The sequence below is a fragment of the Triturus cristatus genome, chromosome 12 (genome assembly GCF_964204655.1).
Source record: "Triturus cristatus chromosome 12, aTriCri1.1, whole genome shotgun sequence".
Classification (NCBI taxonomy): Eukaryota; Metazoa; Chordata; class Amphibia; order Caudata; family Salamandridae; genus Triturus; species Triturus cristatus.
In genome coordinates, this window is record NC_140595.1 from 695,767,787 (window position 1) to 695,911,965 (window position 144,179).

The following is a 144,179-nucleotide window of genomic DNA, read 5'->3' on the forward strand; positions in this document are numbered from 1 at the left end:
AATTTGAGGCCGAGAACTATGGACAAATAAAAATTATTTTTCTTTGATATTTTTTGAGTAGTGCAGCTCTCTCTTCCATCTGAGAAACTTTCTTATTTTTGCTTTTTCAAACCGCCATCCGGGTTCAGCTGTAGGGTCGCGGTGCCAAGACTTTGGGGTACAAGCCGGAGACGTTAGGTCAACGGTCTGGTTGGTCTAGGGCGTTCCCTGGACTGACAGGTGTACTCCTTAGCAAAAGACACTCATCCGCCGCGAACAGCACGATTAGAGGATGGAGTTTTTCGAGATGAAGAGACCCGCTGAGGAAATAAATTTCAAGAGCAGAATATATAAAGTAATGAATAGCAAACGTTTTGTAATATTATATCTGTTTGTACTATTTAGCATGATGATGTTTTCTGTAGGTTATGTATTATTGTCTTTTCAGGTGCCGTTTGCACCCACTATACAGCCCATACCTCCTCCTACTGTTCCCTCACACTCTTTCCACCCTCTGCCTGAACACGAACAAGCCAGACGTTCTGAGTTCGTAAACAATTAGTTTATTCAACTCCTGCACCAGCACCAACTAGTTATGAACACAACAAATTGCTGGGTGTGTGATTTGATGCCGCATACCATCGATCAGGGTATCCCGTATCTAGTGCTGCCGTTTAGCTATAATGGGTCATCATGGGCATTCCAGACTATGTTTCTTTTTGCACTTGAAACCTATTCCCCACGACCACCGCGTTCCAATAGACCTACCACGAACAATAAAGCCTTGATGAGAGGAGTTGCTGATATGAGTAGAGATATCGATGCATATTCATCTATTCCCAGGGATGAGTTGCGAGCTTATGTGGGTTGGAACGCGACGGGGTATAGCATTAGTCTAGGCGAGAAACAGCGTAAAAGTTCATCTCCGATTTGGGTCGTACCCCACATAGGTCGGTTCTGTTTACAAGGTAATGGTCAGAATCCGAGAGCTCAATTAGGGAAGAGTGACTGTGCTGAAACGTACATTTTTCCATCACAGTTTTCCCCTGCGTTTTTGGCTGCCAAGGGAACATACTTTGTTTGTAATGACCGAGCATATACGTGGTTGCCCCCTGATTTCTCGGGCACGTGTTATGTTGCAAATTTGCTACCGCCGACATTTACTGCCGCCTCTGATTATCACAAGACCAGAGTTGTGAGAGGCGTTGTTAGTAAGGAGGATACTGCCGGTCAGGAAGCGGGAGACTTTTTCCTGGGTTTCCTGCCGTTTTGGGGACCAATGGTCAATAGTAGGAACCTGAGACAACTGACTCGTGTAGTTGAATCCACTGTTAATGTAACGGCTGGTGCCCTTGGTAACTTGACAGCTGAGCTCCAAGCGGATCGCCTCATGACGTTGCAGAACCGTATGGTTCTAGATGTCATACTTGCAGACCGTGGTGGAGTATGTAAGGTAATCCAATCAAGCTGCTGTATTTTCATACCAGATAACGCTCCGACAGTCTATCAGGCCATTTACAAACTGCATAAGATTTCCGAATCCATTCATGTGGATAAAGGAGACTGGTCGATGATGGGGTGGTTCTGGGGACTGATATCAGCTTGGCGATGGAAGATTCTAATAGTCATTGGGACGATTTTAGCCATTCTTTTCCTGTTCTGTCTATGTATACAGTGTGCTCCTGTAATGTGTAGCCTCTGTGTTACATCATGTGTAAGGAAACCTGTATCAAGGGACGAGCTAAGCAATAGGATGATGCTACAGCAACATCTTCATGACTTTATGAATATAGACCTGGACTCAGATTAGTATAGTTATTGCCTATGTAAGGGCAAAAGGAGGGTCTGTGGTACTGTAAATTTCGGAACCATGTTGGTAGCATGGTCCTACCATGCCGATTTTGGTATCAACGAACCGCAAATGACTAATGCGGTATGTATGAGTGTTTTCTGTCATGTTTCCCCGATGAATTCACCGCGTATATGTATACTACATATAAAACCCTCGGGTTCCATTTTAGAATGGTAACCATTTTGTGGTTGGCCTCACATAGGCTGCGCATTAAGGCCATGCTAGGCCTAATGGACACGCAATCCTCCTGTGACTTCTTTGTGACCTGTGAAAACTGACTCCGCTGCCCGAGGTCAGTCCTGTCCGGCCGGTTCCTTTTACTGCGGCCAAATGGGATTGGCATCAGGGCCCGACACATCATAAAGTCGTGCATCCCACACGAACCCTGACTAATCTCTTTCACGCCTGACTCTGTTTCCTACTTTATGGCTTGTTTCACAAGAAGGAGGTGCCTGTTTTATTGGGGTCTGCTGATATCTGATGAGGGTTCTGAGCCTCGCTGGGTAAATAATCATGGGCTGACCGAGCTGAAATGTGGGATTATCATCATGACTTTGCTCTTTCTTTGAAGCGAAAATATGTGAATGACCACTTGTAAAATAGGGGCGGTGTTGCCCAGAGCGTAATATTCTGTATATAAGAAAAGACTGGTTTTGGTTCGGGAGCAGTCTCCTGAGAACATACACCGTGCTGTACTTCTCGGATGCCTGTGATTGGTCTGCAGCCAATAAATACGATCTTTGACTTCATCTAGAAGACTCTGTGTTTCTGTGGTCTGAAACAGGAAGAACTCGAAGTCTTCGGGTGTGTCCCCTGGCACCGCTGGGTTGGTTCTGAAAAACCCAGTACTTCAGTGTTCAAATGCTTGTTTGTATGAAACGAAACGCGTTGGCTGATGTTCGTTCTATGGAGATTTCATATATGAATATCAAATAATGGAAGAATCTTTTTTTAAACACAATTGAGGAATTGTGGACTATGATATTTCTGGGTGCAGCAATCCACTCTTTTATATAAAAAAAAATTCTGCTTGGCAGCAGTATCAAACAATGTCTGGGTTTCGGGCACCTTGGGACACACAGTCCCACACTCACTCCTTCTCCACTGAGACCAGACGTGAGCCCCTACATCCCTCCCACTACACTGGGACCTTGCTGGGCTACAATGAACCTCTTCCACCACACAGGACCGGAAGATACCCAAGCCACTACTTTTGGAATCACTTTCCATTGCCTCTTCAGACTCTCTAGCACACAGCCAGTGGTCTGCCTCCAGTGCAAGCTCCCTGGGATCAGAGAACTCACAGTCCAACAGAGGTTGGCGCAACACCAGAAAACAATTACTGAACACGTGCTCTCGGACAACCAGATTGAACAGCTCTTCAAAATCATTTGCCGTGCTAACCATCACCCAATCGCCCAGTGCATCACAACATTCATCGACAAACTCCCCCAAAGACTGGTGAGACAGTGCCTTACTGCCCCTGAATCTCAACCTGTACCCCTCTAACTGGGAACCAGGTACCATACTCTGGGAATGGGATTTCCTGCACTGGACTCCATATTGCTGCCACCACTGGATCCCACCCTTACCGGTGAATCCAGACAACTCAAACTACACTCAGGGGATAACCTACCCTCCAGAGCTGGCTTTTTCTCCTCCACCCTCCCTTTCTTCCCTCCTATCCACCCACTCCCCTGGAGATAGGGAAAGGGAAAGGCACTGGTCCCAGCAAGGGACTCCCTATCTATGGGATCCTCCCCACATACTGGCATCCCCGCCCTTTGATTTTCTCTCTTCTGCCACCAAAATAAAAGCGCAGAAAACACCATTCATAAATGACACTCTTGAGGAGAAAACAAAATCAGTAAAAAATAATCCTCAAACACGTGATTATCTAAATGCAGAGTTTGTAGTGCAATCAGTTGTTGCTGTGGTACCGCGCAAACGCAAGTCCTATCCTCACCGCTGACAACCAATGTTAGCAATGGGATTTCTGGTTGGCTAGGGCTTGCACATAAGCCAGGCAGAAACCACCACTCTAGTCAGAGCAAGGGAGTTACACATTGAGGATAACCCCTGCTCACCTCCTTGGTAGCTTGGCACGAGCAGTCAGGCTTATCTCAGAGGCAATGTGTAAAGTGTTTGCGCAACACACACACACACACACAGCAGCAACACTCTAGGCACACTACAAAAGGAACTCCACACAAGGTTTTATAACAAGCATTGGCATAGCCAATAGGTCTCGCCTTTGGGACCTCATAAGTGTTTAGCCATGCAACACTTGATGTTGCACCAAGGATATTGTACTGGATAACTAAACACTTATGAGGTCCCAAAGGGGAGAACTATTGGCTATGACAATGCTTGTTTTTTTTTTAAAGGACAAGCAGTGCTATCAGGCTCCGCTGCCACTTAGTCCACCACATCCCATGTAGAAGCTGCAGCCATCTTTGAGAGAGGTAGAGAGAGAGTGGAAGAGAGAGGTAGAGCGAGAGAGGTAGAGCGAGAGTGTAACGCCCTGAACGTCTCAGGATCGTTTAACAGACACGATAATGAGAACGCAACTACTTGTGAAGGTTTAGTTATTTTAATGAAGGCAAAAATAATACAAGGAATAAACAAAGGTTATAGCCACTGGAATCCTCCAGGCTAAGTACGTTACCAGCCCACAGCACGGATGGTCCTAACCGTCCTCTGCATATACGCCGATCCCGGCGTATGCCAACAGAGGGCAGAAATGAAATGGCCGACAATGCCAATCGGTAGGCTGTGAGGGGCACGAAGAGTGTTGGGGAGAATCGAGGAGTCAGGGAAACACCCAGCCGGGGTCTCTACCTGAAGGGAGCAGCCGCTCAACCTCTTCCTCAGACTGCACCGGGACGCGGAGTCACCTCCTGGTGATGCGTCACCGATACCCCAATCACAAGCAAAGAAGACTGAACCGAGAGCAGCCGCTCGATCGATCCTGTGGACTTCCGAGTCTGTAACGCGGCAAACACCTCCTGGTGTGCGTTACAGCTGGCAGTCCCTGTATCTCTGGTCGGGCTGGGAGTTACGACTCCAACCAGCAAAAGCGCCACTGCGCTTTGACTCAGCCGAGTCAAAAGGCGAAGCTCAATGGTTATCCGGTAGAGCTTCCGGGTCCTTCACAGGTGACGATGGGGCAAGACACGGCCCAGGGAGTAACGACTCGACCTACCTCCGTTCTTGCCTTACTGGAGCACCACTCCGGAACACTGCTCTTCACTAAGCAGGTACGTCGGTGTAGACACAATATCCGACAGCGTTGTACCTCCCGGTTCCTCCCTTTATAGGGCGTGTTTTCTTTGAGTTATGTAACAGCTCTCCTGTTTACATAAGGGCGTGTTTTCCTTGAGTTATGTAACAGCTCTCCTGTTTACATAAGGGCGTGTTTTCCTTGAGTTATGTAACAGCTCTCCTGTTTACGTAAGGGCGTGTTTTCCTTGAGTTATGTAACAGCTCTCCTGTTTACATAACCTCTCAACCGCTAAGCATCCTGGGAGATGTAGTCCGTTTTCGCTGGTTACCGTTTTCCTCCCCTCGCATGACAGGAATTCTTGACAGTACATCCTCCCTCTCAGCGGCTCCCCACGGGTCCAGCGCTGGCAGGAAAATGCCGATGGAACAAGGAGACCAAGCGCGGAGCATGAACCCCTTCAGCCGGTTCCCATGACTGCTCCTCCGGGCCATAGCCTTTCCACGCAACCAGGTACCACAGCTTCCCCCTGCGCCATTTGGACGCCCGTATGCCCGACACTTCATACTCCACCTCCGACTCCACGCATACCGGCCTAGGTGTCCCAGACGGCTTGGAGGGTGCTGGTATGAGCAATGATACATGAAAGACAGGGTGTATCCGCAATGACTGGGGCAAGCACACCTTCACGTTCACGGGACCCATACACTTGGTAATTCGATAGGGGCCCATGTACTTGGGATGGAACACACTGTTCTTTCGAAACCTCATGTTTCTTGTGGATATCCAGACGTAGTCTCCAGTGCGGTACAGTGGCCCGGGCCTTCTCTTCCTGTCTGCCGCAGCCTTGTATCTTCTCTTGGCCTCTATTAGGACAGCCCTTGAGCGTATCAACGTGTCTTTTATGTGTGCCACCCTGTCCGCTGTGGCGGGAATCCTGTCATCTCTGAACGGATGTAGAAATGGCAAGAACCTGGGATGTTGGCCATAGTTGCTATAGAACGGAGATGACTGTGTGGAGCTGTGAGTGGCGTTGTTATAGGCTATCTCTGCAACCCATAGCAAGTCGACCCATTCTTCCCTGCCCTGGTCCACAAAACATCGCAGATACTGTTTGAGCGTTTGGTTCAGGCGCTCGGTTTGGTCGTCCGTTTGAGGGTGGTAGCTGGTGGACAGGGCGGTCTTAACATGCAGCGCAGTGCACCAAGTCTTCCAGAATTGCGCAGTAAACTGCGACCCCCGGTCCGACACGATCACCCCAGGTAATCCATGCAGTCGTACCACATTCTTTAGGAGTAGTGACGCCGATTCCCCGGCCGTAGGGACTCTCTTGCAGGGGATGAAGTGCCCCATTTTCGTCAAGTAATCCACCACCACCAGTATTGCCGTCATCCCCTGGTCTACCGGTAGGCCCACCACGAAGTCCAGTGATATGCTATCCCATGGTCTATCCGGGGTCGGAAGTGGATGTAAGAGCCCTTGGGTTCGGCCATGGTCGGCCTTCATGGTAGCACACGTAGGACACTCCTGTCCCCACCTCCTGACATCCACTCTCATGGTTGGCCACCAGAAATGCCGTCCCATGCTAGCCACCAATTTTTCAAAGCCCAAATGACCTGCGCATGGAGAGTCATGGCACCAGATGAATGCTTGTTTCCTTAGCCTAGGCGTGGGTATCAATAGGCACCTGCCCTTCAGGGGTATCCCGTCCTTCAGCTGCCATTCTCTGTGACTGAGGAGCCACCTCCGCCATGCGAATGACCTGATCCCTCTCTTTATTCCCCTCAGGAAAGTATCCGGTTGGATAACCCCCAATACGGATGGAATGCTCGGTCGCAGGCAATGGTTCCTTAACTGCAGATTGACGGGACAGGGCGTCCGCCTTCCGGTTTTCCGTCCCCGGCCGATATGTGATGCGGAAGTTGAACCCCGCAAAGAAGATCATCCACCGCAGCTGTCTGGGAGAAAGGTGTCTTGTGGCCGTCATGAACTGTAGGTTCCGATGGTCCGTGTACACCGATACCACATGTCTTGCCCCCATCAACCAATGCCTCCATTCGGTGAAGGCGTCCTTGATTGCGAGAAGCTCCTTCTCCGCAATATGGTAGTTGCGTTCGGCGTCGTTGAGTTTGCGGGACATGTACGCAACGGGATGAAGCACCCCTGTGTCGTGGTTGCGTTGGGACAAGATAGCCCCCAGCGCCACATCCGATGCGTCCGCTTCCACCACGTAGGGGAGATCCGGATCGGGGTGAGCCAACACCGGCGCCTTACCAAAGGCGCTTTTCAGGGCCTCAAAGGCTTTGTTCGCTTCAGGGGACCAGACAAACTCCTTGGACTTCCTCAGTAGCTGTGTGATTGGGGCCACCAATCCTGAAAATCCATCTATAAACCGCCTGTAAAAGTTGGCGAAGCCAATGAAACTTTGGACGTCTTTCACGCTTTGGGGCACCGGCCATTCTTTCACCGCCTTGATCTTTTGTTCTGCCATCTCCTGTCCCTCTGGACTCAGCATCACTCCGAGGAATTCCACGGATGTGACGTGGAAGTCACACTTGCTGAGTTTACAAAACAGCATGTTCTCCCTCAGCTTTTGGAGCACAGCTTTGACGTGGTGTACGTGCTCCTCCACACTGGACGAATAGATGAGGATGTCGTCGATATATACGACCACGTAGATATCCAACTCCTCTCTGAATACCTCATTCAAAAAGTACTGAAAGGCTGCCGGGGCGTTGCACAGACCGAACGGCATGACGAGGTACTCAAAAAGGCCGAACCTGGTCTTAAAGGCGGTCTTCCACTCGTCTCCGTCCCTCATGCACACCAGATGGTATGCCCCTTTCAAATCCAACTTGGTGTAGATACGAGCTTTCTTGACCTGTTCCAGAAGTACACTGATGAGAGGCAAGGGGTACCGATTCTTTACGGTTATCGCATTCAATGCCCTAAAGTCCACACAGGCTCTCAGCTCCCCATTAGCCTTCGGGATGAAGAAGAGTGGCGAGGCGGCCGGAGACTTGGACGGGCGGATGAATCCTAGCTTGAGGAGTTTATCCAGGTACCCCCGGAGATGCACGTTTTCAGGCTCCGTCAGGGCATACAGCCTGCCGCTGGGAACGCTGGCCCCTGGCACCAGGTCGATCTGGCAGTCAAACTGTCTATGTGGTGGTAGCACTTCCGCCTTCACCTCATCAAATACATCCTCAAAACTGTGATAAGCCTGGGGGAGAGCCACATCTTTTTCTGCCGCTGTAGCCACCGTCTGACTCCCGCTCTCATCTGCGTCAAGGGATTCCGTTCTTATTCCACAATGCAGGATGCCATACGGTGACGTCAGTTCGATGCGATGTGTTGGCCAATCCACAGAGGGGTTGTGTTTCTGTAGCCACGGCAATCCCAATATGACGCCATATTGGGGCGCTCGGATGATGTTTAAATCGATTTGTTCCAAATGGTTCCTCCCACACCTCATCGGAAGGACCCCCGTGTGCTGCCCAATGGGCCCCGTCACCAATCGCCTTCCGTCTACAGCATAGACGTCTTCGGGTACAGCTTTGGGAAGAAGCACTAGCCCTAGCCTGCATGCCTCGTTGTGGTCCATAAACATGCCAGTGGCCCCTGAATCCACCATGGCCACAACGGGTATCCACTGGTCATGCACTCCCACGTGCACCGTGAGAAACAGGTGTCGTTGTCCCTTAGTGACCGAGTTGGAAAGTGAAGGGATGGATGAGTGACTCCGAGATGCCCCTTCTTTGGTCTGGGAGTCCTCTAGTTTTCCGCCGGTACGTCCACCACGGCTGTTACCGACCGGTTGGCCCGATAACGTGACGTCTTCGGTTTGGCAGGGCATTCACGTACGTAGTGGCCTTTTTTGCCACAATATAGGCACAATCCTTGTTTACGGCGTGACTCTTTCTCCGTGGCTGTGAGGCTCGCTCGTATTGCGCCGATGTCCATGGGTTCTCCCTTGGATGCGGTGGAAGTTTCAGGACTTCCCACTGTCACATAGGATGGAAGGGATTTTCCTTTTCTCCCATGATCCCCCTTTCTTTCACTTAGCCTATGTTCCAGCCGTAATACCAGGTTGATAAGGCCCTCACATGTCTTGGGTTGTGGGTCAATATGAGCCACGGCGTCCTTGAGCTCATCGCACAGCCCGTGATGGAAGAGCGCCGTCTGTTTAGCCACAGGCCACTTGGTTTCCGCAACCAGCCTTCGGAACGCGTTGAGATACTGCACCAGGTCGTTGGATCCCTGTCTCAACTCAAGCATTTCATGGTCCGCCGTGTACGAGTCAGCCCTTCTGTCGAAGACCTTCAGGAATTCCTCGCGAAAAGCACCCCAATCACATAAGATGGGGTCGTCCCTGCTCACCAGAGGTACGGCCCATTGTGCCGCGTTTCCAGCCAAATAGGATATAAGGAAAGCCACACGAGCCTGACTCGTGGGGAACGCCCTTGGTTTGCACGATAAATGTAGCGCCACTTGTGTGAGGAATACCTGCACTGTGTTAGGATCCCCACTGTACCTCTCTGGTGTTGCCAAGGGGACGGCTACCGGCATTTCCACTACTACCGCAGGGGTCTGGTTCGTGAGGGAGGTGCAGGGCGTGAGCGGGTCCAATTGGATAGCATCCAGTCTGGCTTTTACATCGGCTGTTTCTTGCCTGGAGGCAGCCAATTCAATTTGCACGGTCGCTAAAGCAGCCAGCACATCATCAAGTGTTGCCATGTCTGTTATCGACCGTGAGACAGTTAGTGTTATTAAGGTCGGATATTTTGTAACGCCCTGAACGTCTCAGGATCGTTTAACAGACACGATAATGAGAACGCAACCACTTGTGAAGGTTTAGTTATTTTAATGAAGGCAAAAATAATACAAGGAATAAACAAAGGTTATAGCCACTGGAATCCTCCAGGCTAAGTACGTTACCAGCCCACAGCACGGATGGTCCTAACCGTCCTCTGCATATACGCCGATCCCGGCGTATGCCAACAGAGGGCAGAAATGAAATGGCCGACAATGCCAATCGGTAGGCTGTGAGGGGCACGAAGAGTGTTGGGGAGAATCGAGGAGTCAGGGAAACACCCAGCCGGGGTCTCTACCTGAAGGGAGCAGCCGCTCAACCTCTTCCTCAGACTGCACCGGGACGCGGAGTCACCTCCTGGTGATGCGTCACCGATACCCCAATCACAAGCAAAGAAGACTGAACCGAGAGCAGCCGCTCGATCGATCCTGTGGACTTCCGAGTCTGTAACGCGGCAAACACCTCCTGGTGTGCGTTACAGCTGGCAGTCCCTGTATCTCTGGTCGGGCTGGGAGTTACGACTCCAACCAGCAAAAGCGCCACTGCGCTTTGACTCAGCCGAGTCAAAAGGCGAAGCTCAATGGTTATCCGGTAGAGCTTCCGGGTCCTTCACAGGTGACGATGGGGCAAGACACGGCCCAGGGAGTAACGACTCGACCTACCTCCGTTCTTGCCTTACTGGAGCACCACTCCGGAACACTGCTCTTCACTAAGCAGGTACGTCGGTGTAGACACAATATCCGACAGCGTTGTACCTCCCGGTTCCTCCCTTTATAGGGCGTGTTTTCTTTGAGTTATGTAACAGCTCTCCTGTTTACATAAGGGCGTGTTTTCCTTGAGTTATGTAACAGCTCTCCTGTTTACATAAGGGCGTGTTTTCCTTGAGTTATGTAACAGCTCTCCTGTTTACATAAGGGCGTGTTTTCCTTGAGTTATGTAACAGCTCTCCTGTTTACATAACCTCTCAACCGCTAAGCATCCTGGGAGATGTAGTCCGTTTTCGCTGGTTACCGTTTTCCTCCCCTCGCATGACAGGAATTCTTGACAGAGAGGTAGAGAGAGAGGTAGAGAGGTAGAGGTAGAGTGGTAGAGAGAGAGGTAGAGAGGTTGAGGTAGAGAGAGGTAGAGAGGTGTGGAGAGGTGGTTGAGGTAGAGGTAGAGAGGTGTGGAGAGGTAGAGAGAGGGAGGTAGAGAGAGAGGTAGAGAGGTAAAAAGAGAAAGAGAGAGAGGTAGAGAGAGAGGTAGAGAGAGAGGTGTAGAGAGAGAGGTAGAGAGAGGTAGAGAGGTAGAGAGAGAGGTAGAGAGGTAGAGAGAGAGAAGTAGAGAGAGGTAGAGAGAGAGAGGTAGAGGGAGAGAGGTAGAGAGAGAGGCACTGTGAAGTTCGATTACAATTTTATTTTTAAAAAAGAATGCCGGCATCGCAAGTGCGCATAGGGAACGAAACACTCTACGATGGTAGAAAGCGACGTTCCCTTCAAAAATAATTATGATAATTCCAGAATGTCGATTGACCCTTACGGGAAGACCGCGTTATGGGCATTCAGATAAGAAAAAGCGATTGAGGGTGGACAAACCTATCTTCTGAAATGCTTGATTTGGGGTGATAGAATTCAAGAGGAATCAACAATCTTAGTGTAATGTAACATTATCGGTGAAGTGCTCAATTTTGTATTTAAGTGGATACAATCCAGTTATGAATTAAACATACATTAATTACAGATTACACCAAAAGCAAACAAGCACACGCGCGCCTCGCGCTGAAAGATAAAAAAAAAAGCATCAAAGAAAGGAATGGGCAGGGGGGTTGTGAGAGAGAGGGGAGTAACAGCAGCTGTTTTCAAGCACACTCGTGCTTGTGGTGCCATCCACCTTGCGGGAACGAGCAACAGCCAATTAGCATGTGCGCCGCTGATCGCTCCCGCAAGGTTGATGCCGCCACAAGCACGAGTATGTTCTTCAAAAAAGAGCAGAGCGACGACTAAAGGCCCTCCTAAGCAGCGCATGCGCGCTGTGTAGGCAAGACCTAAAAATGGCATATTTGAAGTAAAGATATATTGATTTTGTTAGTCCACACAATTATATGAACTATTTGTTACATTTTGAACATAAATGTTAAGGTGGTCAACTGTGTGCCTGCATTATGAGCAGAAGGGAAAAGCCTGCTAAGTGAAGCTGCTGTAATAATCACTGCTGCCACTTCGATCTTACAGCAATATGTAATATTTTGTTTCTTTTTAGGTGCTGCCAAATATAGAAAGGTACATCAGGAAATCCGGCCCAAAATTGTAATCGGTGAAGAAGCAGCAGAAATCCTGTAATCTCACATTGCGACGACACTTAGCTGTGATTGTGAGCACCTGATCTTAATTGGAGACCATCAGCAGGTAAACAAGTGTGCGCGTGCGCGTACTAGTGACGTTGTGCATTGTAGAGGATATCGTAGAACGCGTACAGCATGCTACAGTCACCAGCGAGGCTCCTTTGACTCCGAGACGACAAACTAATGGGTTCATTAAAGGTATTACGGTGGAACTCCGGTTCAGCAGAGGCTCTGGTCTCTGATCCCAACAAGCATTGGCCACGAAAGTCATCGCGATCACGAACGCTGTGAAAGCAAAAGTGATCGCGATGACGCGCTAAAACACACAAGGGGTGCGCGCGCGTGCTTGTTTCGCGTTCTAGCAAGCTGGCTAAAAAGTTAGGGGGAAAAATGCTACCGCCAGCCACAGCTTACGCGCGCCCGTGCACATGCACTGCAAACTGTAGCTGGCGGTAGCATTTTTTGAAGCCCTCACTTACTAAAGTCTCTCCAAGCAGCACATGCGCGCTGACTCAGAGAGACCTAAAAAATAGCCTTTGTATTGTCATAAACACATTAGAAACATAATCACACATTTACACTGTGCCAACTGGCACTGGCAATATTCACAAGGGATTATATACAGGACCAGGCCAATCGGGCCATGGACAGAACCATCAGAACAGGTAAGTAATTATAAAACACCACCAGTATCTACTGGTACAATAATGACCTCAGCATTATTACATCAGGCATAAAACACATCAGGCCGAAACCTCCTAAGCATAAAACACATTACGCACTAGGCCCCACCAGCATAAACACAGTAGGCAATTGCCTCCTCGGCATAAACACATTATGTCATGGGCATCACATTCATAAGTCACATTAGGCATGACTCACGGTGCATAAATCACATTATACATACACCATCAGCATAAATGACATGGGGCAATAAATCACATTCGGGCCTTGCACCCCACCGAACAGAAACTGGCCCCCTGGCCAACCGGCCTTCACTAGGGCTCAAATGCCCTCTGTCCAGAATATCAGGGCGTTAAGCTGCCACTTGCAGCTAAAGCGAAAAGTGTGCAATGCGCTGGCACCATTGTGCCTCCTAGGTCCCCTTCTGGGACTCCTCAATACACTCTAGCCTAAACGTTGCAGCTGCCGCTAATTGCAGTGCAGCTGAGAAAATCAAATTGGGCCTGGACACTTACTGTACATTGCAGCTGCCCTCTGCCAGGCGGGCCAGCTGTCAAAAGCACCACAAAGAAATTAGGCACGGGCACCACTGGCCTTGGGACCCCCATAAGGGCCCTGAAATGACTGTGCCCCTCGTTGGAGCCACACAGGCTCTCGAAACAAAACATGCCCCACGTTGGGGCCACACAGGCTTTCGAACAAAACATGCCCCATGTTGGAGCCACATGGGCTCTCGAAAGAAAACATGCCCCACGTTGGAGCGGCCCGCTCTCTGGTGGGTCCGCTCAGCATCGAACGCCGTCACGGTGCCACGACCGGCACCCACCATGGAGAAGCCCCACTCACCGAGGTCGCGGGGGAACTCCTCCTCTGTTGCTCCTCTGCTCCGTGCAGCACGCTTGGGAGAGCCACCACTCCTCGGGGACTCTCTCTCTCCTTTTCTTCCGTTTGCCAGGGCGGGGTGGGCTCCCGCCTGGCTTCTGCTTCAGCACTTCTCCTCCTTCGCCCGGGCCCCCTCCTGGGACCCGGGACTTCAATGTGGAGCCTGCGAGGTTCCGGGCGTGACTTCCTCTTTGGCCGCATCTTCCTGGTTATGCCCCGCCCACAGTCAGGCCAGGCAGCCTGGCTTCCTGGTCGCCGCACGATCGTGGCGGGCGCTTCTCCCTCTCTTCGGTGGCACCATGCGGGGTAGGCACCCGCTTTAGTTCAAATAAACATCGAGGCGAGGTGGGCACCCGCCAGTAACTCAGAGCGTTGGGTGGGCTCCCACAGTAAAATAAAAGCAAAAGCGGGGTGGGCACCCGCAATCAGCATCACAGGGGAATCCCTCACAACGGGATTCCCTCCAACAGGACGAGCAGCTCAGCGCTGCAAAAACCCACGCATTCCTCTTCTGGGGGAATCAAGATATAGCGCTCACACGGGGCTAGAAGCAGCACAAAGTCCTCTAAGGTCCTAGAGGATAAACAGCAACCAAAGGTCCAAGCAAAAAGTTCCTTTAGGGGGCAATGCTGGGCCCAGGGAGGCCAGCACGCATGGCCCTAAGCAGGGAGGCAAGCCCCCATGGCGGTTCATCCTGGGCCCCAGCAGCAGCAAGCCCCCAAAGGTCCAGGAACAGCTCATTTTCATGGGGTCACAGCCCCTCCATATATACCACCATTCTCTTTGTTCTGCAGAGAACAGGGCTTGGGGGAACCAGTTCCAAATGGTTCTGTGGGGTGTTGAAGCACTTTGAGTACAGTGCTCACACCCTCCTTTGTCAGTTGGGGACTCGTCATCAGACACACCACAGCGGGCGGAGCCAGCATTCACTAAGGCAGGCACCATCCTATTCAGAGACCAGGGACATCTCCTCCCACCACTCCATATGCAGATGTCCCATTCAGCCTAGCGCTGACTCACCCAGCCCCTCCTGGAGCCACACACATCAGGCAGGCAGACACATAGCACACGGAAGTGCCAACTTCTAAAAGTGGCATTTCTAAAATAGTCATAATAAATCTGCACACACCATTGCGTAGCATTTATTATCACTATTCCTAACATACCAAACTTGACCACGCTGCGCCTCTCATATCAGGGATTTCCACTGAAACACTTATCAGGGAATCCCCAATGCATTCCTATGGGAGGGCAGCCCCACAATAGTGAGAAACAAAAATGGCTGTTTGTCACTAATAGTACATGTCACACACTTTAGGTACATGGCCTATCTTTTACTTACAATGCATCCTGCCCATAGGGCTAACTAGGGCCTACCTTAGGGGTGACTGACATACAGTAAAAGGGGGGTCACGGACATGGCACATACTTTAGGTGCCACGTCACAGCGGCAGTCACACTGCGCGCACAGGCCCAGCAATGTCAGAGGCCTGAGATAGGTTTGAAAGGCTACTTTGGTGGGTGGCGCAATCAGCGCTGCAAGCCCACCAGTAGCATTTAATTTACCAGCCCTGGGTATATGGGATACCACTTTACAAGGGACTGACAGGTAAACTAAATAGGCCAAACAGGTTTGGACCAATCGTACCATATTTAACACAAAGAGCACACACACTTTCCACTGGACAGCAGTGCTAACGTGCCCAGGGGCCTAAAACCACCAACACCATGTCAGAAAAAATGTTAGGGGAAAGGCAAAAAGTTTAGGGATGGCCCTGAAAAAAGGGCCAAGTCCAACAGGGAGTAATTGATTATTTTGATCGATACAGAGGAGATGATGTGACTCATCTTTTTTACAAGAGTCGCCGGGAGAGGGTCTGAGATGTGAGAGGTCGGCTTCAACATCTCAAGTATTTTCTGGACTTCTTCTTCACAGACAGGGTTGAAATCAGACCAAGTTGCATTGTTTTTCAGTTGCAGGGAATTGGGGTTGGAGAGCTGTATTGAAGGGGGGGCTATGTTGATGGGGGGTGCTAGACTTGGGTGGAGAGTCTATTTCACAGGGGGCATCACTGATGCAAGGTAGAGAGGTGAGAGGCTCTAGAAAGAGTTAGATACTACAAACTTTTTCAGAGAAGAATGATGCAAATTCTTCACATATTTTTGTTGAATTGCTATGTGCGTGTTGAGGAAAAGATGTTTGCTGCTTGATGATGTGGAATAGTTCTTTGGGCCTGTTCTTTGACTGGTCCAGTTGTTGTTGGAAAATGGAGGATTTTTTTCATTTTTATATTTAAGGCATTCAGCCTAAAGGATCGAGAGATTGCATTCGGATGGATGTTGTCTCCAGGTTCATTCCACTAAACGTAGTTGACGCCTTTCATTGTTGAGGTCATTGTTAAACCAGGATCTGGAGGGATACTTTTTGGCTTCCTGAGTTTCAGGGGTGCAACTGCTTCAATGAGTTCTGTCATTTTCCTGTTGTACTGAACGGTGAGGTTGTTGGTGGAGGAGAGGTCAGGTGGGGCAGGATTTGGGAGTTGAAAAGTATTTCAAACTCTTCATGAGGAATTTGGTGAATGTTTCTCACCCAGCGCTTAGGACGTCTAGGTTTGAGGCAAGCCTCTAAATGGAAGGTATTGAGTTGAAAAAGTATTAGATGATGGTCAGTCCAGTCGGATGAAAGGATGGCACGTAGGGATAGAGTGTTGTGCTTCGAGATGATTGTAACAAGGGTAGAGCCCGTGTTGTGGGTGTGATCACTGCAGTGCTGTGTAAGATTGTTTGCTTCCAAGAGTGTGGTAAGGGTTTGTACTCGGATGCCTCAACACGCATGTCAGAAAATTAGGAAGCTGCCTTGAGGACTTATCTGATTGTGCGGCAGCTGTGAGTACCACTTGACCCGTGGATTAGTTGTGTTTGGGTCAGTTTACGCAGAGTTTGGTGTTGCTAGCACACCAGTTCTGCTGCGGTGTCTTGCATAACGTCTCAGTGTGTCTCCCTCACATTGTGTACTGAACTCTGTGGTGACTGGCATTTTCCACCTCCATGCCAGGGAAAGTTTTGCTGCGCTGATCACACCTTGTGGATTCTGGACAGAATCTGTCAGGTTATGTGACAGAAGTTTGATCAGCAGTACAGCGCTGTTCCATTTAGCTTTTCTGGCCGAATTACAGTGTCGGTGTATGTGGAATTATGCTTGGAGCTGGTTGGCAGTTTGAGTTTGTCAGCAGTGCGGTGCCTGGATTGTAACGGAGGATTGACAATGCAAGAGAGGGGCGTTTCAACTCAATTGTTTCCAACTAGGCCTATAATGCTGACAGGCACAGCTGGGGAGTTCCTTTGCAGAAGATACTGTGCAGTTACACAGAGAAACTTTTGCTAAAGGAGGAAGCGGAGAAGTGTACCTCATGCCGGTCATGCTGGCTGGTACAGCAACTGCAATTTTTGTCCGCTGGCAGCACCTCATCGGTGGGCTTTGAAAGGTCTAATCACCTTTGGCACTGAGTGTCCTCACCACTCCCGCTCATTTTTTGACTGCCTTCACTGTGTCTGCTGGACATCTGCTGGGGGAACTCTGACGGAAAACCCTCCCATGTTGCTTAGAGAAGTTCCATTTGAGGAAGAGAGACAGAGATTTCGATCTGACGAGGAAGAGGGAAAACTCTACATTGCTAACTTTGAAGAGAAGTAGAACAGTGCCACCGGGTGGAAGTCCTCCTTTATTTTGATAACGTTGGTCACGGGTAGTTCTCCCAAATGAGAAGCCTAAGACAAGTTTCTTTTGGTGCGTTCTTCTTTGTTTTTTTCCTTTTTCTTTTACAGGTCTCTATAAAAATTAAGGTTTAAAACTAGAGCTATCTAAGCCTTATACTTATTAAGTGTACTAGTTGCAGATTTAAAGTGAAATTTTGTGATGGTGGTTACAATTATTTGCCAAATATCTCTGCCATGCAGAATGTGACACCCCCACCGTTTTTCCTGTCTACTCCAGGAGAGCCACTTTTGAAGTGGAACAAATGGAAGAAAGTATTCCATAAATATGCATTTGTTTGTGGTCCGAATTTAGGATTAGAAAGAAAAGCAGCGCTGCTACAACACTATCTGGGGGCTGAAGGTCAGGAGATTTTGGAGTATTTGCCTGATTTAGGTGCTAATGATGCAAGAGGACTAAATAAGAATGAAATAGGTTTTAAGAAGCTGGACAACCATTTCTTGCACAGTTTGTGTTGGATTTGAGAAAACTGGCTGCAAGCTGCAAATTTGGGGGAGCATGTGAGGAGAGTATAAGAGACCAGTTTCTACTAACTTGTCAAATTGAAAGAATATGAGAAGAGTTGTGGCTGAATGACGATCCGCCATTGGGGAAAGTATTAATTGTAGCGAAGCAGATGGAGCACATGATGCAGTGTGTGCGCGAGATAAAACAAGACTGTGAGGGGAAGACAAAAGTGAATTAAATTGTGGATGATCTTAGCAATGTTCTGTTTGTTAAAGGTGCCAAGAAAGAGCTAAATGACAGTAGGAATAGTTGGAATTTCAGAGGAAAGTGTCATAGGTGTGGAAAAGTGGGACACTTGGCAAACAGCAAAGAGTGCCCGGCATTGAAAGTGACTTGCAACAAGTGTGGGAGGAAAGGTCATTTTAAGGAATACTAGATGAGAAACTACACAATTGTGTGATGAGATTGTTTTGCAAATAGAGGGAGGAGAGGTGGGCAACCCCAAAAACTTCATAAGTATTGAATAACAAAAGGTTGAGGCTATGTTTGACTCATGCTCCAAGTTAACAATAATCTCAACAGAGGCATTACACAAAATGTTCATGGGTAATAAGAAACTGTAAAGAATGGATGTCAACCCGGGAGGATATGGGGGACAACCCATACAGATGAGAGGTTTCTTTTGGGGAACTGTGGTATACAAAAACAGATACGCTGTTACCAAGATATATGCATCCCACAGGGGGGACAATATTCTAAGGTGGCAAGCACAAAAGGATCTTGGGATCTATCTTAACCCCAACAAAGACCCTCAAATTCTAGTTCAGAGTATGAGCAAAGTCCAAGCAAGGATAGAAGTTGAATTCCCGGTAGTTTTTTCAGGACATTTGGGGTCTCTAAAACACTATGTTCATAGAATAAAATTTAAAGAAAACTCAAAGCCAGTCTCAGCCAAGATGAGGAACTTGCCCATATCCATACAAGAGGCTGTAAGAGAGGTGTTGGAGAAACTGTCGAGTTTGAAAGTGATCGAGCCTGTGGAGGCCACAGAATGGTTGGTACCGATAGTAGTGGCCAAAAAAGGTGACGGGGCAGTACAATTGTGCATCGACCTCAGAGCACTTGACAGGGAGGTTATAGTGGATATATATCCCCTGCCAAACATCACGCAAATGATGAGTAGGGTGGCTGGAGCCAAGGTATTCTCAACTCTTGACTTGACTTCTGCATACTACCAAGTCAAACTACACCCTGAGTCACAAGAAATGACGGCATTTATCACGCCCATGGGGGCTTACAAGTTTAAATGCATGCTGTTTGGACTTGTATCTGCAACTGCAGTGTTTCAAAAAATTATGACCCACCTACTCCAAGGGATCCCTGGGGTACTATGCTGCCAGGATGATGTACTGATATTTGGGAAGAATGGAGTACAACGTGACCAAAGGCTCAAACAAGTTCTGATGAGGTTCCAGGAGCAGGGTCCTACAATAAAATGGGAAAAGTGCAGAATACGTTGCTCGGAAATAGAGTTTCTGGGACATAGAGTGACGGCAGAGGGCATACTACCTAAAACAGAGCTGCAAGACACCATACTAAACCTTATACCACTCAAAACCAAAGAGGAAGTCAAATCTTGTATGGGAATGGTGGAGTTGTATAGTAAATTTGTTTAGAATTATGCCAGGCGAACATTTCAGACTCATAGTCTGTTGAAGAAAGGGTTAGTGTTCGATTGGAGTGAGGAGTGCCAGAAAGAACTTGAGGACACCAAAGCAGCTTTATCGGAGGCTCCCAACCTGAAGGGTTTCTTACCTGGCAGGAGAACAGTCCTGATGCTAGCTCCAAAGGCTTAGGAGCTGTTATGACTCATGACAGTAAGAAGGAGGAGGACACAATAGCATTTGCTTCTCAATCCCTGCATCAGGAAGAGATTAACTACTCAGTGTTTGAGAAGAAGACTTTAGCTGCACATTGGGTCATTAATAAATTAAGAAATTGTGTATGGGTAAACACGTTCGACTTGAGGACCGACCATAAGCCTCTCGTTGAAGTTTTTACAAAAAAAGGAATAGACTATCTCGAGTATGATCAGGAAGTGGGTGGTGAACCTACAAGAGTATACGTTCGGGGTGGAGTACGTACCTGGGGTAAGGAACTATGCTGTGGATTGTCTCTCATGCCTTGTAGGCTAACCATGGGAGGAAGAAAAGGATGCTAGCAAACAGGAGGATGAGATGTTGGGCTTACAAAATGAGAAAGTGTTCATCATAACTCAAGGGACAGTAGAAGAAGTACAGTGGAAGGAAGGATTGAAGGCTGACCCACTCCTGCAGAGGGTATGCGAAAGGACATGGTGTGGATGGTCAGTCCAGGACAAACGAGGAGAGCCACTCAGACCATTCTAGATGGTTAGAGACGAATTGTCAATAGTGGAGGAGTGTCTCTTCCATGGCACGAAGCTAGTTCCTCCCAGAGCTCTAATGGAAATAATGATCAACTTGACCCACGACGGACATCTTGGTATTACCAAGACTAAACAGAGGCTAAGCTTGGACTTTTGGTGGCCAAGCATGGATTTGGACATAGAGAGGAGGATCCGGGAGTGTGTACCATGCACCTCTAGTGATAAGATACTCAAGTTCCATATGCCGCCCATGCAATGTAGACCACCATCAGAGGGCCTGTGGTTTGATGTAGCCCTAGACATAATTGGCCCACTAACAGGAGAGAACTGTACACCGTATGTATTAGTGCCCGTAAAATTGTACTCCAGGTGGTCTGAGTTGAAGTTTGTCTCAGAAATCACCACAAAATCAGCCATTGAGTTCCTGCTGGAAGTGTTCCTCAGAGAGGGGCTGCCCGCACCATACAGACGGATAATGGGGATCAATTCTGCTCTCAAAAAATGAAGGAGTTCATAAAGTCTAATGGAATAAAACACAAATTATGTGCTCTGTATCACCCAAAGGCTAATGGGATGGTGGAAAGGCTGACCAAAACCATCAAGGAGGGCATCCATTTAGCAAGTCAGTGGGTTGTTTCTGGCGGGGAGAGGTATTTAAGCTTTGGATGCATATAGGTTAACCCCACATCAAACTACCAACCTGACACCTTTTGAATTATTGAAAGCCAGGAAGCCCAACTCTAGATTGGTACCAGGATGGATGAAGTGACACAAAGGGTGGTCAGATCACTCTAAGAATGCTACTGTGAGTGACAGGGAACAGTGAGTCATGGCTGATAGAAAAGCAAGGTATGACAGAACAGTCAAGGCCATAAGTTACAAGGTGGGTGATTTCGTCAAAATCAAAGCTCGCACGGGTAGAGCGATGTGGTCCAAATTTACAGGACCTATTAGAATTGTAAAGCTATTCAAGAATGCAGTCAAGAATCGGGATGGGAGTATTTGGAACCTAGGAAGGGTAATGAAGTACACTGTCCCTTTCACTGACTTTGCACACCAGGAGGGGATGAGTGTGACCTCTAGTCTAGCAAGTGCATCTTTTACAGCTGAGGGTCAGAAAACAAAAATCCATCCCAGGTCAAGTGGAAGAAAGATATGTCGCCGAAGTTTCCTCAAGGATTATGTTGCCGAATAAATTGTTGTATCTTTCGCTTACTTGAGATTCACATGTTTTCATTCGCTACTTGGCCTCTTCTATCCAACTTTTGTTCTTTCTCTACCTTCTGTCTTTGTGCTCACCCCACAGCCCCAGGGCCTTTTGCTTTCGTGTGAACTTATTGTTTGTATAGAAGGGGGATGTGTGGTATCCTGTGAATTAGGGGAGGAGAATCACACTTGTTTATATTCTTTCTCTTCTCCCCAAGAAAGAACGGGTTGTCCCCACACCTTTGCTAATGATGTTAGAATGTTATCGTGGTGAAGGTTCTATGGGAGACTCTTGCTTGAGTCTGTGAAGAACATTGCCGTTGACAGCTGTGGCTGAGGCGTCTCGTTATTACATTCACATAATAAAGCCTGTTCCTCAATCTGCTCCGTCTCCGCTAATGTCAGAACTGTGCTTTAGGGAGGGTAGCAAAATTAGGTCAGCTAGGTCTTCGAGGAATCTGGGGTTATCGCCTGGTGGTTGATAAAGGAGATGAAATGTATCTACCAGCATGCTTGAATAAACTGTGAGAACGACTAAAACTAAATATAACATACTGGGGGAGTATACCCAAATGTATTCTATAGTAAAATGTTTCTTCTTGCTTGTCCCTCATTAGTGTACTCTGAGAACCGTGCATTTGTATAGAAATGTATGAAAGGCATTGCCTATATTTGGATAGAAATGTATGAAAGTCATTGTCTAAAGTCCAATAAAATGACATGTTAACTGGGCCCCTGGTCTCTACTTTTAGATGGCAAATGTATGCTAGATGCAAAAACAACAGTTGATGGACAGAATGCAAAACAATGTCATACATTCACACCAGTACAGATATCTGGGCCTAAATCCATCGTTTTTTTGCTCACCATGCCATTCCAGTTTGGACCCAGCCATATGCAAATCAGTCTTGACCCTGTGCCTCATGGGAACAGTCCAGCCCGAACTGCCAAGCCAGGTCCTCCCTGGACTAGAAACAAGCATCCTAGGACCGGTTTCGGGGTTTCACCACTCTTCAGCCAGGATAGCTTGATTCCAGTGGCATGGAGAGCACGGGACTCTTGTCTGAGCATACCTGTCCCACTCGGGGGGACAAATGCAAAAACAACAGTTGATGGACAGAATGCAGAACAATGTCATACATTCACCCCATTACAGAGATCTGGGCCTAAATCCATCATTTTTTTACTTACAATGCCATTCCAGTTTGGACCCAGCCATATGCAAATCAGTCTTGACCCTGTGCCTCATGGGAACAGGCCAGCCCGAACTGCCAAGCCAGGTCCTCCCTGGACTGGAAACAAGCATCCTAGGACCGGTTTCGGGGTTTCACCCCTCTTCAGCCAGGATAGCTTGATTCCAGTGGCATGGAGAGCACGGGACTCACGTCTGAGCATACCTGTCCCACTCGGGTGACAAATGCAAAAACAACAGTTGATGGACAGAATGCAGAACAATGTCATACATTCACCCCAGTACAGAGATCTGGGCCTAAATCCATTGTTTTTTTGCTCACCATGCCATTCCAGTTTGGACCCAGCAATATGCAAATCAGTCTTGACCCTGTGCATCATGTGAACAGTCCAGCCCAAACTGCCAAGCCAGGTCCTCCCTGGACTGGAAACAAGCATCCTAGGACCAGTTTCGGGGTTTCACCCCTCTTCATCCAGGATAGCTTGATTCCAGTGGCATGAAGAGCATGGGACTCACGTCTGAGCATACCAGTCCCACTCGGGGTGACAAATGCAAAAACAACAGTTGATGGACAGAATGCAGATCAGTTGACTGGGGGTGAGTGTTTGATTTGCTCAAGTGCTCCGTCCATCATCCCCTTTGGTATCACTTTGTTCGCCCTGAGTTGGCAGGGTATGCCCAGACGTGGGTGCCTTGCGTACTTTGCCAATGGATTCAAGATACCCTGGCTGATGAGGGTTATGAACCCGAAACCGGTCCCAGGATGCTTGTTTCCAGTCCAGCGAAGACATGGCTTGGCAGTTCGGGCTGGACTGTTCCCATGAGGTACAGGGTCAGACTGATTTGCATATGGCCATGTCTGAACTGGGGTGGTGGAGTGAGCTAAAGAATGATGATGGATTAAACCCAGATCAGTTGACTGGGGGTGAGTGTTTAATTTGCTCAAGTGCTCTGTCCATCATCCCCTTTGGTATTGCTTTGTTTGCCCTAAGTTGGCAGGGTATGCCCAGACGTGGGTCCCTTGCTCACTTTGCCACTGGATTCAAGATACCCTGGCTGATGAGGGTTATGAACCCGAAACCGGTCCCAGGATGTTTGCTTCCGGTCCAGGGAAGACATGGCTCAGCAGTTCGGGCTGGACTGTTCCCATGAGGCACAGGGTCAGACTGATTTGCATATGGCCATGTCTGAACTGGGGTGGTGGAGTGAGCTAAAGAATGATGATGGATTAAACCCATATCAGTTGACTGGAGGTGAGTGTTTGATTTGTTCAAGCGCTCCGTCCATCATCCCCTTTGGTATTGCTAAATTTATGCTAGAGTCATATACAACTTTACTAAGCTCTTTGTACTAATGATTTGTATGCCTTGCTACTAAACCTTTGATGGCATATTTCCTGTATTTTGCTAATTAATTTCTTATATAAATTTACAAATCTTTTCTGTATCATTCTTATTGAGAATGTAAGTCTTGAATATTGAACTAGATGAAGGTGTCAGAGACGGGTCCAATCAGGGAGAATCAAATCCCAGTCCTACCGTTGGCGTGCTATTGACATAAAAGAGGGTTACGCGCTGACAAAACGAATATAGATGATTCTATGCCAGGACAGGAGGCTCAGATTATGCTCCTCAATTTCTTTACTACTCAAACAGCAGCCAAAAGAAAACACAGTAAATATGTAAAACACTACATATCCCATGAGGCTTTGAACCACGCCTCCATAATCAACCAATCAAACGTGTCCTGAATACACAAAATAGCGAGGCACTATCTTGACTTCCTCTTTCTTTGCTGCTCCGCAGTCAAGATAAGTGCCTCGTTATTATGCTCATTACTTGCCTATATCTGTTGGCTTTGGCATTTATATCGATGGTATTTATGTATATATTTATGCTAATTGATGTATATGCTTTGTGCTTTTGTAAGCGCAGCCGGTAGAAGTGCGCTTGCATTTCAGACCTTCCAGCAGCACGTGTTGCGCTGTCCGATTTATGCCCGTTTTTTCTTTTAATTGTTCCCCCGTTTTCTCTTTGCCTCTGCTCGCAGTCGGGAGTACATTGCCCGCATCTTGTGTCGGGGGGGACCTCTGGGAGTGAGGCACTCACCGGGAGCCCGCGTGGGCTGCTTGCATGCGTCTGTGTACGTGTTGCAGTCCTCCCTCCTCCACACTGGATGACACCTCTCCACGGGCTAGGACAACTGTGGGATTAAGCAGCACGCAGTGTTTGGAGCAGGTACTGTGCTTCAGATAAGACTTTGGCATAGCGTTTTTCAGTGTTGGGGACTGTTTTAACTCCTAAGTGACTCTGCTTTAGCAGAGCATACATTTTTGGAACCCCTGAAATAAATAGGCAGGCAGGGCTTAATACCCTCCATTATTCCTATTTACAGGGGCTTGTTGGTATCTTCTGTGGCCTCACTGCTCCTGCTTTGTGCTCCCGACCGACGCCCTTTCTCTATTGCAAGTCAGGGTTTTAAAATGTGGACTTCCCTCTGGGGATTTTGAGCAAAATATATATTTCTATATTATTCAGCATGATGTCAGTCTGTGAGGTCTATGAGGAGGGTCTGGCTGCTTATGGTCCTGCAGAGGACGAAGGTTATTATTATGATGAGAGTGTGGAGTCCCTTGTCGAAAGGACTCTAGATAACAAGCTGGATAAGGCTCTTTCCTCTGCCTTACTGCCTATTTCTCTCTGTCTAGACCAGCTAGCAGGTACCACCCCTACCCCTCCTGCAGGTACTCCTAATCCCTCTCCTCTTCCCCCCTCCGAACCTCCAGGCCTTCCTTGGCCCCATGTGAAATTTACTCCAAATTAAGGACCAGCAAGGAACATGATTATGACCCACACCCTGTGGCTCCTTCCCCGTTCCTGAACCCCTCCACCCCCATCTCTGTGACTGACACTGATACCGATTCCTCACATGAATCACACCCTCGTAAGCGCACCAAGGAGTGCAAGCACACCCTTTCTCCCATCCAACCTTCCCCTTTCACTTTTGATCCTTCCAGCATCATCCACCTCCGTTCTTCTGATTGGGCCCCCGCCCCTGCGGTGGAGGAATACATGCAAACTAATTTGGCCAAGAGCTTTGATAAGGAAGTTCGGGCCCACTTGAGATCTGAATCCCCGCGACCTGATCTTGCAAATAACACTGCCCTTACTCCCGAGATAGATTTCCATGCAGACCTTCATAATGAAACATAAAAAAGACCCCAAAAAGGGAATAGATCTGGCCTTTCGGGTTTGTCAAGATAAGCTTTTAGATGTCTCAAGGCCTTTGGCAAAAATCTTGGAGCTGGCACTGCAAGCGCAGGAGACTGGGGTGGCTATCCATCCTGAGGTCCTTGCAGGCTGGACCCAGAGGGCAATCTGTCTTCTTGGAAATGCAAATTGTGCCCTTTACTCAGAGAGACGCAAGTCAGTCCTCCTTTGAATTGACCCCCAACTCGTAGAATTAGCCTCTGCTGAACCTGGTCCTCTGGCTGAGGGAAAACTTTTTGGAGAAAGATTTGTTAAGGACATTGCGAAATTTGTTAATACGTTTACTTCACTGGACAAGTCGCAATCCTCTCTCAAAGGGTGTTCCACCCCCTCTCTGGCAGGGCCGGTCGTGGCAGTGGACGCTCGACCGGCCAATACAATAACCAAAGTCCCCAACGTGGCTTCGCCCCTAGGCATAGAGGGTACACCCAGGAACCAGACCAGACCAATTTTTACCCCGAGGCCGGTACAATAGGGACATCAACAGAGGATACAGGAACAACGATGCCCAGTCCTCAGGTAATTCCACATCTTCTTCCAATGATTCCTCTGGGTGGCATTTTCTGTACAATTGGACACAGATCACATCAGATGCATGGATCATTCACACTGTTCAGGGGTATCAAATAGAGTTAACCGATGTTCCTTTTCAGGCAATTCCCCATATTCTTCTCCATTTTACCCTACAAGAACAAGCTTTTATAAACTCAGAACTTCAAGAGCTTTTGGAAAAGCAGGCTATTGCTGTGGGACCCTTCATTCCCGAAGGATTTTGCAGCAATGTCTTCTTGGCACAAAAGAAGGGAGGAGAACAGAGGAGAGTGCTGAACCTCAGGGAGTTCAATCCTTTTGTTGTCTACAAACACTTCAAGATGGAAGGAATCCATATTTTACGAGATTTAGTACTGGAAACGGATTGGATGGTCCATTTGGACCTAAAGGACGCTTACCCGACAGTTCCCATTTGCCCCTCCCATCAGAAATGGCTCCAATTTCAGTGGAAAGAGCAATGGTTCCGTTATCTGTCCCTTCCCTTTGGCTTTTCCTCAGCACAGTGGGTTTTTACCAAACTGCTGAAACCAGTGTCCCCTCGCCTTCGAGAGATGGGCGTCTGCATAATAATTTATCTCGATGACATGCTTCTCCTGGCACAAGACCCCACACTGTTGTGCACTCACTTACAATTGACGATCTCTCTGTTACAAGAGTTGGGTTTTGTGATCAACACCAAGAAATCCATGACTACCCTGTCCCAAAAAGTAGAATTTCTAGGTTTTCAAATTGACTCAGTGAATGCCCAGCTGCTTCTCCCGGCACCCAAGATCAAATCTATGAAAAGGGAAATTCAAACTACTCTGTCAAAGCAGATGGTCCCTTTAAGGTCCCTGGCGAGGACTGTGGGTCTTCTGTCGTCCTTGATTCAGGCTATCTTCGCAGGACCTCTCCATTACAGGGCTCTACAGCGCCTCAAGATCCATTACCTGCAGAAAAGGTTCTCCTACGATCATCTGATCGCTCTATCTCTAGACGCGCAAGAGGAGCTGCAATGGTGGCTCACTCACATAGAAGCCTGGAACGGCAAGGCCATTTTCAGAGCCGCTCCAGGCGTAATTTTCGAGTCAGATGCCAGTCGATGGGGCTGGGGCACAAGATGCTGGGATTATGCCACTGGAGGTCGGTGGTCGATGGGGCTGGGCCACAAGATGCTCGGATTATGCCACTGGAGGTCGGTGGTCCACAGAAGAGTTAAAATTACACATTAGCCGAATTGTTTGCCATCAGATCAATCTCCCTACTAAAGAGCAATTGTTGCATCCTCCTGCGGATGGACAATGTCTCGGTGGTACGCTACATAAATCGCCTAGGAGGAAAAAAATCTCATCCTTTGGCCAATATCGCAAGGGAGTTTTGGCACTTCTGCCTGGCACAAAAGATCAGGATTGTGGCAGAATACATTTCCGGCAAGAGCAATCAGGTGGCAGATTGGAACTCAAGGTTTCTGAGGGACTTCAGCGACTGGAGACTAGACCCTTCTGTGTTTCTAGAGATCATGGGTATTCGAGGCCCATGCCTGATAGACCTTTTTGCATCTCGCTTCAATACTCAGCTTACCCGCTTCTACATCTGGATACCGGATCTGATGGCGCTGGGAACGGACGCATTTCTCCATCACTGGGGTTCCCAGAGGAATTATGCCTTCTACCCCTTCACGTTGATTCCAAGAGTAGCAGCTCAGGTCCAGCGACAGGCAACGTCATTAGTATTAGTCACATCGTTATGGAAGACACAATTGTGGTTTCCGACTCTATTGAAATTGTCAGTGGACCTGCCATTCCAACTGCCAGTATTCCTGATGCTGCTCCAGGACCCAGAGGGCTCCCCACATCCTCTGGTCCTCCAGAATCAGTTAACCCTCATGGTTTGGACGCTCTCAGGAGACATGAACGAATTGAGGGTCTTTCATCGGCAGCTGCCGAGTTTATACAACAGGCTTGGGCTCCAAACACCCGCAAGCGATATTCTGCAACCTGGAAGCGATGGATGGGTTGGTGCCTTCAACAACAGGTGGATCCCATTGGATCTGAACTGAAGGAAATACAAATTTTTTTGCCTGAATGTGCTGAATCAGGTCTGTCTTATAGGTCTGTAAATAATTTCAGGTCTGCTTTATCGGCAGGACATAATCACATTGATGGAAAACCAGTGGGAATGCACCCACTGGTGTGTAAGTTGTTGAAAGGCATCAGAGTCGCCTGTCCACCACGACCCAGATACACCACGTTAAGGGATGTTTCAAGAGTTCTTTCTTTGTTAGAATCATGGCCGGACAATAAAGACTTCTCTTTAAAGCAATTATCTGCTAAACTCACTATGTTGTTGTGTCTTATTTCGTGTCAAAGAGTATCTGATGTTCATGCTTTTGACTTGGCAGGAAAGGTTTGTTCTCCCCAAGGTGTTTCTTTCAACATCTTAAGGAGAACTAAGACGAAGTCTCGTTCGGTTGAGTATCCCGCTTTCCACATCATGAGAAATTATGTGTTTTGAAATGCTTAAAAATGTATGAATAACCTAGTTTAGCTCACAGATCGGACCCTCTGGGTCAGTTACTCTTGGCAATCCAGAAACCTTTCCGCCCAGTCTCAGCGGCCACTCTGGTACGCTGGGTTATGTGGGTGATGGCTGAAGCTGGTATTGATATTTCTGTGTATGGTGCATACTCCACTAGAGATGCTATGGCCTCGAAGGCTTTTGTTATGAGTTCTTGTTTAGAAGATATTTTAAAAGCTGCAGATTGGTCTTCAGACTCAATGTTTAAAATATTTTACTAAAAGCCTATTACTCACGTGTCTTCTGTTGTTGTTGGTCAGCTTTGAACCAGCCTAATCTGAGCCTCAAGCCATAGAATACAAAACTTCCAGCTATGGCGACAAGAATTTTAGATTCTATTAAGGACACGGAGGCGAGGATTATCCCATCCGTTGGGACAAGTAAGATTTACAACTGTCATATTGTTTATAATACATAAAATGTTTGATGTTTTTTGCCCTACCCTGATACCATATTGGTGGTTCCATGTTTTCAAACTTGTTTCTATTTTCAGGAACGGATATCAAACAGAGTTGAATCTGCTTTTCCTCGTGACAAGGATGCAGGCATCCCTGGTGGATAGCTGTCTCGTCTGAGACTCGTTTGAAGTTGCACTCCGTTGCGAGTCAGAACCGTTGATTATTTTTTTTACTGGACTTTTGAGACTGCTTATTGAAAGGAAAGATGCAGTCAAGATGGTGCCTCGCTATTTTGTGTATTCAGGACATGTTTGATTGGTTGATTATGGAGGCATAGTTCAAAGCCTAATGGGATATTTAGTATTTTACATATTTACTGTGTTTTTATTGGCTGCTGTTTTGAGTAGTAAAGCAATTGAGAAGTATAATCCTCACCTCTGTGTCTTTAATAGAATCTAAAATTCTTGTCACGATAGCTGGAAAATTTTGCAGTGTCTATAAAGTTATGTTGAAGTATTATATCGAGCCCTTTGAAGAAACTTTAAGTGAACAAATGGCCAGTATTTTTCTCTGGGAAAGGTGACAATTAAAAATTTGCAAACATTCGTGACAAGAATTTTCAATTCTATTAAGGACACGGAGGCGAGGATTATGCTTCTCATTTTCTTTACTGAAAATCTCAGCAGCCAATCAGAAAAGTAAAAAACAAATACAAACTACAATACCCATAAACCCAGAGGGTATCATGTGACAACCATAGAGAAGACCCCTATATATGGAGCACAAGAGAATACCACATCCTCTTTCTTTGCGTGAGAAAACAGGTAAGACAAAATATAGTCACAGTCTGTAGTCCAAGTAAAACTGGAAGAATCCACTCGATCGAAGGAATCCAAAGGCCAACGGCAGCAACGTGGAAACTTGAAACGAGCTTCAAAGAAACAGCAAGTCTTGGAGGGTGACGAAAGAACCTTCCGTAAAGTTGAAAAGGCAGAAAACTTCACTTGAGATCAGAACCTGGAATAGAAATGTAAAGCCGTAATACCACACTCCCAGGAAGAGGTAAAGCGGACAAAAAAGGGGGAGGGGAAAAAACAGAAGTATTAAAGATATACATTGCATAATAGAGCATTTCAAATCAGACAGCACAGTACTGATAATGGGTGGGATAATCCTCGCCTCCGTGTCCTTAATAGAATTGAAAATTCTTGTCACGAATGTTTGCAAATTTTTAATTCTATGTCAGGACCGGAGGCTCCGATTATGCTTGTTCAAAGCTGCGCCACCACAACAGTTGCAACATTTACAATAGGTTTGTAATAAAAAGTTTTAAATGTAGAATCAGAGGACCAATCAGCTGCATTCATAATGTCCAATAAACTGACTCAGTTTGAAAAAGCCTTGGATGCCATGGCACCACGAGCAAAATGAGCTCCAAATTTGGAGACATCGATACCTGCTTCACTCATGAGCCAACGCACCCATCGTGCCAGTGTAGCTGGAGTCACCGGACGAAAGGGCTTTTGCAGTGCAATCAACAATTGACCCGCTAGATCATGACGAAAACCTGCAGTGCTTACCTCATAGTCTCGAATGCATTGAACTACACACAATTTAGGGTTTTGAGGAAAAGCCGGATAAGTGATAGAAGTGGTGTTACATTTAGTGCGTCTAGAGATCAAAAAGGTAACACCCTCTGGAGAGAATCTGCGACATCAAGGGCGCGAATATCAGAAACCCTCTTGCATGATACCAGACACAGCAACATAGTTAGCTTGGCAGAAAGCTGTTTACGAGACAAAGCCTGATTTACAGGCCAGGAATCCAAAAAACGTAAGACAATGGAGACATCCCAAAGTTCAGAATATTTAGGACATGGCGGTTTCACCAATCGAATACCCCTGAGTAATTTACATATTAATTGATGATCCCCAAGAGGTTTGCCATCAATGGCCCCGTGACCCGCCGAGATGGATGATCTAAAATTGTTAACGGTACGATAAGCGAGGCCTGAAGCGGCTAAAGACGCAAGAAAATTCACTACCAAGGAGACATCTGCTGTAGCGGGATCCACCTCCCGTTGAGAGCACCAATCACACCATCGTTTCCATGCAGAAGCGTAACGTTTGTGTGTGTTGGGTGACCAAGCCTCATTGATAAATCTGGTAGCGTCTGTTGAAAGACCTGGGACTTGCCAACGACCCCCGAAATTCGCCAGGCCACCAGCCGGAGTTGACCTGATGTTATCAATGGATGTGGAATTTGAACAGGATCCAACAGGAGGTTCCACCGTTGTGGAAGAAGGACCGGGCCGCACATAGCATGTCCAGAAGAACCGGGAACCACGCTTGAGCCCTCCAAAGAGGAGTGATCAGAATCAATTCCGAGCGAAAGCGTTTGGTTCGTGCGAGGACTCTCGGAATCATCACAAATGGAGGGAACGCGTAACAGAGTCGGAGGCCATACTTGCAGAAAAGCATCCGTGGCCAGGGCTTCCGGGTCCGGACGCCAACTGAAGAACTTCGGAATCTGTTTGTTGAGTCTGGAAGCGAACAGGTCTACTTGACAAGGACCCCAAAATGTGTTCAACATTCGGAACACACGAGGGTGAAGTCTCCAATCGCTGAAATCCCGAAGATGTCGGGAATTCCAATCGGCTATTTGATTGCTGCAGTCTTTGGCAATCTCCGCTAGGAGACGAGACCGAGTCCCGCCCAACTTGTTGACATAACGAACTGCTGACACATTGTCCATGCGGAGAAGGATGCAGCAATTCGTCTGAGTGGGCGATAAGCAGCGAATCGCAAAAGAACCCGCCAGAATTTCCAAGCAATTGATGTGGAGACTCAACTCCTCCGGAGACCAACGGCCGCCCGTGGACACTGGACCGCACCGGGCTCCCCAACCCCATCGACTGGCATCGGACTCGATCACCACCTCCGGAGTGGTGCCGAATAGGGCTCGACCGTTCCATGATTCCATATGTTCCAGCCACCACAACATCTCCCACCTCGCCTCTTTGGAGAGAGGAATCTGATCGGAATACTTGAGGCCGTTCTGGAGATGACGTATCTTGAGCCTTTGAAGAGCTCAGTAATGAAGAGGACCCGGGAAAATCGCTTGAATAGAAGCAGCCAACAAACCTACGACCCGGGCTACAGACCTCAAGGACACAGTCTGCTTGCTCAAAATCAACCTCAACTCTCTCTTGATGGATCTGATCTTCTGATGCGGTAAGAGGAGTTGACAAGTGAGGGAGTGGACTAGGAAGCCTAGAAACTCGGGAGACTGAGATGGAATCAACGCAGACTTCTGAGGGTTGATCATGAAACCCAGATTCTGTAACAGATCTAAGGTCCAAGCAAGATGCTGAGAGACAAGGTGAGGAGACTGACCCAGAATGAGGATGTCGTCCAGATAAATTATGAGCCGAACGCCCCGGGCTCGCAGAACTTCGACTACGGGCCTCAGAAGTTTTGTGAAGCACCAAGGTGCTGACGAGAGGCCGAAAGGAAGGACTTGGTATTCGTACCAGACTCCCTGCCATTGGAACTGCAGAAAACGGCGATGCGGTTTGTAAATGGGCACTGACAGATAGGCATCCGTCAGATCGAGGCGGACCATCCAGTCCCCTTCCTGCAGAAGATCGCGCAGAAGATGGATCCCCTCCATCTTGAAGTGTCGATATACAACCCATCCATTGAAGTCCTTGAGATTTAAAACAAGCCGTGATCCACCCCCCTTCTTCTGAACTAGGAAGACGTTGCTGACAAACCCGCGAGGGTGACGAGAAGTCTGCACTATGGCACCTTTTTGAAGAAGAGACTCGATCTCGCTGGAAATGAACAGTCGGTCTTGAAGGGAGAAAAGCATGGGATGAGGGAACAGAGTTTGAGAGGGGGTCTGAAAGAATTCGATCTTGTAACCTAGTACTGTATCCAGGATCCAAGCATCCTGCGAGATTCCTTGCCAATTAGCGAGAAAAAACTGAATGCGGCCCCCCAACCGAACCCCTGATAAGGGAATCAGGCTCACCTGAAGGCGTGGCATCACGGTGTCCTCCTTGGTTGCCTCCAAAGCGTCCTTTTCTGTTGTTGTTGCGGGACCCACGGGTGGGGTAAAAGGAAGCTGAGGAACTGGAGTCCTGAAATTTTCCCCGATGGGAAGAGTATCCTCGTTGGGAGCCTTGCTGATATCCACGGCCGAACGACCGTCCCCGGTGTCGTCCGGCCCGGCCAAAAACCGGGCGAAAAGCCCGTCTCAAGGAACCCTGGGCCTTGTCAAGGCCACTGAAAGTAGCGACAAATTTTGTAAGTTCCTTCAAAAAAGGTTGTCCAAAAAGAAGGCCCTGCGCCAAGGGGCCGGACTCCGAATTAGACAATTCCGCCAATTTGGGATCAAGTTTTAAAAGGATGGAACGACGACGCTCAGAGGACATGGCGCAATTGGCGTTGCCCAATAGACATACGGCGCGTTGAGCCCATCCAATGAGATCATCAGGATTAATAATTTGGCCAGAGGCCTTAGATTTGTAACCCAAATCCAAAATGTTTGTTAAAGGACCGGACAAATCCAGGAGTTTGTCCTGACAGGATCGCCACGCACGATCAAGACCCTTTTTTGGGTCCTTTGTATATTTTTTCAGATATGTCAACATAGATGGGTCCACTTCAGGAGTGTCCGCGACTTTGTCTGCTAAATCCGGCCTGGGACATTCTGAGCGCAATCGTGCTCTAACGTCTTTATCAAAGGCTTGATGCAGATGCGACTGCACATATTCTGCCACCTCGGAAGAGGGAAGCCAAGAAGAGGAATTAGGGTGGATAATGGCAGTGGGTTCAAAGGTAAGTAAGGAAGGATGGGAAGGGGCATCGACAAAGCGTTCCTTGCGGAGCTTCTTAGCTGGTGGAGGAGAATCCTCCGGCTCAAATGCCGTATCAGGGGAGGAATTGCCATCATCCCGGAAAGGCGAGCTGGAAGGAGTATCCCTTGAAGAGGTGCCATAAGAATGGTCTGCATGAAAGGTCTTGGCCAGTTTAGCAAAATCCGAAGAATGAGGGTTTTTTGAACTTTTACCTCTAGAGGAGGAACGAGAAGAAGAACCTGAAAACCAGCCTTGCTGTCTGGCAAAATTACATAAGTGCCGTTTTAAGGGTTCAACAGCCCTGACCATAGCCTTATTGACGGAGTGCTGGACTCCCACATCAAGAGCGTCCACAAGCTCATGCTCAAACGACCCAGAAGGGTCCTCCTCAAAGTAATCCTCCTCTTCATAATAATCAGAAATTTTGGCACAGTAAAGTGACCAGAGAAAACCCACCAGAGGAACAAAGGAGGAGCAAATATGCACTGTACTGGCAAACAAAAAACACACAAGAGGAAAAAACTGTGTGAGAAGACAGTGATATTATAAAGGGGGAGTGGCAAAAACCCCTGGCAAGCCACAGCCACACAACCTCACTTGTGTGGAAAAAAGGTAAATTCAAATGTGGAGGGAGGGCTTGCCTAAATAAACCACTCTAGGCAAAGCCTATGCCAAGTTTACAGCCCAAAGTAATAATATATAGTCTCTGAGCGTCAGGAGAGGGTGGCAGTCACAGGTGGGAATTTTGAGCAAATAGCGCTGCTCCCGCGCTCTCTCAACCCGAGAAAACGGCAAAATCGGGAAAATAACATTCAAAATGGCCGCCGCGCATGCGCGGAACGGCCAGAAAGAGAAAGCCAAAAGAGGACTACGCGTCGGAACGACGCGCGTCCTCACCCTCGTCTCCCTCTCCACAAAGGAAAACACACGGGCGCAGAGCGCCCGGTGAAGGAGGCAGAAGCGCTCCCGTAAAAGCGAAGACACCGTAATAAAACCAGAACACTTGCAGACAGCGCATATAACGGGCTGCAAGAAAAACGTCCCCAACACGAGGAAAAGCAGGAGCTGGCAGTAAGCAGATGGGCGAACAGCGCGAGCGCGAAACAGAAGGTTAACAGCAAGGCGCGTTAAGCGCTAAACCATAACGATAAGCAAGTGCAAGTACCATGACATTTACAGTAATAATAGAAAAAGTGATGTACTTAACTGGCTGCGGAGCAGCAAAGAAAGAGGATGTGGTATTCTCTTGTGCTCCATATAGAGGGGTTTTCTCTATGGTTGTCACATGATACCCTCTGGGTTTATGGGTATTGTAGTTTGTATTTATGTTTTTTACTTTTCTGATTGGCTGCTGAGATTTTCAGTAAAGAAAATGAGGTCAGATAAAAGAGGTGGAGGAATTGCCATTGTGTACAAGGCCAACATCAAGCTTCATCTTGTTAACTCACTTCTTGCAGATTGGGGTGAAATCTGTACTTTCACAGTAACATTGGGGAATAAAGAATCTTGGCAAGGAGCCCTCCTATATAGACCTCCTGGTACTAAAACTAACTTTGTAAATAAACTTACCGAAACCATTGCTTCGCATGCCCTATCCTCGACAAATTTCTTTCTATTAGGCGATTTCAACTATCACATTGAACTGTCACAAGACCCACACACCACTGAACTTATTACCAGCATGAATGCGTTAGGTCTTGACCAGTTAGTGACCGGCCCCACCCATTCTGCCGGTCATACACTAGATCTTTTATTTACTAATTCCAACAAAATAACCATTGACTGCTCTGTACCCGTTCTCTGGTCCGACCACTTCAAGATCAATTTTCACATTCAACTCAACTCACCTCCACCACAATCTAGGAAAGATTCTAACATGAGCAGACCTTGGAATAAAATCAGTCCTGAAGCTTTCTCCACTCACTTTTCCCCCTCACCCATCGAATTGCTCAATGAACCTAACCTGGCAGCGATCAACTTAGATCTAGCTATCACCACTACCCTCGATATTATCGCTCCCAGTAAACTAAATAGATGTCCCAACAAACTGTCCCCATGGTATACCGCAGAACTCAAGACTATGAAATTGGTCGTAAGAGCTTATGAACGCAAATGGCGTCACACTAAAGACCCCAACGATAGGTCTCACTACAAAAAAATTCACCATCAATACATGAACGACATAGCTCTAGCCAAAAAAGTCTACCTGGGGAATAGGATAGATCAGGCTGCTAACTCGCACAGAGAACTCTACAAAATAGTTAAAGAGTTCTCTAACCCTCCGGCTTGCCAGCCCGATACAAATGTCTCCCATCAATGGGTTGACACTCTTTCCTCTACAACAAAATCAATGACATTTATAAGACATTCACCAACCCCACTGTCGCCGCTCCCTCTCTTGAGCAGTCCATCATTACAGCCCACCCCGTTCCCATCGCCATCTTAAATCAATTTCACCCATTCACGGAAGATGAAGTAACCCTCACTATGAATAGAATCAAGTCAGGCTCCCCGACTGACCCAGCTTCTTCTTTAATTCTGTCCAAAATTGCGCCCATCTTGATCCCTCACCTGACCAGAATTTTTATAATCTCTCACTTTCTCACTCAACGGTTCCCTCACACTGGAAAGAAGCCATCGTCAGACCTATCCTGAAAAAGCCTTTTGCTGACCCTTCACAGCCTCTGAATTATAGGCCCATCTCCCTTCTCCCAATGTTTGGCAAGGTATTGGAATCCCTAATTAACATCCAACTCACTAAACATCTTGAGTCTAATAAATTATTAGACCCATCCCAGTCTGGATTTAGGGCTTTCCATAGCACCGAAACAGCCCAACTCAAAATGATCGACAACATCAGGTTAGCTTTGGATGCTAAACAGTCAGCCATTTTAATACTACTCGACCTATCCGCCGCCTTCGACACCATCTCACACAGCATTCGGATAGAACGGCTGACAGAGGTTGGTGTCGAAGGCCCAGCTCTAGCATGGGTCAAAAGCTACCTGACTGGACGGAGCTCAAAGGTCCAGATTGGCAAATTCTCGTCAGAAAATCAGTAAGTGGATAAAGGTGTACCGCAGGGCTCTATTTTGAGCCCCACGCTCTTTAATCTTTACGTCTCTCCCCTTGCAAGATTAATCAAAGCTCACGGATTTGAAACTGTGTCCTATGCTGACGACACTCAAATCCTTATCACCCTGGGACCCAACCCCACTAACACTAAACTGAAGTTCCAAAAATGTATGCTTGCAGTAAAGGACTGGATGTCAACCAATTATCTTTAACTCAATGCGGCCAAAACAGAGATCTTGCTTTTCGGAAACGCTCATAGGCATTGGTCAGACGAGTGGTGGCCAGCATCGCTGGGAGCTTGCCCTCTTCCCAAGGCAGCAGCCCGCAACTTAGGGATCATGCTTGATAATAAACTCACCTTGGCTGACCATATCAACAACATCTCTCATACCAGCTTTGGGCTCATGCGTAACTTAAACAAAATCTTCAAGTGGATTCCTCTTTCCTCTCGGTTGCCTCTAATCCAGGGACTTATTATTAGTCGCCTGGACTACGGCAATGCCCTTTTCGCCTCTATAAACGAGAATCTCTTGAACAAACTCCAGGTCCTTCAAAATACTGTAGCCAGGATGGCTCTTGATCTCCCCCCTCGTACCCCTTCCGCCCCTTGTCTGAAGTCGCTTCACTGGCTCCCCATCAAAAAGTTCAATTAAGTTCAAGATGTGCTGCTTAGTCCATAAATCTCTGAACGGCAAAGGCCCAGTCTATCTAGCAAATAAACTGACAGACTACCGCCCGACCAGAACACTCAGATCCTCCAGCATGCACCTTCTTGCGGTCCCTAAAGTACGAACTGTCAGAAATGGAGACAGATCCTTCTCCAAAATTGCCCCCGTAAGTTGGAATGCCCTCCCATTACACATTAGACTTGAACCCAGCCACCAGAAATTTCGCAAACTCTTGAAAACATGGCTATTCTAATTCTGTATGACCTATGCCTATCATCCGAGTATCTGCTGGCGCTATGAGACCTTCGGGTGATATATGCGCCTTACAAATGCCAATACATAGACAATACATAGACACATAGAAGCATAATCGGAGCCTCCGGTCCTGACATAGAACTATACATGCGTGGTTGGCTCTCTACAACACATTCACTTGCTCTCTGGCCATCACCAACGACCTAAAAATACTAGAGGAACTGCTTTATTTCAGCGCTCTCCTGTTTAAAAGGTCAAAGCAAGTTATTAATTTGTCCCAATTTTTATCTAAATGTCCCTCTACTCGCTAGAATCACAAAAAGATGAAAATTCGGCATTCTAGAAAATAGCGTAAGGAAAAAAAACTGAACGTCATCAAACAACGACTTCCTTTACCCACAATTCAATTCCATTACTTCCTATTGGGAGCGACACGGCAGGCAGATTCGGTTGAGTTATAGACAGTCATCTTAGGGTCAGGCTACCCGCAACTTGTTTACAGACATCGCGACCTACACTCCCTCTTTAGAAAGACCTAATTGAATGGCCTGCCTGATCTTAATGTGGATGTCGCTAGATCACGGAGCTCGTAAGCTAAGCGCTGCTGAACCCCTGTGACGCACTTCGCTGACACTGCGCATGCTAGCCATCAGAGCGGCTCCGGTCCTCTGCGGGGAGAGGTGGCCATCTTGGAATGGAGACGTCTAGCGGGACAGTTAAGCAGGAGGAGCCGGGGCAAGGCCGGGTGGGCGTGAGGCCTCAGAGGACCCTTAGCGACTGGGAGAGGGTGGTTAGTGAAAGGGAGAGGGTGGTCACGGCAAATGAGAGGTTTGTTATGCATCGAGAAAAGGGGGTGAGCAAAACGGATATGAGAGTTACACTGAGGGAAGGATGGGTCTCCGAGATGGAGAGACTAGTCGGGGAGAGGGAGCGATGGGTCAACGCCCGAGGGCATGTTGGAGTCTGGGCACCACTGGGACCAGTCTGTGGTGGTCCAGTTGGGGGACCCTTCGGGAGCTGGGGAGGCCCAGGTGGCCACTGGAGGGGAAACAATGAAAGGGACAGGAGACACGCAAGAGACAGTTGGGAGGTTAGTGAGAGAGAGAGGTGGCTCAGAGTGGGGCAGAAAGACCGCCCTAAAGAAGATAAAGGTGTCCCTGAGAAAGGCTGGGGTGTCACTGAGAGGGAGAGGTGGCTCAGTGACATAGGAGTTGGAGTCTCCGGCGATGTGAGATGGGATCAGAGGAACTGGGAAAAATGGGTGGGTGAAAGTGGGGGGTCAGACGGGACTCACCGGCGGGAAGATGGCCCCTCTGGCCAAGAGAGCGCAGTACCTGATGCAGAGAGTCTCTTTATGGAAAGAGAAAGAGTGATCAGCGACCGCGAGAGAGTAATTTGTGACAGGGAGCGAGTGGTCGCCGATAGGGAAAGGCTGGCGAGAGACAGGGAAAAGACTGTCACTGACAGAGAGAAGCTAGTTCCTGCGAGAGAAAGGGTGCTTCCAGAGAAACGACGAGCTGTCAGTGGCAGGGAGAGGTCAGATGCCGAAAGGCAGCGGGGACTTGATGAAAGAAAAAAAGTGGCTGCCAAGAGAGAGGCTGTCATTGTTAACAGAAAGACAGCAGTCAGCAAGAGGGAAATGGTGGTCACTCAGAGGAGTAGGGTGGTCACTCTGAGAGAAAAGTTGGTCACTGACAGGGAAAGGCTAATTGACAAAGGAAGGATGGTATCTGGGACAGATGGAGTCGGTGTAGAGAGAGAACAGTGGCTGGGCGTACGAGAGAACGCAGTCAGTGAGAGGGAATGGGCTGTCAAGGAGAGAGAGAGGGAGGTCAGCGAGAAAGAACATTGGGTCAACGAGAGGGAGTGGTTTGTTTCTGGTGGAGAGTGCAGAGTCACTGACATAGAAATTAGAATAACCGGCAGTAATGGGGGTCACTGACAGGGGTCAAAAGGGGGGAGGGAGGGTAAATGCCTTATGAATTGAACTTTTTGTTTGTAGCTGCAGCTATAGACAAAGCATTCTGTTCATACTGCAACTGTACAGTCTGGTTTTGCCTTATATGAGTAGCTATCAGCTGAGTCTTCCGCTCGTAAGCTCAGCTAAGAGATATATTGTTTATATCTTGTGATCATAGCTATAACTGCGCCTTTAGCTTGTACGTGCAGTTATGAGCTGGGCCACCAGCTTGTAAATAGGCAGCTCTGAAAAAAGACTCACTTGTTAGAGCAGCTCTGAGCAGAGCCTTCAGCTTGTCCGTTCATACCTTAAGCTTTATAGTGTTGCTCAAAGCTGTGCTTTCTGAGTTGAGATGTAGCTACACCAAGTTTTCAGCTCGAAGATAATGCAGAGCTTCCCCCATTGAAGGTGCAGGTGAAAGCAAATCACTGGCCTAGGACTTGCAGGTAAAAACCGCTCCTTCGTTTTGAAGGTACAGCTCAGAGCTGAGCGTTCGGAATTTATATGCTGCAGCATTGCCAGCTACCGAACCTCACTGCTGCACTCACTCATAGTACAATTTGTCAGACGTTGAATTTGTGCTCCGTAATTTCTGTTTTCTATTTGTACTATATTTTACACAATCGCTTGTCCTGCCACTCGATGTTCTTATTTGGCACACAAATTGCTCCTCATCCTGTATTATCACTGACCTAGCACTGCCTCTGTTGCATACCCTTTGCTTTTTGCATGTTCACATTTTCCTCCCACCACTTCCATTGCACAATACATGTTGCTTTTTCACAATGTTTCTCTTGCTGTCCCTTCTACAGACTCCTTTCCCTTCCATTTATTCCTGTAATCCCACAAAGTCATGAGCCCCTGCTACATTCAGGCCCTTGTTAGACTCCGCGTTCGAATTGTTTTCCTAAAATTATCCTGCTGCTGGTGTGCTGATCGATGCTTCATGTAGCCATGCTCCTTTCCAAGATGGCCGCCGCCATCAGTAAGAAGTTTCTTTACTGTTTCGCTGACTCGTTTCCTTCGCTGGTGAGCGTGCGCGGTGCACCTTTGGTTCCTGATGCGGAGGTTCTCACCGATTCACGCCTGCGCAGTTCATCTCGATCTCCAAGCGTTCCTGGATCCGGAAACACGAGCGGCCGCGGAACCATGGTAAGGGCTACTGTATGTACTGCGCGTTGACGTCATCCTAAAACTCTGGGGGAGAGCTTGCCTTTCGACATTTTTACCTGTGTTTTTTTTCTTGATTCCACCAGTTGTCTTTACATTTTCTTCCCCAGGTGTGTTCACTTGTTTTCTTTCAGAGCTGCATACCCGTTCGACCTCCAGGTGCGAAGCCGCTCCCAGTGTTGCCTTCCAGCTCCCGAGGCTGGGACACTTGTCCTGCCTGTTCATAGTTCGATACTTGTGACATGGAGGTGTCCTGGGATAAAGATGATGTCCGTTTGCATCTGTCATAGGAATATATCTGCCTGTAAATGATTCGGAGTATTACTTTTTAGATTAAGTTATGGGGACAGTAGTTGGTACCTTTAGATGGGATCTTATTGTGAGGTATGCAAAACGTGTTTACTGGTTAATGTATCATACCTGCTTTTTATTCATGTCACCTGTTTTTACCCCAGGTTTGTTAACACGGTCCCGTCGCATTTCCCTTAATGTGATTAACTGCATCTCTGACAGATACGGTTACTCACATTTTCCCATTGGCGCCTTCCAAATGTACTATCCTGTGCCCTTATGAAGTACTGACCTGTGCTGACCCCAACACTCAGGTGTGACCCATATTATCTAGAACACTGGTGTGGCGATTTGCGGACAGCTCCCCTTCTTTTCCGATTAGCTACTCCCCTGTGGTTTGGTGCGTGGTATTCCCACAGTGGCTGCATTTCCCATCTCTTTACTTTCGCCTCTTCCGAATGGTAACCTTTTGGCTCCTAGTTCCCTCCCTAGTTTTCTGATATTTGGCTATCAACCTTTGGTAGCTGCCTGCACTTGTTATACCTTTTGTCATGTGCTCGATTGTATACGTGTACTGGGAGCAGAGGTACGGGCAAAGGTACAGACAATGACAGGCGCACACTAGGCATTGGCAATCCCACTGTTTAGTGCAGAAAGGAGCATTTTGGCCACAGGGCTTGTCTGGCGTGCAGGTGTAATGAATTAGTGAGTGAAACTGTACCATAGATAACCCATTTCAGTTGAACATCAATATTTGTTTAGGTTTTATATCCTAGTTTTGAGTGTTTTAAAGTTCTAATTTCACAGTGATTAAATCATGCCCATGAATTATTTATTTTCTAGAATTCAGACCTTACACTGTCTGGGAAATACATATTTAAACCAGTGCAAAGGCTAGAAAGTAGTGTGTAGTACTACTCCTTTATCTTCGAATAGTCCCATTTGAACTAGTAAAAAAAAAAATTCTCATATAAAATACACAAGTAACTTTATAGGGTTTTGGTGACACAATCCAGTCTTGTTTAGAGTTGATCATCATGTGACCAAAACCTTACATTGACATTTTTGTACATAGTTGCTCTTTATTCATCTGGTCTATAACAAAACACAGGTTCTTGTGTTGAATTCAAGTAAAATGACACTTTTTTCTTAAGGAATTGTATATCCATTTTTGCTTATAACTTTTGAAATCATTAGCTAACGTTCACCACATTTCAGAAACTGTCCCTCAACATGTTTTCAAAAGTTTTGTATCACATTGCTCAGTTGTTTTGCACCATTCTTACATTAGCCCCCCTTAAAGCGCACATTTCTCAACCCCTCCCTTTCATCTAATTGGTACCAGTTTATTAACCAAATAAAGCAATAAGCAACTGAAAGAGGACCAGTCAACCTTTGCATAGAGCCTTCCTCTGAGAGGGAATACTTCGCCATGTTTTTAGTAACTATTGATGTGTTTGAGCTAAAAATATATCTTTTTGTTAAAATCTTCAGATTATACAGTTTATAATGGAGTGTGTGGCAAATCCATAATTGTGTGGAAAACGCAGCTCCAGCAGAATCACATAATTCCAATGGCTCTGGTTTTGTCAAGTTTTTGGCCAGACCGTGGGCAAACACTGAAGGTGTCATTCCCCTGCAGTTTACCTGTGCCCATATTGTATGAGCATTTTAAGGGCGACTTTGAGAACACTTTTTTTTAATTTTATGTGCATACATTTATATCGGTGCAGCAGGGAACAGGTTGGTTTTCTCTTAAAAAGCACTTTTCTGAGTAATAACCAATGTTCCATGGTAAGACTCCTTTTTTTTGTTTTGTTAATTCAGGGATGGTTCTTCTGTGGCTTGTTTCTATTTAAACTGCTTAAGCAATGTGTTCCAGTACTTTTGAGACTTGTCTACTTTTATGCCTCTGCACAAGACCACTTTAGCTATCTGTAGAAGGAGTTGTCTCTGTGCAAACCTACCTTTTTGGTCGCCCCCACGCCCCTCTTTGCTCATGATTGGATGGCTTTGTCACCTGACTCAGTTGTTCAATGCCATTCCTCACAAAGTTTGATTCCTTTTATTGTGCTGAGGCACACTTTATCTTTCACTTTTTACATTTTAATTTACCATTCTAACATGGCTGCCTGTGCATCATGACTGCATTGGCGGCCAACTTGAAATGGGTTTTTGATGGAATTTGCCCTTTTGGCAAAGTCACCCTGGATATTGTTGCCTTTTTGCTGATCCTTATTTTTGTTGGACATAGAACCCTGCATGATTTACTAATGCTAACCAGTAGTAAAGTGCTTGCGGGGGGTGTTGAGCATGTTAAAATTGGTACACAACTGATTGGGATATTTAACTTGCCTAGAAGTCCATAGCATATGATATGGAATGTACCCAGGGCCTGTATTTTGAATGTCGATTGTGGGCTGCAGCAAACATTGTGCCGCCCACTGCAGTGACCCAGCAAACCCTGTCTCCAGGCCTGCCCTCCTAGCCTGGCTGTACAGTTTTAAACTGCCAATCTGGCGTGTCAAAATAAATCCACTTTGAAAGGTATAAATCTTCCTTTTAAATATTAATAAGTTAGCCGAAAGTAGGCCTTATTGCCCATAAGGCAGGGTGCATGGTAATTAAAAGCAGAACAGGCTATTTTCACTGTAGCAAGGCTGGCTGCTCCACGGAAAAACACTGGGTTACGTTATTATATCTAATAATGCTTATTTCAGCTTAGAAACAGCTAGAATAATAATTCAAGGACTTTTTTTTAATTATTCAAAATCCAATTTATGGTAAAAAAAATCACATTTTGTATAATTATTAACGAAAGGGTATTTTTAGGAACTTACCTTTGCCCTACCTGAAGTCACTGGAAGCTAAGCTGCATTTTTCTTTCCCACTTTTGCCAGCTAGTAATTGGCATTTGAATAGGTGTGAACTCGCTCCCCGTTGAAGGACAACAGGACTTTGATGTGGGAAGGGAGATCAATCAATCAATCAATATATTTTTCGATTACTTTTAGAGCTGATTATAAAAGGTGCAAAATGCATCTAAAAATCCATAAGAAAAAAAAAACATATACAAAATCGATAGACGGAATTACAATAAAGGCTAAAAATAAGCATTAAAACATCAGTTAATTATACAAGGAAAGTGCATTTTTCAGCAAAAAACCTACTGCTATACAAACATCAGGAGATCTAGTTGCAACAAATATAACAGTGCCACTCTATACTTGTTAAAATTGTGCTTCCTTAAAATAGGTAGCAGATTACACTTAGAGCAGTGATACTCAAAGTAAGGCTGGGGGCCGCATGTGGCCCTCCTGACCTTTGCATGCGGCTGTCTGGGCAGCAGCAGCACTGGGCTGCTGGTTACTTGACTCGGCACTAACCTAAAACAAGCATTTACAATGCAATGGTCTCGGCAATATTCTAGGTAGAGCTATTGGTATTGTTCATTATTTTTTTTATCATTTTTGTATCCCTAAATAAATGGTATTGTCATTTCTATTGGCATTAGCTTTTTTTTGCATATGTGATACCTATTGCATTAGCAGAGAGAGAGTCAGGTAGTGAGATAGAGAGAGTGAGGTATTGAAATAGAGAGTGAGGTAGTGAGAGAGAGTGAGGTAGTGAGATAGAGAGAGAGAGAGAGAGGTATTGAAATAGAGAGTGAGGTAGTGAGAGAGAGTGAGGTAGATAGAGAGTGAGATAGAGAGTGAGGTAGTGAGATAGAGAGAGAGAGTGAGGTATTGAAATAGAGAGTGAGGTATTGAAATAGAGAGTGAGGTATTGAAATAGAGAGTGAGGTAGTGAGAGAGAGTGAGGTAGTGAGAGAGAGTGAGGTAGTGAGAGAGAGTGAGGTAGTGAGAGAGAGTGAGGTAGTGAGAGAGAGTGAGGTAGTGAGAGAGAGTGAGGTAGTGAGAGAGAGTGAGGTAGTGAGAGAGAGTGAGGTAGTGAGATAGAGAGTGAGGTAGTGAGATAGAGAGTGAGGTAGTGAGATAGAGAGTGAGGTAGTGAGATAGAGGGTGAGGTAGTGAGATAGAGGGTGAGGTAGTGAGATAGAGGGTGAGGTAGTGAGATAGAGAGTGAGGTAGTGAGATAGAGAGAGTGAGGTAGTGAAAGAGTGGAAAAATAAACTGCCTTAACTGCCGCTGCTCGGCTTCCAGGGGCAGTGGAGCTCTTTGGAACCTTAAAGTGGCAGTGTCAAATTCTTGCTTATGACAGTATTCGCCACCTACTTACAGCATTTTCTGAAGATCTTTTAATCTTCAAAAAGCGACAAAAATGCGATTTTGCCGCATAAAAGGCATTTGGGGGAGGGGGGAGGGGGAGGTGTGTGTGTGTGTGTGTGTGTGTGTGTTTTCTCCTTAAACTGAGTTTTAAAGGGACATTTGAAGTGTAAATGTGCTCTGCTGTCCCAGCACATAGGCAGAAATACCATAATGTTTAGGAATGACAAAGAAGATCCTGTGACCGAGAGAATAGTATCAGAATCGACTTTTAACTGCAAAAAATACATTTAAAGTGATGGTTTCTATGAGACTGAGCTTGGGGTGGGGGCTAGCGACATAAAATGCCTTCCATGATTGACCAGCTGACCCATGATGTGCTTAAGAGATCCTGTTCAGGAGTGACTCAGACCTGTCCAGACGTGACTCCAGTCATCTGGGAGTCAGGCCTGTCCATCAGATGTGCACTGGACTGTAAGCCATCCTCGATTACTGTGACTGCGCAGCCCGAGGAACAACAGAAGCGTCCGATAACGGAGGGCTCGCGGCACTGGCCTGTGACAGAAACTCCTAATCTCGAAGGACTTTCTCAAGCAAAACAGTTCAACAAAGCAGGGCTGTAAAACGGTCAAATAAAAAAAAGCTTTACATCTGTTTTCTAGGTCACACTTTGTGACCCTCCGTAGATAAAGAACACCAAATGACAACATTCGACAAGAGGGTTAGAGCGCCCCCCCTTCTCCACCGCGGCTCTAACATTAAAGATTTCTGCCCAGGGAGTGAAGGGGCAGGGGGTGGGGGGCGGCCTTTCATCGCCATCTCTCCGCCTCATTGGCTCCAGCCTCGCTGGCCCCTGCTCCTCGGTACGGTTACTCTACTCCAGATGTGCGGCGGCTCCAGCGTGGCTGCCGCGTACAGTAAATTGCCATCCGAGAGGGCTCGTCAATCTGTGGGGTAGAGCGCTGTGGTGTCGGGAAGCCGCACCCTGGCATCCACTCTAATTTGTACCGGGGAGCTCAGGGGAGGGGAGACTGTGAGAAAGGTGAAGGGGGGTGCCGGAGGTGTTACATTACTCCTCCGACCGCCCCCTAAGCACACTGTTGAAAAGGAAAAAGAAACAGGGTTTATGACTAACTGGGGAAATGTTCTTATGGCATCTGTAGTCTTTGTAGTAAAATATTATGCGCCTTGAAGGAGTGGGAATTTCAGAGCGCGCTGGGGTTGTTGGCTAAGCAAAAATCCCCCTGGAAAATAGCTGGCGCAGTGCGGCTGGTGAGAGGCTGGTCAAAGTCCTTCCCACCGACGAGCCTGAAGCCCCAGGGTCCGGGGCCCTCGATAACGATACGGATCATGCCGGACATGCTGCCGGTGTGCGCGTCCGGGAGGTAGGGCGCTAGGGGCTGGTCCTACACAATCTCCCCGCAGCTGCAGAAGGGAATGCCAGGGTGAGCTTAAACAATCACGGAGTCCTGCGCACTCCTCCCCTGCCGCTAGGAGGGAGGGAGGAAGGAACACCCACAGCCCGTTGCCAGCAGCCACACGGCTAAACCGGGAGAGACTGGGGCAAAATAGGGAGGACTATTCAATGCTGCACCTTGTACGAGATGCATGGGGGGGGGGAGGGGGTCTCTGGTGCCCAAAAGAAACTACACTCACCGCAAACAAAAGGCACGGCGTGAAAACCCGGTGTGCAGGGCAGCGAGGAGGACGCAGCGCTGGGGCGACACACGAGTAGTAGATGGAAATGTGAAACGTGGTTACTAATTAAGATACAGGGCCTAACTAGGCGGGCAGCGCGAGAGAGCAACAGCAAGAAGATCCTCACGGCCAGACGATCGATTAAAAAATGGCGGATGGGAGCTTCCAAACTTTTTCGGATTCGGGGGCGTGTTCCTGCTGTTCTAAAGGGGCGTGGCTAAAAAGTGGAAAGAACAGCAAGGAACACGCCCCCGAATCTGAAAAAGACTGAGCCTATTTGGAGGGACGGCTCTCTCCTCCAACGGCTGGCCTCCGTTTAGGAAGCCAGCCAATGGAGGAGAAGCTAAAAGAGAGGCGGGCTAAATAGCCACTCTAGAAAACATTAAATCTCCGACTTCCGGTTCTGCCTTCGGCAGACCGGTAGTCCTCGACCTAAAAAAAGTTAAATATACAGGAAGCACTTATTTAAAGGTTAATTGCAGTTAGGGAAAGGAAGTAACTAGGCCCTTAACTTAAGGAACACCTTCATTTTAAAGAGAGCCACTAGATATACATGCTTTGCTTCCCCTACATCCACTTTACACCCCCCGCTGACATCAGTGTGGCCCTCCGTCACACCATAGACCAAACTTTGTGGCCCCCGGAAAAATGTTTGTGAGTACCCATGACTTGGAGGAAGATAAAATCTACAGAAATTACTTTTTAGAGGAAGCTAGAATCTACAAAACGACAACATGTAACGGGGTTTGTGGTGACATCTCATCACATGAGCATGTGCAAATATCAAAAGCAGCAAATCGTCCTGGTGAATAACAAAGTAGCCACCTAATTGAGCCTAGCCTACAACTGGACAACAGTGAACGTTCCCAAGTTTCCGACACCAGACGTAAGTAGGGTGCCACCCCCTGCGTGGTTTGTATGAGACAATAATCCATGACTGAGGGCTTCAATAATTCTCTACCCTCTCTCTGGGCCCTTCTAACTGAAAGAAAACACTCCTTCACCCACCTACTGTTCTTTTATAAATGTCTGAAAGTTTCTCATTCATTAATGTGCAGCCTAAGGCCCGAGTTGTCTCCTGAATGTATTTAAGCCTGGGTATCATTTTCCCATAGTCACATGAGAGGCAATCTAGGAAAACTTCACCATTCAGGCAAGTCCGCCTTGTACCAAATGGAGTACCGCAACAACAGGGGAGCAAGATTTATCTGGTCCTCTGTATACTCCAGATCTAGTTCCGATGAATAGCGAATTGCAATATTGCTAAAGAGATTTCCAGAAGATGACGGCACACCCTATATATTGGGCACCACTTACATCTCTATAACACCAAACATCAGTAAGTCAATATAGGCAGACATTTCCTCTTATATTTTCAAGCAAGGTAAGGATGAGCTTCTAGCCAATTCAAGAGGCAAGAACTAAAATTGAACCTATCACATGCGTTTTTTTTGTATCGTTGATACACTGGGTCCAGGTACACGCGCTGTCATACATTATACCAAGATATGGAAACTGGATCACACTCTCAATAAACCTTTGCCCAATGATAATGCGGCAAGTTTTTATAGCAACAAACCATAGTAAAAGTTTTAGTTAAATTGTTTTCCAGCTCTAAATTCTTCATAAACAGCACAAAGGAAGAAATCAAAACCTTAAGACTATTACATGTCCTGGCTAGCAGCACAGCATCATCTGCGTATAGGAGCGCACAAACTGTTTTTTTTTTCATTAACCATCGGAACCCCAGCCCCTGAATTTGTTAAAGCTGCTTCCAATCTATTTATATAAAGAAAACACAGGATAGGTGCCATCACACAACCTTGACGTACCCCACGTTTGACTGCAAAAGAGTCAGAACACTCCCCTCCGTCTCTATTCCCCACAGAGGTAGCCAGGTTAATGTGGAGGCACTGCAAGAATGTCACGAACCCTCCTCCAAGCCCAGAGTACTTAAAATGTCCCAAAGCTTGTATCAACGCAATCAAATGCACTTGAAAGATCCATGAATGCTAAGTGAATAGGGCTAGATTTAGCAAAGGTATACTTGGAAACTAAAAGATGTAGGTTTAAACCTTGTTCAATAGTTCCAAGGCCTTTTCTGAAACTGTATTGGACCTGATAGAGGATATTCTTTTCCATGGACCAGAGGGGCACCCTGTCCAAAACTCTTTCTGATAATTTTAACTGTAAAATCCAATAACTAGATTGGATGTTAGCACTTTGGGTCTTGCACATAACCCTTTTAGAAAGCTGGCACAATAATAAATGCATGCCAGGAAAATGGAAACCCTGCCTTACAAGAGGAATTGATGACATTGGTTAGGAAAGTAGCACACGTTGCCACATTTTCCTTGTGTTTATCTATAGGCATCCCATCGGGGCCTGGAGCTTTTTGATATGGACTATTAGCCTCTGTAAGCCTCTTTCTGGAGTAGGATCAATTAAGTGGTAAATCCTGCCAAAGTGACATACCCAGCCCTCCAGGCTTATATGGAAGGTGACTTTATTGGAAGTGGAACCTGGGGAGAGGCGGGAAGCACAGCATTCCAGAAAGCCTGCAGATCTTTTGCTTGGCAGGCGTGTTGGCTTCCAGTTTCTTGACTTTTAGGTCCGCTTTTCTCTTCCTAGGAGCCTGTGTATAGGACTATCTGCAAACGCTTATCGCTTCAGGTTCACTAGGGGTGCGTTTCAATTCCCTTCTCAGTCTATTATTGTCTTCTCTACATGCCTTATCGAACCACGATTTGCTATAATTAATTTTATTTCCAATGGGTTTCATTCACAACTTGATGAGTTTAATTCAGCAGAGCTAATTAACCTTGCGCAGTAACCTGCTTCCTCATCAGGAAGCTTGTTTCCGGTCCAGGGAAGACGTGGCTTGGTAGTTGGAGCTGGACTGTTCCCATGAGGCACAGGGTCAGACTGATTTGCATATGGCCATGTCTGAACTGGGGTGGCAGAGTGGGCTAAAGAACGGTGATGGATTAAACCCAGATCAGTTGACTGGGGGTGAGTGCTTGCAATGTTCAACACTCCGTCCATCATTTCCTTTGGTTTTTGCTTTGTTAGCCATAAGTTGGCAGGGTATGCTCAGACGTGAGTCCCTTGCTCACTTTGCCACTGGATTCAAGCAAGCCTGGCTGAAGACGGCTGAAATGCCAGAAACCGGTCCTAGGAAGCTTGTTTCCGGTCCAGGAAAGACATGGCTTGGCAGTTCGGGCTGGACTGTTCCCATGAGGCACAGGGTCAGACTGATTTGCATATGGCCATGTCTGAACTGGGGTGGCAGAGTGGGCCAAAGAACGGTGATGGATTAAACCCAGATCAGTTGACTGGGGGTGAGTGCTTGCAATGTTCAACACTCCGTCCATCATTTCCTTTGGTTTTTTTAATCTAAACCGAGGTTAATCGCCCCCCCCCCTACACTCTTCAACAGTTTTACTTGTGATCATCCTCATATTTGCAGAGTGCCATACTAATCTACACCCTGCATCTTTTGTTAAAATGGGTTACTACCGTTAACTTCTTCCCTTCTCTCTGTCCCAGGAATATTTATTGAGAGCATTATTGGGTTAGGACATGCATTGAAAATCAGAAATTTTTTATTAGACCTGCAGGTCGAGTAACTTCATTAATCTACTCAACCTAACCAATCTACATGACCTTTAACTGATCTCAAATTGTGTGATCATTAGCAAATATTTTATTTTATAGAGTCTTTTTTTCATCATCTCACATATTAGTGCCCCTTCACATGTGAGTTCAGCATTTGTGCTGTACAAAACTCCTTTGTTTGATTAAATAGACTAAACATTTGCTTCATGTGTAATAAGAATCTAGCCCACATATAGGGTACACATGATCCCCGTCTTGCCTCTCAATTTACTAATAGCATTGCCATCAAGGCATTGGTGTTTCTCAGTTCATGGCTAATCACTCACTTTTAATAAATATATTACAAAAGCATGATGTGGTAGCTCACTGGCATTTACAGAGTTAATTTCCTAGAAATGGCCAAAAACCTTCCCACTACCATGCAGCTTTACTGATAAAACTATATAGTGTTTTAACAATGGTCTATGGAAATTGGGTTTCAGAAAACATATTTATAATTTGCACATCACCACGTATTCTGATTTTGTTTTTTATTTTATTAAAATATTTTTTTCATCACACAAGTACAAACAAGCATTTGCCATTGGTCTTGACTGTGGGACATTATAAGGATATAGTAATGAAGCATATTGTGCGGCCCCGGAGCTTTCATGTTGCAGAGTCACTGATGAGCAAGATTCTCTCATGCGCAAAGCTGCTACTGCTCCATGTCTAAAGCACATTTCCAAATCTCACACACCTCCTGTATAACCAGTCTTTCCACAAGCAACACCATTTTCAATCACTCACTCCAGAGGGTGTCTTCCAAACACGGAAAACCAGACCAGCTAAGAAACTGTCAAGGGCAAAAGTGTTAAATATAAGTTGCAGTATATTTTAAAACTTCACAAAAGAACAGGATTGCTATAGTAACAAGGCATATAGCTGTCCTTGTACCAGACACCTAGACACAGCGAGGTAAGAGGGGTGCAAATTTAGAACTCTGACTGCACAAAATAATATACAATTTTCTTCATGATCACATTTCAGAGCACCTTCAAATGTGCGAGTTCAGCATGTCTGCTGTACAAAAAATATCTAGTTTGATGTATTAGAATAAACTTTCTTTCCATATAGAATACAAATTTAGCCACGTATAGAATACTCATGACCCCTGACTTGTCTTAGTTCATTAACAGCATTTTCATCAGGGCGGGGCAGGAATGTTTCTCAAATTATGTTTGAAAACTATCACTTTTAATAAATATAACTAAAGCATGAAGTGGTAACAACTGTCTTTTGTAATTAGCAGATTGTACATTGAAATGGCCACAAATGTTCCCACTGACATGCAGCTTTACTGATGAAACTGTATAGTGTACAAACAATAATGCTTGGCAAACGAGTTTCTGCAACTATGTGTAATTTGAACATCACCAAGTAAAGTGTTCTGGTTTGTTTTGCTCCCATGTAACACTTTTTTTTTAAATTTATTTTTTATTGAGAGTTCAAATATGACAATACAATAAAGAAAACAAATGAAATCCAATTAATACAGTACGAGAAAGTGCTAAGAACATTCATGCAAATTGTCATTGTAATGTTTAAGATTATAAAGTGCAAGGTTGTGTAAAAGCAAACGATCAATCAACTGTCATTGAAATTCAAAAGATTTTGATTGAATGAAAACAGTACGTAGCATTTAGATACAATGAGCGTCTTCTCAATTAATATACCAGAATTGAGTTATAAAGTGCGAAGTCGAGACAATCGTAATAGACTAGTAGACAAAATAGATGTTCTCAGAAAAGTATAAATCTGATTAAGTAATAGCCGGACAAATTTATAGATCAAACACACTCCAATATTTATCATATTTTTATTTTTGAGAGCCCCTGATCTGAGAGCATATTTTCTTTCCCTACCCTGGATTCGGAGTAGTTTTGTCTTCCATGCCTGAAAGGATGGAACAAGATCTGTTTTCCAGGACTGTAAAATGAGGGATTTAGCTATTAAAGAAGCTATAACAAGCATTTATAATGCAATGGTCTCGGCATTGTTAAAGTTAGAGCTATTGGCATTGCTCATGACATTATTCTTGTTTGTTTTTGTTTTTAAAACATTTAAAGAAACGGCATTGTTATTTACAATGTCAATAGCTTAATCACTCTCCAATGCGAGACCTATTGCATTTGCACCCACACAGAGCCACACACACAAAGCCACCCACACATACAGAGCCACTCAGTCCTACATTCCTGCTCACTCACTTGTAATCATTCTTACTCTCATTCACTCATTGTAACTTATTCTCACTCACTTGGACGCATTTATTCTCACTCAGTTACATTCATCACTGCCACTCACTCTTAATCATTTTTACATTCATTCTCATTCACACTAATTCTCTCTAACACGCATCACACTCATTCTCACTCACACTCACTGTCACACACAAACATGCTTGCACATAAAAATACACTCACTCTCACACTTACGCTGTCACACACACACTTGCACACATGGACACAACATAGATTTAAAAGCATTTTCTTTAACTTACCTCAGCGGTTAGCATATGTCCTGTTACAGCTCCTAGGACTCCATTTTATTACACTAATATTGAATAATAGACTATTATTCATTATTGGCATAAAAAAAACGGCCACATAACAGGAAGGCAGGAGACCTAACACTCACAAATGCAGCTGCCTCGGTGTTCTTGCCACATCAGATGCCATGAGAGAGCAAAAGCACTGCGAGGGATTTGAAAGAACAATACAGGAGTCACAACTGCGACCCATTGCAACCCCTAATCGATATCCATTGCCCTATCTATCAGCAAATCTTTCTATCATGTTTGTCTCATTGGTCCTCTCTCTTACACATGAATCCCTATTTTTCTGTACCTCTCGGAGTTCTCTCACAACATTGCTTCTTGCACTCCTACACTTTCGCTCTGTAGGTCTGAACCTTCATTCTCTGTTGTCTCTCTCCCTTCACTCAGATGTCTCTTTTTTTACTAGGGCCAATTGAATTATTATTAATGAAATTCCACAAACCTCGCTCATTTTTTTTCGCAGCAGTGACCTGGAAATGTAAAACGTTGCCTTTAAAGTTACACCTGGCTGCATTAACAACACAGTGTGCATAAATGTAAACTCATTCTGAAAAATGCCTAAATAGATAAATTGACGGTCAAACTCTCACTCTGCGTGCAATGGCACGGTCCACATGGCAAAGCCAGGAAATTAGAAGTTTTTGTCTTCCTCCGAAGTATGTAGACTTGAGGACACAGCATTGATTTGGTTAACGTGTTGGTGAAACTCAAGCAGAACCTATTTCATAGTCTGAAAAAATAAAGGAAACCTACTGTCAACTGCATCTTTAACAGGCAAATATAACTTTCAGGCATGCCTGACTTTTTGATACCAGCACTAAACAGGCTGGGAGCTGTGGGGCTATGACAAGAAGCGCGGAACTACCACTACCAGCATGCTAGCCGTAAGCCGTTCCTATTAAAAACGCCAATCATAAAGTCACTCTCATGACATGAGACCATCGTACAGCTATGATTAAATGAGAGTCGCTTTAGAGGGCTTACGTATATCGCTTCCCAACAAGGCTATTTCCGGGAACACCAGCATTCGTTGTGTTGTATCCCGTGCCTTTTGATCTGACTCTCCCACAAGTACGTAAACGTTAGTGCCCCAGATAGGGCGCGGAGGGAGGTGGGCTAGTGCAGCCCCTGAAACCCGGGTAAAGCAAGGGGAGCGCAGGTACATTGCCAGCGGGGGGCAGTGGGCCTTAAACGCACCGATCCCTGCAACGCGATACCAGCTGTCAGCAGCCTGCGCTGAGAAACACGAGCAGGCATGCTGTAAACAAGGAGCCCGGAAGACGCACCGAATAGTGCCGCTTTCCTACGCTCCAGCTCCTGGCCCGGGCACCGTCACGCAAGACCTCCCCCATCCACGTACCCTCAGTTTAACAAGGTCACGCACCTTTCCTTGGCGTAGCGCTGCTCACGGCTCCGCTGCAGGAAGGCCATCGGGATGCGAGTTCAGGCAGCCCCGCCGTGTCCGCCAGGAGTCACGCGGAGCGCCGCCTCCTTTGAACAAGCCGGCCGGGCAACGTGTTCTGGAGACACTGCAGCAGCCCAGCTCAGGCTGCAGATACCTCGGCTGGTGTAAGTGGCCCTGCGCGAGTGTATTGTTGCTGGCTGCTCACATTACAGACCACAGGAGAAGGGTTGTTTGCTGTTGTAGTTATGGTGGGCTCAGCACAGGGAAAGAAATTGTGACTCGCGTGTTTCCTTGTCATAAAGTTTGCAGCCGCCTACGGCTCCCTTGACCTCTTCTGTCCTCCCCGGAAGGGGGAGGATGTTTAATTTCTTTGCATGTTGTGTTGGGCAAAACTGCCGATCTAAAAATCCGCCATTGCTTTCTATTGCTGGATTAATCATAACCAATAATACTTCTTGCATATATAATTGGTATGCGTGGGCAAAGAACAATTCGTATTCCACCCGCCGATTGGCCATTTTAACAAACTGACACAGAGTGGTAAATATTAAGACCCATGATTGTTGCAAAAATCTATCAGTCACGCAGAAGGCTAGAGACGCCAGAAGCTACGATAAAAAGATAACGAATGCTGCCTTACCAGAGCAGCAGCCAAACACGGGAGCCAACAGCAGGGGGAGAGGACGCCAGGAACACCACCGCCTTTCTCCGAGGCGAAGCAGAAATGCCTCGGAGAAACGCAGCGGCGTTTTCGGATTCGGGGGGCGTGTTTTTCTGTTCTCTCCTCCAGCCATTGGCTGGAGGAGATAATTAGACTTCTTGCAAAAAACACGCCCGATCCGAAAAGGACGGGGCCTAATCGGAATGGCGGACCTCTTCTCCAATGGCTGGCCAGCATTCAAGAGGCCAGCCAATGGAGAACAGGGGAGAAGAGGGGTGGGTTCAAGCCCCTCTTCTCCAAGTCATTAAATCTCGCAAGCGAGACTGCGCAAGCGCAGCCTTCGCTAGCCGAGACCTAAAAAGGGACTCATCATGTTGGGTGTGGATAGGAGAGCAACCTAGGAGGGGAATTAGATCATCAAATACAATATTAGTTTTGAGAACGATTGAAAGATATTTTTCTATTTCCTTCCATAAAGCCTGGATTTTTGGACACTCACGGACAATGTGTTTCCAAGTGCCTTTTCCATCACAGCGGAAGCATTTGTCGGCTACTTGCGGGAAGATATTGTGTAGAAAGGACGGAGTTCTATATAATAACCATTTGTTGTAAAATTGCATACGTTTAAAATTTGCTCCACGAAAGACGGTTTTATTGAATTTATTTATTTTGTCCCATACCTGTTGATTAAATGTAATATCTTCCCTCTTCTCCCATCTTTCAGTAATCTTGCTATAGAGGTCATGGTCCTTGTTTTCTTTTAATATTTTAATCCAGATACTCCATTTTCTTTTGTATTTTATTATTAAGGATAGTGGAAATATTTTCTTTATTGAATACATTTCCTATATTGAGTTCTCTGAGTCTTGGATTTATCCTTATAAAGGACCAGTTCAGTATTAAGTGCGAGTGGATTAACTGGCTGTGAATTTCGTCCCAAGATTTCCACCTATTTCCCAGCAGAAAGTCTTCAATTTTCTCAAAACCATTCTCCTTCCAAAGAGTTAATATATTTTTGTCCATACAGCAAGCATCTCTCAAACTAAAATTTATTAAATTCGTCTTATTACTTGAAATCGGTAAGTCATAAAATTTAAAAAACAGAGTTTTCACCTTGAAAATCCACTGGAGGGATTTATATCGTACTTTTTTTGGATCTTTCGTGGTTCTGACCGGATCATAGATTTTCAATTCCAGCAACATCCTTTTCATAAAGAAATTATCTGTCTCATGAGAGTTTAAGAAATAAAACCTGTGGCTATAATGTGCAAAAGACGCAAAATAATACTCTTTGATATTTGGGAGCGACAGCCCTCCTTGAGTAGATGATAAATATAAAGTGCTCAGTGCTAGTCTGGGAGATTTTTTTGCCCATAAGAAAGAGGAGATCAGGGTTTCTATTTTTTTTAAAGTAAGAGGCCTGGATTGCGCAGGGAATTGCGCTAAAAAGGAAATTGAAAAGGGGTAAGACCGACATTCGAATTAGCGATGCCCGCCCCATAAGAGACGGGGGTAGTAAATTCCACCGATCTAAAAGTGAGCCCACCTTTGTTAATAAAGGTTAAAAATTAAGTGAAAAGAGATCATCTGGGCTATCCGATATAAGTATTCCAAGATACCTCTTGGGATCCGTATTGTATATCCGCCTAAATTCTGGAACTAAAGTGTCTATAGTGCAGTTAAGTAGAATAATTTCCGTTTTGTTTACATTAATTTTATAACCCCCAAGCTTTTGAAAGTCAGAGAAGATTTTTAAAATCTTCAATTGACTTGAGGGTTTAGAGTCTATGAAAAGGGCAATATCGTCCGCATATTATTTTATGTTTGTCATTCCTAATATTGGGGCAGTGTCAGCTTTGATATTCCTGATAGCGATCGCTAGAGGTTCGATAAATAATGCAAATAAAATTGGCGACTAGGGGCATCCTTGTCGCGTGCCTCTAGTAACCTCACAGGACCCAATGTTAGTGTTATTGACGATAATTTGTGCCCTAGAATTCATATACAATTGACGTAAAAGAGAAATAAAAACATTCAGGAAATTAAAACTACGTAAAATTGCAAACCTGCAATCCCAAGACACTAGATCGAAGGCTTTCTCCGCATCTAAAAACCAAATTTGAGCCTTCACCTTATTAGTTTTAAAATAATCTAGTGCCTCCAGTAAAAATGTAGTGTTGGAATAGAGATGCTTGCCTGCAATAAAACCGCACTGATCATGTGCTACCAGAGATCCTACTATTTTATTTAATCGATTTGCTAAAAGTTTTGTAAAGATTTTGTAGTCGGTATTCAAAAGGCTAATCGGTCTATATGAGTTTATATTTTCCTTGTCCTTTCCTTTTTTTAAAATACTGACCACCACCGCTGTATGAAAGGAGTCCGGTGGGGGACTTCCTGAAATTAAGTTATTCATTATTTTCAGAAGTTCGTTACGTAATGTTCCCCCAAATTTTTTTAAAAATTCAATGGGAAGGCCATCCTCACCGTTGGCCTTGCCATTGGGGAAGGCCTCTATCACTTCATCTAATTCTAATAGTGTAAAATCCTGTGTAAGGTAGCTCTTACCCTCCGCATCTATTTTAGGTATTTCAAGTGGCTGTAGAAATTCCGTGATAGTCAGGTGTAGCACCCTCAATCGCTTGATATATCCCCTCATAATGATTTAAAAACAACTCACCGATGGAAGTGGTGGTCTTAACTCGTATTTTAGTGATGGGATCTATTAGCTGATCTATTCTATTACGCACCTGCTTTTCTTTAGATTGCCAGGCCAGCAGCTTTCCTGTGTATTCACTCTCCTCATAAATCTTTTGTGCTTGTGAATTACTATTTATCTCACCTAAATCATAATAAAAATCCTTCATCCTGCGCTTCGCCTCGTGGAGTTTGTGTCCAGAGATCGTAGATCTGACCCTGTAGTGCTCTAGGGTTGCCTGCGAGAGTTCAGTTTGGAGTTTGGTTTTCTCCTCCCTTCTTGCCTTAAGCTTGGGAATTTCTTTAGATGTAATTATTCCACGCAAAGTGGCTTTAAATGCATCCCAGATTATGTTTAATGGGACTGTACCTCTATTCTGTATAAAAAATTGCTCTATCTTTTCATTAATATCCATGCACCATTGTTGGTCAAAAAGGTTAATTTTATTTAAAAACCATCTACTTGTAAATCTTGCTTCATAATTCCCCAAATTGACCTCCATGCAGAGAGCTGCATGGTCTGAAAAAGCGTTAGGTAGATAGGCGTAATTATAAAATTCTAGGTCATGGGATGACAGAAAGAAATCCAACCGTGACGCAGAATTATATTTTGCTGAATGGCATGTATACTCGCGCTTGGTAGGATTTAAGATACGCCAATGGTCAGTAACATCAAGGTCAGTTTTGCAACTTTGGACAGCTAAGGCAACTTGAGGTTTATTCTGTCGACGGTCTTTCTTGGAAGAATCTAATCGGGGGTTTTGTAATAGATTAAAATCGCCCCCCCAAATTATCGGTCCAGAAAGACAGGTTAATGCCTGCTTAACCTGTAAAATAGCTTGAGGGTCGTCCAAAATTGGTGCATAGATTGTGGCAAGAATAACATTAACATTGTTTAATTTACCGTATGCAACTGCCCATCTACCTCTGGGGTCTATGGACGACCCTTCGAGGTTAAAACCTACATGTCTCCCTATTAATATGGAAACTCCTCTCTGGGCCATCCCGGCAGGAGCAGATATGTTATAGCCCGCCCAGCTTTTGAAGAGTTTAGCTGACTCTGCCTGATCTTTATGATGGGTTTCTTGGAAATAGATAACGTCTGGTACAAGGTTTTTCAACCAGCACTCAATAGCGTTCCTTTTACGAACGTTATTCAGGGCATTAACATTTAAAGAAATACATTTTACCATGTTATTTGATGTTCAAGATAATAGACGTAACCCTCAGCTAACATGCAGATGTGCAAATGGGCAAATGTACAGACAACAGCTAACATGCGGATGTGCAAATGGGCAAATGTGCAAATGTACAGACAACAGCAACAGCATATATAGCTAATAAATAATATATAAATATATAATTATATAACAGTAAAGAGCAAAACATGCAGAGTCTAAATTTCAATGTGCAAATATGCAAGTGAGCAGCAAGAATGTAAAGTGGTGTTATCTAAAGAAACGTACCATTCAATATGCAAGACATAAACAACGCATTGTAGAATCTGACCGTATGAATATATAATATCGTCATGGGCAACGCAAAAAAGGGGATACCGTTGTCTGTGCAAATATGCAGATGAGCAGCAAAAATAGTACAAATAGCAGCACGGGCTTGAAGGTTTTAAGCCCCCCCCCCCCTAGTACAAAATAAGCAAATATACTTATAGGGTCTTGTCATCTTAACATGATCCATGTGGACAAAAGTGACGAGTGCGAGATATTATTTGTGCAAGATGAGAAGGAAAAAAAGGAAGAAGAATAACCTTATTCATACCATAATCAATAAAGTGTGCAAAAACATATTGCCTTTGAACTCTCTTGTTTTCCCACCTTGCGACACCCCCCTTCCCTCCCCCCTTGAGTGGACGGAAACCCCAGTGACCCACTTCCGCCCTTCTCTGTTGTCTTCTTTTTGGATGCCATCTCATTGCATCCTTGTGTGCTTCCTGTTTCCATCAAGTGTCCGCCCTAGGGTAATAAAAGCTGGTAAAAACTGGTATGCCTACAAGTCGTAGATTAGATCTCCTATTATAATTCTCGAGGTCCTGTAGTTTTTCTTCTAAGTGTGATTTCTCTCTATTAGCCTCCACGAGATTCTTCTGAATTGTGGTTAAGGAGTCCTCTAGAGAAGATATCCGAACTTCGGCTTCAGAGACCCTCAAAGGAATGTTGCCAAGGCACTCCTCCATCTTCGTAAGCCTGCTGTGTAGAAGTGAAATTTCCTGAGCCTGAGAGGATTTAAAGTCTCTTAATTCCTGGAGGATGGTAACCAGGATATCTTCCATCGTGTTTGCTTTTGTAGCACTCGGAAGAGCAAGCAAGCCGTCATCTTGAGAGATCGGGGGAGGCTTCTAGGCTTAGGGCTTGACTTGGAACTATCATGGTTTGCTTGCTGCTTGAGCCTGGGCTCCCATGTAACTCTTTGTTTGCATCACGCTTCTTATTTACAAAAAAATGTGCTTTTGTAATTCCTTATATATTTCAAAATATTTGTAATTTTCATTTTCTGCCTATTTATTTATATGTTGTGTTAGAGAAAAAGAACTGACCTCTTCAGACAGCTCACTTGACAAAAACCTCCAACTCTAGTAAGAGAGAGAAATAAACCTCCTTTTCTAAGCAGCAATTAGCTTCAAGACAAACTGACGTTTGACCACTTTCCTTCAACAGCAAATGTCAAGATAAAAACAAGATTTAATGGCATCTGTATTGCTCATTCACTTTCTGAATGAACAGAACACCTGTTCCTTTCCACCCTAAGTTTACTCGCCAGATCGGACTAGTAGGTGCTAAAAATAGCTCAACCTGATAACATTTTACTTGCAATTGCGAGTGGGCAAGTAGATTTTTTGAGGTCTGCTTTACTCCGGGAGATTAGTGCTAATCAGGGCATGTAAGCATCTGAGCAGCCGCTAACAATTATGAAATGCAGTTATTTCAACTCCATTCACTGTGTGACTTCATCACAAGTCAATACACGGAGCAGCGACAGCCGTAATGGTACACCGCTGGAGCAAGTCTGCAGGCAGGGAAATAATGAGAACAGTTTCATAGATGGAATTAGCAGCATAAAAGTGGAACCATCCATGAACCATTACAAAGCAAGCAAAATAAAGAGGCATTCACTGAATATGTTGTAGTGGTGCAAATCTAGAGAATTCAGTTGACTGTGAGCACTGCATATGCGCCAATGAGGGTAAATTCCACCAAATGATATGCGGTTGCTGACCTCGGAACCAGGTTTCATTCCCCTGACTTAAGAGCAACACCTTTGAGGCCACACTAAACTAAAAAGAACAGCAATGTGACTCGAGCAACATTTAAGCTTGTAAATGACTCCACCTGGCAACATTTAAAAAAACAGCAAATGTGCTCCGAAGGGCATTCGGTCAGAGCTGTTGACTCAGGAGTTCGAGTCTCTGCATCGGCTCCACATCCTCTGGTTTTGGGCAAATCACTTAAAATACAAGCAGCAATCTTGTAGGGATGGTGGGTGAAGGGGTAGGGGGAGACTGCACAGTGCGAGCAGGAAACAAGACGCAATGGTGAAAATGAAAGCGGTGAGGGGGTGGGGGGAGAAGGAATGCAATTTTAACAGGAACAGCTCTTGACCTTATAAATGACTTCATCAGGCAACATTTAAAAACGTCAATGAAACCGCATCAAACATGCGGTGAAGGGCGTGCTTTCAGAGTTGCAGACTCAGTTCAAGCAGTGTTGTCTGTTGAACATTCTGTGATTTTCGGCGAATCACTTTAAAATACAAGCAATGATCTCAGTGGGGTGGTTGTGGGGTAAGGAGAGATGCCACAGTGCAATCAGACTGCCACAAGCAGGAAACAAGACATGATGGTGAAAATGACAGCAGTGTCCTGTGATATCGGAACAATAACTTAAAATTCAAGCAGCGATCTCGGAGGGGTGGTGGGTGTGGGGTGAAGGGTTAGAAAGACTGCACAGGTGAAACGGAAAAAATTGTAATGGTGAAAGAAAGAGCTGTAAGGGGGTGGGCAGAGATTGCATACAATGCTACTTGAACAGCATTTGAGTTTATAAATTACTTCATCTGGCAACATTTGAAAAACCGCATTGAAACCGCATCAAGCATGCTGTGAAGGGAGTGCGGTCAGAGCTACTGACTCTGGAGTTTGGGTCTCGTCGTCTGCTCAACATCCTGTGATTTTGGGCAAATCACTTAAAATACAAGCAGCGATCTTGGAGAGGTATTGGGGGCAGGGTGAAGGAAGAGACGGCACAGGGCGAGCAGGCTGCCACAAGCAGGAAACCAGACGCAATGGTGAAAATTAAAGTGGGCAAGTCAGTAAAAGGTGCACGGTCTCCAAAGTAAAACAATAATTAAACCTGCAATGCAAATGCCGACTGAACCATGAAGCACCCATCGGTGAAGCAAGGGCTGTGCTGATACACAAGCTGAGGCAAATAAGAAAACATGATAGTGCGCACAACGGAACCTATATAAAAAAAAAAGAGTAAGACCACGTGAAACGGGTCAGCCTCCTGGGTAGGTTAGAAACACTAAAGGACAGGACTAATTCTAATTAAGTATTCTGACTTACCAGAAGCATGCATTTATGAAGGGCACGAACGGAAAAGATGGGAGGTGCTTCAAACCACAGTCTCGATTACAGCATGCCTCGTAGTGCATGCGCTGCCCAGGCTCGACCTAAAAATGGGCTTTCACAGCTACTGAAATATATTTTGAAATGCTTGTTCAGTTCACTTATCAGCTATTTAAATGTGTTTTAGGAAAAACCTGATACCATACAGCCTTTCATTTCACACTTCATACAGCAAGTCAACAGTTCACTTTACAGAATCCTGGAACTCTGCTGCCAGAGAAGGAAAAGTAATTGTAAACTGACTTCTGACCTCTGTCTCCGAACACAGAGCAAGCGTGGCAAGATAAAAACAAGATTTAAAGTCATCATTATTGCACCTTCACGTTCTTACTCAACAGTACGCATGTTCTTTGTTAACCTGCCAGACCGGGTGAGTAGGTCCTAAATGTAGCTCGACCCGATTGTTAGACTTGGCATCTTTTGGCGTGTTTCCCCTGAGTTTTTGCCTTCTGACCTCCCGGTTTTTACTCTGTTTTGCTGGTGTAGTGTTTCTGCGCACTTTTCTTACTCTTGATCAGTAGTAAAGTGCAAGTGCTACTCTGGTAAATTGTGTTATGGATTGGCGTTATCATGATTGGATATTTGATTTACTTGTTAGTCCCTAGTAAACTGCACTGAGCGTGCGACGGCCTGTGAATCAAATGCTACTAGTGGGCCTGCAGCACTGATTGTGCCACCCACGTGAGTAGCCCCGAAAATGTAACTCAGACCCGCCATTGCGGAGTCTGCGCGCAGTTTGTAACTGGCATGTCGACTTGGCCAGTGCACACACTTGCCAGTCCCCCACCTTCCCTGTTCTTACATGTCAACCATCCCTCAGGTAGGCCTAAGGTAACCTGTGGGCCGGGTGCACTGAATTCGAAAGGTAGGACATTCCCTGGTGTGTGTGGCATGTCCGGATAGCGAATTACGGCCAATTTCGTTTTTCGCTATTGCAAGGCTACCTGTTCCCCTGTAGGACAGAATGGGGACTTTGTTTATAACATCTTATAAACATAACTGGCCCGGGGAATTTGGTAGGAAAATAAAGTTTAGTATGCCTGAACTCAGAATCTAAAGATGCATCTTTTAGTGAAGGTGATTTTTACATTCTGTGTTTTAAAATACCACTTTTAGAAAGTAGGTATTTTCTTGGTCAGTTATCCCATGTGCCTCTGCTGGAAGACGCCAGACAGCTGCACTGCCCACAAAGACGCCATCCGCAACCACCACCTCCTCATCAGGACCGCCAAAAGAACCTCCTTCACAAACCGCCTTGACAACAACGCACACAACAGCAAGGAGCTCTTCACCATCGTGAAGGAACTCTCCAACGCCAACGACATCCCTCCTTCGCAAGCCCTGTGCGACTCCCTCGCCACCTTCTTTCACCGGAAAATCACCGACATCCATGACCGCTTCAGACCCCTGCCGGCCACACCGAACCCACCGCACCCCACCGCCCACGACACCCTGACAACCTGGGCCAATGTGAGCATCGAGGACACAATCAAGACCATGGGAACAATCCACTCCGGTTCCCCTTCAGACCCTCTCCCGCACCACATCTTCAACAAAGCCAGCAATTCCATCGCACCCCACCTGCACAAAATCATCAACCTCTCCTTCGAGACTGCCACCTTCCCTGAGAACTGGAAGCACGCAGAGATCAACGCCCTACTGAAGAAACCCAAGGCAGATCCGAGCGACCTCAAGAACTTCCGTCCCATCTCCCTGCTTCCGTTCCCAGCAAAGGTCATCGAGAAGATAGTAAACACCCAGCTCACCTGTCACCTCAAAGACAACAACATCTTGGACCCGTCCCAATCAGGTTTCCGCAGCACCGAGACCGCCCTCATGGCCGCCACAGACGACATCAGGATCCTGCTAGACGACGGCGGCCCTCATCCTCCTGGACCTCTCCGCCGCCTTCGACACCGTCTGCCATCACACACTACGCACATGACTCCACGACGCAGGGATCCGAGACAAGGCCCTGGACTGGACCACCTCCTTCCTCTCTGGCAGAACTCGGAGAGTCCGCCTCCCCCCGTGCCGATCCGAGTCCTCCGAGATCATCTGCGGCGTCCCTCCAGGATCTTCCCTCAGCCCGACGCTGTTCAACGTCTACATGGCTCCACTAGCACGCATGTTCCGACAGCACGACCTCAACATAATCTCCTACCCCGATGACTCCGCTGATCCTCTCCCTCACCAAGGACCCCCGCACCGCCAAATCCAACCTCCACCAGGGAATGAAGGCCGTCGCAGACTGGATGGAGGACATCCGCCTCAAACTGAACACAGACAAGACGGAAATCCTCATCCTCGGGTCCAACCCCTCCGCATGGGACGACTCTTGGTGGCCCACGTCACTGGGGTCCCCTCCAGCCCCCACGACCACGCACGCAACCTGGGAGTCATCCTCGACTCGAAACTCTCCATGACCAAACAAGTCAACGCAGTCTCCTCCACCTGTTTCAACACCCTCCGCATGCTCCGCAAGATCTACAGATGGATCCCGACAAACACGAGGAAAACAGTCACCCAGGCCCTAGTCAGCAGCAGGCTCGACTACGGAAACGCCCTCTACGCCGGAGCCTCGTCCAAGCTCATCAGCAGACTACAGAGAATCCAGAATGCCTCTGCACGCCTGATCCTCGATGTCCCGCGCCGCGACCACATCACCCCCCACCTGAGGAACCTGCACTGGCTCTCCGTCGACAAAAGAATCTCCTTCAAACTCCTGATCCACGCACACAAGGCACTCCACAAAACCGGCCCAGACTATCTCAACAGCCGACTCTCCTTCTACGTACCAAACAGGAAACTCCGCTCCGCCGACCACGTCCTGGCCACGGTCCCACGCATCCAGAGAACTACTTCCGGAGGCAGATCCTTCTCCCATCGCTCCGCCATAACCTGGAATACCCTCCCCCTCTACCTGCGACAAACCGAAGACCTGCTGACCTTCAGGAGACCACTCAAGACCTGGTTCTTCGACCAATAGCAGCAGAACACCCCTCCCCCCTCGCTTCACGACGATGGCTTGGCCTCCCCGATGCCGCAGCTCTACGCTGAAATCGATGCCGCTGCTTGCACCGTGGTTTGAGGGCACCACTCGTAAATGTACACGACGCACCGCCCTCCTTCTGCACCGCAGCCTTGGCCTACCGGCTCCATCGGTTGTGGACAACCACGCTCCAGCAACGACGACGACACTGCTTGATGCCGCCACCGAGCTGCTGCACTTCGCCCCGCAGCACCCGATGCCAGCGCTCCTGACTTCAACTGAGAGGAGTTCGATCTGCAAGGTGTGTGACTTCGAAGACCCAGACGACTCCTGTACCGACCTCCGGAACCGAAACCTGCGGACGCTGTGCTTTCGGAAACTCAACAATAGGTCGCCGACGCTCTGCATTTGTAAAAGGTACTGTTTGCGGGTCTTCCCGACACCGTAGTTGGCCCGCGACGCCGCGGTCAGCCAGAACTGGATTTGTTTGTTCACAATGCCGTGATAGCCCCGGACGGAGCTATCAACTTCAAGGAACTGTTTTTCAAGGTCATTTTGATAACTGAAGATTTCTAAGTACTGTATTGTGGATTTTTTTTTTAATCGTTGTTGGTTTTGTCTTAAGTATATAAAAATACTGGATATTTTTCTAAACTGGTGTGGTGTCCTTTTGTAGTGCTTACACTGTATTACTGTTTATGTGCAAATGCTTTACATACTGCCTCTAAGATAAGCCTGACTGCTTGTGCCAAGCTACAAAGGGGGTGAGCAGGGGTTAGTTTAGGAGTGTAACTCCCTTATCCTGACTAGACTGGTGGTTTCTGTCTTGCTTTGGTACATGCCCTAGCCTACCAAAAATCACATTTCTGACACTAAAAGTCTGACTTTTTCGAGGCCTGTATGATCACTATATATAATGGGCAGGACCTCGGCTGTGGGGAGGTGGTGTTGTGAGTAAACACAGGGAGATGGACTGAGCGCTGAAACGTTTCAGACACTCAACCCCAGTTACAGATCTGGGTTTAATCCATCATCGTTCTCTAGATCACTCTGCCTCCCCAGTTCAGAACCAGCCATATGCAAATCAGTCTTGACCCTGTTCCTCATGGGAACAGTCTAGCCTGAACTCTCCGGAAACAAGCATCCTAGAACTGTTTTCTGGGTTTCACCCATCATCAGCCAGGCTAGCTTGAATCCAGCTGCAAAGTGAGCAAGGGACCCATTTCTGGGTGATGGTGTGCCCTTAACAGGATGGCCTGTGTCCAGGAACTTGATTAACTTCAAAGAGGCCTACCCTGTCAAAAACAGATATAGCTAACACGGGGGCCTGCACCCTTGTTTTGCCACTTCCCAAGCCCCCTCCTCCAGACAGGCCCCAATGGCAGAAAGCCTCTTGTTTACATCAGTGTGGAGTGCCAAAGCCTGCTTCAGAGGTCTTCTAGGGTTCTATGTGACACTTATGGTGCTTTTAAAAGGAGGGAAGCAGATTGCCAAACTAATTCCTGTATACCCACTGTCTGGTTGCTGTACACTCTGCTTTCTTTTGTTCTCCTAAGCTTTAGTCTCTAAAGTTGTGGGTACAGAGCCAGCCTTAAACTGTAATTTAGTGTTGGGTGTGGGAAGACACTAGGATGATCATAGAACACCCACCACGCACACACAGCCCCCAGAGCCCGTTTAGTGTAGACAAAGTCTTTCATGATCTTCAAAATACCGAAAGTGAGTAGAGTTAGCCCCAGGAACCTTTACCACATTGATTAGAGTGCCCTAGGGGGTTACTCCCACCCAGGATGTTAACTGGTAAATGTTATGTTCCTTGTCACAGGTTTGATCTGTTAATTATACTGGTTTTAAGATAGGAACGTTGGCTCTGTACACGTTGATTGCTTTGAGTACTGCATTTGATTGGGTAGACGTATGCGTTTGCTGAAAAGAATGCTTGTAGTGCACTTTCTGCTTTGTGGTGAAGATTATGGTCCATACAGCTGAACTGGTGTGTTAATGATGCAAATTCAGTGATCAAGGCTATTGCTTGAATCCATTTATTATTTAAAAGGCAGCAGTCTTGGCTTAGTTGTTGTGAAAAACGTTTGTTCAAGTAGATGAGCCTTCAATGGTGAATAGTTATTTTAGTGTTCAAGGCTGTAGACTATTATTTTGTTACATGGATTCTCACATCTTACCCTAGTAGACAAGGGTTTTGGTGTTAGCAGCCCCACTGAAAATCCCTGGGGATAAAAGTTTTTTTAACGCTATAATGCTTACTAACACCTCTTAGGAGGGGTAGTATTTTGTTTTGTTATCTATAACTTTATTTTTTTAATTTTATGACTGTGTACCTTATAATTGACTTCTGGGAAAGCTTATACTCAAGAGTGTTTCCGAGTTGTTTATGGTTACCAAACACTGATAAATACTGTAGGGTTTTTTTGTTCACTTGAAAATGTTATAACCAATACCATAGATCTCATACCTTAGTTATGAAATGTTATAAGCAATTCTGTGCACCTGATTAATTTTAATGTGAAAAGTATTTGTTTAAGCAAATAGATTTTTAAGGGTGGAGGGTGGCTTGTTATTGCACTGTTAACGGCTCTAGATCGGTATTTTGGTATATGGACTCTAAAAGATTACCATAGTAGGCGAGTGTTTCGGTGTTGGTTACCATGTCTGACAAACCACGGTTGTAAAAGATGTACACTGTGATTCTTGTTCTGCCCTCTTAGGACTTCTGTATTTTTTTTTATTTTTTATTCTAATTTTGCACATATTAATTTTACGACTCTATGCGTGATGGTTGCCTTGTGGCAAATCTTATGGGCCTTCAAACTGGGGAGGCCTTAACTGACCCGGGTATGGGCTCTAGTCATTTTCATCTGGCTTGGGAGTATGTGTCAAAAGGGAAGGGACTCCAAACATCCTTCAGACCTCCCAACCCCCCACTGTGTATACTTTCACACGTTAGTAAGGCCTAGTTAACCAGAATAGAATGTTTGGCTATCTTGTATTTGATTGCATTTTTAAATGTTTAACATAACTGTAATATTTAGACATATTTAAACATTGCAAATCTAATGGAATAATTGTCAAAAATGCTTGGGGGGGCCCGATTATTTATTTTTTGATAATGGGGGAGGGGGGGCGCAACATTAAAAAGTTTTAAGACAACTGTCTTGTGTACAGTGCCGAAGGGCTCATGTAGTTATGGTTGCCTTGCCATTTATAAAAGCTAAAGGTCTCTGGTTCACTTAGAAGTTATATCCGTGCCATATGTCAAATCTGCTTATTGTGTACAGATATGACAAACACAATAGGCCTGATTCATTTATTGTGGAAAAAGTATGTTAAAGTCATTAGGACTTTAGGGATGATTGTTATTCCATTGTGTAATAGACAAGTATTTTGTATCTATGGAATCTCACAGACTGCATAGTAGGTAATGGATTTAGCTTCGGCAGTCCCCACTTGTAAAGGCTGGAGTGGACTAAACGTTTTTCACAGTGATAATCTTTGTTAATCCCTTTGACAATGGATTGTATTTAGCTTTGCCAACTGTAATTTTGTATATATATTTTAAATTTTATGATTGTATCCCGAATGGTTGGCTTTTTCAAAAGCTTATTCTCCATGCAGTAGACCTAGATTGCTTCTGGTGATGAACAAATGATAAAGCGGAATGTTTATTCGTTTGCTAGCTATACTTCTGTACATATTTATAATTTGACTATGTCTGATTACAAGCGTAAAAACGTTTCATTATGTACTGCTCCAAGATTTCTGTGTTCACAAGCCATCGTGCTTTTTTATTTCTTTTTTTTCCCTGCTCATGCTGCACAACTTGGCAAAAAGCTTCCAAACAAAGGCATGGCTTGGGGATTTTACCAGTGGTTGTTTTTTAACAAAGAGCTAGATATCGAACATAATCTTGGAGCTTTTTCTTAGAGGTTAGAAGCTTCCATGCAGGTTCAGCTATAGTTGCCTGTGATAATGGCTGGGGTGTTATCTGCTATAATTGGACTTGTGCGATGTCCATCTTGCAAGCTCTGGTTTCATTGGCTTCTCCCGCCATTTATGGCATTCTCAAAATTTCCTGGATTCTGGTTGGTTTTCATTTGTTGCAGAAGAGGGGTAATCGCTCATTAAGGAAAAGATCAGCCTGGATCCCACAATTCTGTGCTCAATTCTGTACTCACCTAGACATTTTGGCTTATTACACCCTAAAGGGTGTAATAAGCCAAATGTCTAGATGAGACATGGTTTATGATCATTTAAATGGCTCACAGCTAATTTCAATCCGCTGCGCAGCAAGACTCAATCGTATTGGCTAACCTGAATAATTGCGTGTCACTTGACCGCAAAGCACGCTTCTGCCTTGAAATCTGTCCATGGCCTTTGATCCGGTTGACAGTAATTCTGTGATCAAACCATTTCTTGTTGGCGAGTTAGCAGATGGTTTAAATCCTTCCTGGGTAACTGTACCCAGATGGTCTGACAGCTCCTTTTCTGCTTGTATGTGGAGTTGGTTTTCTGTGCAGTCCCTCATGTTTCGTTAATCTCTCCTATTCTCTTAACTTGTATGTTTGAACGTTAGGCCGACTTGTTTTTTCATTTTATTGTAAGGTACTAACCATAACCGGGTGGATTGTAGCTGCTGCTGAGACTCCTACATCTTCCTCCAGCTCGAGATGTTATTTGGAGAATGCCTCAGTCATTAGTCACAAGGTTTCTAAATATGAATGAATGGACAGAATACGAAGGTCCTGATTATCAGAGAATATGCACCTTACTAAGTGGTCATAATATCTGGCGCTACCACGGGACCTCCCATTTAGGAACAGTGCGTCTACCTCTTCTGCAGATAAAAAAATAACTTGGCTGTTATTAACACAGATCTCTCGTTTAAGTTAGAGATCAAAAAGATTTGGTCAGTTTACTTCCTAAAATTCTGTCTCCAGTAAAATATTGCCCTTTTACCAATTTCTGTGGAAGATAGAAGTGAATGTGCATCCTTTTGCTTGCACTATGGAAATGCTGCCGTGCTCGGCCTTCAGAGGCTCAAGTGGGTACAGATTTGGAAGTTGAGCCTGCTGCATCTGTAAATTTAACCGCATTACTGAGACGAGATATTCCCTCCATTAGTTCTCACCAAGCCTACTGAAAAGCATGCCTTCTAGTGTCACAAACTCCTTACATTTGGTAGCGTCTTGGACATAGAACTAAGAAGGGCTTGTAGTTTTACATTTTAAGCACAGTGCTCACCCTCATTAATTGATTACATGCCTTTACATTGCAGTTTCAATGAACACTTTCCCTAATACCGTCCTTCATGTCCCCATGATTACACTGGCAAAGTTCGTTACCATCCTAGGAGAATCAAGAAGCAACTGCAGTCCCTATATTCTCGTGTGCCTGTTTAGCCTCTAGCGATTATCAATAAATAGACCACTGTGTTTCCAATACTCCAACTGCTATAACAGCCCTTATCAAATGATTCTTCCCAAGGATTTTGTAAGGCAAACGGATTGAAAAATGTGTTGTTCTTAGGTACCATTAGTATTACATTTGGGAGTCAGTAGGACAACGGAAACCAACATGTTAAGAAAACCGAAGTACAAAAGTGTTTATGACAAATTCTGTATAAAAACTATCCGTTAATATCTTAAAACAGAATACATAATGCAAAAACAATGTCCGCAAAGCAAGGTTAATAATTATAAGCTCGAAGAGTCGCTAGAACACGTCTGTCATATGATCCTGTGTAACATTAAAATGGGTTATCCAAATCCTGTCCGACATAATGAAGGTTTACTGAAGGCATTTAAAATGCATTGAAAGTCACTTTTTCCAGCCTAGGTATGCTACAAGTTGGCACACTACTGACCTCTTGCTGCCCTCTTCAGGAACTACAAAGTATCGTAACATAATTTCCAAAAACCCTTTAGTGAGCCTTAGAGTGAAACATATGTTCAAACTTGCTAGCCTCACACTTTTCATTTCCTCTATGGATTAGGTAGGGATTCAAGATGGAATTCTTGAAATTAAAGACTTTGGCCAAAGAAAAATGTTATTATATGTCCTCAACTTGCAGCTATGCATTTATTTCCACAGGGGTCTCCTGATGGAACTCGAATGGCTCCCCTGGTCGGCTGGCACTGTGTTCGAAACCAGCTACAAAATTTACAAAGTCATCACGACCAGCACCCCTGCTTATCTTGTAGACAAGCTCGTCACCTGTGGTAGTTCTCAGCCAGATCATCATTAACTGCAGACTAAAATGTGTGAATAAAAGAAGGAAAAAAACAAGACCCGCCTTTTTCATGTCTTCACGAAGATCTGGAACAACATCCCCATATCCAGCAAACGCCCCACACTTGCTTGAATTTAGGAAAGAGTTGACGGCTCACCTGTTTAAAGAGCACTACATCACATGTATTAACCTTCCACAATCCAGCTACATTTCCTGTTACCCATAGACGTTATGCTTGTGTTTAACCATCTACAATGCTCTGCTGCCTTTTGACCAGGTTTGTGTTATAGAAATACCATATACATACATATATTGCCTTAAATGAGTCGTTCTAGAACATTTTCAGTTGGCTTACTTCCATACCTCTACCAGGTTGGATTGGACCTAATATAGACCTCCATCCTTCCGGATGTTTGTCTGTGGTTTCGATCTACAGTATAGGTTACTGGCTAAATACCCTCTCCCTTGTTGCCCTCTTGGTGGATACAAGACGGTAGAGGTCAGCAGACTCCATTATTCCCCACTTAAATTTCTTAAATCCAGTGTATTTTGCTGGATCTTTGACATCTAGGGATCTCAATTCAGTTGACCACTTTTCTCAGTGACAACATCTACATGCATTAGTGTCTGACTCCTTATGGCTTCCCTTCCTCTATACTAGATCTGGGAGGCTCTGTGTTTTCACCCCCTTCCCAGTCAGGTTGAGTGAGCAAAAAAGTTTTCATTGTCTTTTGCCTGCATCCTTCCATATAGTGACGGGAAAGGTGTTGCTGTTTTGCTCCAAACCGGCCCGTTAAATGAATGGCTGTTTCATTTTCATTTTAGACTGGCTGTAAAGTAGAGCGATTTGGAGTGTTTTCTTTTTAAAGTAAAACTCTGAAGAGGACCCTCAATAAGAGACGAGTACTGTTAATCGCCCTTTCTTGTACCCTGACCTTGTTAGAGAACGTTCAATATCGGCATGAGGTGTCTTCATTCTTAAGGTAACCTAGGTGTTCTCACCATGGGCTTCAGCTACACCTCGCACAATGGGATGAACAATAACGTTGATTGGTTATAGGGTGCACAAATGTATTCTTGAGAGGTCTGGAAAGTGCTTATGGTTGGACCCAGGTCACACATGTCTTCCCATCTTAGATCCCTGCATTGACTTCCCGTGAAAAAAAGGGTCCATTTTAAAGCCCTGGTGCTGACTTTTAAGGCCCTAAATAACATCGGGCCCCGTACCTCGGGAAAGAAATCCAGCCCCATAAACCGTCCAGAACCCTGCAGTCATCAACCCAGCAAGTGACAATTGTGCCAAAGTTTTGTTGTTCTTGCAAAGGAGGACGCTCCTTTCAGGTAGCAGCCGCGGGATTATGGAACAGTCTCCCACTCTCCCTTAGACAAGAACGTGATCTCCTCAGTTTTAGGCGAAGCTTAAAAACCTGACTCTTCCAACAGTAGACTAGCCGTTTTTTGGCTGCTAGGTCTTTCATATGCTCTGTCCAGGGGTCAAGATAGCGTCGGGACACTCCCTGGAGTAGCCGCGCGCTTCAACCAATACCCCATAACATAACCTGATAAAACCCCAACATTGCCGGTCACACTGACCCATTCTGCTTAACACAGGCATCTTGAACTGCTGGTATTTAGTCATAAAGCTATCAAGTGTGTGATATTAGAACTGTCTGCAGTACAAATAGGCTTGTCATGTGCAAGGAGCTGCTAAAACTATAATGGTGCTGTCTTTTCTAAGATGTCTGATCGTTTATGTGCTCACATTAGCCATCAGGGCTGATTTTTATTGTGTATGTTTCAGAAAGAGCTGGTCCTGGCTACGAGGTTGCATTGACACACATCTACTAGAGAAAAGCAGGTGCGTTCTGAGGATTTGGGAATAGGAGTCATTTCACTAGAGTACCTTGAAGAGACAGGCTTCCGATACAAAAGCCAGGTCCTTCTCTGATCTGACGTTCCGGGTACCTTACTTGTACGTTTATTAAGTTGAAATTGTGCAGAAGTCGTCTGTGTATAAGTGACCTGAATAAACCTTTCATTGAAATGTGTTTTTTTGCAAAATGAAACAGTCAATAAATGCACCTATTTGCCTTCGTTCCGACATCTTTATGCTGCTGCTGGAACATAGTCGAGTGCATTGGTAACCAATGCACCCTGTGAATCTCGAGAGGAACTGTTTGGTCTGAAAGACCATGTCTTTTATTTATTTATTTATTTATTTATTTATTTATTTTTCACATTTATAAAGCGCACTGTTACCCAAAGGTGTCCTGGCGCTGATTGACAGTGAGTGTATGAAACAAGTGATTAGTGTGAGAAGAGCCACGTCTTTAAGGCCCTCCTGAAGGACAAGAGGTCCGGCAGTTGTCTAAGGTGCAGTGGCAGGGAATTCCATGCCTTAGCTGCACCTAGGGAGAAACTCCTCCCACCCCAGCGAGCTTTCCTGACTCTGGGGATGACTACCAGACCCTGCTCTGCTGACCTCAGCAGTCTTTTAGGTCTGTGCCATTGAAAAAGTTGAGAAATGCAGTGGGGTCCCAGGCCATGCAGGGCCTTGAATGCTATGCAAAGAGATTTGAAGATAATTCTCTTGCGAACTGGTAGCCAGTGTAGTTTTACCAGATCCTGTGACACTGAAGCAAATTTAGGTGTGCCTGTGATCAGTTGGGCTGCCGCATTCTGCAAAGTTTGGAGTTTGTTGAGAAGCCCCTGTTGGGCATTCAACAATAAGCTGTTGCAGTAGTCTAGTCGTGACATCACTAGACCTATGACCACCGTCTTCTTGTATTCGTCAGCAAGAAAAGGCAAAACTTTCCGAATAGTTTTTAGGACGAAGTGAGTAGCTGAGGAGAGTGCATTGATTTGAGGTCTGAAGGACAGCAAATCGTCCATCAGAACGCCCAGATTTTTAACCTTCCAGACCGGGGCTGGGGGGGTGCCCATTTCCTCCGGCCACCAGCACGGGGACCAGAAGTTATCTCTGGACCCAAAAAGCAACACTTCGGTTTTAGCTGAATTAAGTTTAAGGCAGTTTTGCGTCATCCAATTACTGACTTCCCGCATACAGCCTCTGAACCTTTCCGCGGTGCTGTCTGTTTCCCCCGGTAGTACTGAAACTACTATCTGAGTGTCATCCGCGTATGATGTTAACTTGAAGCCAAAAGATCTGATGACCGGTGCCAGGGTGGAGACGTATACATTAAAAAGGGTAGGGCTCAAGGAGGACCCCTGAGGGACTCCGCAGGGAAGCACGAAAGGGGTAGATTCATAGTCCCCCAGCGCCACCTTTTGAGTCCTGCTGGACAAAAAGGCATTCAAGATTTTGAGCGCATATCCTTGAATGCCACTAGCCCTGAGCCGGTCCACAAGTATCTTGTGGTGGACCGTATCAAAGGCTGCGGACAGGTCCAGTAGGATCAGGGCGGCTCTGCCTCCTGCATCCATCACTGTTCTTACGTCCTCTGCTGATTTGATCAATGCAGATTCGGTGCTATGGCCCGCCCGAAATCCATGTTGAGATGGATCCAGGCTCTGACCTGTCTTCAAGAAGGCGCTCAGCTGCGAGTTTAGGATACCCTCTAGGATTTTTGCTGGAAGTGGCAACCTGGCAATAGGCCGGTAGTTGTTCAAATCGGTCAGCTCCAGATTCGGTTTCTTCAACAAGGGAAGGATGGAAGCTTGTTTCCAACGTGAAGGGAACTCCCCCGTGTCCAGCATAGCATTGAACAGTGGAGTGAGGGCTGCTGCCACAGTCGATGAGGCAAGTTTGGCCACACTGGCTGGGCAGGGGTCATTAGGGGAGCCAGATTTTATCCGTTGAAGACGGTTTTTCACCTCCTCCTCCCTAATGGGGAAGAAGTTCAATAGCCTAGGTGAATTGCTATCTGCCTCTAAGTTGGTTTCTGGAGCGGCCATCTTGGCACGAGTGTCTAATGGAAGGAAGATGTTTTCTACCTTATTCTGAAAGAATTTCGCCAAGTCTTCACATAGTTTGCGACTGGGAGGTATCTCCACTGGTTTGGGGGCCGCCAGGGACGATACTGTGCGGAACAGTTCCCTGGAGGAATTACCGGCCTCCCTAATGCGTTTTGAAAAAAACTCATGTTTAGCTTCTTGTATCGCGAGTTTATACCTTTTCAACTCTGCGTTGAGAAGCTTCCTATCCTCCTCTTTATAATTCTTCCGCCAGAGTCTTTCCTGTTTTTTGCAAAGCATTTTATGGTCCCTGATATGTTCAGAGTACCACGGTGCCGAGGGGTTAGAGCGTGTGGAGTGATACGTTTTAGGAGGGGCTAGGTTAAGGCAGGCAGCCTCCAACCAGCTCATTGCTCTCATCTCTTCCCTTCTCCAATCTGTTAATTTCCTCTGCATTTGAGCAGTACACCACTTTCCTTAAGTATTTCCTGCAGTGATTGTTTAGCTTAGCTCAAAATAAGTTTAGGGTTTGCAAAGCAATGTAAAGATGTCCTTCAGAGAGTAGAACGCCCACTTTGCTCCTGACTTACTGGAGGTAGTTGGGCAATTCTCTGACGTCAAGTAACGGTTCCTGCAGGCATTTCTGCATGTGACCAACTGGATAGGTTCTTGCATTCCCTAAAACTGCTCTGTCACCGGGATCGCCAACATTTTTTCAGGCCAGTTTTGCGGGTCCAGTTGGGCATTCTTCGTAACAAGGATTGTCACTGTCCCAGGAAATACACAACCCAGATAATGCTGCAAACTCGCTGAAATCAGAAGGGCCTCCTATTGAAGCTTTAACTTTCAGATAGCAGGTGGGTTGAACCATCAAGGCTTGCGTTTGGATGTTGGTGTGGGCACAAAGTCTAGTTCAGACAGCACAAGTGTCACCCGCGATAATTGTCCCTGCAGTGCTTTTCTTTATAGAAAAAAGGAATTACTTTATATTAACTAAACGTGCGTAGTAACCAAGATATTTTATGACGTTTAAATACTTGGGGATTGACAGTACATGCAATTCTGCCACGTTCTAAGCTAACTGGGAAGGGTCTAGCATGGTTTAAGGGTTACAGTGATAAAAATGTAAAAATGGTTTTACCACATCCACAACCTGTATTGACAATTCAGGGACCCGTGGAGCATTCAGGGTCTCTGCAGTGTTCGGAGGGACTCTTTTGGTAGAGGTGGGAAAAGTGCATTGGGGGCACGCAGTCTTGCATTGATGTGGAAGTCGATGCAGCATGAGGTTGCTGCAGTGGTGTGAACGTACGCACACTTGTGCGGATCGGGTGGACCCAAACAGTTGGGTCTGCATGACTTTGCATATGAAGTCATGCAGAGGGTGAAGGCATCCATTTTTGCAGCTTGTGGTCGTCGCTCTTGGTGATACTGGCTCTGTGATACGACTTTGGTTTGGGTCGTGAAGGGGTCTCTCCCACAGGGTCAAACAGCAGCCTCACACCTGCTTGGTTTCTGTTCGCAACTATGGCAGACCACCTCATGAGGTGCTTCTCGGCATGTCACACGTTGGCATGATGATGTGGATTTAAACATCTCAGTGGTGAAGGACTATCACAAAGGCTTCCTCTTGCAGGGTCACATGCCTTCCTCATGGCAGCTGTACTTTTAAGGGTGGGCTTCCCGGTGTTCACCTCTCATTGGCCTGGGCCATCACACATCGACTCCAGCCTGACGAATATAGCTGCATCAAGCTATTCACAGTAGCATGGGCTACGAAAATCTTAAGCTGTAGCGGTGTAAAGCAGCTTTTAAGCAAACAAGACAGTCTCCTTCATTAGCGAAGTGCAGCAGAATAGTTGTACACAGTTCTACTGATTTGGGCCTAACACCTTTATGAAAACAGCTGTAGGTTCAGTCTCTGGTCCGGTCCTCTCTCTACGCAGGTATTCAGAGCATCAAGGAAGTCAAAAGTTTACTGGTGGATAAGCGAGAGGGGCTCGCGTTTATCCAGTTTTGGAGACTGTTAGCTACTCCAAATATCCAATCAAAATCAAGGTTACCCAAAACGTTTATGGGGAACTGTCGTACAGTTTCTGCTCAGCACAACGCCCTGGATGTGAGGTATGTTATTAGGCCTGTCTTGTCGGTTAGGTGTTTGCCAAAGTTATGCCATAACTCACTCTCCGGTCACACCTTGTCCTGCTGGAATTGTTCGAAGTTTCTACCAGAGCACTAAAGGGCCATCCCCAAAGTGCTTGGAAACAAGACCATGCACTTTGTTCTACAGTGTGTTTTAAAAGCTGAGGGAGTGTTAATCTTAGGCAGAGGTTTTCAGACTGGGGAGGAGGGGCAAGACTTTGTCAGGGGACGCTGTTCTCTAGGGAACACAGACAAAATAGCAGGCTGAAACAATGCAGTCAGTCACTGTAGCCCAATAACGCCTTTGGTGAGTTACGTCTGAGATTGGAGTAGGGATCTAAGGTGTGCTTCAAAATGACTCGCAAAGTTTCTCTGCCTCTCTTTGATGAGCGATCACTGGTGATAACGTATGTAAATGAGCTGTTAGTAACGTTAAATGAACATATATACATTGTTAAATATGTCCAGAGGTGCCAAGTGGTGCCATGTCTTAAGCATCACCTGCAGTTAGCCCTTTTATTTAGCCAACAACGCAGTGCATTTTGGGATCTGTAGTTTTACTATCAAAATTATAAGGCTTCACTCGAAACGCCAGCATGCAAAGTACTTTTGGCTAAAAATCTAAGACGTCTGGAAAAGCGGCACACGACATAGTGCCGGCTGTCTCTGGGTATGAATTAACAAATAAAATTACAGGAATGAACTTCAATTATTGTAAACAGTTAGCTGACCCCGACTCCCCAGCTGAAGTCCCTTCTAAATGTAGTTTTGTTTCCTTTATTTACAATGTTTCTCTTTCCCAAATGTGAATTTCTTTAAGAAAAAGTAGGCTTATATATATTTTTTTAATGAATGCCTTTATATCCCTCTTTCTGAGTTGAAATATTTGGCTTGCTTGCCGTGTTTTACCCTGCATACATCTAGTGTGAGAAAATTAAAAGCACTGGTGCATATATCAATCAATCGAGGTTTGTAGAGCACACTACTCACCCGTTAGGGTCTCAAGGCGCTAGGGGAGCGGGAGTGTATGCAACTCCGTTAATGTCATTCGAAGAGCTAGGTCTTCCCTGAATTGCTGCAGTGTTGGGCTTCACTGGAGGTGAAGGGGGAGGTTGTTCCAGGTCTTGGCTGTGAGGTAGGAGAAGGACATTCCACCCGCTCTGTTCCTGTAGAAGCATGGGACAGTGGCTAGAGCGAGGTTGGCTGAGCTGAGGTTTTTCTTGGGGATATGGAAGGAGAGGCGGTTTTTGAGGTATTGTGGTCTGATGTTGTGGAGGGCCTTGTAGGAGTGTGTGAGCAGCTTGAAAGTTATTCTTCTTTCGACGTGGAGCCAGTGGAGGTGTTTGGTGATGTGGTTGCGTCGTGGGATATCGATAATTAGTCTGGCTGCGGTGTTCTGGACTGTCTGAAGTTTGCAGAGGAGGTTTTTTTTTGTTGATTCCGGCATACAGGCCGTTGCCATAGTCAAGTCTGCTGCTGATGAGGGCGTGAGTGACCGTTTTCCTGGAGTCGGGGCTATCCATACGAATGTTTTGCGTAGAATGCGGAGGATGTTGAAGCATATAAGCATGTAAGTTTAGTAATCGAGGGTGAGCCCTCCAAACTAAAAATGTTTTTTTAAAACATTTGGGTCTCAAGGCGCTAGGGGAGCGTGAGTGTATGCAACTCCGTTAATGTCATTCGAAGAGCTAGGTCTTGAGGTCTGTTTGGTGATGTGGTTGCGTCGTGGGATATCGAGAATTAGTCTGGCTGCGGTGTTCTGGACTGTCTGAAGGAGTTTTTTGTTGGTTCCGGCATACAGGCCGTTGCCATAGTCAAGTCTGCTGCTGATGAGGGCGTGAGTGACCGTTTTCCTGGAGTCGGGGCTATCCATATGAATGTTTTGCATAGAATGTGGAGGATGTTGAAGCATATAAGCATGTAAGTTTAGTAATCGAGGGTGCGCCCTCCAAACTAAAAAAAAATGTTTTAAACGTGCTTGCAATATTTAGCATTTTATAGGGTAATTGTGGGGGATAGCAATGCTAGTATTTTACATGGGTGAGGCATGCGAAGTATGAAGACAGCGATGTGAGGGAGCACCACAGGGGAAGATGCTGGAGAAGGGAGCTGGCAAGATCTGCCTACTGCTAACCCGAAGTAGCATCCTACAACCTTGGGGTTCCATGCATCACACCGACGGTATCCTGGCTTCCTCGTATCCACCTACTCGGATGCTGAGGCAGCATTTACTGAGGGGGTTGAGGGGACTGCAGATAAACCCACTAACCATATTTACTAAGGAAGCCAGCAGTGAAGTTCAAGCCAGCACCTCCTTACAATACCGAGCCTTGGTTTGGGAGCAGTATTCGCCCACTTGTAGTGGTCCCTAACAACGTCTAACACCCTGCACCGAGCAGCATTTCGTAATGACATAAGTGTGGGGTCATGTTATGTGCCAAGGGCCTCTTCACTAGAAACCTACAGGGTCTGCCAGAGTGGTTACACTGGCGGTCATGAGGAGACACAGGTCCCTGCCAGCGAGACCCCGAGGCCTCAACCTGTAACGTGCATGGCAGCTTCCACAATACTCACGCCAGGACTGGTGGCAGGTTGGGGGTTTTCACAGAAAGCTTTGCCTGAACTGCTCCCACCCCCCACGCTTCCCATTAGTTTCCTTCTTTTGTACACTTTAACATCACTTGGTTATGAATAGGGTTGTGCGTTAGTTGTAGCAAGCACGGTGGCTAATTTTACTTTTCTCTCCCCATTCCATATCTCATGCCCTTTATTTCTCTACTTACGGAGTCAAAGTGGGAAGGGCTTTAAGAGGTGAAGACGTAAGGTATACATACAGAGCGCCTAAAGGGGCAATGGCGGTTGTTTTCCTTCTATTTACCTCATCACGTTGCTGTTGTACATTTTTGTGGTGTTGGCCACCAGGTGGTGCTAGTCTCTCACATAACGAATGCGTCGTGATAAAAAGTGAAGAATGCGGCAAGTTACTGTAGTAGAAGCGTAACTTTTCTCTAGCCCACGTTTTTTCCTCCCACGTATTCTAATATCGGCTATTCTCCCTTCCGCGGCCCTGTGATTTCATGCAGTCTGTGCCCACGACTAAGAGTGCTGGTTTGTCGGTGACCCGGAACTGTTATCCTGTCCCCATTGCGCCCAACTGTTTGCCCTCTGCAGTGACCCCGGTCTCAGTCTTTGTTCCCCTCGTCCCCTCTAGATGCGCTTCATGCTGCTATTCAGCCGCCAAGGCAAGCTGCGGCTGCAGAAGTGGTACGCGGCCATCTCGGACCGGGAGAAGAAGAAGCTGGTGCGGGAGCTCATGCAGGTGGTGCTGGCGCGCAAACCCAAGATGTGCAGCTTCCTGGAGTGGCGGGACCTGAAGATCGTGTACAAGAGGTGAGCGGGGTTTGGGTGCTCCTAGTGCACGTCTGTGTACCCCGTCCCTGGCAGTGGACTTGTTCATACAGAGATGCACGCCTGCGTGGCCCTGGGCCATTCCTGTCAAGTACACAGTGCTGCCTTCTCCGCACTGGAGGCGGAGCTGTCCTTGCTCATTATGAGTTACTGTGTATTTACTCGCATTGACTGACTAGAAAGCACAGAGAGGACGAGACTTCCCTTTGTTCATAAAACGCGCTCTGGACTTGAACATTCCTAGGGAAGTACACGGACAATGTGCCTTTCTTAAACGAGCATTTGCAATGCAATAGGTCTCGCATTTACGCGTGTTTAAGTTATTGGCATTGTAAATGACAAGGTGTTTAATTTGTTTCATAAACCAACATTTAAATAAAAGGCATTTTCGTTTACAATGCCAGTAGCTCAAACTCGCATAAATGCGAGACCTGTTGCATTGCAAATGCTTTTTTGTCCTGTGTGTAATCCACACGCTGATACCTTGTCAGTTTTGTGTTAATTCCATGTGACTCTTAATAATCCAGCCCCGAAAACCACAACAAGAGAGAGGGAAGTAGAAGCCGAAGGAGAGAAGTGATATGTGGCTAGAGGAAGGTGGTATGTAAGAGAACAGTGGTGGAGGGACGAAAGGGAGGAGTGGTGTGTGAGAGAGACATCGAGAGAAAGAGGAAGTGACTGGGTGACAGTAATGGGAGAGAGGTGTAAAAAGAAAGCAGTGGAGAGAGAGCGTGACATGGATACATAGAGTGGAAGAGTTAGAAGGGAGAGAAAAAGAGGAACGCAGAGAGGGAGATAGGAGAAGAGACACGTAGAAAGAGGCGTCTCAGTGTTGCATGCAACAGTACAGTAGATTAAGCCCTCTGGCTATTCTCTCACTGTGTAACCTCCGCTGCACTCAGTGACCCACGCCATGATGTACCCTAGCATTGACATCTGTGCTGTCTGTGACCCCGGGCCGTGTATCTCCCCTTCAATCCCAAATCCGTGTCCAAGGGGCCTTCCACAATCTAGGAGCTGGGTGGGTGCACGTTTTTAAAATAAGTCATGGAGACAATGTCCTTTGCGAATATGACACTCACCTTCACTTTTTTTTATCAGCAAGTGGCCTTTGCAGGTATTACCCAATGAATATTTCATTGCTCAAGGAAGAGTGGTGCTGGTCCACTTGTGAGCACACCACTCCCAAGAAGACATCACCCTGTCTGCAGAGTGTAGAAAAGGGTGACGCCACTATGCCCATTACCATGCATCAATACCAGGAAGGGAAAGAAAAAGTCACGTGACGGCGTTTTCCTATGAAGTATTCGGATTCAATTCAATCACCCATTAAAACCTCTCTGGTTCATACAACACAACCACCTATCTCTCCCGGCAAAGGGGACCCAGCTTACCAAGATCACCTGTCTTTTGCCGGCAGGGGGTTTGAAGCCCCAGCAGCTGCGATAAGTCCACGATCATGCACTCATCCCATTCGGAGGTGACTGCATCCACGGTGGAGCGGCCGAACAAGATGGGAAGAGGGTGGGGGGGCACTGAGTAGGGGGCGGCTGCAGGAATCAGTAATTGGAACATGGTACAACAACAGAGTGCTCTGCGTGGAGCTAGAGTCAGTGCCACTCAGCTCCAGCTAGCAAGTTTACACAAGGTATATTCAAATAGTATACTTTGTTAGCATATAAATGTCTTTATTTCATTACAAATACTGATGAAACTGTTTAAATTTTTGCCCAGAGGGGCAACCGAGCGGTGGGCGGAAAAAGAAAGGAAAGAAGAAAAACAAGATATACCGTACACGGAATTAACTGCTGTCCACACTAAATACCATCATACTACTAACCTGATGTACGTTCCAACAACCTTGTATGGCTAGCCATCGGGATCTTCATTGGGTTTCGCTGGGTTTATGATTAGCGTCTTTTTACTAGCGCACCATTGACCCCAGGAGCCTCCAACTTCTGACTCATCCTGTGCCTCATACCCTCTTGTTGTGGATTCGACATGGAGGGGGGCTGTGAGGCAGCGTCGGCTGACCTGGATAGAGCGGTATCCTAGTGTGCACGTATTAAAAGCTGAAAAAAAGCAAGGTGCTCGGACGCTATTCTTAAACCGTCCAGCGCTGCAAAAATAAATATCTTTTTTGTTAACTTAACCCGCATTAAAAATAAAAAAACACACCGGCGCCATTGCTAGCCATACATTTTAAAAAGATGATGCACAGGCACCATTACACAAAGCAAAACTGGAGTCGAGCAGCCTGGGCAAGAGAAAAATTGCAATAGGCATAGTTGAGCAGCAAAAGGGTGAAAGTGAAGATCGCATTACTTTCACTGGAGCACAGCAACGAGCGACAGGGTATCAGTAGAACCTGCTGAGCTGCAAAAAACACAAACAGTTCAAAGATCAAACAAGTACATAAAGCACAGCGCTCCTGAACTGGGCAAAGCGCTGAATGAAAATATGTTAAAGTCTCTTCTTTGCACATGCGTATAATGTAAGGTAGCGCGCGCATGTTAATGCGCACTATTTTTAAAAAAGACCATTACCCTTTGTAAGCGTAACGATACTGTAGTTAGGCGGTGCTGCTTCCGGAATAACCGGAAGTTACCTATCGGATGTAGAGCCAATAATAAGCCCTCTAACAAAGAAAATGCCAAAGTTAACTAATGGCAAGCGGCGAGAAATTACCAAGCCATAGGTGGAGTTTCACCACGCATATAGATTACTAGATGTCTCGGAGAGACAGTGCATGCGCACTGCCTAGGCGAGACATAAAAATCACTCACTACTTATTCTGAACCAAGAGATGCCTGTTTGTTTGTCATGGGCTGGTTTGCATGAAGTCTGCTTTGATTGAGAAGCACATTTGTGTTTATTCTTGAATTGGAGTCTATGTATTTGACTCTGTTTCCTATGGTGTCCTGTGAGCGTGCCGTCTTCATAAACCACTAGCCACCTATTCTGCATGGACAGATGATGTGAATGTTCTTTTTTCAGAAACTGCTCTCTGTCCTCCACATTATTACAGCACCAAACACGGCGAGGGCCAGATTCGATGCACATGGCCTGGTAACTGACCACGAGTCACAGGGACATCTTTTAACAATATCGTATGCAGTAGAGTTGGCTTATTTTGTTTAGAGGTGCAGACAACTTGACAACAGAGGAGACGAGGGGGAAGTTCAGCCTTTTAGAGATCCTCCAATGAGGATTTCGCCATTGAATGTTACAGAGCTATGGGATGCATGCTGTGCTGCGTATGGACGCACCAGCAGGGACGTTTGGAGTTTTAGATTAGAAGATTCATGCATCAGAGGTGACATCCCCAGCCTAGTGAGACCCCTAAAGGCTTCCCATGTCTGTTCAGAGCCCAGAATGAGGTGTAAGAGGTGGAAAACGACCTTAGAACTCAAGTTACAGATGTGCATCCAATATGAATAGCCTCTTACAGTAGTGTGGGAACCATAAGGGCTACAGTGTGGAGCACCCAGTAAAGATAGCCCTGTAATGTTGAGACCAGGGCCAAAGAAACTAAGGAACATCCAGTAAACAATTGCCTTTAAGTATAGAGGGGACAGACTGTAAGGTTTGGTACCCAATGCATTCCTCTGTTGATCCTCACTCCGTGTCCATGGAAGGACCATTAGTATTCTGACAGAAGTCTGCACCACCTGAATGAGATGGCAGTACCAAGCATTTCTTATTCATCTTTTCAAGTAGAAGGCACAAGGCCGTTCTGCATGCATTGGGGTGAAAGGCTACCAGCCATGGAGAACCCAACAACCTTCGACCTAAATGGAGGATGCTGGCCTTAGTCAACTCTTTATTTTCTGCGGTGAACATAGGGCCTTTTCCATCCATACTCGTCTCTTTATCCACAAAGGATGAAGAATGTAGTGCCCTAGATGTTTGTGCTGACTCTGGGGAGGTTGTAGCAGGAGGCAGGTTAGCGCAATACTCAATCCCTTACAGTGAAGGGGAGCTGTAAATGTGAGGGTTGTCTTAACTGGGCTGGCACCATACGCCTCCAGGCACCTTTTAATGCCCCTAACGGCTACCTCTGTTCAGTGCCTCTTCGTATTCCCCCTCCCTCTTAACAGTTCTTTATTAAAAGTATTGCTGTCACGGAATCTCTCATTTGCACTCCTTGTCGCTCTTTTACTGTTCTTTTATGTCTTTTCCTGCAGGTACGCCAGTTTATATTTCTGCTGTGCAGTTGAGGGCCAGGATAATGAGCTTATCACTTTGGAACTCATTCATCGATACGTGGAGCTACTTGACAAGTATTTTGGAAGTGTGAGTATGTGTTTAGTGGTGGGAGCACTGATCCCGCCCTTAATTTTAGTTCATGCTTGTAGTTGGGACTCCATGCCTAAAATGCCAACACTGACATCTTCTAGTCGAGCATCGGTTACTTAATTCAGAGTGCCTTGATCTCATGAATGTGTTAATACCTAGTATTTTGGAAAGCAGCCTGGTCAACCAACCTGATCTGTCTGAAATGAAGTGGAACACCCACCCCATAACCACCATGCCTGAAAAGTGTGCACATGTATTGCTGCCTGTGGTTTAGGGGCCAAACCTAGAGGGATTCGTGCAGGACTTTCCTAGTCCTCGGGTGGGTAGAGCTCTTTCACTGCTCACTTGGTAAAATGAGAGCTGTTTCCAGCAACAGCAATTTCAGCGGAAAATTCATGCTGTTCTACTCTGATACACATTCAGAATATTTTCTGCATGAGTTGGAAGAACGCGCATCTTTCAGGTACATCTGTTATTTAGAGCAATTAGAAATGTCAGATGCATGATATCCAGTACTACATGAAAACAAATCTGTTATAAAGAACCTTTTAGTTATTGATGGTTGACTGTTTTCGTTGCGACGCTTCGTCAAAGGGTGCACATGTTTATAGAAGTTCCCCAAAATAAGGCCTTCCTATGAAAGGCTTAGCAGAAGGAACTGAGATGAAGACATTACCAGCTCTTAGAAATTACTTCATTAGCCTAGTACTTCTATTAGCTTGGTCCTTCTCCCCTTTGCTTTTATCTGAATTGGTACCCTCTATTTTGGAGATTTGTGCGCAGAAATAGCCTTGATTGTTTTGATAAGTTGGTGAACATTCAGTTGGAATGGTAACTAGAGACCAATTTCTTTTGAAGTTGCGAGCATGCAAACAGACCAGACAAATTGTAGCATCTGTCATTGGCATAAACGTCTATTCTCTAGACTGTCCGCAAGTGGCCAACTGTAAATCCGATTGCTACTTGGTGTCTGTGGCGTAAACACACTGGTTAAATCAGTATGCCATCTCTTCAAGGACACGTCCCTCCCACATGACTCACCAGTACTGTAGTCAGTGCATTGTTATTCATTTTTGAGGATTAAAACTAGTATAACTATTACTGCACACATATCCTGCTGGAAGACGATCTTGACCTGTTTAATGCAACCTCTGTGTGAATCTATCCATATATAGTTCCACAAACGTACTGGCCCAGAGTGAATTCATTAGCTGTCCTTCATTACAAATAGTGAATGAAATCCAGGCACTTATCATGCAGCCACACTAACCTACATTGAGACGGCGTGGATGTATGTGTTATTCCAGCAGAGGTGTTGCTTTTTCATATGAATCATACAGTTGCATTGCCATTCTTTCTTGAACCTCCATCAGCAATAGTACACTTTGCAGATTTTGAAGGGCACTTGTGTTTCATTGATTTGACTGAACCCTCACACGAATCAGACCAACTCTCTCATGCTGCACAGATGTTGAAACCTGTTGCAGAGTGGACCGTTCCACAAGGACTTCTGTAGTCCATTCAGTTAGGCTCTTCTTTAGCTGCCAGAGGGGTATTCTGTATGCCTAGAGTGATTTCTTCAAGGAACAAAACAACCTAAATTGCTTTTCTTGGAAATATTTCCTTGTCAGACACATGCAGAGATGCAGATTCATGGTTTGCTCGCACGTTAACTGAACATTAGAGCGTAGATGTTTAATGAAGTCACGGTGGGGAAGGTAATACTCAAAGGAGGTTTTCGTTAAGCCCATCACCACAGTCGATGCACAGCAAGTGAATAGGGAATCGATACACTCTACCAGAAAGCATGGCTATGCAGCGCAAAACTATTTTAAGTTTGCATCCGGTTCCTGCCCCCTCTCACTCTGTTGGGAGGCGCGTTGGCACATGGTTCTTTCTCTTTAACTTAACTACACTTTTCTGTGAGAAAATAATAAATCTGAAAACTGGCAGATGAATTGTGGGCTTTGTCTATGTTCTCATGAGTGCCACTGACTACCTATTGTTTCTCAGAAATCTTTATTTTTTGGACAACCGAATGTTATCAATATAACCACTAGTTGGAGGAATAATGCACACTGTGAATCTAGAGTAGTTTGGAGTTGAAAGTATTGCTGTAGATACCAATTTCTTCATTTTTAAGACTGAGGCAGCCATGTTGCACAACTGAGCCCTGGCTGTCAAATGGATAGATCATAAGGGTTACGGTAGAGAATAGGTTGTGACTTTTGATGGAGCATGTGATTATGTGCTGAAAGATGTTTTCTGACTGATTTGTCTCTTTACTTGTATAAAGGATCCTGATAGGAAGACATTACTGGGTTCAAAATTGAGGAGTTGGTTTATGGATTGCAGATGGAGCACAAGTCTGTCAGGGTGGTGAAGGACATTACTTCTGCAACCCTGATGGACCACCATTTGCCAAATTTAGAGATGATAGCCAGCATTCATCTCTGTACATTGAAAGGAATCACAGTCACTGCGATTCCTTTCAATGTACAAAACATCTGTTGGACAGCTGTAGTCTGTGTTAACTGCCACCCATTAAGCATTTTCAGGTTATTTGTTTTTCAGAAAGCAATTCCCAAAGCAGGAGTTTGTTCTTAAAAAAATAAAAAGTGTTAATCATTTTTTTCTGTACCTCATCACCAGATTTTTTCCAGGTGGTCACAGGAAAGACAGTACACCATCCATGCCGACAGCCAGTTGAGGTTGCATCGATGGAATGCTTTAGGTCCACCCATCTCTAAAGGAGGCAGGAAGACCAAGAGTTTGGTGGGCAGGGTACTCTGTCACGTTTTCTCTAAATCGGGTTCCATTTTGTTATGGCAGGACCTAGATCAAGCATTTAAATATGATTTTGTAGGATGGAATCTGTTAAATTCACATGTTGTTCAGTATTCTGCAGTTTAGTGTATGGGTCTGAAAACACATGCTTTTATAAATCTATTTTTACTTTGGATGTCGACCATAGGAGGAGCCTTATGTGCTATAAAGTTTTCCATGTTCCCATATGTCACTGCTATGGTTCGACACTGAATACATATTGAAATTTATCTTTGCACATTAACCAAGGTTCTGTTGCCCGTGCTAGAGTGTTAGTGTTCAGGCTCAGTGTTTACTGAGTGTTCCCTGGATTGTCCTTTATTTTAGCAATGGAAAGAACACAGCTTGGGTTTTTGAACGTGGTGTAGCTCGATATGTCTACTGTTGTATCGGAATATATCTGGGTGCAAGCAGTCAGACAGAACACCAAGGTATCGAATTCTGACCCACCAGAAGTGCAGCTCATTGAGCACACGGAGGACACCTGCTTTTACACAGGCAATGATGGCTCAAGTCTGTAAAACACTAAGTTGGCTGAAACGAAGCTTTTCTTTGGCTCTGCACATAAAGGGAAAGCGGGAACTGTTAGTCTATCGCCTTCAGTGCAACAAATGTGGGCATTTGGTTCCTAAGCCCCCCAAATCCTGCAACAGCTCCACAAAAACCTGGCCAAAACCTATGGGCTCTGAAATTCTGCTGGCACAACCAGCAGTCAGCTAAGCACATGTTTGGTTTATCAGACTTTTTTCGCAGATTATTTCAAGAGTCTAACGTGAGGTGCAGGCACATGTCATATATACACCCTAAGATTGTAAACATTTGTTTGGCAAACCAGTAGTTGGGCCACATGCTGGAACAAATGAATAAAGATGATGGCACAACAACAGTTGTTGGTGCCTTACAAAGCATCCCTCCAGGCATAGAACGTCAACCCCGACGCGACCAACGTGTAGGTAACTATACTCAAAACCAAGGGTATTGCCAGCAGCAATTTGCATAAGACCACTGTCGCCATCCCCGTGGCAGCAAGATTTACATGCACGGCAGCTATTTCATGCTAGAGGAAGAGAAAAGGGACGTCAACCTAAAGTCGCTGCTTCCACCAAAGTGACCATCTATTCACTTCCCAGTCATACCAGCCGAGACTATGTACGTCTGAGGGTTGTGTTTTTTTCCAGGCACAAGGGGCAGATATAATGCTTGGACAGATAGGTCGAAGATGATGCATGGTAAAGATAACATTCCACTGCTGTTGCAAGCCATAGTAGCAAAAGAGTACACGTGATGCCGTGCCTAGAGTGAGATCGGCGGGTGCATTCAAAACACTTACTGATTTGGAAAAGAAGTTCTCCTTTCTGACACGTTTCTAATCTGTCAGGGCTACACAGCAAGATGTCAGAGCAATCCTTCACAAACACAACTCGATGGCAACATTAGACTTGATGGGTGCCTCTTTCCACATGCCAGTGCATTTCAAGCACAAAGCATCTCTTGTGTGTGGTGAATGGCAGCCATTTATTTAATCAGTCCTTGCTTTCAGCGATCGGCACCAAAAGTGTTTGCATAATGTCTTACCTATAGAAGGCGCACCTATAAGGAGGAGGGGATTGTATGCACATCTTTCTCAACGACTGATTACTGGGTATGTAAGTTAAATATTTAAATCCCACCGTTTCCTTTTCACATGACGACCTTCCTGACACGAGCACCTCATTCTCTTTTACCTGTTCTCTTAGTCTCTGAGAGTGGGGGCAGTTGTGAGACTGTTGGGATGATGGTATCCTGCATTAATTTGATTTCATGTATCCACCAATTGAGGAATTGATCTGAAGTCACTGGTTATAAGTCAGTAAGAGTTCAGGAGATCTAATTGGTTGTGAAACACTAAATGGGAAGTTGCAGACGGTGATAGAATCCATACAAATAAACAAAGGCTGGAGCAGTCCCAAAACTAATCGCCACAGTAACGATCCCTCCGATCAATACCTACATGTCGGACGTGAATGGTACCAGAAGGAAGCAGTTCAGTACATCAGTATTTTGGAACCAAAGGTCATGGGAGCATTTCAGTGCAACTATTGGACTCATCAGTGCAATTGTTCTGCGACAGCGTCACTGCAATATTTTACCTTAAAGTAGGAAATGAGGCCCTTTTATTTCTCCAAGTTACCATAGGAGATTTGGAATAGGCCATACAACTCAACATCCAGATGGTGGGATACGATGTCACAGGAGATCGAAACATGTTTGCAGAAAACTTGACTTTAAAAAATAAAAAAATAAGAAACAGGGTGACTGTCAAGAGAAATTGCATGAGTCATTTATAACGCACCTTTACTTAAGGTGAGGAGAACCATCAATAAATCTTTTTACCACAAAATGCAAAATGCCAAAAATGTGCATCCAGGTTTCCACACTCCCAATCAAGGGGATATGCACTGTCAATGAATTGGTCATGGATCTTTTCACATACTGCAGCAGGCAATCAACAAAAGTTTTAGTGGGTGTTTTGTGGCTGAGGCAGCCATGACTTTAACATCGCATGACCATGACATAGGTCCACCTCACAAGAGCAGACCCATTCCAAACTTAATTAAAATGCTGGAATTAAAGATAACTCGCACAGAGCCGGACCCGCTAAGGTTGCGTCTGGAAATCTTTGAGATTGGTTACCTTACCCTATGGCATTGCTGCGTACAGGCGTTAAGGGGTGTTTGAAACCTACTACTTAAGAAAATGTTACACAGCAAAGTGGAAATGTTTTATGATATGGTGTCAGGCAGATTCTTTTTTTCAATATGGACCAGCTGTAGGGCAAATTCTAGTATAGCTTCTGCTTGACAGTGGATTCCTTTAGAAGTCTTTAAGAGTACATTTGGCAGTACTTGCGTGTACTTGTAAAGGCGCTTGAGAAAAGTCCTTTTTTACCATACTGGTAGTTAAGAACTTGTTTTTGTAAGAGGGAAGAGTGTATCCACCAAGGTACACACCATCCTATCGTGGGAGTTAAGTCAGGTTCTTGGTACATTGATTTTATCACCCTTTGAACGTATTCATAAAGGAAGTTTAAAGAAAAATACTGTTAACACATGTTCTGTTACCTATACAGTCTTGCACACACACAGTGTTCGTCAAGAGTAGCATTTTTCTTGTCATTAAGTGTGGGGAGGGGTTATGATAGTCTCCTCCCTCCATCAATGTTGGTAATAAATAGATTATTATAGTCTGTGCGTCTGCATATGTGTATCACACCATGATATTTATGTATACTTGTTTCAAAAAAAGGTATTTAACCAAACGAGGATGCAAGTGTTTAAATGTATGCAATACGTTAAAAACCCAGTGAAGAGACTTTGTGACTATTAGTCATTTCTTATTTCATTTTTTTGTTATATGCAATCAGTGAGCCAGTAAAGTGTTTTTTTACCTGACAGTTCTTGTGCACTGTGGTAATAAACTCGAATCGCACCTTTGTATTGTAGTAATTAATGTCTGAATGTGCACTTATTAGTACAGTTGCTATAAACAGCGTTAGATCGCATTTGTTTCACTGCCACAGAATAAATATAGGTTTTTTCAGGAGTGCTGCATAAATTATGCAAAAAAGGAGCAGAGAATTCTGGGTAGTTCCCAAGTTTAGGTGGAGAGCAGCTCCTGTTTAGAGCACCCTACAACACTAGCGACACTCTGAATTTGCTCACCTCATTTTTAGGTCTCGCCTGACCCAGCGCATGCGCTGGTCAGGTGAGACTTATTGAGAGGGCTCCAAAAAGTGCTACCAGGCCAGCCTAGAGCTACAGTGCATGTGCGCGGGCGGGCGCTCCTCGCTTGACCGCAATTACCTTCGCGGCCGCTTTGATGCTTGATCGCGATCACTTTCGCGGCCGCACAGCCGCTTGGCATAGCCAATAGGTCTCGCTTTTGGGACCTTATAAGTATTTAGTTATGCAACTGTTGCATGGCTCAACACTTATAAGGTCCCTAAGGCGAGACCTATTGGCTATGCCAATGCTTTTTTGACTTATACTGGATGCTCCCTTGTGTCTGGACAATGCTAAGCCTCTCTGAAAAGGTATATCGGCGAAACACACGTATCAGGGGTTGCTTTTATCCATTTCAGGTTGGATGTTTGGTATTTTACCAATTCAAAGCTGTAAGGCTGTGCCTATAGTGGTAAATGACTTTTGTCACTTTACAGCTCGGCATGGATGGCACTGTGCTAGTCCCATGCTTAAAAACTTTTCTGTAGAAATGGCAAAAGACTTTGTCCCTTTCTATCTCAGCATGGATGGCACTGTGCTAATCCTGTGCTTAAACGTTTTCATAGAAAAGCAGACATTTGAGGTGAGCAAATTCAGAGTGTCGCTGGCATTGTAGGGGGCTCTGTACAGGAGCTGCCCTCCACCTAAACTTGGGAACTACCCAGAGTTCACTGCTGTTTTTTGTGTGTATGTATATCCCTTGCTCTCCATGCCACTGGAATCAAGCTATCCTGGCTGAAGAGGGGTGAAACCCCGAAACCGGTCCTAGGATGCTTGTTTCCAGTCCAGGGAGGACCTGGCTTGGCAGTTCAGGCTGGACTGTTCCCATGAGGCACAGGGTCAAGACTGATTTGCATATGGCTGGGTTCAAACTGGAACGGCATGGTGAGCAAAAAAACGATGGATTTAGGCCCAGATCTCTGTACTGGGGTGAATGTATGACATTGTTCTGCATTCTGTCCATCAATTGTTGTTTTTGTATATATACACATACATACGTGTGTATATGTACGTGTGTGTATGTATGTGTGCGTGTATGTATGTGTGTGTGTGTTTGTATGTATGTATATATATATATATATATATATGTCTCCTCACTCAACTATGTAATAGTTTTTGTATTTGTTTTTTAATTGAGCAAACCTAAAAATGGTGGGCATTAGTGGATCATTGCGGAATTATGGTGATGATCTCAGGAGCACACAGACTTCTGTGGTCAATACCGTATGATGTGTGTTTGTATGTACACATATATATATATATATGTGTGTGTGTGTGTGTTTCCTGAAACAGCCACTCGATGCTGCAATAATGCACATCATGTAAACCACCTCAAGCTGCAATACTGTTGTTCCTGGTGATTAACTTGTTTGTTTTATTCCTGTGGTCCATAAGTTCCAAAATATGGTGCGCCCTACATTAAGTAAAGACTGGAAGGCAACGTGTTAATTGTAGAGTGGTTTAGGGGAGTGTGGGGGTGAGTTTCGGGAGAATATACAGTGCCACTAGCAAGAGGGATATGTGCACTGTGTGACTGAGGTGAAATGGAAGCGTGGGATTTCTGTTATGCAGAGATTGTAAAGTGCTTTTGAAGGTGAACTATCCTCAGTCCGAGTGAGAACTAGGAGCAACTGATGTGCACCTTCATTCGCACTACAGGAACAAAATCCGTTCCCTGGCATTGTTCTGTATCTAAAATGCCTCCGGCGAGGAGAGCAGTTCTAAACTGAGAGATGTCTAATTAGCTTTACAAGGGATCAGGCTTCCAGCTCCTAATCTGGTTAGTCTGCAGGGCTCCTCCCAGATTTCCATCACACTGAGCCCCTGAGTCCTACATAGAAACGTACTCTGGTATTTCAGCTCCAGAAAATAAAGAGAATCGCAGCAATGGGGGAGGAAGAGCTAGAAAGGGAAACTGAGGTCCTAGTCAAAGAGTGGAAAAGGGCAAGGAGCTGGGCAATCTGAAAAAAGCATAGCACCAGCATGAAATTGCCAAACAGACAGACAAGACTGCATGTTTCCAGCTCCGTGACAGCAACCTCCCAGGCCCTGCGGCAGAGTTCCATATTTGAAGAAAATTAAATGGCTTCTCTCACCTGCACACACGCAAAACAACGAGCACCCCACTCCTACCTCCCTCGAACACCCAACAGAGCGAATACTAGGTTAGCAAAATCATCAACTATAGGGCGTTTATTACTTTTTTCTTCCTCCTCTCGAATCCTTCTGGACTGTGAAACCTTACTTTTATTTGAACATCGACATGTCATCTTTTTCTACACCTGTCCATAATGACATGTTCCAACCAGTTTGTCTCGTCAGAGCATTATTTGTGGTGTTACCTTCCAAGAAATCCCACATCACCTTCGGAAAATCTGCCTGACTCATCTCTCGGCTGTCCCATGGTGAATTAATTTAAAGCCCACCACTCTCTACCTGTGATCATTCCAAGAAACCTTTACTTTATTGAAAATATATTTAGAGCAGTTTGCCCAAAGTTCATCATTCCTTACCTACTGCTAATCAAACTGCTGTCACAAGCCTAGAGGATGGTGTTCACGCTGCCAATTAAATAATCCTCCGAGGTATGTGCCGCTCAGTGAGATGGTGCTCAGTGGCTTGCACATTAATGAACTCTAGTGTAATCTACACAGCGAGCTGCACAACCTTGTCGTTGATTATGACCATCGATGGTTCAATCTTTGGCTACTCTTGTTTATGGCACTGTATCATTGTCACTCGACTGATCCTAAATCAAACCCTAATTTACCTTTCTGGAATGCTTGCTTTCGTCAAGTACACTCCTCAACTTTTTTTTCCATTCAATGTCCATGTCTCGCCCAAGGATTCCGAGAACAACTTTGATTTTCATGGCTGATGTCCACATCACATGCACGGCATAGCTTGTGGCACATGTACTGTTAACTGCACACCCTCTCTGTTAGTATTAGGCACACCCACACTGAGCCATGCGCTATACTGCTTTCAGTATGACCATGCAAGGTTAAGTTGATTATTTTGTTTCTAAAACCAACTGGTGCTATATTCTATTTCTTCCTCGTTACTCCTGGAAGAGATATTGACAGCTCATTTCAAATTTGAGTAAATTCTTGTGCTTTCCTTACTCTGTAAGTCACCCATTGACAGTGGCATTGCAGAGATAATGTTTACTTTGTCTTCTCCCCACTTCTTTCTGTTTGCTTTTTCTCACACCACACCTGCTACTCTATCTCTTCTTCCTTTCAAAAAAGGTTATATCTCCCTTACAAGTTAGCCGTCATTCATGTTTTTTGTCACCAGTGAAAGAAAGGAGACTCCAAGTGAAGCATGTGTGTATTGGGGAAAACACAATAAAAGTGAAGTACAGCTTTGTAAAAACTATCTCGCTGCCAACTGTCATCCATTTACAACCGCATTCTTGACCCTCAGAATATTAGATCACATACATTGGCACGATCCCCACCTGGGTTGAAAAGTGCAGAGTTGCTGAGAAATCATGTTGAGTACTGAGAGAGGAGCATGTAAAAGATATATGTAATCCTGGCAAAAAGGTCATGGATGAGGCTAGGCTGAGAACCTCCATTTTGAGAAGAGGGCAAGTTATTAAGATAGGTGAATGCTGGTTCGAGTCACTATCTGTTTGCTAAACTGTCTATTCTGGTTTTTGACACTTAATAGGGTTTCAATTTATAAAGGGGGTCCCTTAGAGTATGTATAGCCCCCGTCTGTTATTAGAAGCCTGGGTGGAGTCCCATTTTTGTGCATCAAGAATTTGTGAAGAACTTGTCAGAATGGCTATAGATTGTATGGATATAGTGGAGTCTCCTTTCGAGTTTGGTTGTGGACTCTGGGGTTTTTAATCTTCCTTCGTGTTTGTTTGAAGTGTAGATGTCATACAAAACTGTATTGATAGTTGTAGGGCGGTGTTACGTAATTTAATGCATACTCTGTATTTGATAGGTGCTTGTGGTGTGTAGCTAAAATAATTTACTCCCACACTCTTCCTTAATATAAGCCTGACCTTGTAATCCTCCTGTCTCCCAGTCTGATGACTTATTCCACCTTTGGGTTTCCTCGTATAATGCTTGAGCCATGCTTCCGTGAAGTGTGAGTATCATAATTTATCTCTACTCTTGATTCCTGTGTGTACTAACTCAGATTTTGTCTTATCTCCTGCAGGTCTGCGAACTAGATATCATCTTCAATTTTGAGAAAGCTTATTTCATCCTGGATGAGTTCATAATAGGAGGAGAAATCCAAGATACGTCAAAGAAGAGTGTGCTCAAGGCCATTGAGCATGCAGACCTGTTGCAGGAAGTATGTCACCAGTGCCTGTCCCACTTGACATTCTCCCTTCTTGCGCACACACTCCTAAGATGTACGAGTATGGTTGCTTCATTACACGCGCACACAGACTTGCTTCCAAATGTCACATTATATTGGGTCTGAGGTACTCCCTGTACACAAACACGCAGCTATGTATACTCTCATTTTCTCTTTTGCTTGACTGTCCTTTGGGACGGTGTGATCTTTGTAGGTTTGATGGTTTTCTTCTAAAATTATATCTTGGAAAATGCACTTCATTACCATGTGAGATTGTCATAGTATCCCATAATCTACTTAAAATCGATGTGCATGGTTCCGTTACAGCTGAACATGGAGGATGCACATTGACATACTGATGTATTCTTTTAGTCCCACTTAGGGTGTTCTCTAAAGCTGATTTAGTGTGTTTTTTACTCCATATTGGCAATTACCCATTCCACTCCTTTGAACAGCTGAGAAAGTCAACTATTTCATCCCACTGTCTGCTCATAAGCTGTAGTTTTAATACTAATTATTATGTCTCCCTCCACTCTAATGGGGCATGGAATTGGGGGACTGAGGTGGGAACCTTAAAGCAGTGCGGAAGCAGTGTGTCGGTCTGCCACCAGCAACATCCCTTTCACTTTCATTGAGCAAAAACCTTGACTAACTTGTAGTCCTAAATGTCCCTTCCAAAAATAATGGACGTGTCCACAAATCAATACCAAAAGGATGGGTGAGGTAGAAATTCCAGCAACTGAAAAGAAACCCGAGTGTGGGGGGGCTCAAAACACCGGCATTCAAACAATTAGTCACAGAAAGAAACACAGACAGTTATTCAGCGACGTCAATGTGAGGATGGGAGAAGATGGCCATAAGCAGTGTGGAAGAATTTGAGGAGCAAGCGAGTGAGCAGAGGAAAAACTCGAGACATCAGGAAGATAAGGACGGAGACAACCAGTTTGTAATAGACTGATATATATGTAGAAAGTAGGTATCAGATTAGGCCATCTAACACAGATAGTTTGATAGACTTTTTGTATGGGGCTAGTTTGTGGGACCTTTGGTGCCAGAGTTTTGTGGTATGATTTGATACAGAAACTTCACAGCTGGAGGTTCTGGTTATGAGGAGTGTAATGATGAGTATAATGGATGGACTGGTACTGGGAGTGCTGGTGCTGTGAATGTCATGGCACGGAGTGTGGTGGTGGGAACTGTGGCACATGTAGTGTTGTAGCAGCAGCTCCAGTATAGGGAGTGCCGGAATTGCAGAGGTAGTTGTGATACCATGCATGATTTCACGAGAAGTCTGATCCTGGGGCGACAACTGAGTGGCGTGCTTTGGCGCCCTAACTTTGTTTGTGGATGCTCTCTTGGGCTAACTGTTCTATCAGGCTCTGATAGAGGGTGTTCTGAGTTTCTCCAATGGGTGATCTCTTTGGCTTTGATAGATAATCTTGTTGAGCGTTATTCAAGGAAGCCCTGTGGGATTGTGAGCTGGCTGGATCGCTGTCCAGCATGACTGCTTTGTCTTGTTTGCTCGAGTCTCCTCTGGTGCAGGGATGAGTCATTACGCCCTCGCTGCCTCCTCATTAAGAGCGCGCATCTCCAGCAGTGCCAGGGTGGGCCTGTTCTTCTGCTGCTTGGATGAAGAGCTACAGGAGCCCTCGTTCTCTTAGCAACACTCAAAGGAGGGAAGGGAAGGCTCTGTGAACTTTCTTCACATCTCTAACCCAATCTCACAATGCTGCCTGTCACCAGGTCCTAGAAACGTATATGCAGAATGTGTACCTATAGGCATACATTGTCCGACTAGGCATGCGGTGCATGTACATGAACCTACAAAGAATCGAATTTTTGTCTAGCAATCATAAATACGAATTTCCAAATCTATTAAGGACATGGAGGTGAGCATTATGCACGTTCCTTCTTGTTTTATTGCAGCAGCTATAATAGAGTTCAAGAATCGCCAAAAAGAAATTCAACTACAATGCCCATAATGTTCTGAGAACAAAACTGCAGCTCCAAAATAAAATGAAATCAGTAGCCAGTCAGTGTCCATTTAGCCGCATAAATGTTATTGTGTACCTTGAGATGGCCTGTTCCTGCTGTGAGGCTTTAAACCTGTTGTACTCGAGTTGTCAAAGCTTTGTCTGCAATTAATCATAACGGGTACTACATGACCATTCCAAGATAGGTGTGATACATTGTCAGAGGGGGCATAACATAAATCACATTATTTTCAAGTTATTGAACATCAGCTCATAGCAATCGGTGGCAATTAATGCTACAGTAAATGATAGTAGGGTGAGTTCATCTTCACCTTTTTGTCCTCAACAGAATTGAAAGTTTTGCTTTCTGTGTCGAAAATAGGTGTTTTTTTATGCAAATTTACAGCTTCTTATCAACAGGAGAAAAAGAATAACTTACTGACTTTTAATAAAACAGTTCGAACAGTGCATCTGCAGTCCAGTCAGCTGAACATATTATGTCTTCAAGCCTTGATCCTGACTTGTAAGACTTGGATGCCAGGGTAGCTCCAAACTAATGAGCCCAGAAAACTGAAATATCAATGGCTGCCTCCAGCATGAACCACCTAACCCACTAAAGGTGGGTGCGAGAGGAAACGGGAAAGAAGGGTGTACAAGAAACCTAAGAGTTGACAATTAGGAGAGGTTCTGAGCATGCCCGGGCATAACTTCAATTACACTGGAGAAATTTTGGTAATTATGAGTAACTCTTTAAAGCGTAGTTTGAGGGAGGGGGTAAACTCCTACCGCAAGAGCATTTTTAGCTAACGAGCGAGCAGCCTTTTGAATCCTCGATCCCTGAAGAGTGTGAAGATTCTGCTTCTTTTTATAAGTTAGTGCAACCCCCTTGCTAGTGTGACCTTCCTCTGAAGGGAGCTTCAGATTTCCCAAGGCCAGGACGAGCCTGTTCCTCTGCCGAACTTGGCAAAAGGCTTTGGTTGAGTACTTACCAAAGCAAAGCATGTGCCTTTCCAGAGAGGAGAATGTATTGATGGATTTGCCTATCTTTTTGTCAAAGCGTTCACCAAGAGGAAGCCTCTTGCTGACGGACCCGTCTTGTTAGCGATCAATTTGTAAAATATTGGGTCAGTTTGCAGAAGAATAGATCTGCATCTCTGCTGATATGGTGCAGTTGGAGTTTCCCAAAATGAATATGCCCTCTGGGTCTAGCCTTCCAGGATTTCTGTGTCAGTGATAAATCTAGGAATTTAGCTTGGAAAGCTTTCAAAGATCTGTTGGTTCCGTGTTTAGATCCTTGAATTGAATTGAAAAGCATTTATAAAGCGCCTGGTTACCAGAAGGCATCCCCGCGCTAGTGGACATTCAGTTCCTCAATATCTTCAGGGAAAAAGTCGTGTTTTTAGTTGTTTGCGAAAAATGGAATGATTGTTTTGTGAACGGATATGGATGGGGACCGAGTTCCAAAGCTTCGCACCACAGTAGGAAAACCTACGACCTCCACATCTGGTGCGTTTTATTCTAGGAACTGTTAACAAATATTTACCCTCCGATCTCAGTGTTCTTTGAGGGAGATGAAGGTGAATCATGTCCTCTATCAGAGTAGGACCTTTTCCCGTCAAAGATTTTTGAATAATACACATAACTTTGAATTTAATCCTCTCATGAATGGGGAGCCAGTGTAATGAGGAGAGTGCCGGCCTAGCAGATAGACGTTTAGGGATGTTTAACAGAAGTCGAGCTGCACAGTTTTGTACGATCTGTAAAACTTTAGTGGTGGATGAAGGGGCCCCCAAGTAGCTGGCATTTGAATAATCCAGCCTGGACAAAATAAGTGCCTGCACCAATATTCTACTAGCCATAAATGGGAGCAAAGGAAGAATCCTCCTGATCATTCGCAGAAGGCTATAACAGGTACCTGCAACCTTACGAGCCTGTTCCTTAAAATCAAGCTTGGTGTCCAGCACGATACCTAAGCTTTTTATGGTTTTTTTGGGATAGGCGAGGGTCCCAGGCTGATTGGCCACCAGGATTCAACAGATAAGGATGTAGCGTTTCCAAGAAGCATAACCTCTGTTTTAGCCCCATTGAGTTTGAGGTAGGATGCCTCCATCAAGTTAGCCACTCTCTCCAAGCATAATGTAAGTGACCCTCCTGAGTTATCATTGTTCAGAGAAATGACTAGCTGAGTGTCATCTGCATAGGTGACAATATGCACCCCAAACGGGGTGACAATACTTGCCAGTGAACTCAGATAGACGTTGAACAACGTAGGGCTTAATGCAGAGACTTGAGGTACTCCGCATGAGAGCGGTACTGGATTATAAACGCAGTCATCCAGGAATACGGAGAAGACTCTGTCTTCCGAAAAAGAACTGAGCCATTTCACTACCGTTCCTCTTATCCCGATGTCTTGCAGTCGTTTAATTAAAAGTGAGTGGTTCACGGTGTCGAAGGCTGCGCTGAGATCTAGAAGAATAATTGCAGCGCAGCCTCCGCAATCTAGGATCTTCCTAGTTTCTTCCACTACTGACAATAGCGCAGTCTCGGTTCCATGTTTTGCCCTAAAACCAGTCTACGAGAAATACAACAGGGCATTATTTTCAAGAAAATTCGACAACATCGAATTAACACATTTCTCGGCAATTTTACAGACACCGGGGAGTAAGGATATGGGACGATAGTTTGACCAGTCTTCCATATCTAGATTGGGCTTTTTCAACAAAGCCCTAACCATTGCCTTTTTCCATAAGTGAGGAACAATCCCTGTTTGGAACGACGCGTTAATTAATCCAGCCAGTGCTGATAAGATTGTCTTTTTAATCTTAAGAAGAGCAGTAGGAGGGGCAGGGTCAGATGGGGAGCCAGATTTAAGATGGGTAAGAATTCCCTCTATCTCCAGTTCGTTTACCAGCGGAATTTCTACCAGGAGAGGTTGTTCTGTCTCTACCTCAGATTGATTGGACAGATCAGTGTCTTTCTGCATGGGGAAGGATTTATAAATAGTTTGAATTTTTTCAGCTAAGAAATTTGCCATTTGGTTACACCAGGATTGAGCATTCTCCCGGATGGAACAGGGAGATGGAGGGGTCAGCAGAGATTTTGCAATCCGAAAGATTTCCTTTGGAGAGTTAGCTGCAGATGTTATTTTTTCCTGAAAATAGGAACTTTGTGCAGACTTAATCTCGCTTTTATACATTCTAATGGCATTTCTATAAAGAATCCCATCATTCAGTGAATAATCTTTCCTCCATTTCCTTTCACATCTTTTACATTCCTGTTTAAGTTTTCTAAGTTCTGGGGAGTACCATGGGTTTTTCTTGGGGTCTGGTTTCACCTGAATCCTTTTCTTAGGCAGAATTTTATCTAATGAAACCTCAAGCCAGTTATTAAAAATGTCATTAGCCATTATGGGGTTAAGGTGTAAATGAGGACGGCTGATTTCCAAATCGCTTTCCCACTCATCCCAGGAGATGGTTGTCCAAGAACGAATGGATTTCTTTATGTTTGGTAGTATCACTTTAGTTTCCCGCCTGATCCATATAAAAGGGATCAGAAAATGGTCGGTCCATGGAAGGGGAATGGCTAGACTAACAGTTAAAGACTGGATATTAGAAAAAATAGGATCCAGAAGGTGATTTCTAGTGTGTGTAGGGCCCACCACTTTTTGAGAGAGCTGAAAGGTTTCTAATCCCTCAACAAACTCAGAAATCTGAGGGTGTTCCATTCTATCAAAGTGAATGTTAAAGTCTCCCAGCACCGTGAAATTCGATACGGTGCTGGCAAACTTGACTACATTATCTGTAAAAGCTTGGCAGAAGGGCGCATAAGGGCCGGGCGGGCGATATAAAAGTATCTCTGAAAAGGTGGAGGTGGAGGATAGTTGGAATGAAAACAAAATGCTCTCACACTCCGGTATGGGACTATTTGAAAAGCGGCCTTTAAAATCTTCCTTATAAAGAATGGAAATGCCTCCTCCACGGCCACTTTCTCGATCTAATCTCTGAACAAGATAGTGGGGAGGAAGGGTTTCAACAATGGCATAATTCGAATTTTTATCCAACCAGGTTTCGGTTAGGAATAAAATATCTGGTTTTTCCTCTTCCATTAATAAGTTTATTTCGACAGAGTGTTTCACAAGAGAATGGCAGTTAAGAAGGAACATTTTAAATTTGGTTTCTTCCAATATAGCTTCCTGTCTACCTTGTCGGTGAATCTTTCCAAATTCACAGTGTGGACATCGTAGCCTAGATATATCACAGCTCATAGAATGTAAACATTTGTTTAATACAACTGGTTTCAGTTGCAGTAATGAGTCACGTGAATATATCACTCTAAAACTATCAGGGGTCCTGGCCCCTGGGCCCGGTCTGGCGCGGACGGGCGCAGACGGGCTTGCCTTGAGCTCGCCTTCGGTGCGCTCGCGGCGCGCCCGCTGCGTCCGTCCGCTGCGCGAACGCATCATCGGCTCCTAATATTGCCGAGTATGCGAGTCACGTGAGGGGGGTGTGTCAGCCTGCAGCTGAACCTGTGACCTGCCCTACAGAAATGGCCCTAAAGGAGCATTGAACACAGATCCGCGTACAAAGGTAAAAGCAATGCGACGATTATTAAAACAAATATTCCACTTTCAACAGTTTCCCCCAACCAATACCATTAATCCCAAGGACTTTATCAAAGGAATGTCCGCTGTGCGCTCGCGTCTCGGCTCCTAATATTGCCGAGTATGCGAGTCACGTGAGGGGGGGGGGGTGTCAGCCTGCAGCTGAACCTGTGACCTGCCCTACAGAAATGGCCCTAAAGGAGCCTTGATAAATTACCCCAAAATGATAAATTAGGTCAATATCAGGAGTATTAGCACATTGGACCTCAAGAGAAAGTCTGGGGAATTCCTTCCTTGGACAATCTCTAGCCTCTGTTGGAAAAGGCTTGCATAAACTGTACTTAACATATACTGCAATTGTGGCTAATGATGTCCAGTTTGAAGACCAAGGGTGGCTAATCTCTTAAGGATCAAAAATCTCTATTAAAAGAGTCGAGTTGGAAACCAACTGGGTCAATAGTCCCTCCTCTGCAGCCAGATCTCTTCTTTTTTTCTCTCTTACACAGATGTCACCAGGATCCATGTACATCTTGATCAGAGGCATTCGAATCCGAATCAGGGCCAGCAACTCACTGGCAGATTGCTCAGCGCCAGATGTTCAGTTGTCTTATACAAATTCTTAACTACTCTCACTTTCCCAGAGAGTTTGTTGGTTCATGCCTTTTTGGGAAAACTGAACCCCTGTACTTTTCCTTCAACACCGTCCGGTGAGTCCAAAAGGCTTATTCCATGGAGCACAAAGATTTTGATTCCATCAGTGTAGCTTTGAGCAGTGCAAACACCACATGTCCGCTTATGTGTTACATTGACGCTTTGCGGGAAATGGCCCTGTGATTAGCCTTACAAATCACAAGCCCATTCTCCGAATTATTGAAGGGTGGCCTAGATTCCGCTAAACCGATTCTGAAATGTAGCCTATGCTCTGCCGACAGACAAAAGCAGTACCACTCATTTCCCTCATGAATAACCCCTCAACATCCCACCCCAAATCACTGGTTCAGCTTCAGGTCAGAAGAATGTCTTAATTTTTTGGACCAGTTGTGTAGTTTACCCAGATGGTTTGCTTGGGTCCTCCTGCTAATTCACATTGATTATGCTGTATCTTTCTTTACTCCTGTGCATCACCGGAACTTTGTCGGGTACTGTCCACTAGCCCTTGTGTTCTTGCCTTGCGGCAAAAGCAGAGGCCTTAGAAGTTGGAGCCCTTGGAAAAGAGGGACACACAATTCTACTCCTTGTAATTCTCGATCCCCAGAAGAAATGAAGTTGGGATAGTTCCGACTCTTTCTGGATCTGAGGCTCCAGAATCATTGTTCATCAGAACAAAGTGCTGTCCCTGTGTCTGGTGGCCAGGTCCTGAACGCCCAAAATTGGATGGTGTCTTTGGACCTTCAAAACACGTGCCAAAGTACACTTTTGTAATGGAATGTGGTTTGCTGGTATCTTATGTCACTTTGTTTTTTACCTGAGCACACCTTTCATGTCAAACTCTCACAAGATGCTAGCTTGAAACTGGTTCAAGCAAAAAATGGCTCTTAGCAAGATATTTGTGTGCAAATCAATCTTGCGCTGGTATCATGCAAGGCTTTTTTTGAAGTATTGATTTTTCCCCTGGGTACCCACCTTGTGAAAAAAAAGTGAAATCATGAAATGCAAAATTCCACTTAGTTCACGTAAAACGTACAAATTTGGGGAGAAATCTCTCCAATGTATGTGATATTTATATAGACTTCTCTTCTGACTTTGGAGAACTTCCTCCCCACCTCTGACCTTTGCAGTCCTTCATCTTCCACTTGGCCTTAGGTATTTTTTTTATTCATGAGCACGTTTCACCCTGCTTCCCCTTTCTGTGGCTCTTGAAGGACAGTCATGGGTTTCCTCTATGCCCGATGGACCACTAACAACCCCCCGTTTTTGGTCTCGCTGAGCCAGCGCAAGCGCTGCTCTGCGAGAAATTTAGTGAACGGGTTTTTAAAAGTTGTACCAGAGGCTTTTCCTGGCCTCAAGCTTGCTTGCACGCATGCCTCCGCCTTGTGGGTTTCTGTCAAGACTCATTAAGCCTTGCGTGCCTCTCTCCTTGCTTCAATTCCCTCCCCCACCATAGATTGCGTCCTCTGCTGGCCTCCACTCCTCACCCCCCCCCCCCCCCCCCGCCTCTCCGCTGCAGCAAGGCCGACACAACTCCGAGCTTTTTTACTTCGCGCGCGGCCAATGCTTGTTAGAGAGGGGACTCCGTTCCCCTTGCCGGAGGTCAGAGGGGCTCTGAGGTGTCACCTGATGCCGCAGCACTGTAGCGTCTTGCATTTACAAACACTGTGGGTGTCACTTGGCCTTGGGGCGTATAGAAAGCCCTCCTTCCCACGGACAGCCTTCTCTTTGTCAAAAGTCCTAATCTGAGAAGTACAGAGAACTTCACACCATTAAACCTTCCATCACTGAACGAACTGCAAATGTGCGTGCTTTTGTGCCCTATAGTTGGCACAGAGCACCAGCAGAAAACAAACATGCCCTAAAAGCAACTTTTATTGATAAAACAATATACCCAGCACATTTTGTTTGTTCTCTAAACGCAATTAAAAGAGGCTTAACAAGTTCGATACCTCTGTTTAAAATATGAATAGTGTCCCATTTCGGCATTTTTACACGGATACATGGAAAACCCTACATCTAATTTGAAAAAAGTTCAACAAAACAAAGGGCATGACTTATTGTGACGTCACTTTCCATGACGTTATTCTGAATTAAATATGCAAATTAGCCTTGAAACTTGTGCCCTGTCCTAACTCTGGAGCGTGTATTCCTAGCAATTTCTTTGTGTGTTTCTTGTGTACTCGCCCTCTCTCTCAACTTGTGCTCCTGTCCCTGTGTGCTTTCCCAGTGCGCACTCAGAGTGTTTTATGTGTGCACAGTACCTCTCCCTTTGTATTTGCGTGTGCCAGCACTCGGTTTATTGTCCGTTTGCAGGTGCTAACCACGGTGCCAGGTATGTCCTTTCTCGTGGGGGGTGCGCGTAGCGTGGGCTCTCCCAGTGTCCGCGCCCTGTGCACCCTGAGCGCGAGGGCCTGGGTCCCCCCCTTTGTAATCCCTCCTGCTGTGATCTGTGCAGCCTGTGCTCACTCTCGTGTCCCTTTAAGCGCTCACTCTGTACAAGCTTGGTTCCCTCTGTGGCTGGTCTCTGGCTGTCGAGGCTTTAATTGAGGAAAGAAAAGTGCAGGTACTCACCCAATTAGGTGGGTGCGGAGATGGGGCAGAGTTTGAAGTGGGGTTAAGGGCGGGGCCTGAGTGGGGCTTCGAGCAGGGCAAGGATGGGATCAGATTTTGAAGGAGTGCGTCTGGAAGTGGTGGGGCCTGACAAGTGGGTTTCCTCAGTCACACAGTCAGGGACTCAGATGCAGGACATCCAGGTAGTGAGTGGACACTGCTCACGTTAACCCAGAGTGAAAGGTTCAGTCGGGCACATATAGGTGGCCAGTGAGCTTTCATCACAGGTGGATACATAGGGTAGTGAATGGCTGTCCTCAGTTCACACCGAGTCAGTGGCAGACACACACTGGATTCTGCAGGAGCTCTGGCCACGTACCTTGCTGGCGCGGTACTCGTGGGGCGAGTCATGTGTCAGAAAGGGCCTTGACTTTGGGACTGCATGTTTGAGGATTGGAGTGTGTTGTGGCTTTCCATGTATTGGGGTTTCTTTATTTGTAGCCAGGAAGGGCATGCAAGGGATGTTGACAGTCTCTAGGGAGGGAAGTTCTACAGGGAGGCAGTCATAGACTGGTGGGAGCTGTGCTGGACTGCTGACAATCTTAATGGAGCTGCGTTTATGCACCAAAGCCCTTTTGAAAGTCCTACAGGTTTGGCATCATAACAGTGGAGACGAGGATGCGATGTACAGACCTACTGCTTGTCCTAATCCCTCCTGAACCCCTTGGCTCTCTGTAGCTATCTCCCTGATCTTCTCACATTAGTCCTGGTGACAGTGGCTGCCAATAGCAAGATCCTGCAGATGATGGCCACAGGCTACCAGCAGAACCCCTGTTGGAATGGAGTGCTTCTCTTATTGGAGGCAGGGCTGAATCTTTGGGTCTTTGTCATATTTTTATCAGGGGTAGAGACAAGACACAACACAAGGAGCACACACTTTCTGTCTCACTGGCACTCACACACACAGGCCGAAGAACTCACACATGCACACAGAATTCAGCACACGGGACGCACCCCACATCATACATACAGTGTGTTCAACAGCGTAGGGTTTGTTAGGGCCATGTCCTGTTTGTGTGATGCATAGCCTACAATCCCCTAAGCAGTGGGCCAGCTGTCACTATGAAAACCAGGCTCTGCTGCATATTTCGGCTGTGGCCTTCCACAGGGATTCAGCTGCCAGACAGAAGCACAGACCGGCTTTGCCCTGACTGCCCATCCATTATAATCCTCTCCCACTCCCACAATCCCTGCACCTGACCCTGCTTCAGCAGTCCAAGACCATTATAGAAAGTAAGGGACGTGATGCTGTGCACAATGTGGGCGGGGCGAGTAAGCATGGGGGCGGGTTCAAAGGGGTGGCTAAAAAAACTAAATATTCTGTAACATTTTGGGGTCTTTCACCTTCATGTATGTAAATATAAAATAACACACTGCTTAAATGTTAAACAAATGCAAATTAAGTTAATCCGTGGGAAACTCACCAGTAGGTTTTGAAAGCTCTGAGAGGTCTGTGTCTATAACCATAGAGCCACTGTATTGAATCCTGCTTGGAGCAGGATGGTGGGGAGGGGGGAACACAGGCCCCTGCAGCCCCTGTCGGTCCTGTGTTACCGGCCTTTAAAAAGAACACACTTCACAGCTCAGCTGGTAACTACTTTCCGATACTACTCAAACACAATAAATCTGTGTCATCAGGTAGTGTAAAGTGATTCCATTAATAAAGCTAATGGCAGCATCGGAGCTCCCTTTTTCGGTCGAGCCTGGGCAGCGCATGCGCTGCTCTTAAAGACATGCTGTATTAGAGTATGGACTTGAAGCTTCACCCACACTCCGCCCATATTTTTCATTAACTTGTGTAATTGCCCTTTGTTAGTGCTGGCTTCTGATTCGTTAATAGGCTTGTTGGTCCCTCCTTAGTACTGCCTTGTCTTCATTTATAACCTCCCATGAGGACTGGCCCTTCTACTTCTGTGGTTACACGGTATGTCTTATTTAGTCTGTAAGCACTATTTTCTTTAACGAGTTTCTCCTACTGCAGGCACGACATGCTTTCTTGCAACATTCAGCGTGCATGAAGCACTTTCACTTTCCAAGCAGCCCGAGACAATAGCAGTCGGTTCTTTTAACCTCTTCGGTGCTCAGGGCGGCCCCCGGCCATCCGAAGTCACGGTGGGCATGTGCTGAGGACGGCCGGGGGCCATCCGAAACACGCCCACTCATTAATTCTCCCGCATAGCGGGAGAATTCGCACAGCACCGAAGGGGTTAAATGAAATAGGTCTCACATTTACAAGAGTTTGAGCTATTGGCATTGCACATGACAATGCCTTTTATGTATCTGTTAATTATCAAAACAGATAAATGGCATTGTCATTTACAATGCCAATATCTTAAACTCTCACAAATGCGAGACCTATTGCATTGCAAATGCTTGTTGGATTTGTGCCCTCTCTGCTCTGTGGCATTTGTTGTTTTTATTGTTAATGAGCACTTGTATAGCACGCCACATCAAGTCTATCAATTTTGAAACGTTTCACTAAAGAACGGAACTCAATCTCTTCCCCCTTTTGTAGCCTGTAAACTCTCTCCCTGGCATAGGGTTTCTGCCTATTTTTGACGCTCAAACATGAGCTTTTCTTTCGGTCTTGTATCTCTCTCTCTCTCCTCTTTGGTTTTTGGAGATCATACTCTGTGTTCTTTTAAAGCAGTGGAATTAAATTCTGCTTTTTGCTTGTAGTCTAGTTCTTTCCCGCTGTCCGTTCTGTTACCTGCTCACTTCTGTCTTTATTGAGTATAGGTACTAGTGTCTCTGGATATTAGTATCTTCTCCCAATTAGCGCTGTGTCCCCTTCTTTGTTGTCCCTGCCTGTTTTTATTGCATGTGGTTTGCCTTTTCCCCTTTTTCGGCTTGGACTTCCTCACTGCTGCCTGTCGTCTTACTTCTCCCACACATTGCCCAGTATCTGGCTTTTTCCCCTATGTTCCCTGACTACTACTTTACATCCAGTATAGCACTCTCCCTTCTATGGTCTTGCTCAATACTTGTGCCCTACTAAGGGTGGCTATTGCCTGGTATACTGCTTTTCTCTGCTGTGATTTACACATTACCGCCTCTTTTGTTTTTCTCAGTTACACTCTACTGCTTTCGTTTATTCACTATTCTTTTGCTTTTCTATTTATCTGCTCTCAACTTTTCTTTAGTCTTTGACTTTTTTATGTTTCCTGGTTTCCAATCATACTTTCTGTTGCTTGGGATTTAGCTTCTACCTGCCATATGTGGTCTTTGGCTTCATTCATTCTGTTGCATGTTGTCTATATTTGTGATATTGTCATTTTGTCTCTTGCTGACTCATTTACTTGTTTTCTTCCTCCTTTTGGTATTGTTCCCTTCCTTTTTTGCTTGCCGTCTAGACCTTTTGCTGTGTTCATTTTTGCTCTCTTGCTACTCCTTTTGCTTGTGGTTCAAGTGCCTCTCAGATGCGATAATTTAGCAAGGATCTTTATCTTGATGGTGGAGAACGGTTATAACTTGTGAGTTGTTGAATGATACCTACTCTGGATTATTGTACCTACAGGTGAGTAACATTTTCTTCATGCCTCCTCTTAGACTTATGGGTTCGCTTTTATCTGTTGTCATTTGTCACACACATCATTTTGTCCTTTAGTTTCACATTGTTAATTCAAAGCTAATCTGTTTTCTCTGTGGTGGCTGATTTTCACTTGTTACTTGAAAATTGGAAATTGGCATCCTCATCAACCATATAGTCCTAGTCTAACTTTCTCTGTTGCTATTGTAGTTGTTTTTCTCTGTTGTCTAGTTCGTAGTCTGTGCATTCCATGACACCCCTTGATTAACAAGGGCTCCATTCCTAACGCTCCATGGCCCTTTGACTTCTTGCTGTTTCTTAGCATCTCCCTTTTATCGCACAACATCCTTCTGTTTCATGGGTTACAGTTATTCCCATTGTTTGGTCCATGACATCTTTCTTACTTGCGGTCTAGCACTCTCCTTGTCACTTGTGGCCCAGCTTCCCTCCTTTACTTCTGTTGCCACCTGTCAATTTGGGTTTAGTTCCTCCTCTCTCGTGCATTTTGCCTCATTTTGCTTTTGTGTTGCTTTTTAACTTCAGTGACCACAGAGGAAATGGACAGGCTTACAGTCTCTCACTTTGTCCCAGATTCCTTTCTCCACTGACATCAGTTGGCAATATCCAGTCTGTGATGATAAAGGTCGTTTTATGTTAGTCATCTCTGCCAGTTCTATGAAATGACATGTATGGGTGTGCTCCCAAATCTGGGGCTGCTCCCTCCTTTCCTGACTTTTGCACCCTGTGTCCGTTGTAGTGAAGCAGAGCTAGAGGTACTGCCAATTCTTTCCACCAGTATATCTCTTAACTGCTCTACTGCTGCATTCTAGGCCATGGCGTTTTTTTTTTTATTTTGAAAAGAAGATTGTATTCCAGAAGTTTCTCATAGCTCTAGGAGGTGGAAGCGCAGGAAGGCGTGTCTAATCTGCAAGTGGTTAGCGAATGTGTTTGTGTATATGTGTATGGTGGGGGTGCTGCAGATCCTGTGTTAATGTCCCTCAAATCCCTCCTTTGCCTTATCTTTCTGCTGCAGGAGGATGAGTCACCCCGCAGTGTGTTGGAGGAAATGGGACTTGCATAGCAACTGTTTCCAGCAGGCCGCCTTCATCACCACGTCAGCAATCTCAGTCTCTCTCTCCCTCTACTCAGCACCTTTCCCTCCACTCGTTGGGACCAGCAAGTGTGCTTCTTCGCTGTCCGGCTGTCACTGCTTGAGTTTTGTCACTATTCGGACCACAATAGACCTGGCTGTGTACACCAACAGTGACAATGCATGTGACTTGGAAATAAGTAATTTCCTGACTAAGAAACAAATGTGTGCCCGAGTGAAGGGATTGGGGAGGTTATTGAGCAAGGATACAGTAGTAATTTAGAGAGAGCTTGGAAAGACTATATGGACCAATATTTTCCACAATGCTGAATGGTAGGGTGAGAGTCAAGCTTATGCATCTTATTCTGGGAGCAAAAGGGAATTGTGAACTTTATAAGTGAGTATCAGGGATTTAAGCAGCCGCATTAGTTGATACATGACATGGGAGCATGCCAGGAGCAGAGATGGAGGGGGCTTAGATCAAGGGATTTTTCACTTCTGATTGGACTCAGAAAGTCACAAGTGATGTACACTAAGCAGTTGCCCAAACCATCGCAGGGAGCCTGAGGAGCAGGACTTGAACTGCATAAAGAACCCTAAAGGACCAAGTCACATGATCTCCACCAGCCCGCAGTGTGACCCTTCTTGGAGAGTCCAAGGGCCAAGCCACATTATCTCAACCTGCTCACGCTAGGACGTAGGTCTCCCAGCAGCCCACATTGTTCACAAAAATGACATAACCTCCTTCCGTTTCTGCTATGGGGACCTTCTTAGGAGGCTGTGAATGTATGGACATGATCTGCACACCCCTTCAATAGCTGCCTAAAGAAGTTGTAGAATGTCCCCCAAGTCTTCATGTGTACACTTGCATAGACTATATAGGAAAGCTGCTAAGATTTGTATTCAGCCACTGTGTGCCCCTTCACATGGAGCATGATTAAAGAGGCAACCAATCTGAACCTTGTCTGCATTTTTACTTGCCATCTGAAGTGCAAGACCCCCAGCCTTCCCCATGTAGCAACCCTGCCCCACAACATTCCTTTCTACATACTTTGAGTAAATCATCTGATGCCATTCGTGCTCAGATTGAACATTCACGTAAAGCCTGAAGTTGGTTATGTGTTCTCTAGGCAGACCCATTGCCCCCACACGTAAATCTGAGAGCAGGAAAAAGGATCATCATTCCCTCAGTGTGTGCATCCACTGCCACATTCTGTAGCTGCACAGAGGATCTTAGAGCAGGTCACAAAATTACCTTTGATCCTATACAGGTTTAGAAGTTGAATGGGATGCATAATAACCCCCCTTCCCCCTCATCACCCAGTCCCCCTGCAGCGTTGCTCCCCTTCAGAGGAGGTCCCAGAGCAGGTCAGTGGATCGGCTTCTGTATTCGTACCTTTATATGGTCCCTTTGACCAGGTACTCTGATCATTTATAGCTAAGGCAATGCTTAGACATAGCTTGAGAGCATGTAACATGAAACTCCTTTCGCTTTCACTGCATACACACTTCTACCTGGGGCTTGAGGAGTGTGTCCAGTTTATTTCTAGAAGCCTCTGGGGCTTTCTGTCTACGAAGTCAAGCTGACCAGTACAGGCAGAGGATATCCCATCCTGTTTGTCACTCTTCCCTTACATTTATCAGAAACGCTTTCCCTTTATCTGCAGTGCTGCCCCTATTTGTTTTGCCCTCCTAGCACCCTTTCTGTTACAGTGATTAGAATGGTTAAATAACTGCAGCTGAATGCAGGAGTGAGAAGCTTCGTGCTGGAAAACTATGACGGGCTTAGCTCACTTCATTTGTTCCTTCACCCTTGTCATAGAAGGGTTCATCTGCCCTTGATGCAATTGAAAATGGTTTGTAAAGACAGGTAGATTTTTTAATGTAGTGTGTGTTCTGTATTTTGACGAGAACTTTGCTGTGTTGGGAAATTGGGGATCCTCTTTATTCATTAATAAAATGTATTTGGAAATGTTGTCCCTTTCTTATATACTGTTTCATGGGCCAGTGATTCCACATTGGGCAGAAAATGTCCTTAAGGACAATCTACATGAGCTTGCTAAATGCGTATTATCATCACAGGGCAGTGGGAATGCCGAAGTGAAAGTGAGGTTGGTGAACAGCAGTTCTCATGGGACAGTGTGATTGTTGACAACAAGATCTCATATGGCCATGCTAATGTGTAGTTGACTGCGGGTCTTTAACAATACTGAGACTCCGTGAGGTGCTCCTGGGGAAGTTGTGTTTATCATAAGGGGCCCTCACCTGGCAGTCTTGCAGTCTGAACATGCAAGGTATTGCTCAAGAGAAATCAAAGTGCATTAGTATTGCTGAAGAACTCAGAAGATGGGTCGTCATGGGGCTCTGGGGTTGCTTACAAAGAATTCTCACAAGGAAGTGGGATTACCGATTGCTGTCCTCATTCGACAATGAGATTGCTATTAAGTGTTCCATTGGGGCAGTGATGGAGGTCGAGCGATTCCTCATATCCTTGTGATGCTGAATATGGTGCCTGGAATTTCTGTATTTTCTCGTCTCTGTGGCATTCTTGAATCTGGGATTGCTAAACAAGATTCATTATGATGCAGTTGGGTTCCTTATATTTGATCCTAATATAGTATGGCAGTAGTGTAGCTTCTTGTTCTCACTGTTTTTCTCTGGAGGCGTTTTGTGTGCTCGGTTGCTTGCACTAATGCATTTTCCCTTGTTATATTGCCACGTCCTTTCAGGCTGCAACGTGCCATCCAATCACAAGCCTCCACTTGTTAGATACCTGTGCATCGAATCTGATCTGTTAAACTTCCAAATAGAAGGACCTGCTCATGCAAATGTTTTTCTTGTACGTTATCACAATTACATTGTTGTGGATGGATATGCATAAGACATAATTATGTGGTAGCTGTCTGAGCGTGTTAAATATCAGTATCCTCTTCTACCTTCCTCACAGCAACATGGCCGCCAGTAACACATCCCAACAAGCATTTGCAATGCAATAGGGCTTGCATTTACGCGAGTTTGAGCTATTCACATTACAAATAACTATGCCGTTTAGTTTTGTTTTCGTTTTTAAAATTTAAATAAAAGGCCTTGTCATTTACAATGCTAATAGCTTAAACTCGTGTAAATGCGAGACCTATTGCATTGCAAATGCTTGTTACTCATGAGGCCACTGCCTGGGCAAGGGGTTCACCTTACTAGTACTAGTTTAACACCTAAATACAGCAATATGCAAGTGAAACAGGAAAGTCAACCTTTGCGAAGTGCCTTCCACTTCGCAGCAATAAGCATCGCAGCATCTTTAGTATCTTTTGATCTGTTTAATCTCGAAACAATTGTTTTGTTGTTTAAATTTGCAAATTATGCAATATGATGGAATATATGCAAATGTGGCAAATCCGTAACTAGGCAAGAAACGCCACAGATGCTGAATTTCATATTTCCAGTAGCCCTAGTTTAGCACGACTGGGACTGCAGTACTTATGTCACTGTACTGTCTGCTCAAATGTCTGTGTTTAGCACATTAGGGCCTGTGGTAAGCGGTACTGATGTCACTGTACTGACTGCCTAGATGCCGGTGTTTAGCACAACGGGGACTGTGGTAAGCTGTACTGATGTGCCTGTACTCTATGCTTGAAACATGCATTCAAGCAGACAGTACGCTGACATCTGTTCCACAGGCATTTAAGCAGACCGTACATTGACATTAGTACCGTTTACCACAGGCCCTGTTGTGCTAAACATAGGCATTTAAGCAGACAGTACAATGATATTTGTACCGTTTACCACAGACCGTCACATGCTAAAGACAGGCATACAAGCAGACAGGCCAGTGCATCAGTACTGTGTACCGCAGACCTCGACGTGTCAAAGACACATTGAAGCAGACTGTACGCTGAAATCCATACCGCTTACTGTAGCTCTACGGTGACGAGTTCTGGCAGATCAGTACTGGTTACTGCAGGCCTTGACGTCCTAAACACAGGTATTCAAGTAAAGATTACACGCACCTCAGTACCACTCACATACGGCTTTGCCATGCTAAACGCAGTCAAGCACCAGTACCGCGGGCCCTGATGTGCTAAATACAGGCACGGAAGCAAACAGTACAGTGACATCAGAACAGCTTACTGCAGACTCTGCAGTGCCGAACTCAGGCATTCAAGCAGAGAATACAGGCAGATCAGTGTCAGTGGCACACAAACAGGGTACAGACATATGGGTGATGAAAAACACTAACTGAGCATGGGTGAATACTGGCACAGCAAGACAGAGTACAGGCATAACACTGGCCGATAGTACAGGTCCAGCCAGTCTGAACACTGGCACAACAGCGGAGCAAACAAGCATTGGTAGACCCAATAGCTCTGACTTGTATCTAGAGCCCAGAATAAAATATTAAAAACAGTCTCCTTTAGTGAAATACAGAAAAAAAATCTGTGTCCAATGCATGTATGAGATTAATAACGTATGATGATTCACAATACTTCTGAGATGTAAAAATAGCCCGCCAGGCATAACCATGCAGGCCCTCAGTTGAAGGCAGCCGCAGAATGGAAAACCAAATGACCAATAATACGAGGTGAGCGAGAAATGCTCCTCTGGGGGGGAGGCCGAAGCCCACTCTGTGCATATTTTAATTAAGTGGTACCAACATGTCATCAAAGCAGCTGCACTGGAATACTGGCATGGCGGAGCAGGTAACGGGCACATAGTGCAGAGCACACGCCCCATGGGGGCAGGCCGATTGAGATGGGACAAGTGGCAAAAAAAGTGACAAACTGCACGAAAAGCAAACACAACGAGGGAGAGAAACGAAGGTTTGGTGCTTCGGCCTGTTCATCAGTCCCCATGTTGGATACTCGCGTCTTCGGCAGTCCCGGGGTGTGACCTTTAAAGCTTCAAAAGAAATTATTAAATAAACTATGTTGGATTTGGGCATCTTGTTCAGTGACTCGGCCATGCCTTAGAAGGGAAATGGTCTGAGTATAAACAGTGCTCACCAAAGTGGAAAAGATGCGGCTCAAATCTCTTGTTGATAAAGGTCCGCTTTGTACTAACCCAAAATCTAGCTTTGGGGAGTGCACTGGAGAAAGGGAAAAGGCAGGGGAGGGAAAGGACAGAAATAGCACACACGAGACAGCAAAACAAGCATCGCGCTGCAGTCGGTGTGCATTGCAGGTCACAGGAACTTCTCAGCATCATACTGGCTCCCACTGGGCGCCCACTATCCCCTTGCTGACATCCGAGCTTGGATATTTAAGAGACGCCGTGCACGAGCAAAAAAGAGACGCCATGCGCGAGCAAAAGATCCAGTCCTGGTGGTCTGGGGCCAAAAGGTGACAAGGCGTGAACAAATAAGCCTCACTGTCAATCGGAGGCTACAGTTCAGCATAAAGGATGACGGCAGCCAATGAGAATCATGGGCGGAGCTTCTACTGCGCTTCCGAAAGCAACCCGGCGACAATAGAGCGAGCTGCACATGCACTGCGACGCTAGGCGAGACCTAAAAATTAAGTGGAAGCCTTCGTAGGTTTTATTTCCTAAAACCCAGAAAACAGGCTTCAGAGAGCACGGGGGCTTTAGTCGCCTACTTGGAACGGTTTGTGCAGCGGTTTTCTTCTGCAAATACCACCCTGTTGGTTACGCATAAGCAATCAAGGGTATACCGTTTCTTGTTCTACAAACCTAAGCACACATACTTCAACACTGCTCTTGCATGGACCATTTGGATAGGATTCCTAAACCAAACTGCGCTGTGAAATTCGGAACTGCAATGTTTGGCATCATCTAAGGTTGAATCAAGGGAGTGGCTTTGCTGTAGAAACACATGATCTAACCAGTGTAATTATATCCATGTTGGACTTTTGAAAGATTTTTCTAAGGATGGCGACTCAAACCTTTCTTGCTGTCCCCCAAATAGTAGAAGTTGCTCACAAGGTAGTCATTAGTTTCCCTTGCTCCAGTCTCTAAATAAGTTTGGCTGCAACATAATTCATGTTCCCTTTACACTCCTCCACCGAGTCAGAATTGAGCTGTCAATAGGCCATGTGAGGCGGACTGGGGAGACGAAGGACTACCAGCACACAAGTGCTACTGTGAACACATTATAGTTCATGATCTGCCATCCCCCCTTACTGCAGAGTTGTGAGAAACCAATACCTAGCTCTCCCCAGAGGTCAGTCATGTCATACTGGTTTCTCAAGACCCACCCCCTGGATCTCTCCTAGGAGATGGGCTTCTTTGCATGAAGAAAGTGCTGATTGCGTGGATGAGTCTGCCTTAACAAAGAAGCAGTGATGAGTCTGCTTGAGTAAAAGAGCAAAAATGGACCGACCGACCTTCACAGTAGCCAGGTGTATCAAAAATACACCCGTGTTACTCGAATTCAAAGGGACTGAAGATTGAGCAATAGTCTCGCCAACTGTTAAATAAAAGAGGAGACACTTAAGCATTTAAAAAAGGAACTTGGCGAGATGATGGTAAATGTGTTGCAGCATGTTTGATGACGGATACAAAATTCCGCTTAGCAATTGTTTGCAACTGACGCTTCATGCTCTTCTACTGTCAACTTTTTTGGACCGGTGCGCCCCTAATCCCACTTTCACTGGAAAAAAAAAAATCATCCAATCTGTGTAGGGGACTCGCTTGGGGCAATCCAATTGGTGACCTCCTCCAAGCGTAGGAGAAAACCACTCTTGGCAAGACCAGTATAGTTCTATGAAGAGCAAAGTACAGACATGAGGCCAGTTCAGGGAGGTCCTGAATATGACCCTGGCCGGTCTTCACTAGGGTTTTTAGGCTAATAGAGTGGGCAGATTAAGGCCTCTGAAGACCCTTCACGATAACCTCATCGTAGGTTTCCAAAGGTCCCCTACAAAGTCCTGAAAAAAGGAAAAGATTTTGGGGCAGTACAGTGTTCCTTTAAGGATGGACCCGATGAAAGGCTGCTAAGAACATCTTTCCTTGCCCTGGCAGAGGCCTTGTGTGATGTGTTCAGGTCAAGTGTTTACCCATGTCGGGTTTTTGTTTTTCATTCCAATCTTTGTTATTGTTCAATTGTTTTGTTCAGGCCTGGTACCCTGGACATCCAAAGTTGTAGGAAGAAGGAAACAAGAATTTGTTCAGCCTAACATTGTAACTCAAGAATAGCATCCCTTTATTTAGTGGTTCGTATGTCCTCTTTTTCTGGGTGCTTAGTCCTTGTTTTCATTCATGTGGACCAAAGCTCAATTAAATATTCTCTGCTCACCGTTCTCCGGTTGTTATAAACAGTAGGTGGCCAGTCACCACGGCTAATTGGCCAGATAGCCAAACTGCCATCTAACCTGTCATTTTATCAGACAAACGCTCTGAAGTAGTAGCAAGGTAACATTTTCGCTCAACAAAACTGCTAAATATATGTAGGAATATTTTTTGGGGGGGGGTCTAACTAGAACCTTGTTTATAGGCAAAACGATTTGTGTAGCATATTTTAATGCTTTCTTTGGTAGGTCTGGCTTGGCAGTGCAGTTGTTTGGATACGCAGTGTTACCAATTCTTTAAACAGTGCGTGGAGTGATCTTTGACTACTCCCAGAGGAGTATTTTCTTCTCAACTCATGCCTTTGGCTATATGAACGACCTTTCTGCCTCTGAGTGATTGCATTGCTATTTGAGGCACTATTTTACATCACCAATGTACACTGTATCTTCACACATTAAACTATTTCATACATGACTTGTATATAGAAAGCAATCCTCTAAGTCTGGCTGAGAGGCAGCTTTCGGTTAATCTGCTTCATCTCTTTAAGTGTCAAACGTTTTTCTTACACACTTACAGCATTATCAATGGATTAACCCATGTCATCCATTAGCTCTGTTTACTACACATAATAGCATTTTGCTTGTGAACAAGTGCATGGTTGCCTAAAAGGTAGTCCCATCTCAGTATCAGGACTGGTAGGCAGATGTCAGCTTTTGTTTTTTAGGTCTCGCCTACGCAGCACGCATGGGTTGCATAGGAGACCTTTAGCCGTCGTACAGCTCTTTTCCAAGCACATACTCGTGGCAGCATACAGCTTGCAGGAGTGCGCAGCGGCGCGCCACAAGCACGAGTGTGTGCTTTGAAAAAGAGCAAACGGCTGCTGCTTAGCGCGCGTGCACTCCCCCCACCCCTTCCACTTGTTCTCTTCTGTGTTTACCCTACCTTTAGAAACCCATCTGATCTCTTAAACAGGCACCGCCCACAGACAAAAGAAACACAATTCACGCGAATACTTTGACCTATACATGAGTAAATATTGACGAAAACAAAGTTACTTTACATTAGTTTATCTCTATGTCCGATATCAGACTAGGTTAGCTCTCCACTGTTCAAAGCCCACCACAGAAAAATGGATTTACTTTCACTTATTAGGCACTATTTCGAATAGGTGCAAATTGCATAGCTCTAATATGCATGTAGGAATCATTTTGTGAAAGTCAAATGTTCCCTCCATGACTTAGTCTTGACAAAAGGCAGAGTTTTGCTTGAAGTCATGGTGATTTATTATATACGTTGCACCTGTGTCATTTAAATTATGTGCCATTATTTCTAAAGTACATGGATTGCACTGCTGCTGGGCTACATATATTGCACTGGTGTCAGTTTGGTTTTGAAGCAAATTTTTGAATATTTCTTTCCATGCATATTTTATGGAAAGTATTTTCTATTTTTCCGTCAAGAGCTATATGTGTTGGATGTTAAGCAACTGTTTATATGTTTTTGGAATATATCATTTTATACCAGGCACAAGCACGAAGTGAGAGTGTGTGTGTGTGTATGTATATATATATATATATATATATATATATATATATGTACACAGTCATTCATTGTGAGTCTATATAGTCTCCATGTGGAGGCATCCATGGAGGATTGACAAGCCGGATGTGCAAGTGGAGGCCCATTGGTGAGCTTGAAATGTCTCAGACAGCGGCACATAACTGAGGCACACACCACTAGACCCACAAACCAACGCAGACTCATTCGAGTCGCCCATTGGAGGGCTCATATTTCAAAGTGGCAGGTGTGGCCTCTATGCCAAAATGACTGTCGCTCCTCTGAAGAGTGCAATGAGCACGAAACGCATCGGGCGTTAATCGACAGGCATGCTGTAAACTGGATCCGCTCGCCGATCCGGCTTTTACCTCATGAAGGTTGCTGCAATGGATGTCTGAGTGCGTCTCCACAGGTGGGAACCTGAAGCTTTGATAGATCGAGATAGAGAGATATATATATATATATATATATATATATATATATATACACATACACACACACACACATTCAGTGATTCATTGCCTGGGTGAGAACACCCTACCGTTTCTTGAAGAACCAGCCTCTCACCGTGCATGGCACATTTTGCACTGTCAAACAAGTGCAGGAGCAACATTTTTGCTGGCTGACTGGTGCAAACTTCATTTAGCACCAGTTGATCGGTCCAAATTGTGGTGCAAAACGTAACTGGCACTAGTGTCAACTATGCAATACACAAATCTCAAAGCAGAATTGCAGTGGGTCGATCTGTATAATGCCCAATGTAATTGTGCACCCTGTTTATTCAGTTTTGTGCAGGGATAGTGTCTGAGCCTGATGTAGAGTTAGTTTGGGACAGACGATCATCATAAGGTGGAGGAAGTAGTACATTTTCACTCGGAGAATTCTCTGCTGGTGGAGAATCATCCAGCAGAATGACCTGCCATGATTTTCTCTCCATGCATTGGAAGAACTCTTTCCATCTTTCTCTTCCATATCTATGGTAGCCGTTTCGTTCTAGTAACCCAGGAGGTCTGTGAATTTGTAATACCTGATTTACGAACATCCTTCATCTACGTAAGAGCAATGCTTGATTTGTAAAATAAAGAGTGCCGATGCCCATAATGTCCTAAGACACCAGCGACCGGCGCTATTAAATGTCATTGCGCCAAACACCACGACTGATTAGTTCTGAATCCACCTCAGGCCTCTTCAATCCACTGTCAGACACTCCATGCCCCTTTATTTCAGTCTTGCGGGTTCCTGCTTTCTTGCTTTGTGATGGTTTTACCGTCTTTCACCTTCTTTCAACCTTTGTTTGTTTTTCTCCCTCTTGCTCTTGAGAAATGCCTGATGAGGGAAAATAGGGACCAGTTCCCAACCACTGACGCAAATCAAGCACTGTAAGTAAGCGTCCGTATCTGAAACTCGATCCGAACAATCAGTTTTAAGGAGGCATTGCAACCTTATATAAAAGTTCACACGTCACAGCCTTTCAATATTTCCCCTGAATTATATTTTATATCTGTATTATTTTTGACGTTTTTAATAGGTGTGGGTGTGGTTTTTATTAGTTGAGCAAAGTCTCTCGTGGATCTCAATTATTGGCCTTCCCCGAGGTCGCGGATTTTTCTGCTTTACAAATGAACACCATGGCAAATTTTTCCCACCAAACGGCAATATTTCCTTGAAAGTGCTATTTGGTACTGAAAATAGGTGAGCCATTTTCTCGTAAATTAATTTTAAACCCTATTTTCCTTATGATCTTGAACCTCGATGGATGTTGGCGATATTTTATTTCTCTCAAAACAACTTAAAAAGTGTGAACATCTTGACTTTAATGTGGCAGCCCATATGCAGGAAACTTGGTAAAGTTTAGTAGTAATTGTAGTATTAACTAGAATTTACAAAAGCGTTTGATGTCCTATAGAGGTCTCAGTACAGTACAGAAATCTAAGAGTAAACGCTCTGAGGTCTGTATTTTTTTTTCTTCTAGCTCCTCCTTGAAAGCCTTCTAGCAGTTCTTACTGGCTGAAATTCCAGATTATCATGTCCTCGACTCCTGCCACCGGTGACAGGATTGTCTGTTGAATAAGTATGGGGTTCGGAGTGACATAAATCCCTATGTATCTGAATCCCACCAGATCTACTGTCCCCGCACAGTCCGGCGGCAGCAGAGGCACTGGACCCCTTAAGGGGGTATTGCATGGATTTTTGCTAATTAATAGTATAGCCTGAGTACCTAAGATGGTGAAGACCTGCATCAATCGGGCCTGGATCATTTTCAGGTCAGTCACATACAGCAGGATATTGTCGGCATACAATGATATTTTGTCTTCCCATTGCCCTTCCCACTGCATGCCCTTTACCAACTGGTCTTTTCTGATCCAGGCTGCTAAATGCAAGAATGCATGGTGTGTCGGTGTCTGCAGAAAAACCCGCTCAATAACTGCAACAAAAATATTAAAAGATATTCCTGCTGTAAAATCCCCCTCCCTACATCCCTGCATGGTCGACTTGAAAGTACCCGCCCCCAACATTGCAGAGCGCCTGTCGCCCCAAATAACTTTATTCTAATAGGGCCAAATGATCAACCCAATTTCTACTTCCCACGCTCCAAACTCCCTTAGAAGTCTTACTGTATACCATTAAAAAAGTATTTAGTTATGCAGCACAATATCCTTACTGCAGCAACGTTAATTGTTGCATGGCTAAACACTTATAAGGTCCCAAAGGCAAGACCTATTGGCTATACCAATGCTTTTTTAATTTTTTTTTTAGGTCTTGTCCAGGGAGCGCCTGCACTGTCTCTGAGACATGCTGTATTCAGGATATGTGCATGACGCTCCCCCCCCACACTTTCCGCCCATCTTTTTAATTGGCTCCTGTCCCTGTTCTTTGTAAAAGGTGGCTTTTCATTGGTCAATAAGCTCAGAACGCCCTGTTAAATGTGTTGTTACTCCTTAGGTTTTAATTGCAGCCTCAAGGCACTATTTTCTTAAAAGGTTTCAGGCAAGACACACACTTGGTCCTAACCTAGGCTGGCAGTGGTTACTTCGCTCAATAGAAGATCTCACATTTAGGAGACCATCTATAAATTTCTCTTCAGCAGCTCCTCACAGAGTTCAACCTAATCCAAAATTAATGTAATAATTATTTTGTCACATTTCAAAGCTACTAGTTCTATATATGGACATAGCTTTTTGAATGTACTCGTATTAGTCTTGCATGCGATGCATTATGGGTAGGGTGGATTTACCACATCTTATCTTCTGCAGGGTGCAGTATCATATGTGACGAAACGAGGTCTGCAGTGCTGGTGCCTTGCTCCCTAGGGACCTCTAGTAGCAGCTTGTAGTACTGCACCGAGAATGCAATGCTTGTTCCTTGCTCACTAGGGACCTCTAGGAACAGCTTGTGGTTCTCCACTGAGACATACAATGCTGGTTCTTGGCTCACTAAGCAAGCATTTGCAATGCACAAGGTCTCGCATTACTGAAAGTATGAGCTATTGGCGTTGCATTACTATTTGCAACCCCGATGCCTCAAACTATCAGAAAAATGCGAGATCTATTGCATTGCAAATGCTCCTTTTTGAAAAATTTTTTTTTTTTACAGTTGGCTATTTTATTAGGTAAACATATCCATGCCATCTTTAGATGGCACATTTTTCTTTTTACGTTTTATTACTTTGTACATTTAATGCCTATTGCGTATGTTAGCTTAAAACGTTTTTTTAAAAATGCATTGGAGGCTTGGTCAGGACAAATATTTTGTTTTGTCAGTGCCTGTTTTGTTTATTCATTGCAGCATGTTTTTTTTTATTTTTAAATACTGTAATCGAGACTCCTGTGCATGTTTACCGTGTGTCTCCCCATTGTTCTGTCTCCTCTATCTTTAATTTTGTTTGTTTGCCATAGATTTTTCTTTGTTTGAATTTCCAGTTGCTTTCTCCATCTCGCCTTTATCCATTGTTCTTCCTCCTCTTTTTTTTTTTTCCGCCCCAATTTTTTTTTAGATTAGACGGTAGTCTGGCTTTATTGAGCTAACGTGCAAATGCTTCAGAGTTCTGTCATAATAAAGCCTGACCTATTGGCTTTTTCAATATGTGTTCTACTTTATTTTGCTAATTTCTGTCTCACAACAAACGATTCAAATGGCCATATGTTTACCGATCCAAGCACTGTCACAATACAAATGCTTCATTCAAACACGCCGGGCTGGAACGGACCCAAAGAAGGGCATGAGTTTTTTAAATCCTATTTGAGTATAGTATTTAGTTATCTGGTAGAGCCCACCGCAAGATGCTGATATCGGGACCTCCCACAGCCTGTCTTGGAAGTGGGCCACTCCTTTCCTCAAGAGAAGAGTGCACTCTACGCCCATGTGGTGGGTAATCACAAAGGTGGTTAAAAATAAGATATGTTGGACAACAGGCTGAATATAAGATAAAACCTGCCCTGCTTTGAAAGGCAATCAGTTATTTATGCTGCTGTCTGTTCTCGCTGGCAGATCCTCTTGTCATTGTAGTATCCTTTTGCTAATTTCATTGACATCTGTTAGGTTTTCACTCATTTCGATTGTATTTAATTGTATGCATCACGTTATGTAATCTCTCCTTTTTGTTTCCTTTTTATTTTCCTCGCCTTTCACCCCCATCATTTGCATCCACCTACTTTATTTCATCCCACTGGCATTTTTCTGGTATTTCCAACTACTCACAATTTCTCTACTATGCACTTAATACCATGAGCGGATTCTCCATTAGGGCTACTGGGATGTGCCCCCCTGAAGTTATTTCCTTCATGTTATTGTACAAATATTGAATAGGTCGATTTATGTAGAGAGATGATCATATCTCTAAATAAATCAATGCATTTAAGTCTGGGCTGTCTGTCCCGCCTCGCTATGAAGCAGAAGGTGGAAGCCAGGCAATAATCAACTTTCTGACTGCGATGCACGACGCAGGGCTTACTGTTCTAAAGCCCTTCATAATGAATCATTGCCACTGTAGTCTATGGCAGTATCATCTATAGGACAGTGACGCTCTCAGTGTCATGGTTTGGGGAGCTGGAGTTTCCGTACCGGCGTGAGAGCAGCCATTCATCATTCACAGACATAGATCCCACCCTTTCAGGTTCGTCACATGTAGGAGTAGATACATGCACGTGTTTTGGTACCCTGTCCTCAGTAATGGTAAGAGTTAGAACGCTAATCTTCTGTTATGTATATTGTTCTGAGACTCCTCGCCACCATAACCTCTCCCACTGCGACACCCCAGGCCCTGGCTGCATGTCGCTGGCCCCGTTAAAAGTGGAGCTGATGCATTTGTTCCCTCGCATAATGGATCCAAAAGACGAGCAAGCCAGGGTGCTTGTTGCCTTGTGAAGTTGATCCACGTAAGAGAGTCAGGCGCAAAGCTAGAAATATGTGCTACAGTAGACCGTTCTCTGCTGTATGACATTAAAACTGGCTCTATCTTCATGCCCTTAACAACATTAATGCCAAAAACATGGATGGATTTACAAGCAATGTGTTAAAAACGTTGAAGCAAGGCATTTCAGCAGTGGTGTGCTCGGCCTGGAGCGTGTAGTATGACATTGGGACACACTCTCCCTGGCCCATCACAGGACATAAGGTTCACCACTGGAATCTGCCCATTAGTAGGATGGCCTTCTGCAGCTGGCTGGTCCTAGGTGTGCCTTAGAGTATTTTCTGCCAGAGGAAGAAGACTGGGATACTGGATTAGCAGCAACAAGCACCTCTGCCCGTTGGACTAGCCCGATGAACAGTCTGGGCATGGGTTAAGCACAAGACTATGCCCTCTGTGGGATGGCTCCTACAGTATACAGGTAAGAGTCTGTGCACTAGAGCCTGTCCTGCCAGTAGGGTAGACTCTAAAAGAGCGCAAAGGTTAGTTCTGGAGCTAGACTACAGACTCATCTGTGGGACCGGCTCTTTTAGTAGGCTGTGTATAGTTCATGTCCTAGAGTATTCATCAGTCAGTGGGGCAGACATGGGCAAGATACTTGGCAATAGTGGTCACCTGTCGGGGTGTGCTCTAGAGACCGACACAGGTGTGCGTCCAAACTAAACTTACCTGTGTCACTGGCAGAGATTCATAGGAGAGCAGGTCCTGCTTGGAATATGACTTTGTCAATATGAATAACAGGAGGTCGGGCACAGAAGCTCCACTAGGGACACAATCATCTGCTGTACAAAAGAAACCAGCATGCTGAAAGAGGTCCAGTGCAAAGATGCTAAAGGGCTTTGCTGGCCTGTATTTCAACTCTGCATTTATTTTCTGCACATGCTTTAAGTGTAAAATGGAATGTGCCATGCCTCAAATTAAAATGCAATAACCACGAATGGGCTTCTATGGTTCAAGTTCCGTTGGGATTAATTGGGATTTTCCTATTGATAAAGTGATAGAAGGGTAACTGATGTTCAGGAAGCACACATCTCAAAGCCTGTCTTGAAATGTACGATGCACAGGATTCATATATTGCTTAGAAACAAAGCTCTTCTGGTTCATGTGCGAGTAGCTCATCCAGTGCAGGTATTTTCTATGCATTTTAGGAATGGCAGTCCTCTGCATCCCTGTATTGGGAAAGCCGGGTCTGGTAGCTCAGTGGACTAATGCATCCACTATAAGGGCCTGTGTTTGATCTGATGGTGAGGTTTACATCCTTCGGGGTCTTTTCAGCCTTTCATCCTTATGAGGTCGATAAATTGAGTACCATTGAGTTGAGTAACAATAAACATCTGGTATTCAGTGCCAAGATACCCTTCTGGGTGAATGTGCGCTTAACAAATACACATTTTCCTATTAAATCAAGTTTACAAGAATAACAAACCTGTGCTACACATATTTCAATGAGAAAAATTTCAGATAAAGATGGAAAAGTAAAAAAAAAAAAAAATGGGTTAAAGTAAAATATGAGGTCACAACAGACCACTGCTTGGCGTGAATAGACTGGCACTACTGGCATCTTTGTTCCCAGCACTGACCGGTAGGCTAAGGTATAACCGCTCCTTCGTCCAGTCCTGCAGTGATCCGCTCTGTTAATACATCTAAAAATAGAAAATTCTCGTCAGGAATGAAATACAGAAGTGATTAGGCAACAGGGCCACTGTAAACACCTGAGCTGGAGGCAATAGCAGCATCACTAGCTGGAGATATCTGGGTCGGTGCTTACAAAACAAAATGACCTGTGGCGGAAATAGTGATGCATGCAACATCTTACTTTTACAGTTATCCACATCTCTTGGTAGCTCGACACACAGGGCAGGGCCATCCTCCGATAAAACCACACTGGGGATGTTAACAGCAAACTCGGAGCATTACAGTTTAAAAGAAAAGAAGCCTAAAATCCTCGAACTAATTTAGAAAAAGAGAAAAAAGTTGCTAAAAAAACACTACAATAATTTAAATAGGATATAGGGATTGGGAGGAGAAGTATTAAAAACCCTCCTATCGAAATCAATAAGGACATATATCAACGGAGTGCACATAACCAGGACCTTGGCACTATCTGAGCGTGACTGGTGCGGGAGCCAGGGTCGGACTGGTCTATGGGGCAATCGCCGTTGTGCCCGATGGGCTGGTCTGACAGGTGAGTGTGTGACCAGTTATTTTGGCTGTTCATGGGCCTGTTTTATGGTCTGCTGAGCATAAAACTTGACTGCAAGCTCAATTCCATGCAGTCTTACATACCTTGCAGAACACATACAGTTCATCTTTGCAGAATAGTCTTGATACCTTGTTTTGTGGTCCCATAGTCCAACATTGTGCTTAATACCTCTAAATGGGATAACTGAATAAAACTCAGCTGCCTAGGGTGCATCTTTGTTGGGTAAACCTGCAACCTTGTCCCATCCTACTTGAGGACAAGAACACCTGAAGTGCCTATATCGAGGAAAACGTCTGACTTCCTTGATGGTGTTGCAAACGCCGTCCTAACTATTGGAACAGGCGGTTTGGACACAAAACACTTGGTTCAAGTAGGGCAAACCCTTTTCCTCACTTCACTCATTCGCACAGGCAAACCTCCAGTTACCACTGGTTTGCTGTTTTTCTTCCAGTCTGGTTTAGTTACTGTCTCTTGGATCTTCCCTGATTTCCCGGAACACCCAAAGATATTTGGCAGCAAGCAGGCCCTTGAAACCTCCTCTGTTCTTGTGGGGTAGGCAATTAATGCGGATTCTCCATAAGGTCAATTATTTATAGCAAATCATTGTTGTTACTCATTTATGTTAAACATCTAACAACCTTTGACAAAGCCAATCGTACTGACAGATTTTTGGTGTAGTTCAGTTGTGTTGTATATCTGGATGTAATCACATCTCCGAGAGAAACCAAAATACCGGTTGGGTAGCACACTATGGGAATCACAGACATTTATTTTACGTGTTCCCTTTTAGAGAGTTCCCTCATTTTTCATCCCACATAAAGACCTGTCTTCACATATTTCAATATGACTGTTTGCAATCAGCAGCTGTGTCCTTCCTGAGCCTGGTTAGAGCATTTTCTTCCAAAGTTTATGCTGCATGCATTGCAAGACACTGGGCAAGCACACACTTTAAAAGTGCACATGACATTAACTGATGAACATATTAATGCAGTAAGATATAGGGCAGTTTTTTGTGTTTAATATTTCAAAACCATATGATCCCACTGCTTTATAAGCCTTGCTTAATCACAAATTTAATTTGCTTTCAATTGCACCATTTGCCAATATGTTTTCATTTTTTTTCTTTTAACGACGATCCAGCTTGGACCCCACATTTGTCCATTAAGCTTGCCCACGTCGCTCACTACATAAGTCATACCAAACTTTTACAGCTCACCACTTTCAAATGTCACGAGCCGCCACTGCTTACTAAACTGTCCCCCTGGTCTGTTTGTATTTTCATCCCTCCCCGACCTTACTTTTTTTTTAGGTTGAAGCCTACCAGTCTGGTTTCTTAAAGACATCTTGGGGGCATTCAGAAAGTTTCCCTGGGGATGCATTCTACGCATTGCTTACCATTGGCTTTGCGGTTTGCAACTCAGATTCCTGCCTTTCTGTTTACTGGTTTTATTTGTTTTGGGCTGTCAATGGTGAGTTTGTCCCTCCCAAGGAGCAAATTCTTTGCACACCACCTCCCCTTGTATTCTTGCACAAGTGTTCCTTTCTGTAAACAGGCCTGTTAATTTTGTATCTTAACTTTACACATTTTCAGTGCATTCAAAGACAGGGATCAATTGTCAGGCTGTGTCTTAAGAGGGAGCTTGGTGTTTGCTTCTCTTTTTTTTTTTTTTTTTTTATTGAGAATTTGCCTGGTGTACATAGTAATCCAATCAGTCATTACAAATAAACCAATGGTAGAATATATAAACATTCTCCTCCAACCAAGCTAATTAAGAAAGAAAAGAATTACATAATACAAAATCAGAAAGTAACCACAACAGAAGTCATCAGTTTGATCTTCTCCAGCTATCAAGAGGAGCCCACATAATTCTACCCATTTCCCTTATTTTTTCCCCCTTTTGATCATATAGACAAGACTCAATATTATGTATCGCTAGAAACCTGGACATCCACATTTGAAAGGTTGGGGGGGAAAGATCTTTCCATCCTGTTGAAATAAGAATACGTAACACAGCAACCGATACGAATACCAGTGCTTCAGCAGAGTTAGACAAGTCTGCTTTGCTATCTACACCTACCAACACCTGCGTAGAAGATAGTACAATTCTACATTTTAACAATCCAGCCAAAAAATCAGAGATTTCTCTCAGTATCAAGGATAGCTTATCACATTCGGAAAACATATGTAATAAATCTGCAGGGCCAGTCTGACACCTAGGGCACTTATCATTCTCCACCAATCCCCACGAAAACAATTTGGCTGGAGTAAAGTACAGATTAAACAGTGTTTTAAAATGCTGTGCCCTTAAATTAGATGAACGTAGCCATTTTTTATTTAATATAAGCGCTAAATCAAGGTCCACATCCGGGTTATCTAACTTAATGGATAATGCATGTTCGGTTTTTTCCATATCATCCTGTACACCCTCCATGAGATGATTATAAATATGTTTGATTTTATTTCCCCCTTTCCCTACGTAATCCAATAACGGGCAGCGTGTAGTAACAGTAATTTTCGGTCTGATTGCCTTTAACAACCGAAATACCTGACTATAAAAAAGCCAGTGAGTTGGTGGTATCCCAAATTTGACCTGAATTACATCAAACCCAATAACCGCTCCACTTTCCCACACATCCCCGATGGTCTCGATTCCGTGCTCTTTCCAAAATTGATAGTGCATACCTGTATCCAGATGTGGAAACAATTTAGAATTCCATAGAGACAAATATGTGTTAACTTTAGGAATCTCTAACAACTTTTGAATAGCTTTCCAAATCTCCCATATCCCACTTACAATCTTGAGCCTCACCTTTGAATAATATCTACGGTCGACTTCCATCAATAGTAGCCCTACAGCCTTCTTCCCCAATAAAAGCTCGAATATAGTTGGGGGGTCCTGACTGTCTCCCTGAATCCCTGGTAAATTATCGTTTAATTGGAATAAAATTGACATTTGAGCTAACTGGGAAGAATAATGATACAATCGAAGGTTTGGGAGGGCCATTCCACCTCTATCGTAAGGAAGGGACATGAACATCAAAGATCGTCTTGTTTTCCCATATTGCCATATGAACCTATTGAAAACTGATTCCAACTTCTTCAGTAGTTTTTCCTCCAGCAGGAGGGGGATAGCACGAAACAGATAAAGAACCTTGGGGAACATTGCCATTTTGAGAACATTCACCCTCCCCACCAAAGATAGATGTAGAACGTCCAATCTTTTTAACTCCGCTTCTATTGAGCCAATAAGCGGACCGTAGTTTTCTACATTAATCTTGTCCACTGCTGCATTGATCCTCACCCCTAAATATATTGCAGAATCAACATATCTATTATCTGACTTAATGATGTTATTTGTACCGATAATATGGGTCTTCCCCTCGTTTAACAAGTACCCAGATCTTCTACCAAATTCTCTTGCCAACTCCACTAGTGCCGTCATCGCCTGCTGTGGATGAGTCGTAAGAATCGCCAGATCATCGGCATAAGCCAACAGCTTATTACTATACCCATTAACGATCACTGGGCGAATCAATGGACAATTCAAGATTCTATAGATCAGAGGATCTATATATAGCGCAAAGAGTATCGGGGAGCAGGGACAGCCCTGACGAGTGCCTCTCCTGATCATAATTTTCTCAGAACTCTCCCCCATCACCGACACCCTGGCTACCGGATCTTTATACATGGCTCTGATAGCGTTAACTGCTTTTGTACCGAATCCTCTATCTTCCAGAATGCCCCAAAGATAGTCCCAAGTTACGCGATCAAAGGCCTTCTCTGCATCGAGGAGGATCATGGCCATCTCGCCCCCCCTGGCAGCGTGAGCGTCGAACAGAGCGATTGCTCTCCGTATATGATCTGTAGTGCCCCGCCCAGGCACAAACCCATGCTGCCAGGGGGATACAAGACCGCCAATAACCCCCCCCAACCTTTTGGCCCAAATTTTAGAATACAGTTTAGTGTCTGCATTAATGAGTGATATAGGCCTATACGAGCCTGGGTTTTCTTTAGGTTTGCCTTTTTAATGGAAAATAATTACATTTGTCTCTTTCCATGAATCGGGGATAATGCCTGTACACAGGATACCGTTAAACAAATCCAACAAGATAGGAACAATCTCAGGTTCAATATTCTTATAGACTTCTAGGGGAATTCCATCGGGGCCTGCAGCCTTCCCGACAGCCAGCTCATGCAAGGCATCCTTAATTTCCCTTTCAGTAATGTCTCTATCCAATTTTTCCCTCAGTGATTCATCAAGAACTCTACCTCCATTATCAAACTCACATCTTTGATGATCTTGCTGATCGATAGGGAGATCCTCACAGTCATACAGTTTTTGATAAAATTTTTTAAAGACCCTGAGGATGTCTTGAGGCTCTGAATAATTTTTACCATCCTCTTGTATGTTTGAGATTACATTCCTCGTTCTATCCTGTCTTATTCGTAGGGCAAGAATCCTACCTGCTTATTTATTTATTTATTTATTATGCAACTTATAACGCGCAGACTAAACCCGAAGGTATCAAGGCGCCTATCAAAATCAATAAACAATAAACAGAATATACAAAGCACCACTACGGGAATGCACGTGTAAAAAGGTGAGTCTTAAGCGCGGATCTAAAAGTTTGCAGAGAGGGACTGGATCTTACTTCCAAAGGGAGGGCATTCCACCACTTAGGTGCCAGGAAGGAAAAGGCCTTACCTCCCCATCTTGCTTTTCTGACACGGGGTACAGAGAGGAGACGTTTGTGACTGGAGCGAAGATTTCTACTGGGGTTATGCCGAGAAAGAATGGATCCCATGCTTGTAGGGCTGGGTTTAGCTAAGGCTTTATACACCAGGCACATGGATTTGAAAAGGATCCGGTATTCAACGGGGAGCCAGTGCAGTTGTTTTCGGGCTTCGGTGGCAGAGGCACGTTTTGGTAGGTCAAGAGCAAATCTCGCTGCCGCGTTCTGGACCACCTGCAAGCGCTGTAGAAGACTCTTGTTCAGCCCTGCATACAGCGCATTGCAGTAATCCAGTCGCGAACCCAAAAGAGCGACAGCAAGTTGCTTTCTTGCCTGGGGTGACAAAAAGTGCCTGATTTTCCTCAGAATGTGGATAATCCCCCAGCAGGTCGAAACAGTCCTGTTGACCTGTTGGCACAAACTAAGGTTGGGGTCGATCATAACTCCCAGGTTTTTTGCTGACAAGGTGGGCTCGGGACATACGCCCAGCGAGTTCGGCCACCACTCCGCCGACCAGATCGGTTCCTTTCCTCCAAAGACCATCACCTCCGTCTTCTCCCCATTCAGTTTTAGTGAATTGTGGATCATCCACTGGCCAACTGCCTCCATGCAAGATCTAAAATTGGCGGCAGTTGATGTAGCTGGCTGGGAGAGAGAGACTAAGATCTGGGTGTCGTCCGCGTAGGAAACTACCTCCATCCCAAAAGATCTAATGAGTCTGGCAAGGGGGGTCACATAGATATTAAAAAGGGTAGGACTGAGCGCTGACCCTTGAGGGACCCCACATTGCACAGACAGGGAAGGAGATAGAAACGATCCCAGCATTATCCTTTGTTCTCTATGGTCGAGAAAAGAGGAAAGGAGTCCCAGAGCAGGCCCGCGGACCCCAATCTCCCTCAGGCGAGATGTTAACACCACAGGAGACAGGGTATCGAAGGCCGCTGTGAGGTCTAGAAGGATCAGGAGGGAGGTCTGACCCTCATCAACTCTAGTGCGGATGGTATCCAGCACTATGGTGAGGGCAGACTCAGTGCTGTGTTCCCTCCTGAAACCATGCTGGGAGAGATCCAAACAGCCCGAGCTCTCCACAAATGCAGCCAGATGTTTATTTAGATGGGCTTCGAGCATCTTTGCGGGAGCCGGGAGCAGTGAAATGGGGCGAAAGTTCTTTAACACCCCGGGGTCCAGAGAAGGCTTTTTAAGCAAAGGTTTTACAACAGCATTCTTCCACTGCTGGGGAAAAATGCCTTCCTTCATCGCTCTGTTCATGATGTCAACCAGAGGAGGAAGGAGAGATTCTCTGCACTGCTTGAGGATCTTTAGCGGGCAGACATCCAACGGAGAGCCAGATTTAGTTTTATCAAGCAGGATTTCAAGATCCTGACAGGAAAGGGGAGGAAAGGAAATCAAATCCTGATGTTGAGAGGATTCAGCAACACTGGGCTCAGGGAGAGCAGGCAGCAAAGGAACGGCGGTCAGGGATTTTTGGACCTCCAGAGCAGCATAGATGTCGGCGATTTTTGACTGGAAAAAGGCGGCTATCTTGTTGCACAGGTCCTGAGAGGCAACCACAGGATCCGGTGTCTGAAGGGTCGTAAGGGAATCGACAATCCTAAAGAGTTCTCTAGGAGATGACAATGAGGAGGTGAGTGCCGTGAAGTATTCCTGCTTGGTCTTAATAACTTCCAGTTTGTAATTTTTAAGCAGGACCCTATGGGCTTCTCTATCCTTAGGGGCCCAACTAGAGTGCCATAAGCGTTCCTGCCTTCTTACTTCCTGTCTCCGAAGCCGGAGCTGTTCGGAGAACCAGGGAGCTGAGGGTCTTTTCCTAGCAGAATAGCAAGACCTTGCAGGAGCAAGTTCCTCTAAGGCCTCAGCAATGGTATTTTCAAATATAGAGACCGCAATGGAGGTATCTGCCTCCTGAGGAATGGACAGACTGGTTGTCCATGGATGGAGGGAATCTTCCCTGATCTTTTTAAGGTTCCTTCGCACTTCCATGGTGCTCGAGGCCCTTCTAATATAGCCCCGTGAGGGATACATCATATTAAAGGGAACGGCCAGATGGTCCGACCAGGAGAGATGGAAGGGGCTGGCAGCTGTTAGCCTAGGGTCGTTAGAGAAGATGCCATCGAGCGTGTGCCCCGCTCGGTGGGTGGGACCGTTCACCAGCTGGGTGAGTCCGCAGGCTGACATTATTTCTACCAGGGAAATAGTGTCGTGAGCCTCCAATAGCTCAAGATGGAAATTGAAATCACCTAGAATGGTCAGGCTTGCTCGCCTGTCTCATAGCGCTTGGCCTTGGAAGCCTGATACTCACCTACCTCCTTCTCTGTAACTAATCTCTGTATATTAGCTTTGATAATAGTCAAACTTTTTGCACTTTCCGAGCCATCTATTCCATTTCCGATATCCCTCACATGGAGCTCCTCTGCTTTAATTAAATCTATCATTAACCTTTCCAGCTCCAGTTTATCTGCTTTCTTTAAATTCACTGAGCAGCTAATTGATTCCCCTCTAAAGGCCGACTTGAAAGTTTTCCCACACGACATTCCTTGAGGTACTATATCGATTGGCATCGAAGAACTCCTTGGTCCATTTTAAAATATGATCTATAAATCTATGATCGGATAGTAGTCTTCTTTCGAAGGTCCAATTGGTACGAGTTCGCCCTGCCATAACTGTACAACAAGAAAGAATTAGAGGATTGTGATCGGATATTGTTCTGGGGAGCTTCTTAATACCAGCCTTGCACAAAGCTGACGACGAAATAAAAAAATAATCAAGTCTGGTATACTTTTGAAACGGGTGTGAAAAGTAAGTGTAGCCTGGGTTCTGTAATTCCCTAGTACCCCAAACATCCTCCAGCCCATGAGATCTTATAAGGGAGGAAAGAGCCCTAAAAACCCTTGGCTTCCGCCCAGAATAATTCTGTAAATTATGTCCATCAATAGAAATATTTAGGTCGCCACATACTATCAATGGGGTTGGCCAGTCCGCTAATTCTTCCTCCAACAAATCAAATATATCCGGGTCATCACAGTTTGAACCATATATTGAACAAATTGTATAGCCAAAATTCATTTCTGCTATCACCCACCTACCCATTCTGTCACTTTTTGCCCTCTTTGCCCCTCCCAAAGACGTTCTACCCAGGATTGCAACCCCCCTTACACTGGAAGTTTGTGTGGTACAGGCTATAATATCAAACCCTTTCATACAGAGTAAATTACGGCTGGCCCAAGGTAGATGAGTCTCTTGTATACAGATTATATCTAACCTGTTAAATGTAATAAAATGAAACAAATTTTGACGCTTCTTCAGATTGTTCAGTCCATTAACATTGATAGTACATATATTGATATTAGCCATTCTCATAATTTTAAAACCTCCTTAGCCACAAAGCCCCCGAATGAATTCAGCACAGATTTATGCACAGACCCACAAAGAAAAAGGCAAGACACCCAGCACACATAGCCTTCACTACAACTACATCTACATCTTTCTGTTTGAAATACCTCCCTACCACACCAGATAAACTCTCTTTTAATTTTTTCCCCCTGCTCCCCCCAACCCCCTCCCCCTCCCCCCAACCCTTCCCCACCTCCAACCCCCCCCACACCCCCCTACACCCCTGCACCTTACCCATAGTTGAGGCGCTCAGTAGAGTCTGAGCATGTGATGCGAGCATGGTCGCAGGAGAGAGACATAGGGCCAAAATACACTCAGGAACCAAACATTTCTCTAAAGCCGTTGAGGCCATTACTATATGAAGGAGAGAGAGAAAGAAAAGAACCAAACCAAACCCTATGCTTATCAGCCACCTAATTAAATACAGTGCTTGAAATAATTAATTCCCTTAATTCAGTACTCCCAATTGGCCCCGTTAGCCTAATGCATCAAGAAACTCCTTCGCCTTAATCTCAGAGGAGAAATAATTAATCTTCCCTTCCTTAATAACTTTCAACTGGGCTGGATTAATCAGATAGGCTTGAAATTTTTTGTCCTGAAAAGGTTTGATGAGCTGCCGCAGTCTCCATCGCCTTTCTACCGTGACATGGCAATAGTCCGGGCGAACAAAGAAAGTCACCCCTTCACTAGATCTTCTCATATCCGGCCTCGCCATCTCGGCAATCAATTGCCTTAAAACAAAGTTTCCAAAAAAAATCTGAATAGCTCTCGGCTTGTCGCCCTCTTTCGTATTCCTACGCACTCTGAACGGGGTTCGATGGACCCTCTGAATTTCCGAGGACCAGTTCCAACTAGATAGCTCGGGAAAGGCTTGACCAAACAGTTTAATGACATAAGCTCTGATATCTAGGCCTTCGGACCCCTCAGGGACCCCCAAGACCCTAAGATTGCTCCGCCTCAATCTGTTCTCCATATCCTCGAGCTTCCACTGTATATCTGAAAGCTGCGAATTATGAGCATCCACCTTGGCCACTGCCTCAGTGGCCTGAGCTTCTGTGGCTACAATCCTTTCTTCCAAATTGGAGACCCTGTCGCCCAATGTTGTACATGCCTTAGATAGTTTCCTCACAGCTCCCTGCATTTTTCTCATAGCTGCTTGTGATTTCCGAGGCAAGATGGCGGCCGCGTGAAGTGGCTGTGAGCAGCTGATCGCTGGAGAGAGATGCCGATTGTGCGGGGGAGAGAGCACCAAACCGCAAGCTGTTAGCTGAAAGCCGAAAGAGCTTGGAGGAAAGTTTGATGTATAGCATAGTACAGCGTGGGATTTAATCGTAATCTGAACAACTTCAACGATGGAATAATGCTCCTAGAACCTACCGGCTCCAGAGCCCCGCTCCTGTGGATGTTGGCTGCTGCCGCAGTGCGTTCATCTCGCCGCTGGCGCTTCGTTGCTGTTTGGGGGAGGAGACTGTGTAGCGGAGCGGAACTCCGCGCGAGCTTGGTTGCTGGAGGTAAGGAGCCGAGCAGGATTCGGGACTGGGAGCCGCGCTGTCCGTGCCCCAGGAGTGACATCTCTATGACCAGGAGGAGGGTTCGTACGACGAGACCGGCCACGATGCCTCCCAAAACTGTAAGGGCAAGCCCGGTGACACAGAAAGCAAAGGGAGGGCTGGCAAGCGGATCAGGGCAGGAGGGGCAGGCTCACTCCACTAGAACGCATTCTCCCCTGGCTCGGAAACAGCGGATAATTGGGAAGACTCGTCAGGCTTCTTCCACCATGCTAACGGATATGTTTATTAAATTAAGTAAGGAGAAGAGGGTGGATGGCAGTCAACATCAGATGTCCCCAGGGAAAATACAGGAGCCAGCGCTTAGTGTAGGCGGAGCAGGAGCGGATAAGACACATACTTTTGATGTATCTCTAGTTGAAGGAGCTGAAGGTGAACCGGTGGGTGGTGTCTTGAGCTGTGTATCCGAGGATTTATCCAATACTAATAATATCTCGGCTGTGCACGAAGCATTGGCTCCCATAAAAGTAGATGATGTTATAAACGCTGGCATTCAATCCACCTGCAGTATTGGCCCCTCTGAACTTGGCAACGAACAGCAGGGCAGGGAGCAGGATAACTATGCAGTCTGCGAAACCCTCGAGTCTGTTCCTAGGGGGTCCGCCCTAGAAGTAGAGAGGCTGGGACAGGGGCAGGGGCCAGCTGAAAAAGAAAAAGTACCAAGTGAATGCTTCTTTTCAGTATCTGAAGATGCTGAATGGTCAGACGAGGAGGAAGAAGGAGATCAAAGCTTCGTATTAGATGGTAGTACCCGGGGCACAGGAAGTGATCAAGAACCTGAGCCACCCACTACCACAGTACGGCCCATTGTTGGTCCAAAAATCTTCAAGAGTCAGGTTAATCAGGAGCTTAGATGGGAAGACTCGTCGGACAGGCCACTACAGGGGAGTCTCACCCTAGAGGCATCTCAGGCATCTCAGGCATCATTATTGGAACTAATTCATCAAGAAATCGTTGCTCACCGTGAGGAGACTCGCCAGGACAGTAAGAAATCACAAGCAGCTTGGTGTTTGCTTCTCTTTCTCTGACTTCAAAGTGAGAGGATGTGTGTGACACTCTTGCTGGATAGCGGGGGTAGAAAAGTTTTTTTTTTCTAGCTCGCAATAACATGTAAATGAACAGTGCAAGTATTTCAGTATACAAGAATAAGGAATGCTTAAGTGAAGCATAGTTTTTGTTAATTCTGAAGTGTTGGAAAAAAAATAGTTTAATATGATCAAACCAAATCATTATACTAGATGAGGCCATTTCCACACATCATTTGTGCCCTTTATAATTTTAAAAGTAAAATTGTATGTCTATGCAAATGTAATGGTCATTTCAATTGAAAATGTGTTGTCTGTAATGGGAGTGTGCTACCACACCATGCATATTCTACTCAATACCCCTCAACTCCACTCTGCACCACTTCACTCTACTCTGCACCACACTACTTCACTCCACGCCACTTCACTCCATGCCACTTCACTCCACGCCTTCTACTCTACACTACTTAACTGTATGCCAATGCACTCTACACCTCTATACTCTACACCACTGAACTCTTTGCCACTGCACTGTACACTACTCCAGTCTAGGCGACTCTAAAGTACTCTGCAGAACTCAACTATATGCCACTCTGCAACAGTGCACTCTGCGCCACTGCACTCTATGCCAATACACTTTACAGCAATGCATTTTACTGAATAACACTCAGCTCTTTGCCTCTGCACTCCACGCCAATCCACTATATTCCACTGTAATCTACTTTACACCACTACACTCTATGCCACTTTGCTCTACTCTGGAATAATCTACTCTGCGCCACTACACTCTACTCTGCATCATTGTACTCTATGCCGCTGCACAATACTCCAATGCACTCCACAACACTCTACACCACTGCACTCTGCACTGAACCTCTGAATTCTATGCCAATGCACTTTAAGCAACTGCATTCTGCATCACTCCACGCCACTGTACTCAGCATCACTCTCCACCACTGAACGCCAAGCCACTCTACTGTGCACAGCTGCACTCTTTGCCACTGCACTCTACACTACTCCCTGCCACTAAACTATATGCCATTCGACTCTGCACCGCTCTACTCTGCGCGCCCCTGTATGCCACTGCTCTCTATGCTAGTGCACGCTGCGCCACCGCACTCGACGTTGCCCTAAGCCTCTGCACTTGTCCTTGCCCTACCCCGCTGCACTTGTCCTTGCCCTACCCCGCTGCACTCGACCTTGCCCTACCCCGATGTACTCGACCTTGCCCTATCCCGCTGAACTCGATGTTGCCCTATCCCGCTGCCCTACCCCACTGCACTCGACCCTGCCCTACCCCACTGCACTCTATGCTGCCCTACCCCGCTGCACTGGCTGCTGCCCTACCCCGCTGCACTCGCCGCTGCCCTATCCCGCTGCCTTACTCTGCTGCACTCGACCCTGCCCTACCCCCCAGCCCTACCTGGCTGCACTCGCTGCTGCCCTACGCGGCTGCACTCGCCGCTGCCCTACCCGGCTGCACTCGCCGCTGCCCTGCCTGGCTGCACTCACCGCTGCCCTACCCGGCTGCACTCACCGCTACCCTGCCCTACTGCACTCTACTCTACCCTACCCCACTGCTCTCTACAGTACTCTACTGTGCACTCTATGCTGATGCATTCTGCATCCCTCTGCACCACTGCACTCTGCGCCACTGCATTCCGCATCACTCTGCACCACTGCACTCTGCGCCACTGCATTCTACATCACTACGCTACTGCACTCTGTGCTACTGCATTCTGCATCACTCTTCACCACTGCACTCTCTGCCAGTCTACTTTACATAACTGCACTCTACTCTGCACCACTCTGATCTATGCCACTGCATGCTACAAGTCTGCATTGTACGCTGCTGAATTCTATGCCGCTGCTCTGTCACTATACTCTGCACGGATGCCAATGCACTATGCATGAGTCCACTCTATGCCACTGCACTCTCCACCACTGAATTCTACGCCACTGCACTCCCCACCACTGAATTCTATGCCACTCTAATCTGCACTACTGCACTCTACAACAATGCATTCAACGCCACTCTACTCTGCAACACTGCACTCTCGTCACTCCATTCTACGCCATTGCACTCTGTATCACTGCACTTTATGCCTCTTCACTCTAAACCTCTCTACTCTGCACCACTCTACGCTAATGCCCTCTACGCCACTCTTCAGCACTGCACTCTAAACCACTCCAGTCTAGGTCACTCCAATCTGCTCTACACAACTCCATTTTATGCCACTCTGCAACACTGCACTCTCCAAAACTCCACTCTGTGCCGATGCATGTTACTCTGTAACACTCCACTCTACGCCTCTACACTGTATGCCACTCTAATATACTTTGCACCCCTGCACTCTGTCCCACTGCGCTCGACACTAGTTTGCTCTACGCCATTCTACACTGCGTTCCACTGTGCTCTAAGCCATTGCGCCACGGCACTCTACCACTGCTCTCTATGCTATGCTGCAATCTGACACTCTACTTTGCACTCCTGCACTCTATGCCATTGCACTCTGCACCACTGCACTCGACACCACTCTATTCTACACCACTGCTCTCTACGTCACTGCACTCTGACACTCTACTCTCCTGCACTCTATGCCAATGCACTCTGTGCCACTGTGCTCTGCTATTCACCACTCTAATCTACGCCACAGTATTCTACACTGCTGAATTCTATTCTGCTGCACTCTACGTCATTATACTCTGCCACTCTGCACTCTATCCCAATACACTCTGCATCACTCAACTCTGTGACACTGCACTCGGTCACTCTACTTTGCACTACTGCACTCTATGCTAATGCATTTTACATCATTCCACACTACAACACTGCACTCAACGCCACTGCAGTCTGTATCACTCCACTGTACTGCACTCTCTGCCACTCTACTCTGCACCACTGCACTCTACTATGCACCACTCTAATCTACGCCATTTCATTCTACGATTCTGCATTGTATGCTGCTGACTTCTATGCCGCTGCACTCTGTCACTATACGCCAGTGCTTTCTACTCGGGCCGCTGCACTCCGCATCAGTGTTTCCTACGAGACTCTACTCTGCAAGGTTGCACTCTAAGCCACTGAACTCTATGCCATTCTACTCTGTACTACTGCACTCTGCAGCACTCCACTCTATGCCTCTGTAGTACTCTGCAGCACTGCACTCTATAGCACTATATTCTACTCTGCACCCCTGCACTGTATGCAAGTGTTCTGTGTTCCACTCTGCACCACTGCACTGTATGCCACTGCATTCTACCATGCTGTCTGGAATGCCGCTGAATTCTATGCCACTGCACTGTATGCCACACTGTAGGCCACTATATTCTGCAAGACTCTATGCCAATGCACTCTACACCAGCCCACTCTATTCTGCTCCACTCCACTGTAGGTCGCTATACACGACTCCACTGTGCCACTCCAATACACAACACACTACTCCACTCTTCCCTATTCCACTCTACTACACTTCTCTACGCCACTAACTTTTAGCCATGCTGAACAGCAGCCACGCTGGTATACAACTTTGCTAAAACCCATTGACAAAGCCAATAGATCTTGCATAGGTGAGACTTATTGACTTTGCTAATGCTTGTTGTATAGTTGTGTGCCACTCTCCTCTGTTACCGCTTCAATGTATTCCTAGGTATTTTTCGTCGTTCATCCTCACTCCCAGCAGTCTCTGCGTGCTCTCTAGGTAACTGGCCCCTCTCCTACGTCTCTTCGTCATTTGCAATAAATAGGACTTCCTGTTTTTGCCTGAAAGAAAAGGTTTAAAAATGTAATTTCTTTTTGCAGGCCGTTTTTATTCCACTAATTCAGTTTAGTGGTCATTGGTGCTATTGTGCATGTAATTTTTACCTGATATTAAAAGTGGTAATTGTCAAGCCACCTACATCCTTTTCACGATCTGAAGGTAGGCACAGGACTGTCCCTATCCCAGGTGTCCCTGTGTCACGATGGCGTCTTCTATGTAACATCATCCCCCGCAGTGCCCATGTGCCTCGCCTCAATGAGTGTGGTAAAAGCATTGGCTCCTCCACCGAGCCTTGTTTATATTGGCAGCGTGCCTCACCCATCTCGCATTTTATCAGATTGGTTTCCCTTTACCCGTTATAACTTCTGTGATCAGCATTTGAAGTCCATTAAAGAACTATACAAATATTACTTTTTAAATACATTTGTACTACCCAGCTATATGTTGGCAACTACTGGACAAGCCATGACTACATAGGCCTGGAGTTGGAACCAGTTCTAGGGCCACAGGGGCTACTGGGCCCCCTGCTGTGCGAGTCGAGTCTGTTTACCTCTGGTGTCCTAGGGATGGCTTACTGCGTGTGAGAGAAGCTAAAATTGAGCACCAGGCCCACCCACCCCCTCTAGTGCTTGTCTTTCAGGTTGGCGATGCGACCAGGCCATGGCTTACTCGAGGTGGTGTGTGGTTAGACTGAGGGCTCAATAACTCTCAAATCGATTGTCCAGACAATGAAAAAGTAGTTTATTCTTATACTACATAAATCTGCTGCGATATCCCGGACAAGCTAGGTACCATGGGAAACTGGAAGGTGATGCTCGGCAGTGTTTCGAGAGGGTATTCAGGACGGTAAGTGTAAAAATTCAGGATGGAAGGTCACAAGTAAGGACAAAAATTCAGGACAGAGGGTCAAAATTCAGCACGGAACATCAGGACAAAAGGTAAGTTTTACAGACACATCAGAGGAAGTTGTGCGATAGCATAAAAGTAAGTAAATAGACAACCACTTAAGTGCACTTCACGGTTTTTCAGTATGCGTACAGCTTTGAGCAACTGTGCAGGTCTTTTGTGCTATTTCATATGATAATAATCTATTTATATGGGCTGTCCAGCCTGATATTTTGCTTACAACTCATGGTCCTGACCAGGCAGGTTTGGTTAGAGACAGAGGCACAACTAGAGCCAAATTTCCGGGGGGGGGGGGGGCTAAAAAAAAATTTCGGGGGGTGCTGAATCTTTAAGCAATACGCAGAGTGGAGCTGATTTCGGGGGGAGGGGAGGGGCTGAATCTTTAAGCAATAGGCAGAGTGGAGCTGCATGGGCTCTTAGAAGGGGTGAAACAACAGCAAGGCCTCATTAACATGCAAATGGTCTTTTAAAGACATGTGAAGTGCTCCGGTGCAGCTGTGTGTGTGCCCGGGAAGCTGTCTCATCCCGGGCTGCCACACTCGACGAGGGGGGGCTGAAGCCCTTTGAGTCCAATGGGTGTTGCGCGCCTGGTTAGAGAAGTGGTCAGGAAGATCT

At 45.4% G+C, this 144,179-nt stretch overlaps 1 protein-coding gene across 1 annotated transcript; it reads left to right on the plus strand.

Annotated features, from left to right (window-relative positions):
* Positions 1-40,497: 40,497 nt before the first annotated feature.
* Positions 40,498-113,726, plus strand: AP1S1 (adaptor related protein complex 1 subunit sigma 1). Its single transcript, XM_085638218.1, has 5 exons — positions 40,498-41,529; positions 81,892-82,070; positions 86,276-86,384; positions 97,154-97,291; positions 111,694-113,726. The coding sequence occupies exons 1-5, from the start codon at positions 41,317-41,319 to the stop codon at positions 111,739-111,741; spliced, it is 687 nt and encodes a 228-aa protein (XP_085494344.1). The 5' UTR covers positions 40,498-41,316; the 3' UTR covers positions 111,742-113,726.
* Positions 113,727-144,179: the final 30,453 nt, after the last annotated feature.

What these genes read in the sequence shown, in the direction of transcription:
- AP1S1 (XM_085638218.1), top strand. Translation starts at nt 41,317, where the DNA reads ATGCTTCATGTAGCCATGCTCCTTTCCAAGATGGCCGCCGCCATCAGT. An exon ending in CTGAAGATCGTGTACAAGAG is followed by an intron (nt 82,071 to 86,275) that starts GTGAGCGGGGTT and finishes CTTTTCCTGCAG; the next exon opens with GTACGCCAGTTTATATTTCT. An exon ending in ATGCAGACCTGTTGCAGGAA is followed by an intron (nt 97,292 to 111,693) that starts GTATGTCACCAG and finishes TTTCTGCTGCAG; the next exon opens with GAGGATGAGTCACCCCGCAG.